At 48.1% G+C, this 144,179-nt stretch overlaps 2 protein-coding genes across 5 annotated transcripts in view; both read left to right on the top strand.

Annotated features, from left to right (window-relative positions):
* LOC137425022 (rho guanine nucleotide exchange factor 3) overlaps positions 1-33,828 on the top strand; it is a 52,468-nt gene extending 18,640 nt beyond the window's left edge. The window contains exons 5-10 of the mRNA XM_078775267.1: positions 4,922-5,018; positions 9,683-9,759; positions 10,012-10,269; positions 16,705-16,878; positions 24,218-24,398; positions 30,898-33,828. Coding sequence (XP_078631393.1) covers positions 4,922-5,018; positions 9,683-9,759; positions 10,012-10,269; positions 16,705-16,878; positions 24,218-24,398; positions 30,898-31,394 — 1,284 coding nt within the window. The 3' untranslated portion in view covers positions 31,395-33,828. The remainder of the gene's footprint in view (positions 1-4,921; positions 5,019-9,682; positions 9,760-10,011; positions 10,270-16,704; positions 16,879-24,217; positions 24,399-30,897) is intronic.
* Positions 33,829-70,310: 36,482 nt separating this feature from the next.
* SRD5A3 (steroid 5 alpha-reductase 3) lies at positions 70,311-127,659 on the top strand. 4 transcript variants are annotated; one of them, XM_068113007.2, is made up of 6 exons: positions 70,342-70,599; positions 70,976-71,127; positions 92,359-92,550; positions 100,630-100,767; positions 102,400-102,513; positions 126,550-127,659. In XM_068113007.2, the coding sequence occupies exons 1-6, from the start codon at positions 70,421-70,423 to the stop codon at positions 126,615-126,617; spliced, it is 843 nt and encodes a 280-aa protein (XP_067969108.1). In that variant the 5' UTR covers positions 70,342-70,420; the 3' UTR covers positions 126,618-127,659. The 4 variants fall into 4 exon arrangements, with proteins under 4 accessions (XP_067969106.1, XP_067969108.1, XP_067969107.1 ...); XM_068113006.2 differs by having other exon boundaries at positions 126,493-126,645; XM_068113005.2 differs by lacking the exon at positions 126,550-127,659 and having other exon boundaries at positions 70,311-70,599; positions 102,400-103,687.
* The last annotated feature ends 16,520 nt before the right edge of the window (positions 127,660-144,179 follow it).

The raw sequence follows: 144,179 nt of genomic DNA, 5'->3' as shown, positions 1-144,179 counted from the left end.
AGGTGGAGACACGCCTTTCTTCTCCACCCCGACCGCGTGCTCAATGGAGGCAAATGCAGCCAACCGCCCAATGCAGTTGGCAATAGTGATGCCACAAACCCCATCCAAAGTTACTGGCACTTTGAAGATGCCATGGGGGCGTCGGAGGGACCTATCTATTTAATTGATGCAACACAATGAATTAGTGGACCACAGAGCCTTATACTGACATATATTAAGGACATAACTACCAAGGGGAAATCTATGATTTTGCTACGTGTGTGCGATGGATTAACTAAGGGCGACCTTTGACCTTGATACTACAGAGGGTGCTATTTACAACAAGTTTTACATCAAATTACACACACAATTCCCAAATCCTCAACAATATATATATATAATATATATATATATATATATATATATATATATTATATATATATATATATATATTATATATATAATTATATATATATATATATATATATATATATATATAGTAATGTATATATATGTATGTATATATATGTATGTATATATATATATATATATATATATATATATATATATATATATAATATATATATATATTATATATATATATATATATATATATACTATATATATATACATACAATACGCACGAACCCTTCTACTTTTAGCAAGAGATGCAAGAATGTAGTATCATTTACTGTGGCCATGGAACCAGACAAACAATATATTTATAACAGCTGTCACAGCTCAACCCTCCCTCACTCCCCAACATGATTAAGTAAATATCACTAAACTTGCTCTGTACATTAAAAACCCCAGATATGTCCTTCCCATTAGTGTTCGAAGCACCCCTACCAGATACGGTGGCTTCCTCAGGGAAGTCTACCTCATACATTCAGCTACCATGTAAATATAGCTGACACAATCTTTGTGTATTTTCACATCGCAAAGATGTCCTTTGCCGAAGACCTGGTTACCACTACTTGGTAATGATACACAGCATCATCTTTACAATTCATGATGTCCATTAAATGAATCGCCAAGTCTGCCATGTTCATAGGAGGCACTCCCACGAGATTCAAAGGTCTTCAAGACAGCTGTTCACACACCACTTCAGATCATCCCCAATCCAAAACCATGATCCTTTCTACTTTCATTAACTCCTGCCCTCAATCCCTCATCCCAAATTTCCTGTTTCCCCTCCTGAGAGTTTCCTTCTGTATCCATAGTGCACACCCCATGCATCCTTTCCTGTCCATCATGCCTCCCCACACCTATTGTTTGTCCAAGTCTCCCTCTATTTTGCCCTTCAACTCTGCTGTTGGTGCTCCCTCTTAGTTTTGGCCTGTCGTGTCCTGATCCGTTCAGTATTGTAGTTCCACGCACCTTAACTATACATACAAAAATGTCCATTCACTGTTGGTGATCTGTCAGGGGTTTGTGTAGCACACATCCATCCATTCGGGCCTTGCACCGGCCCACATGGTCAGAAGTTTGCAGTATGGGCAGCTCCCCGTTAGTCGAGCTGAGAAAGTTGTCCATGTCTTTTTCATTGTGCAGAGGCACAGTCCTTTCTCTCAGGTACTTTCCCAAGTATTTTCAACTTATTTTAGAATCTCGGTGAGCCGTTTCAGTTAACGATCCTTATCTCGCACACACGATATATTTTATGGTGCCCCGAACATTGCCATTTTAGGGTTTTTTGTGCATGCACATTGAGTATTCTGGGGCAGATTAGGTCATTTTGAACTCTTGGATTGACTCCATTAATATTATTTAGTCTGTGCATGCTGGACTGGGATTTGACCCACTGGTAACATCATTCATGATGTGCAGACAAGCCACTGCTTCAGTGCCCCCTGCATGAGCAGCATGCATGTGTGTCACAACAGGGATGTTGCAATTTGTTCAGGGTGCCAAGGGTAACTCACCCACTCTTCATTGAAATACACTTTGGGATATTTCATTTCCAGCATCGAGTGCTAACATACATACACTCAGCTTAACATCCCATCCAACAAATAGCACAGCACGCTCCTTGATGCAACATCCTCACTGCAACAAAACAGGGTGACAGTTTATAGTCGGGTCAGAGTTCCAAACTTAGACTAGACACCTCAAAGATGAGCATGCTATCCCTGAGTTATCCTGTCAGCCATGCGCGACACCAGAATCCAATATACTGTATTCGTTTATCGACTTCTGGTGGGGAAGAGAAGTGGGGATGAGAAAAGTGGGGTCGGCACAGAGACGTCCGCAGGGTGATACATATATGATAAGAGGAACAGGTGAGTGTCAGAGGCCTTGGATTGCGTTCAGGCCAAAACTAAATTAACAACCCATTGTCAGACTTTCCTACCTTTTGGAAAAATCATGAGGGTGATAATAGCAACTGGAGGTTTATAGCTTGCCAAAGGCACGGACACAACACATAGATCTAAATTTATTTGTTATTTTATCAATTGTAATGATTATATTGCCATGGTTGCAATGTTGTACTGCTCCACTGTGCAAAACGTCGGAGTAATAGAACATCTCTTGCATGCGCAACATACATAATTCAGTCATGAGAACCTTCCATGAGTTTGTTGAACAAGTCCATTGGTGGATGGGCCCAATTGTTCCTTGTAGAATGAAGTAGATTTCTTGGTTTGTTTAAGCAATTCTTTAGATGGTTGAAATGCATAATGAGGTTTTGCGTTGGTCTCTCGGGTCGGCTTGTTTGTAGTGGCAAGAGCAGAGGATACTTCGCAGCCAAAATTTCCCTCTATCATTTCCCCTAATTTTCCCAATGATAGGAAATGCCCGTTCCTCTCCAGCATTAGAATGGGGAACGTTATAAGCACTACTTGTTCTACCTTCGCAAACCTTGTTTAATTGTCCACTGTCCATCCCGAGAAGCTTCACTCGAGGCAAATGACTCCAAATTACATCCATTCTGTGCAACATTATCTGGTCGGTCTTCACCAACTTCATAGTACAGCATCATCCTTCACTCTTGGGTACATCTTCCGTGGACAGAGCTTCGTAAGCAAGAAACCCTTCATGCACCTTGTCCTGTGCATGAAGCTTCTTGATTACTAAAACTCTTCATGATGTTACAAGTCTCCTTCTTACTAAAATCAAGAAATTGACTGCCCATGACAAGTGGCTCGTGATTCTTGATGGAGGAAACCACATCAAAACATCTATTACTGCTGCTACATGGAAGTTTCTCACGGAAGAATAAAATGATTCATATCTTTCTCTTCAATGTCACATCCTCGAGCTTCTCACCAATGTTTCATGTGACAAGCCCAATTAACAACTTTGAGTCATCAATATGACCATTGGTTTGCTTTCCATTTTGCTTTACAAGTTCCAGGTCCACCCCATAAAACTTATCTTTGACTTGGAATCACAAATTATGACTCCTGGCATTGCCTAGCAACTGGTTGGAATGTAAAGAATAGTTTTATTTTACAACTTTTATCATATTTACATTTAAAACTCGAACAGCACTTGGTAGAGTGCATACCTCCGTCAGGCTTAACAGTTTACGTTTTGTATCCCACTGATCGGCCGGATCTGGATTTGGACCCTGAACAAAATCAAATCTGCTAGTTCTTGTCACCTAACCACCTCGTCCACCAAGTTTTGTCAAAACCCGTCCATAGCTTTTTAAAATAGAAAGTTATATATCGCTTTTCGCCCGAATCTCTCAATGGTGAAGAATCACTTACAAATTAAATAATTCTCATATCCGAATCCATATTCATTATCTCAATCGTAAATAAGAATATCCATATCTCGATATGAATGAATATGAATGATCGTTTTAAGGCCATTTTTCCCCGCTAGAGCAGGGGTTAGCCTTGCAGGCCCCATGACAATCATGGTTCCCTGTTTGAGGCAATGTTTTTATGGCCGGATGCCCTTCCTGGCGCCAACCCTTAGTCGCCTCTTGCGATGCGCAGGGATACGGTGTACCTATTCTAAACCGGGGTACACACCAGGATCATTCATCCCAGCAAGCTGGTACTCAAATTTGCCGACCTCGGAAGGATGACATGCTGAGTCAACCCCCCTGGTGTTAATTCAGCGATCGACCGGGATTCGAACTCAGGATCCTTGGATCCCAAGCCAGCACCCTAACTGCTAAGCCAACACCAGGCTATCCATATCCAGATCCATATCTCAATATAATATCCATATCTCAATATAATATCCATATCTCAATGGTAAATAATTGCTTAAAAATTAACAAGATATTTTCTTCACAAAAATCTAACCAATTCCTCTTTTTTGATACTCATACACAACTGACCTGTCAACCAAGATTTTTCAGAATTGGTCCATAACCGTTTGAGATATCCTGCTCAAACAATCAAACGGTGGCGAATACATAACCTCTGTCCATTTTCAGCGGGGAAGGTAATAAACCCACTTCAACTAAGCATCAACTTCCCACCTTCCTACCTTCCACACGTAAGCCACACCAGTTTGGGCTTCATTTGGGCGATCTTTGGGTTTTGAAAATGGGAAAGAATGTGCGATCAATTAAGCACAGTAGCTTTATTGTTTCGCATTTCCAGAGGTCTTTCAACCTCATGCTCAGTCGCTCTATGTTAACGGACCATCTGATGCGACAATATAAAGTTTCTATTTGTTATGTATGCGCATAGGATGCGTGCTAACTTGTGCTTGCAGTCTGCATGCATGCTCCCTAGTATATGTGTATGAATATAAACATATAGATATATACACTAACATATAACGGAAAATAAACTGACAAGAGAACATTACTTACATACCACCTTGTACAAGTAGATATGTTATAAAGGTTTAAAAACATGGGAATTAACCTTGATCTATAACTTGCTATCATCCAAGCTTATGGGAAGGTGTACTCAAGTACTTTGTGGACAGTTGTGCTTCACTCCACAGTGATGTTTTCTGTGTGTTTCAGGCCTATCATGACCCCATGCTCAAGCTGTCAATAATGTCGAAGTCGGAGCTGGCTCTGCTGTTTGGCAGCTTGGAATCATTTGTACCGATCCATGCAGGTATAACAATGTTAAAAATAAAAAGCATTCTGTCACACAAGGGGTTCGTCCACTTGTGCATGCAGATGATAGGCGAGTGCTGTAAAATTCAGTTGCTCTTTGCTGCTTTTCTTTTTCCGGCGAAGCCATTAAGGCAAAGTCGTCTATAACAGTGTTTGTCTGTCCGTATGTCCGTTCCCATGTCCCCTCAAACATATACCAATCAGAGCTGAGGATCTGGTCACATGACAGGGTGATGTGATTACGTATGATGTCATTACATAAGTACAACAGCTGACTCCACACTCCGCCATTTTGATTCCTATGCCATTCAGGCCGAACATATCATAGAACGATTGTCATATATCACAATCGCCATGCTCTTCCTTTACGTTTTTCATTCCAAGTGAAACACAAACAAACCGATTGTTGAAATGATACTCAAATATCAAAGGCATAGATGTTACGGATATTCCGACGACACAGTACATATCGGCCTTAGGCTTCATGCCTTCATCCTTCACCTTCAGGCCGCTTCGGACAAATTAAGCCCAGGTTTCTTAATACAGTAGTATCGTTTCAGTAGTATCGTTTTCGTAATCATAATAATAATATAGTAAATATAACCATAACACTGTAATCCCAATGTCATGAATGCAAAGCGGTTTATGGTTCATGAATCGATAAGTGGTGTACGGTACTAATAACCGCAGAAGTAAGGAATTTGCATCGGTTTTTTGATATTAATATCATTTTCAAAACTAGAACGGCACTCAGTAGCTCTTCCTTGCATTCTAACTTTTACTTTCTATTCCATTTCTGATAAAGCTTTTTGTTTTGCACCATTGCTGTTTTTGTTCTACAGCTGTACAAGATTAATTCTAACTGCGGAAACATTTATGGCTTCATATGCACCCCATGTCCTCGTAGGAATTATGGGACTTCACCACAATCAAATCGTCGTGGAGGAGCTTGTACATGTATTGCATGCATGATGACCTATGAGACATCATTGTACTGAACTTGACATAGACTACATGATATGAACCTGGGACCCCAGTTTCACAGGTCATGGGTTCAGATGGCAACACTAATCAGGCCAACCGACAGTGCATTACATCAGAAGTAGTGTTGTCCACCACTGATGCTAATTTTTTTTTTATAAATGCATGTGCCAATATGGGACTTTCGTATAAATGCAAGTGAAGACTTTCACACATGTGCCGTGTGCGTTTTCAGTGACTTGCTTCCACTACCCGGGGTACTTTTAACCTGCCGTTGCTATGACAAAATCTACATCAAATAATATTTTAAACAGAATTTTCTGTATTTAAACGGAAGTGGCAATTTCAAAATGGTTAACCAAAATTATTCTGTAATTCTGTTCCTGGATGCAAATCGGATTGGCAGAAATGTATGAAATATGAGAAATATCCGTGGATAAGAGGTGTCAAGTTCCTACTATTTGCTGTCAATACAAGTGAGTGGTGACACACACACACACACACACACACACACACACACACACACACACACACACACACACACACACACACACACACTTCTCCTTTTAGAAACACATGCACAAATGTAGTACAGTTTCTCTTGTGGCCCCAGAACCAAACAAAACTAGTGCGGAGTCGACGGTGCGTCATCACAAATCCGCAAGCTTCCCACCTAAAGTAAAGTTTAAATATGACAAAAAGTTCCACCAGGAATGACCCATCAAATTTGTTACCCCCCCCCCCCCCCCTTTTGCCCTAAGTATGTCCAAAAAAATGGTTGCATACTTAATGTCTCCCAATGTTGTGATTTTATATACAAAGGTTCATTAAAATACGTGCCCGTAATTGCATCCTTTATTTTGTGACCCCTCCCCATGGGGTACTCTGCTCTTGCACCTTCTTGCCATGTAAGGTTCATAACTTATTTGGTGAATTTCTGCCCAACCGTTTAGGACAAGATAGCATGATGGACAAACAGATGGATGGACAGACAGAGTTGTTTACATATTTTTCCAAAAGCATGAGGATAAAAAATATTTATAACAGCCCTTACAGCTCCGCAACTCCCATCCTCCCACCCCCTGACCCCCAAAAAGATTAATCGTAAATATCATTTAAAACTTACCCTGTGCATTCACAAGCCCCTGATAAGATCTTTCCATCACTTTTAAGAAGCATCCGAACCAGATACAATGTCTCCCTCAGGGCAGTCTGCATGGTACATATAGCTCTCATGTAAATAATAACTGGCACCAGCTTCTTGTATTTTCACATCAAATAGTTGGTAACAATTACTTTATTGGTAATGATGCACAGTATTGTCTTTCCAATTGTTTCCAATTGCAGACAGCAATTAAATAAATCAACAGGCCTGCCATGTTGACAGGAGGCACTATCACAAGGTTCAAAATCCACTTACTGGCAGCAATGTTCGAGGGTTTGGGTAGAATGTGCCTGTACACAGTTATTCAGGCCTTACTGCACCGATCCACATCATCAGGAGTCTGCAGTATGGTCTGTACAGTCAGCTGTAAGATCTCAGCCCTGTCGGCGAGCTGAGGAAGTTCTCCAACTTTTTTGTTGTGCAGTGGCACACCCCTTTCTCTCGGGTACCTTTCCATGTGCTTTCGACTTGTGTTTGAAGCTCTATGAGCCATTTTAACTAACTCCTTCTCTTGCAAATAGGAAATATTTTTCCGTGCCCTGATGGCTGCTATTGCTAGGGTTTCTGCGCATGCATGCAAAGCATACTAGGGCAGATTGTGCCATTTTCTAAGTCCCATATTGCTCACTGTTCCTTTTGGTTAGTTTTCTGTGATGCTTACTCCACAAATAGTTCTACATTTCTTTCTGTGTTGTGTTTTCGTTCTTATGATATACTAGCTGAATGCACCCGGCGTTGGCCGGGTTCTTTTTGAATGAATTTAATCTTCTGTTGGTCTGATGCGAGCCCAGTATCAGTTAGTGCTCAATGATTCCTTGTTCTTTCTTCTGTCGGGCCCTGCGAGAGAGAATTTTGAAAGCATGTGTTGCAATCGGTCAGATATTCCTATTAAGTGCATAAGTTGTACTTCAAGAGAATTTTGAAAGAAGAAGATTTATTTGGAAATGGGCCCAGGCCGGCCGAGGCCGCCTCGACCGGCCTCGCCGCCTCGACCGGCCTCGCCACCTCGCCACCTCGCCACCTAGCCACCTAGCCACCTAGCCTATAACCTCCCCAGAGCCCGTCCCGACATTTTTTGTTTCAGAGGTTTCCTCCTATCTTTCACCATTCAGGAGATTAGCGTGTGCAGACAAACAAACAAACAAAAACTTTCTTTTTTATATATATTTAGATTATTATGTAATGCTTGAAAAGACTTGATTTCCACAGTAATTTGAAAAATGATAGACTAATGAATGATATTACAAATGGATACCTAAATAGAATGCACACAATATTTATCAGGATAAACCTGCTCTTTTGGCAAAAATGTTCGCGGGGATATAATGTGCTGGTGGTGGCAAGGAAAAATGTTTTGGCAATTTTACCATGGCCGCTCACTATGGGAGCAGCAGGAAGGGTCATTCCTCTTTAGGGTATATAGATTACAGTTTATGTATGGTCAGGTCTCAAGAACATTGGGTGTGTGTTCATTTACCAAGTTTCTTGTGGATAAATCACCAAGTGGTTTAAGCATTCGAGCAAGCACTCCATTCAAAACCGTTAAGGAATGGCTGGCTTGGCAAGCGTGAGCTGGCTGCTTGGTAAATGAGCACACTCTGGGCTTCCTCCCTTTCAGTTTCATGTTAAACAGCAGGAGCGACTGTTTCAAAAAGCCACCATGAAAAACACCACGTTAGCAGAAGGAAGGGTCATGTTATTTACCCCTGTGGGGTATATAGATTAAAGTAGATCTTTGCTCAGTTCTGTAAGTAAAACGTACGTCATGGATGTTGGGATTCCTCCAAATTTTTGTTTGGTGTTATAAACAGCATTAACTACTGTTTAAAAAGCTAATCATATGTGTTTGTGGTTTATAATGTTTTTACTTCTGGTAGAGGCCGATGGCCCGTTGCTCCCACAAAAACGCCATGATAAGCTATTTATAAACGTTGAATCGACGTTTGTTCAAGGAGGGAAAACCCCTTGTGGAGGTGGGACATTATTAGTATAAATATTGATTTGTAATAACATTAATGTTGTGTTATTATCATTCGTTTTGTTATTAGAAGCGTCCTTGGAAAAACGCCATGATTATGCGAACTTAACATGGATATACACCTCAACACGCAACCTTATTGGCGGCAATGGCGGAGAAAACCCCCTTGAGGAGCGGGGCAAATTAATTCGCTACAACCTCATTGTGTAACCCTTAGTCCTTCTGTCAAATTTGGTTGAGATTGAATAAGTAATGACTGAATGTATCATGGTCAAAAATCATCAGACAGACAGACAGACACCAAATTGTGTATTTTAGTATGATATTGTGTTTATCTACATAACTAAAAACATATAGCTTGTGCACATTTTTTGCAGTAATACTTGGGTATTTGTTTGCAGTCATAATTAGGTATTTGTTTGCAGTTTATGGTGAGCACACTTGTTCAAAAACCAATGCTTGCTCAACATCTGACCGTATGGTTATGAATTGGTTTATTTACTTTTTCATACTCTAATATCTCTACCATGTTTTGAAGACCTGCTGGCCAGGTTGAAACAAGCGCGTGGACCCAACGGGGAAACCAAGCAAGTGGGCCATATTCTTCTCGACTGGGTAAGTTGGTACTTTTCTTGGTACAAGGTCTGTGCTTGAAGACTATTAGTAAATAACAACCCCAGTGTATTTGGGTCATCATGTAAATGCAATGTCCTTGGTCTCTTAAATGATTTGATAAATTTGTGTTGATAACCACGAAGTATGTGTGAGAGTAGATTTCATGGAGAGATGTTGGTTGCTGAAGCACCATATAAAAGTACATTCAGAACCTTGGCTTCTGACCTCTTTTCCTACTTTTCCTTTTTCTAGTTACCAGGCCTTCGTGCCTACACAGAATATTGCAGTAATCAAGTGGCAGCTCTGGCGTTGCTGGAGCATAAAAAGCGTGATGCCCGTGTCCATGATTTCCTGCAGCGATGCATGGACTCGCCTTTCAGCCGTCGACTGGACCTTTGGAGCTTTCTTGATGCACCACGTGCACGTCTAGTAAAGTACCCACTGCTTCTGCGCCAAATTTTGCGGCACACTCCGCTTGGACACCCAGACTATGGACATCTTCAAGAGGCGGTATGTATACTCGCACATTCTGTCACATACTGTGGTTCACACCAGTTCTTTGGTTTCAACACATTTTTCAAAAATGTTGACATAAATTCTGGAATTGAATTCTGGAATTCCTTAACGGTTTTCAAAAACATAAAAACGTTGACTACATCGGTCTTAAGTTTATGACTTGTTAATTTTTTGAATTGCTTTTGTTATTAAATATTACATCCGCAGCCTTCTGCATGGGTTTGTGTTCAACCACTTCTACTATTTATTTAATTGCTATATTTTTATTGCAATAACTGGATTTCAGACTATTTTATAGTTGTTGTGAAATGGAAGAGCATTCTGGGTAGAAAAGAAAAATATAATATCCTACTTCCTTCAAGAATTTAAACTGAATAATTATTAATTGTTGTTTTATAATAATCTTGTGGCAAAAAAAAATGGTGACGGCCTAAGACATGTAGTAATTTTCCATTGCCAAATACAACCCTGGATAAGTATAGCTCTTCCACAGCAGGATGTTGCCAAAGAATCTCTAAACTAGGGAAGAAATTTAGAATTTCACCAGTGTACCAGTACACAATTTTATTATTTCATTTTTATTTTTTTTGTATACGACATCGAGGATCGTGTAAGAGCTAACATTAATCACAAAAAAAACCGACACATAAGACGAAATAAAGGGAGCAGGAGACAAGATGGGGAGGTGGAATTTTCGAAATTTTCGAGACAAGATGGGGAGAGGGGGAATGAGGTCTTTTCGAAAAATATCATGGTGTGGCGGACACGAAAGCTCACTGGCGTGATGGCATCATCCCGCGCACCAAGTGGGCGTCGGCCATGCCCGAGGGGTAGGCGTGGCCTCGGGATATATACGGGGCGCGCAGCCCCGAGCACTCCAGTGCTACAGTAGGGCTCTTTCAATGAAGACTCTTTTGATTTACCGCGTTGTCCGCTTCCTCCTTGGTAAGCAAGTAGCGCGCGTAGCACCGCGCTTCATTTGGTGACCCCGACGTTGGCTCAGCCATCGCTGACCATCCGAACACGCCATAGCAATGGCAAACAACGCGGTCAAGCTCCCCGAGTTCTGGGAAGCCCAAGCCGAGCTCTGGTCCGTGCAGGCCAAAGCCCAGTTTCAGCTTCGGCGCATCACGGGCGACGCGACGTGATACTACCACGTCGTCGCCGCCCGGGTCGTGTCTGTCCTGAGGAACCCACCGGACGACCACAGGTACGAGGCGATCAAGCGTCTCCTCCTCGCCACGTTCGGCCTCACGGTGGACGCACAGGCCGACCGCCTCCTGGACCTCCCCGAGATCGGCGACACGCGACCGTCGGTCCGAATGGACCATATGCTGTCGCTGCTGGGCGACGAAACCCCGGATTTTCTATTCCGAGCGCTATTTCGACGCCAGCTGCCGGCACGAGTACGTGTCACGTTGGCCGGTTCCATGATAACGGAACCCCGAGCTCTCGCTGCCGAGGCCGACAGTTCTTCGCGGCTTTAGACACGGGGGTGAGTTTCGGTGCGGCCGTCGCGGCTCCCAGGGCTGCGGCGGCTGCGGCTGCGCGCCCCTACTCCGAGCCCAAAACTGCTGCGGGTGACCACCCCTACTACGCGACGCACCGCGTGGCCGCTGAACCTCCTGCGGGTGACCACCCCTACTCCGAGGGGCGCCTCGTGGCGGCCGCCACGCCACGCCCACCTCCGCCGCCGCGGAAAAAACCGCAAGCCTGGTGCCGGTTTCACACCAAGTTCGGCCACGAGGCTCGGCAGTGTCGCCCGCCGTGCTCATTCGGCAGGTCGGGAAACGCCCGGCCGGCCCTCGGTAGTGACACTGAGCGCCGGCCATTCAAACAGCCTACTGTTCATAACGGACACCTTGTCCGGGCGCCGTTACCTGTGCGACACGGGAGCGCAGGTGAGTGTCGTTCCCGCCGGTACGTCCGACAAGCAGACCACGGGCCGGGGCCCCGCGCTGCTTGCTGCCAACGGTACGTCCATATGCACATACGGAAAACGCTGCCTCTCTCTGCGGTTCGGAGGGCAGGTTTTCCGGTGGTCGTTCCTCACTGCCGAAGTGCCCATGGCATTGCTTGGCACGGACCTCCTGTGCGCAAATGGGCTGTTGGTGGACGTAAAGAACAGACGGCTCGTCCAGGCTGAGACGTTCAGCTCGCTCGCTTGCGCGCTACCCAGCTCGTTGAGCAGCTCACGGAGCGGCTCATCGAGCGGCTTGCTGAGCGGTTCGGTTCCGGCCAGGTTGATCTGTACGCTTCCGGCAGCGGACGAATTCACCCGCCTCCTCGCCGGTTTCCCGGCCCTCACGCGGCCCACCTTCTCAACGGGGGCCGTCAAGCATGGGGTGGAACACATCTCCACCGCCGGGCCACCGGTCTACGCCCGCGCACGCCGCCTCGAGCCGACGAAGCTCACGGTAGCTAAAGCGGGGTTCGCTACGCTGGAGCGGCTTGGCATCGTGCGGCGCTCCGAGTGTGCTTGGGCGTCGCCGCTCCACATCGTGACAAAGCCCGGCGGGGGATGGCGACCGTGCAGGGACTACCGGCACCTCAACGACGCCACCACCCCCGACCGCTACCCCGTCCCCCACATTCAGGACTTCTCCGCCCGGTTGGCGGGCATGTCCTTCTTTTCAAAGGTGGACCTCATACGCGGCTACCATCAGGTCCCCGTCAGGCCGGAGGACATCCTGAAGACGGCCGTCATCACACCATTCGGACTTTTCGAATTTCTTCGGATGCCCTTCAGGTTGAAGAATGCGGCTCAGGCGTTCCAGCGACTAATGGACAGCGTCTTGCGCGACTTGGATTTCGTGTACGTCTACCTGGACGACATCCTCGTCGCCAGCGCGTCCCGCGAAAAGCACCTCCACCATCTCCGCACGCTCTTCGAATGCCCGGGCCAGCATGGCCTCATCGTGAACCCCGCCAAGTGCCGGTTCGGCGTCGCCGACATCGACTTTTTGGGGCATCGCGTCACCAGGCATGGGGCCGTCCCCCTACCGGCCAAGGTGGAGGCGGTGAAGGGGTTTCCGCGCCCCCGCACGATCAAGGGGCTCCAGGAGTTCCTGGGCATGGTAAACTTTTACCATCGGTTCCTGCCCCGCATCGCCCAGCTCCTGCGCCCCCTGCACGAGGCCCTCCGGGGGAAGCCGGGCAAAGGTGACATTACCTGGACCGAGCAGATGGACGCGGCGTTCGCGGGCGCGAAGCTCGCCTTGGTTAACACCACCATGCTCGCGCACCCGGCGCCCGATGCACCGATCGCCCTCACCACCGACGCCTCGGACCGCGGTGGCTGCGATGCACGAGCAATGGGTGCGTGGTGCCTGGCAACCGCTGGCGTTCTTCAGCCGGCAGCTTCGCCCGCCCGAACGCCGTTATAGTACCTTCGACCGCGAGTTGCTCGGGCTTCACCTGGCGGTCAGGCACTTCCGCCATCTGCTCGAGGGCCGTGCGTTCACGGCCTTCGTCGACCACAAGCCACTGGTCTTCGTGATGGGCAAGGTCACCGAGCCGTGGTCGGCCCGGCAGCAGCGTCACCTCTCGGCCGTGTCCGAATATACGACGGACATCCGGCACGTCGCGGGGAAGGACAACCCAGTGGCGGATTGCCTTTCCCGGTCCGTCACCCACGCAGTCCACCTCGGCATCAACTATGCCCGGATGGTGGTGGACCAGGCCGCCAACCCCGGCGTCCAGGCCTTGCGGACCGCCGTCACTGGCCTCCGCGTCACTGAGGTGCCGTTCGACGGCGCGGGCACGGCCCTCTTGTGCGACGTCTCCCTCGGGCGGCCTCGCCCCATCGTGCCCGCGGGCTGGCAGCGCCAGGTTTTTGACGCCATCCACGGCCTGTCCCACCCGGGCACGAGGGCCTCCCAGAGGTTGGTCGCCGACAAGTTTGTCTGGCATGGCCTCCGGAAGGCCGTCCGCGGCTGGACCAGGATGTGCCTCGCATGCCAGCGCGCGAAGGTGCACCGACACACCCAGGCCCCATTGGCCCCGTTTACGGTGCCGGAACGTAGGTTCGACCACGTTCACGTGGACCTGGTGGGAACTCTGCCCCCCTCGCGGGGTTTCACCCATGTCCTCACAATGGTGGACTGCACCACCCGGTGGCCGGAGGCCGTGCCTTTGGCAGCGACGACGGCGGCGGACGTCGCGCAGGCGTTCATCGCCACCTGGGTCGCCCGGTTCAGCGCCCCCTCGGACATCTCGTCCGACCGCGGCCCCCAGTTCACCTCGGAGCTCTGGGGGGCGGTCGCGCGGGGGCTCGGGGTCCAGCTGCACTGAACCACGGCCTACCACCCCCAGGCCAATGGCCTGTGCGAGCGGTTCCACCGCTCGTTGAAGGCCGTGCTCCGGGCCACCCTCCGCGACGGCGGCTGGGTCGACAGGCTCCCCTGGGTCCTGCTGGGCCTCCAGACGGCACCCAAGGACGACCTGCGCACATCCGCAGTGGAGTTGGTCTTCGGACAACCGCTGCGGGTGCCGGGCGAGTTCCTCCCCGACCCCACGGCACCATGGTCCACGGCGCAGGAGCGCTCCGCGCTGCAGGAGACCGCCCGGAGGTTCGCCCCGGTGCCGACGGCGCACCACGGGCACCCACCTACGCACGTCGCCCCGGAGCTTCGCACCGCGGAGTACATCTTCGTCCGGCACGACGCCCACCGGACACCACTGCGGCCCCCGTACGACGGGCCTTTCCGCGTGCTGGAGACCGGGGTGAAACATTTCACCTTGGACATCGGCGGTACTCCCGACCGCGTCTCCGTGGACCGCCTCAATCCGGCCCACCTCGACGTGGACCACCCACCGACGGTGGCTCGGCCCCCGCGTCGGGGCCGCCCCCCTGCGGGCAGACCCCCGGCACCGCCCAGCCCCGCCGGCACGCCGCCCCCCGGTCCTGCACCCATCCCGGGTGCAGCCGGAGGCATTCCAGCGGGCATCCCTGCACCCCGGACGCCGCCAGTCGCCAGAGGGCGCTTCGGCCGGGTCATCCGTTTGCCCCACAAACTGACCCTCCAGGTGCGCGGGAATTCTGGGGGGGCGGGTGTGGTGGACACGAAAGCTCACTGGCATGATGGCATCATCCCGCGCACCAAGTGGGCGTCGGCCACGCCCGAGGGGTAGGCGTGGCCTCGGGATATATACGGGGCGCGTAGCCCCTAGCACTCCAGTGCTACAGTAGTGCTCTTTCAATAAAGACTCTTGATTTACCGCGTTGTCCGCTTCCGCCTTGGTAAGCAAGTAGCGCGTGTAGCACCGCGCTTCAATGGGATGTTTAAATCCATGAGGAAATGCTAGCAGATGGGACAGCCGGCTCAACATTCCCTACTGGCTAGCGCAGTACTCATTTATGCAATGCCATACCTGTAAAGCACCAGGATGATACAATCAGGATAAACCTGTGTGGATAGCTCTTATAGTGGGGCGGCTTAGCCCAAATATTCAAAAGAATTGTGCATTTTGTGATACAAGCACCAAATTTGGCACACTAGTAGACTATCATATTATGAAAAGATCTGGATATTGGGCCATCTCAGATTCAGAGATTTGATTTTTGCAAGATTTGCAGATTTTGCAAGCTGAGATTGCAACGCCAGGGACGGCCGACTCCTTCCTACGAGCTGCCCACGTCACCCGCACAAGAAGAGCTCATCAAATAACTGCAGCGGCACTGCACATCCTGCAACACCGTGCGTATGAACGCCACTGTATGACATATGCTGATGATGCAGAAGACCTGCCTGAGTTCGAAGACTGGTGTCACCAGAGAGGAGAAGACATTCCCAACTTTCAGTACTGGGCAACTGTGCTGGAACTAGAGATGTTGGTACTGGTCTACGTGCGTTCTCTGCGGCAGGCTTCATTCACGACGTACCTTGATGCCCTGACGGAACTGGTCCCATGGTTCCATGCCTTAGACCACACACACTATGCCAGGTGGGTCCCTGTTCACCTGAGGGACATGGTTGCACTCCCAATGAAGCACCCAGATGTAGCCAGAGAATTCAGGGCTGGCAACTTCACTGTACAGAAGACGAAGAAGGTGTTCTCTTCGATCCCAATCGAATCGAAATCTTGCAAAAATCAAATCTCTGAATCTGAGATGGCCCAATATCCAGATCTTTTCATATGATAGTCTACTAGTGTGCCAAATTTGGTGCTTTCCTCACAAAATGCACAACAGGTTTGCTATGCTGCTACACTATTATGAATGGTTGTTTATAATAGAACATGTCAGTCGGGTAAGCAAAATTTGAATATCGGATTGTTTTTGCTACTTTCCATTTGAAGTTGCCAAGTGACGCAAGTGTATTATTTCGGCATTGCAATTTGGTGAAAAGATGCAGTGATTGTTTAGTGCTTGTATTTGGATGTTTTGAAACGATCACTTTGGTTAAAAACATCCGATCACTTTCCCAGGTTGCTCTCGTTGTTGGAGTGGTGAGTGAGGTGAATGTACGGACAGGCGAGTCGGAGAGTCGCTACTTCCGTGAACGCCTTTGTTGGCCTAGACCAAGCCTGGCGCTCTGTCAGCCGATGGCAGCCAGTGGCCTCCTGTGCTGTCATGGCGAGTTGCGCAATGGCTCTGGTTCAGTAAGTCTCATTGCTCACGGTCTTTTGTTTTTACAACCAAGAGTTAAAAACCCAACAACTTGAAACTCGAGACAGAGCCGTGGGTTTTTGCTTGTTATAAACGTGCATGCTATAACTGTTGCTATATGTCATTCGTTTCATTTATCTGATATTGCTTCTTCTTTCAGAGTATAATCCAAAATTTCCTACATTGACAAATTACAATAAGCATCCGTTCCCTGCTGGAGCGGCCATTGGGGTCATGGTATTATCTTTATGATTAGTAATTATCAGAGTACCCACCCTACAAGCAATCTTGTTCCAAGCGTGCAACATTTTTCTGACACGGCCCTTTATTTGGGCAGTGTATAGGCAGCCGACTGCTGCCTCGATCGCTACCAAATATAAAAGAAAATTACCCGGGTTGCGTATATGAAACAAAAGCATGTGTACTGCTTATGTGCATATATAATAAATTGTGGTGTTATAGCTCGAGTCATTACAATTGCACCTCCGCCCTCACCCCAAAGGAAGAAAATGCCAAGATCGGTGGAATTTTTTTTTTCAAAATGTGATTGAATCAAACAAAACTTCCATAGGCACAACTTCAGGGTGCCCTTTTTAATCCCTGAAAATTTCAGTTTCCTATGTCAAATCCTCCTGGAGGAGTAGACGAAACTTACAACATACATACAACATACATACAACATACTTTCCCTCCGTTATATGTAGATAGCTTGCTCACTTTGAGCATTGAGGTGTCGTCAACGTTTTATTCAAAGTACGAGCCATCTCTCAATATCTATCTATAATTCCAGTAATCTCTGTGTGTGTGTCTGTGTGTGTGTCTGTGTGTGTGTCTGTGTGTGTGTCTGTGTGTATGCGACCGCTGTTTCTCGACAACTACCGGTCCGATATACTTGAAACTTGCCAGGTATATTGCTGGGGACCCGAGGATGTGCCTTTTCAAGGTTTTAAATTAATCGGACAAGTAGTTACCGAGCTATGGCGATTTCTTTACCAAACTCCGCAAGCCGTTCGCTTTGGACCAAACCATTTCATGTAAATAGAGGGGGGGGATTGTCACCGTACTCGCAAGCCGTTCGCTTTGGACCAAACCATTTCATGTAAATAGAGGGGGGGGGGGGATATAATTTTAGATATATATATAGTACGGGCATGCCCTAGTATTCTCAAATGCATGAAAGCTTCATATAGCGAAGGTGCCCTATCATATTCTAAAATAACCAAATGGACAACTGACTGTGTGGACACGAAGATGACTCCAGGTCAAGATAGCCTGCAGAATGGGCCAACTCACAAAGCATTACACAGGTCCAGGCAGCAAGCCTGAAGCATTGCCTAAGCTCGCTAGAATAATCATAGAACTTTGAATTTATCAGATCAGCAGCGTTCTCTTCCTCATCCAAAAAGTTTGATGTCCAAGGTCTCATCAAGATTGATCCCCAAAAACCTCACCACTCACTATCAACAGCAATGCAGGCATCATCTTGTTAGCTTCTTACACTGTTCAATAATGCTGGTGAGTCTGGCAGTTCACTCGGGCAGATTGACAGGGGCTGCAAGCAGCCATCTCTCTTCAGGACTGGGCTTCCATATCTACTGCTCCTGATGTAAACTCAGCCTGGGAATTGTTCCACAGAAACCTTCTCTCTCTCATGCATAGAATCATCCCATCTTGTCTTCAATTATCCTACCCCTCTTCCCGCCCTGTGGTTAGGCACTTGCTCTGAATGAAACGACTTGCCTTCTCTTTCTGGAAGGCTAATCCGACCGAAGGCAATCAGTTCATTCCAAAAAGTCTGCAACAAGTGTGTGTCCACTCTCAGAAGGGCCAGAAAACATCTGTCGAACCTCAAGAATTAACTTTCAAACGTGTCTCCCTCCTCTAAAACCTGGCGGTGCCTTGTCAGGTCTGTGTCTGGTTTATGCTCCCCTTCCCTTCCATCCCTTCCCTATCTTCAAATGGCACCACAGTGGACTCTGCTCGTGAGAAGGCCGGATGCCTCAGTTCTGTGTTTGCTTCCAAATCTTGTGTCCCCAACCCCTCGCTCTCGGTACCCATCCTTTGCTGTCGTACCCAACTGTTCCTGGAATTTGTCTTTTGCACCTGAGAAGGTGGAAAAGTTTCTTTCCACCCTCGACTTTGACTCTGCAACTGGATTGGATGGCATCAGCTCATGTCTAATATCCTGCTCTGTTGCTCTTTCACATCCTCTCTGCCATTTTCAACCTATCATATGCCCTTGGTCATCCTCCATCTGCTTGGAAATCAGCCAACATCACTGAATTACATTTAAAAAGGTGCAAAAGCAGATCCCCTTAACTACATGACTATCAGATTATTTCCAATCGGCAACGGCATGGAATCCATCATCGCAGTTGATATTGATTCCTTCCTTTTCTCCAACAACCTCATCACAGATCACCAATATGGTTTCAGACCAGGTCACTCCACCTTGGACATGGCTGCTTTTACTCACCCAACAATGGATGGAAGCCCTCAATGTCAGACATGAGATCGTTTATCTGGGCAAACAGTGCATTCAGAAAGTATTCAGACCCCTTCACTTTTTTCACATTTTGTTATGTTGCAGCCTTATGCTGAAATCATTTAAATTCATTTTTTCCCTCATCAATCTACACTCAATACCCCATAATGACAAAGAGAAAACAGGATTTTAGAAAGTTTTGCAAATTTATTAAAAAGAAAAAACTGAAATATCACATTGACATAAGTATTCAGACCCTTTGCTACGACACTTGAAATTTAGCTCAGGTGCCTCCAATTTCTCTTGATCATCATTGAGATGTTTCTACACCTTGATTGGAGTCCACCTGTGGTAAATTCAATTGATTGGACATGATTTGGAAAGGAACACACCTGTCTATATAAGGTCTCACAGCTGACGATGCATATCAGAGCAGAAATCAAGCCATGAGGTCGAAGGAACTGTCTGCAGAGCTCAGAGACAGGATTGTGTCGAGGCACAGATCTGGGGAAGCCTACAAAAAAAAAATTATGCTGCATTGAAGGTTCCCAAGAGCACAGTGGCCTCCATAATTCTTAAATGGAAGAAGTTTGGAACAACCAGGACTCTTCCTAGAGCTGACCGCCTGGCCAAACTGAGCAATCGGGGGAGAAGGGCCTTGGTAAGAGAGGTGACCAAGAACCCGATGGTCTCTCTGGTTGAGCTCCAGAGATCCTGTGTGGAGATGGGAGAAACTTCCAGAAGGACAACCATCACTGCAACCCTCCACCGATCTGGGCTTTATGGCAGAGTGGCCAGACGGAAGCCTCTCTTCAGTGAAAGACACATGAAAGCCTGCTTGGAGTTTGCAAAAAAGCACCGAAAGGACTCTCAGACTGAGAGAAACAAGATTCTGTGGTCTGATGAAACCAAGATTGAACTGTTTGGCTTCCGTCTGGCCACTCTGCCATAAAGCCCAGATCGGTGGAGTGTTGCAGTGATGGTTGTCCTTCTGGAAGTTTCTCCCATCTCCACACAGGATCTCTGGAGCTCAACCAGAGTGATGACCATCGGGTTCTTGGTCACCTCCCTTAACAAGGCCCTTCTCCCCTGATTGCTCAGTTTGGCCAGGCGACCAGCTCTAGGAAGAGTCCTGGTTGTTCCAAACTTCTTCCATTTAAGAATTATGGAGGCCACTGTGCTCTTGGGAACCTTCAATGCGGCAGAATTTTTTTTGGTAGGCTTCCCCAGATCTGTGCCTCGACACAATCCTGTCTCTGAGCTCTGCAGACAGTTCCTTCGACCTCATGGCTTGATTTTTGCTCTGATATGCATTGTCAGCTGTGAAACCTTATATAGACCGGTGTGTTCCTTTCCAAATCATGTCCAATCAATTGAATTTACCACGGGTGGACTCCAATCAAGGTGTAGAAACATCTCAAAGATGATCAAGAGAAATGGGAGGCATCTGAGCTAAATTTCAAGTGTCATAGCAAATGGTGTGAATACTTATGTCAATGTGATATTTCAGTTTTTTATTTTTTAATAAATTTGCAAAACTTTCTAAAATCCTGTTTTCTCTTTGTCATTATGGGGTATTGAATGTAGATTGATGAGGAAAAAAATGAATTTCAACGATTTCAGCATAAGGCTGCAACATAACAAAATGTGAAAAAAGTGAAGGTGTCTGAATACTTTCTGAATGCACTATCTCTTGCTTTTGATCCAGTCCAGCATCCCACCATATTTTCAAAACTCTCTGCATTCGACATCCAAAGTCAACTCCACACATTCTTTGCTGACTTCCCCTACTCTCGTAGCCAACGTGTGCCACTCAACGGAATCCTTCCATCTCCTCTCCTTGTCAAGGCTGGAGTGCCACAAGACAGTGTTCTGGGCCCAGTCCTATTCCTCCTGATCTTCATAAATTATCTCTCTGACTCTGGAAAATCCTTTTATCTATTTCTTGATGACTCCACCCTGTGCCCACATACTTTCTAGTCACATTATTAATGCAAAATTTCACTTTGAAAGTCCCAACTGGCTCTGAGGTATGGCTCAGAAATTGATAGTTTGGAAATTTGTAGAGTTGAGTGCAGGAAGGAAAAAAATATTCAATTACCACCCGCCCCTCTTAAATGGTGGTTTCGTACTCCTGGGGGGTCTAAGAAACTCTGTGGTATCATTAAAAATTGGGGGGCACCAAACAACATGCATTTTAAGGCAATTTTCCCTGCTAGAGCGGGGGTTAGCCTTGCGGTCCCCATGACAATCTTCTCCATTTTGCCCTATTTTCTGCATCTTTCCTTGTTAACCCCCTCGCCCGCATTTCTTCTTCCACCATCTTTAGCCAAGTCTTTCTCGGTCTTCCCCGTCCTCTACTTCCTTCTACATTAACTTCCATCACTCTTCTCAACCAGTCACTTTCATCCTTCCTCAATACATGACCAAACCATCTCAACCTGTTCCTCTTCACAGCATCAATCACAGGCAATATTCCCATCATCTTTCACAATTCATCATTTGTCCTCCTCTCTCTCAACGATACTCCGCACATCCATCGAACCATTCGCATTTCCACCCTTTCCAGCCTTCGTTGCTGCTCTACGTTCATTACCCATGTCTCGCTCCCATAAATCATAACACTTCTCACACATGCAGCATACACCTTTCCCTTCAGCTTCAGCGACACTCTCCTCCTCATCAGCACGCCACTCAGTTCCCGAAACTTCTTCCATGCACATCTCACTCGAGCAACCGTTGCCGAGTCTGATCCACCTTCTCCATTCAGCATGTCTCCGAGGTAGCAAAATGTTTTCACCCCTTCCAGCTTCACGCCATCTCCAAGATCCAACTCAACATTTCCTCCATCTGCAGCTCCCTCTGCGCACACCTTACATTTGAATGTAGCTGCCACACTGGTTAATGACCCTCTCGGACCACGACATTTTTGATGAACCCACTCAGCGCACATTGTACACTGAATGGAGTTCACTCCGACACCCTTCCTGCACACAGCACACGGCCACTTCCCAGTTCTTTCCACCTCACCACATGCTTTACCACTTGCCATCACCTTTGTCTTTCCGATATTCACCTTCAGACCTTTTGTCTCCATACATTCCTTCCACTTGTTCATCTTTTCCTTCAGTCCATCCATACTTTCCGCAATCAACACCAGATCATCTGCATACAACAACTCCCACGGTAAACCCTCCTTTACGTTCTGAGCCAGCACCTCCATCACAGCTACAAATAGTAGTGGACTTAGTACCGACCCCTGATGCACTCCCACCTTCACCTCAAACTCACCACTGTTCCCGTCCTTTGTCCTTACAGCTGTGCGTGCTCTTTTGTACATTGCCATCACTACTCTGATCAACCATTCCTCCACTCCTAACTTCCTCAATGCCCATGTCAATACTTTGCGTGGAACCCTATCGAATGCTTTCTCCAGATCAACAAACCCAAAAAACAACTTCTTCCTCTTATCCATGTACTTCTCCTGCAACTGCCTCACAATGAAAAGCGCATCTGTCGGTCCTCTTCCTGGCATAAATCCAAACTGCATTTCGTCGATCTTCACTTTCTTCCTTATCCTCCTTTCCAACACCCTTTCCAATACCTTCATTCCATGCTCCAATAACTTTATCGCTCGGTACGAGCCACACTCCAGAGGGTCACCTTTCCCCTTGTATAGAGGGACGAGGGTACTCAGTTCCCAATCCACTGGAATGCGGCCTTCTTTCACCACCAGATTACAGATCTCTGTCATTCTCTTCACACCCCAACTTCCTGCTGCCTTCAACATATCTCCCACAACTCCCGTCAGCCCTCCCGCTTTTCCACTCTTCATTGCTTTTATCGCTTCCTCAACTTCCTTCTCAGTTATCTTCTCTGCCGGTCCTAAAACTGGGTTACTCTCTATGTTGCCATCCCATTCATTCTCTGTATTCAACAGCATTTCCATATATCTTTTCCATCTTCCTTTAATTCCATCTGGGTCGACAACGAGTTGTCCCACTTCATCCTTCAAGCAACTCACCCCCATCACATCACACCTCTTTCGCTATGTGCTTTGCAATCCTGAATACTGCTTTCTGACCCTCTTCCGAATCCAAGCGTTCTCCGAACATTTTCCTACATGCCTCCTGCGCCTTTGCTACCTCTTTCTTTGCAGCCTTCCTGGCTGCCTTATAACTTTCATGCTCTGCTGTTCTGCTCCCGTACCCTTCGCCTTCTGCCACTCTTTGAACTTCTTCCTCTTCTCGTCAATCCTCTTTCCAACTTCAACATCCCACCACCATGTTTCCGAGTGCCTCGGTGGTCCTTTTGTCCATCCACATACCTCATCCACATGGGGGGCACCAATTGAAGAAACAAACCATGCAACAGCAATAAGCCTTCCCCTATGCTATAGGGGGAAGCTTGATAAAAAGAATGGTCCCAAATGGGACAGACGCTCATCTCCCGATAGAAGGTGATCATAATCGGGCTGAATTAGGTGATAGCGTATGTTTTAGGGGTATTGGGGGTCTTGATGCTCTGAAGGGTCTAAAGGGACTTCGGGTTCTAAATGGTCCTTATGGGTATTAGCGGTGTCTCGGGGAACATAAAAATTGCTATTCTTCTACAATGGTAACACATATATGTAAAGAAATACCAATAAATAAAATCTGACCTTCTGTAATTTTGCCTCGTATTCATCTATCGATCTCAAATCCAAATTTCTTGACTATATAGCAATAAGAACAAATTTGACTTCACTGTTCCAATATTTATGGAGGGCACTGTATAATGTAACATTGTCATAGAGATGCTTACATTGAATTTGGTAAGCATCAAGTTGTGGTATTCTCTACCCACAGAAACGTCACGTTTTTCTTTTCCAAGACGTGTTGGTGGTGACGAAACCGCTGAAACGACACGGAAAAGCTTGCTTCCCCGTTTGCAGGCCACCTATGGCCATGGCCCGGCTCGCTCTCCACGAGATGGTCGTTGACAGCAAGACGAGGAATGGAGCTACCTTCCGCAGGGTGTTCGGCTCGGGTATGTCACTGATATGATTGTGTGATTCGTACAACAGCACAGGCTACAAATGATGCTTGTGCTTTGTTGCCTTTTCACGCAAGTTATATGAAGCATCAATCGTAGTTCGACATATCTGCTCGTACATTTCATTCTACTGATGTCACTAAACCTGATCACAAGTGGTATGTCTGGTCTCGATCTTTTGGGAAAATCAGATATTGAGGCCTTCATCGCATTGGAGATGCTGGATTATTTTTTATATATACATCGACAGTTTTTGTGGGGAATTAATGACATTGTGGCGGGCACAAGGGACAATAATTCTGCGCACCAGTGGGTGGCGCGAGCATCCAGGCGGGGAACGAAAACGCATGCCCCGCCTTTCGACCGATCGGCCACGCCCGGGGGCAAGGCGTGGCCTCAGGACATATATGCGGGCTCTAAGCTCAAGCCCGCCCAGTGCTGAAGTGCGAGCTCTTAATAAAGACTCTTTGTTTGTACCAACGCGTTGTGGCCTACCTCTCTGGCAATCGAGTCGTGTGTGCACAGCACCACACTGGTGACCCCGATTGGTTCAGCCGTTGCTGACCCCCGAACGCGCCATGGCTACCAACGCCGTCGCCGTCAAACTCCCGGAGTTTTGGGAAGCACAAGCCGACGTTTGGTTTGTGCAGGCCGAAGCTCAAATTCAGCTCCGAGGCATCACGGCAGACGAGACCCGGTACTACCACGTGGTCGCTGCCCTCGGGCCCGGCACTGCCGCCCGAGTCGTGTCCATCCTTCGGCGCCCGCCGGGCAACAACAAGTAAGAGGCGCTCAAACATCTCCTCCTCGCCACGTTCGGGCTCACGGAGATCGAACGGGCCGACCGCCTCCTGGACCTTCCCGCCCTCGGCGACACACGGCCATCCGTCCGGATGGATTTCATGCTGTCACTGCTTGGAGACCAGCGCCCGGATTTCTTGTTCCGCGCACTTTTCCTCCGCCAGCTACCGATACAGGTGCGCCTCGCGCTGGCCGGTTCCAACATCACGGAACCCCGCGCCCTGGCCGGAGAGGCCGACAAGTTTTTCGCGGCCTGCGACACGCGGTCGGTTTACGGTGCTGCCGTATTGGATCCCGGGGCAGAGGCTACAGCGCCCCCGGCTTCCCTCGTGGCCGCTGCTGCGCCCCGCCCACGGCCGCCACGGCCGTCACCACCATGGCCGCCGCGGCCGTCACCGCCGCAAACCTGGTGCTACTACCACGCCAGGTTCAGCGGCAAGGCTAAAACGTGTCGCCCGCCGTGTTCTTTTGACGGGTCAGGAAACGACCGGGCCGGCGCTCATTAGCGGCCCTGAGCGTCGGCCATTCCGGCAGCCTCCTGTTCATCACGGACACCTTGTCCGGGCGCTGTTTCCTTTGCGACACAGGAGCGCAGGTAAGCGTCCTCCCTGCCTCCGCGTCCGACAAGCAAGCCGCGGGCCGGGGCCCCGCTTTGCTTGCCGCCAACGGTACACCCATCCGCACATTCGGGAAGCGTTGCCTCTCACTGCGGTTCGGAGGGCAGCGCTTTCAATGGTCGTTCGTCACCGCCAGCGTGCCAATGGCCCTGCCTGGTGTGGATTTCCTATGTGCGCATGGTTTGTTGGTCGACGTTAAGCGCAGACGTCTCGTCCAGGCCGAAACCTTCAGCTCGCTCGCTTGTTCGCTGAGCGGCTCGTTGAGCGGCTCGTTGAGCGGCTCACCGAGCGGCTTACCAAGTGGCTTGCTGAAAGGTTCCGTCGCAGCGAGTTTAGTTTGCAAGCTTCCGGCAGTGGACGACTTTACCCGCCTCCTAGCCAGTTTCCCGGCCCTCATGCGGCCCACCTTCTCAGCGGTGGCCGTTAAACACGGGGTGGAGCACCATATAATCCACGGTCGGGCCGCCGGTCTAGGCCCGGGCACGCCGACTCGAACCCACGAAGCTCGCCATGACGAAGGTGGAGTTCGCCACGCTGGAACGGCTGGGTATCGCGCGGCGCTCAAACAGCGCTTGGGCCTCTCCGCTGCACATTGTGCCGAAGCCCGGCGGAGGATGGCGGCCGTGCGGTGACTACCGCCGGCTCAATGATGCCACCACCCCCGACCGCTACCTGGTCCCGCATATCCAGGACTTTTCCGCCCGGTTGGCAAACACGACCGTGTTTTCCAAGGTGGACCTCATCCGAGACGAACCTGGCGTCCCCGTACAACCGGGCGATGTCCCGAAGACGGCCGTCATCACCCCTTTCGGCCTCTTCGAGTTCCTGCGAATGCCTTTCAGGTTGAAGAATGCGGCCCAAGCGTTTCAACAGCTTATGGACAGCGTCTTGCGCGACTTACCTTTCCACTATGTCTACCTGGACGACATCCTAGTCGCGAGCGTGTCCCGGGAGGCGCACCTGCTCCACCTCCGCACGCTTTTCGAACAACTGGGCCAGCATGGCCTAATCATCAACCCCGCAAAGTGCCGTTTCGGCGTCGCCACCATCGACGTCTTGGGGCACCGCATCACCAGGCACGGGGCCGTCCCTTTACCGGCCAAGGTAGAGGCGGTCAAGGATTTCCTGTGACCCCGCACGATCAAAGGGCTCCAGGAGTTCCTGGGCATGGTAAATTTTTACCACCGCTTCGTGCCCCACGTCGCCCAGCTACTCCGCCCCCTGCACGAGGCCCTCCGGGGCAAGCCGGGCAAAGGTGACATCGCCTGGTCAGAGCCGATGGCCGCGGCGTTTGCGGGCGCAAAGCTGGCCCTGGCCAACGCCACCATGCTGGCGCACCCGGCGCCCGATGCACCGATTGCCCTCACCACCGACGCGTTGGACTACGCGGTGGGTGCGGTGCACGAGCAGTGGGTGCGTGGTGCTTGGCAGCCACTGGCGTTTTTTAGCCGGCAGCTTCGCCCGCACGATCGCCGCTACAGCACCTTCGACCGCAAGCTGCTCGGGCTCCACCTGGCGGTCCGACACTTCCGCCATCTGCTGGAGGGCCGCCCGTTCACGGCTTTCATCGACCACAAGCCCCTTGTGTTCGCGATGGCCATGGTCGCCGAGCCATGGTCGGCACAGCAGCAGCGTCACCTCTCGGCCGTGTCCGAGTATACGACGGACATCCGTCACGTGGCGGGTAAAGACAACCCGGTGGCGGATTGCCTTTCCCGGTCCGTCGCGCACGCGGTCCACCTCTGGATCGACTATGCCGGGATGGCAGAGGACCAGACCGCCGACCCCGGCGTCCAGGCCTTGCGGATCACCGTCATGGGCCTCCGCGTCACCGAGGTGCCGTTCGACGCCGCGGGCGCGGGCCTCCTGTGCGACGTCTCCCTCGGCCGGCCTCGCCCCATCGTGCCCGCTGGCTGGCAGTGCCCAGTGTTCGGCGCCATCCACGGCCTGTCCCACCCGGGCACGAAGGCCTTCCAGAAGCTCGTCGCGGAAAAGTTCGTCTGGCATGGCCTCAGGAAGGACGTCCGCGACTGGGCCAGGATGTGCCTCGCGTGCCAGCGCGCAAAGGTCCACCGCCACACCCAGGCCCCGTTGGCCCCGTTTGCGGTGCCCGAGTGTCGGTTCGACCACGTGCACGTCGACTTGGTGGGACCTCTGCCCCCCTCGCGGGGGTTCACCCACCTCCTCACCATGGTGGACCGCACCACACGGTGGCCGGAGGCCGTCCCATTGGCGGCGACGTCTGCGGCTGATGTGGCGCAGGCCTTCATCGCCACTTGGGTTGCCCGGTCCGGTGCCCCCTCGGACATCTCGTCCGACCGCGGCCCCCAGTTCACCTCTTAGCTCTGGGGCGCAGTGGCGCAAGGGCTCGGCGTAAAACTACACCGCACCACGGCCTACCACCCCCAGGCCAATGGCCTGTGCGAGCGCTTTCATCGCTCGATGAAGGCCGTGCTCCGGGCCAGCCTCCGCGACGGCAGCTGGGCCGACAGGCTCCCCTGGGTCCTGCTGGGCCTCAGGACGGTGCCCAAGGACGACCTGCGCGCGTCCTCGGCGGAGCTGGTCTTCGGGCAACCACTGCGGGTACCGGGCGAATTTATCCCCGACTCCACGGCTCCTTGGTCCGCTGCGCAACAGCGCTCCACCCTGCAGGAGACCGCCCGGAGGTTCGCCCCAGTGCCGACGGCACACCACGATTGCCCGTCTTCCCACGTCGCCCCGGAGCTTCGCACGGCGGAGTACGTCTTCGTCCGGCATGACGCCCACCGGGCACCGCTGCGGCCCCCGTATGACGGGCCCTTCCGCGTGCTGGCGAACGGGGACAAATTTCATCGTCGACATCGGCGGTGCCCCGGATCGTATCTCCGTGGACCGCCTCAAGCCGGCCCACCTCGATCTGGACCACCCTCCGCAAGCAGCTCTGCCTCCGCGTCGAGGCCGCCCCCCAGCGGTTGGACCCCCGGCAGCCCCCAGCCCCGCTGTCCCGTTACCCCCCAGCCCTGCACGCATCGCCAGGGGGCGTTTCGGCCGGGTCATCCGGCTTCCCCGCAAACTCACCCTTCAGGTGCACGGGAATTCTGGGGGGGCGCGTGTGGCGGGCACAAGGGACAATAATTCCGCGCACCAGTGGGTGGCGCCAGCGTCCAGGTGTGGAACGAAAATGCATGCCCCGCCTTTCGACCGATCGGCCACGCCCGGGGGCAAGGCGTGGCCTCGGGACATATATGCGGGCTCTAAGTTCGAGCCCGCCCAGTGCTGAAGTGCGAGCTCTTAATAAAGACTCTTTGTTTGTACCAACGCGTTGTGGCCTACCTCTCTGGCAATCGAGTCGTGTGTGCACAGCACCACAACATAACACCTTCAGCATTTTTGTCTCGAACCTGACTAGATGGATGTTTCCTAATTTTAAATTTTCTCTCAAGTTATCTTCGCAGGCAGGTATTATTGCATCTTAGAGTAAACCATCTTTAGAGGGGTTTTTAAAAAAAATAGCAGTTTCATCTCGTACCACCCATTTGTGGACATTAATGATTCCATTGTGCTTTTCAATATGGATGGCCATTATTGTATGCTGGCAACCCCACCAAATTCCAAATTACTTGGACCCTAATCTACAAAGGTGATGTAACACAGGTAAACAAAGGTCGGTGCACCCGATGAACCAGATTGGTAATTCCGGCCCAGTCAAATGCGGTCACTCAAATTAATTTATTAATTAAAAATGTATTCTTCGGCTTCACGTACACAGACACCTCAACTTGACATGAGGTGAGTTGTCAGGGTGGGTATGCAATACAAATTGACAAGATTTTGACCTTATTGAGATAAATCCTGAAATATTCAGCTCGTTGAGTGACTTCTCCAGCAACTTTCCACTGTCAGCTTGGGCATCTGCAGCTGTTTGGATTTATGGAGTGCTTGAAGAGAAGAATGCTACATGGCAGCAGGAACTCTGTGACACGGAGTAGCAGTCAGGGACTAGCTGGTTGAAACCCGTTCCACAAACCAAACTGCCATTTTTAACATTGCTGATGTGATTCCTATAAAGTTTGCTTGGTTAAGAAATATTTAGTGCTATTTTGAATGGAACTTTGTATATGCATTCAACATTATATAAAAAAATAACCACCTTTAGAGGCCATTTTTCCCCGCAAAGCAGGGGTTGGCCTTTTTCGGGAACCGTGGTTGTTGTTGTTTTTTGGTCCCCTTTTTGAAGCAATGTTTTACGGCCGGATGCCCTTCCTGACGCCAACCCTTTTTGCCGCCTTTAACGACAAACAGGGAATTACCAGCAAGCTGGTACTCAATTAGCCGACCTCGGAAGGATGACAGGCTGAGTCAACCCCCCTGGCGTTAATTCAGCGATCGACCGGGATTCGAACCCAGGATCCGTAGGATCCTAAGCTGGCACCCTAGCCGCTAGCCCAACACCAGGCATCCTCAACATTGAAGGATGAAATATGTAACGATTTTTTGGATTTTACCCCTGCCTGATTCAAGGAGTGAGGACATAGGGTCACAGGCAACAAAATAGAAGATTTAAAAAAAATTCACAATTTGATCATCGGTCATTCCAGATGGAACCTTTTGCCATTTTTCAAGTTGGCTTTATGTGGGAAACTTGGGGGATTTGCGATGGTGCGTTATCAACTTCACTCTCGTTTTGGAATTGTTTTTCTGCATCAAAACAATGTTTCAGGAGGAGTGAGTCCACTCCAGAGCTATAGCATTGAAAATTGCTAATTGCATGTTTTCTAAATAATTTATCCTTCACAAGTGCAAATTATATTTTTGGGTTTATCAAATGTAAGCTAAATTTGAGACTGTAAACCAGTCTGCCACAGCCTGGAGGCCTCAACTTATGTTGAGGGGCGTTTTTGAATACTAGCCAAGTTTGTTGAAAGTGAGCAGCCATGGGAATCGAACATAAACCAACCAGTGGAGAAATCAACAAGTCTTTAACCACTCAGCTAAAGATCCACTCCATTAAAACTTTAAAAAATCAAATGCAATGGGATCTTGCCAGTGCTGGAAAAGTAATGGACATGGTTATGTTGTGGTTTCTGTCCTTGCAGTGAAACATGCTTTTCGTGTGAGCTGCAGCGACCCTTCACAAGCCTTGACTTTGAGGGCACGTGATGCTTTTGCCAAGCGCCAGTGGTTAGTGTGTCTCCGCAGCTGCATTTCTGCAGCTGCTCCATCAGCGACCGCAGCACGCACCGTGCCAAACAACAGTGATCACCAGCCAGAACATTTGCCAGCGCATGCCATGAGCCTTGGTCAGTCAATGGATGATGACGAAACTGTAGAAAACCTGGAGGTTGGACCCGTGAAAATGAGCGTTTTCCCAGAAAAGGCTTGCAAGATAGAGCAACCTATCGGAGATTCGTTGACTGTGGACAGAGGATGCGAGTTGGATTGTGTTCCAGAAGAATTGGAAACCTCTCCAGATGGTCAAAATGAAGAAAGAACGTCAACATATCAACAAGAGGAGGAAGAAGAAGCTTCTGATGGGTACAAAAATCCAATTGTAACACAAGTCGTCATTGAGCAGATGGAACAGGATGAATAATTTGAACAAAGAACCCAAATCCATTGTGAATTTACTACTTGCAGGTTGGAGAATGTCCTAGGATTGTGATGTTTATTACGACTATCTGGTCTGTATAATTTGATACGATGTGGTCATAGAATCTCAGATTGTTATTGGTTCAAAACATAGTGTACGGTTCTGTTAAACCACCAGGAATTTGTTGGCCATGTTACGATTTACTCGGGTGGAATTGCAAACCCGATGCACTGATAGGGCTGTAATTTTGATAACGCCTTATTTCCTAAGTTATATGCACTGAAACTGGCTTGTCGAGGTCGTAAACTCTATGGCAGTGGTTCTAAACCTCCTCCCTCACAATGTTTGTTTTAAACATTAAAACTTGGATATCAATAAAAACATAGTCACTGAGCACGTCCCACTGGTCTGCCAGTAAACCCCCTGCTTTGGTTCAATGGCTTGCCTTTCCAATTAGTGTTAATTTGCTGGGTCCCTAGTTTTATGGTGTATATTCGACCAGGAGACCTTTCGGAAGTGAAAATCATTCAAATCGATCGCGTTATAGTGAGTGCTGCGGGAACAAGATGCTCCAATTGGGGTTGAGCAATTTTGAGCAATCTCATATTGGATTGGATCAAAGGCAAGTCTATACCGAGAACGTGCGAACACTGTTGTAGTGTTGCGTTGACCAACTGCCGAGGTTTTGGGTATATTATCATGCAAAGAGAGGCTGATAAGAAATTGGATGCCAGTGCGATTGTAGATTGAATGCCATAATTCCTGAATTAAACTCCTTATTTTGCTGTGCCATTGTTAAAGACGTTGGCCACTTGTCACTGAGAAAGACTTCCACTCTAATGTGTGCAATTAACCAAAGGAATCTGTTTGCCAATAAGTTAAAGGAGAAAAAATGGATGGAATTATTCCTCGAGACAAAATTGACTTCACCAAATCTCATTTCTTTATTGATTTATTTATTTATTACTCCATTATTTTTCAGGTTTTTTTTTTTTGTTGTCATGTCAGTTACAAATGTTGTTCTTTTGACCTGAAAATGTTGAAAGAAAACGAGGCAGGTTGTCTTTGTTTCAATTAAGAGTTTTCAAATGGAACTCCTTCATTTGGAGGATAATAAAAGGTGGTACTGTATTTTCACGTAAATAACCCTCGCACAGGTATATACCCCACATGCCAGGGGTGCGTTTATAGTTACCAAGTTTCTTGGAGATCACTCGTGAAGTGGCTTAAGCACTGAAGCAAGCGCTCAATTCAAAATTGTTAAGGAACAGCTGGCTTGGCAAGCACTAGCTAGTTGATTGGAAGCTGAACACCCCCCCAGCTTTCCTCTCCACATGACTAGGAGATGATCTCCAAATTTCTAGCAATCGACACCGTTTAGCTGTCTAAGGCCAACAGGTGGCTCTTTTTAAATGCAACTGTGGTGAATAACAATTTGACATTAAAATGAATATCTTGCGAAAGGGTTGTTGTCATAATTAAAGTTTCTTGTACCTACGTGTTAAAAACCAGCATAGTTGCTGGTACCTATGCGACCGGAATCCACGCTGCTTGCATTGCAGCTGCTGCTTGCATCCATTGGGAAATAATTTATTTAAATGCCCTGCAAGCTGTTTAATTTAATATCATTCCACAAAATTGGCCACACCATTACAAATCCCTGCCATACAATGTCTGCTGTCAGTACAAGAAAGGAACCAACTTCAGAGGCCATTTTTCCCCGCAGAGCAGGGGTTGGCCTTTTCCGGGCACCATGGTCCCCTTTTTGAAGCGATGTTTTATTGCCAGATGCCCTTCCTGCCACCAACCCTGGTATTCGCCTCTTGCGACACACAGTGAACTGGTACTCAATTTGCTGACCTCGGAAGGATGACAGGCTGAGTCAACCCCACGAGCGATAATTCAGCGATCGACCGGGATTCAAACCCAGGATCCTAGGATCCCAAGCCGGCACCCTAACCGCTAAGCCAACACCAGGCCTGTCAGTACAAGAAAGAGAAAACGTAAAGGTTTTACGGCCGAATTCAAACTGATAGTTGACGAAAAAGTGGGTTAATTTTTGGAGAGGAAGAGGAGTATGAGAGTGAAGACTATATGGATTTAGACAGATCTTGGGTGTGTTCAGTTACCAAGCAGCCAGCTAGTGCTTGCCAAGCCAGCTGTTCCTTAACAGTTTTAAATGAAGTGCTTGCTTGAGTGCTTAAGCCACTTTTGGAGTGCTTTACAAGAAACTTGGTAACTGAAAACACCCCCACACTTGCCGACTCCGAGCTGCTACAGTTGTTCAATTCAACAGCGACACGAGGACTTTGTGAGCTTTACGGAAGATGAATTATTGGTAACTTAAATAGATCTGAAATTAGATTTGTATGTGTAGGTAAAATATGCGAAAGAACTGCAATTAAAGATGTTACAATTAAACTTGCAAAAAAACAAAGCACTGCCTCTCTTTGTTATCCCCTTGATAATTTAACTTGGGCCCTTGTGGTTACGTCACATGCTGTATGGTGAAATATTGTATAACCCGCACACGAGTATACCCCGCAGTTGGAATTTTTGGAACTAATTTAATATATAGCCCGCAAATTATTTGCGTAAAAATACGGTATTTACTTTATTATCAATATAAAACTATTGACATGAATTTGCAAGAGTGAATTAGGGAACAAACTTTGTGGGACAAGTTGACTCCAGAAGATACCTTGTGTACATGGGGGGCATTTTAAAACTGATGGTGTCCGTGCTGCATTTTTACAGGGTTGTCCATGAAATGACTGGTTGTTTTTTCTTTGTTGGTCGTTAAAACAGTGGATGTTAGCACCATACATTGGTATGAATAGAATATCAACAGAATATTCATCAATATCAACATCTACCAACAGAACAAAATTGTAAGATTGTTACTGTTCACTCGGACTAACAGTGTGGTTGATGCAAAGATGATTCAAAATGGATTTTTACTGTGTTTTTGATGCGAGGGCTTCAACATGGGAATAGTAAGGTTCCTGCAGGATGATGCAACTCACCATTTGGTGAGAGCAGTCAGTGATTTTTTTTTTTTTTTTTTTTTTTTTGTTTCCCCATGAAACTTTTGACGATCACGTAGTTTCCCTCAAATTTCCAGCTTGGGATCTATCTCGTTTCTAAAACATGGCCTGCTCTTAGCCCCCATCTTAAATGCCTGTAATTATTTTCTAATGGAACACCTTAAAATTCAAGTCTTGACACAAACTTATTGAGCTGAGGGCGAAAGTGGTGAAATTTTGCAACTCTGTCGACGACGACCTTTGTCGCAGAGTAGCGAATAGTTCCAATCTTGTGTTGGAAGAAATTCATAAGCACAATGATGGTCACATTGAACATCCTGGACACAACAAAAAAAAAATCTTCAAGTAATATTTTTTTCATTCGACTAATACATTGTCGCTTTATACACATCAAAACTTCTCGATCACAATTCTAAATTGATCATTTTGTGGACCACCCTGTATTTGCAAAGTCGTGCTGTGATTATTGCAACACAAGTCCGGAGGAGGTTTTTTCTTTTTTTTTCTTTTTTTTTTGGTATACAAGATCGAGGCTCGTGTAAGATCGAGGCTCGTGTAGCTAACATCAATCACAAGAAAAAACGGACACATAAAACATGCAATAAAGGGAGCGGGAGACAAGATGGGGAGAGAGAGGGAAGCACACAAGTACAACAGCGGAGAACCGGGACATCGGGAGATCTGTGGGAGGGAGAGGGCTTGGGGGGGGGGAGGAGGGATGGGAAGGCGGGGGACACTGCTAGGGGGTGGGAAAGGTATAAAACAGATAGACACTGCTAGTACTTCCAGGAAAGAAAGAAGTCGGTATTTCAAAAAAAAAGTGGATCTGGGGTGAATTTGGTGAAAAAGAGCTGTTACTGTCTTCCCGTGATATGATTAAGAGATCTTCCCATCATCCTCTTCCGTCGTCATGAAAATGCTTTCCATGAGACTGTTTGAAACTATTCTGAAGCCACACGAGTTCAATTCCAAAGGCCGTCACGGCCTTGCTTTGGCTTTATCACCTTGTTGTAGCACTAGTTCGTAAGTGAAAATCTAAAACAGGCCCTTCAGCTGTGATGGAGCCTTCCACACGATTTGCAGGTAGAAATGTAGCATTGATCTCATGGCTGGAGGTTTTTTCTGTTTTTTTTTTTTTGTTTTTTTTTTTTTTGAACTGTCGATGTTTGACCTTTTATCAGCAAACTTTGCACTAGAAGCTCTACTTGTGGTTTGGTAGCCATCTTTATTGTTATAGCTTTAAATGACACTAAAGATTGGCTGCTGTATAAAAACGTTTGATGAGATGGGATTGGTGTTGTTCCTATCCACTGCAGCATCCCCCATTGCTAGTTGCTATGTATATGTCCAGAATGCTGCACATGTAAAAAAAAAAGTTTAAAAAAAGTAATGATGCCAACAATTGCAGAATCTACAACCTTGAAATGTTTTGTTGTTAACACTGGAATTAACGCTGCCATAAGAGCTGTATCCACAATGAATATATAGTGCTGCTACTGCTTTGGCTATGAATGTTTTTCTTTGCAGGATTAGACACGTGGCCTTGACATGTTGGTGTGAATTATTAGTGCCGAATCATAGTCGGTGTTTAGATTTGCATCAAAATGCGCGCACACTTATCTTTATTCCAGTTGGGCCTGCTGTCGGTGTTGGAAAGCCACCTGGACGATCAGATTTTTGTGATTTGAGAATTTGTCGACGTGCTTTCACCATCGGTTATGTTGAGTCAATATTAAAGTGTTAAAACAAACAGGTAATAAAAGTTGTTGGTGTTTATTTGGCTGTGATTTTGAGTTGCTTGTTGAACTCTATTCATAAAACTTCTCAAATTTCCTGTCGATCTGCTTCGAGATGAAATTCTCTTTATCCTTGTTCTCCAGGTAAAGCCTGGTGTTGGCTTAGCGGTTAGGGTGCGGCTTGGGATCCTAGGATCCTCGTTTCGAATCCTGGTCGATCTCTGAATTAATGCCAGGGGGGTTGACTCAACCTGTCATCCTTCCGTGGTCGGCAAATTCAGTACCAGCTTGCTGGGATGAATGATCACGGTGTGTATGCAGGTTCAGGATAGGTACACCGTATCCCTGCGCATCGTAAGAGGTGACCAAGGGTTGGCGTCAGGAAGGGCATCCGGCCATAAAAAAAACATTCGCTCAAACAAGGAACCATGATTGTCATGGGGCCCGCAAGGCTAACCCCCGCTTTAACGGGGAAAATGGCCTTAAAACGATCTAGTCAGGTTCACTATGTCAATAAATTATATTTCGTTCAAAATCATGGTAGATTAGCAAACCTATACATTTTTGGAAAGGTTATAGCATAAGGAAACTAAAAATCAATGTTTACATTTGGAGAGATACCTGTATGGCGGCCATTTTGGATTTTCAAAATGGCCACTGTAAAATACATATTTTGTTCTATTTCTGCCTCTATTTACCCTAAAAACTTTTTAAAATATACTAAACCTATATTTTCAGGGACAAGGAATCAAATGAAAGTATCAAATTAGTGCTATGGGGAATGGTAAGACACGAATCAAAGGTTTTGAATTGCAAAATACTGTCTTTATATTCGCGATAAGTTGCATAATCAAATACATGTTATCATTTTGTACAGGCAGTTAATAACATCAAAATGTGTCACGATAATTCATATCACCAAACATACACAGGCAGTCAGCAAAATCATATATACACATGCAGTCAGTATAACTTCACATCTACACAGGCAGTCAATGACAAAATATACACAGGCAGTCAATGGCATCAAACATACACGATTACAGAATATGCCATTTAGAGTTCGTCATCACTGTCCTGTGTGTCGTATCCGACAATATAGTCCGCATCGTTTTCACAGTCCGTTCCACACAAGCAAAGGTCGGTCAAATTGATTGGCAAATCGAATTGGTCGAATGGTCGAAGGGTCGATCGAAGCGATTGGTCGAATGGTCGAATTGGTCGAATCGAATTGGTCGGAATTGGCAAATGTAAACATTGATTTTCAGATTTTCCATGTAATAACGTTTCCAAAAATGTATAGGTTTGCTAATCTACCATGATTTTGAACGAAAAAACATAGTGAACCTGACATCATTCATTCATTCATTCAGTGCCTTTCAGTTATTAAGTGGCCAAGGTGTAGGCGGCCTATCTAGTTTTGGATTTTTTAAAAGTTAACTCTTCACAAGCTGATTTCAATAAGGCTTTAATTATTCAATCAAGCATACCTGAAACATAAACATAAAACAATCCTAATAAGGTAGCAAAGTAGCTGGACGGTTTGATACAACAGGTATTTTAAGGCCATTTTCCCTGCTAGAGCGGGGGTTAGCCTTGCGGTCCCCATGACGATCTTCTCCATTTTGCCCTATTTTCTGCATCTCCCCTTGTTAACCCCCTTGCCTACATTTCTTCTTCGACCATCTTTAGCCAAGTCTTTCTCGGTCTTCCCCATCCTCTACTTCCTTCTACATTCATTTCCATCACTCTTCTCAACCAGTCACTTTCATCCTTCCTCAACACATGACCAAACCATCTCAACCTGTTTCTCTTCACAGCATCCATCACAGGCTCTATTCCCATCATCTTTCGCAATTCATCATTTGTCTTCCTCTCTCTCAACGATACTCCACACATCCACCGAACCATTCGCATTTCCACCCTTTCCAGCCTTCGTTGCTGCTCTATGTTCATTACCCATGTCTCGCTCCCATAAATCATAACACTTCTCACACATGCAGCATACACCTTTCCCTTCAGCTTCAACGACACTCCCCTCCTCATCAGCACGCCACTCAGTTCCCGAAACTTCTTCCATGCACATCTCACTCGAGCAACCGTTTCAGAGTCTGATCCACCTTTTCCATTCAGCATGTCTCCAAGGTAACAAAATGTTTTCACACCATCCAGCTTCACGCCGTCTCCAAGATCCAACTCAACATTTCCTCCATCTGCAGCTCCCTCTGTGCACACCTTTCACTTGAATGTACCTGCCACACTGGTTAATGACCCTCTCAAACCACTACATTTTTTATGAACCCACTCAGCGCACATTGTACATTGAATGGAATTCACTCCGACACCCTTCCTGCACACAGCACACAGCCACTTCCCAGTTCTTTCCACCTCACCACATGCTTTACCACTTGCCATCACCTTAGTTTTTCCGATATTCACTTTCAGACCTTTTGTCTCCATACATTCCTTCCACTTGTTCATCTTCTCCTTCAGACCATCCATACTTTCTGCAATCAACACGAGATCATCTGCATACAACAACTCCAACGGTAAACCCTCCTTTACGTTCCGAGCCAGCACCTCCATCACCGCTACAAATAGTAGTGGACTTAGTACCAACCCCTGATGCACTCCCACCTTCACCTCAAACTCACCAGTGTTCCCGTCCTTCGTCCTTACAGCTGTGCGTGCTCTTTTGTACATTGCCATCACGACTCTGTTCAACCATTCCTCCACTCCTAACTTCCTCAATGCCCATGTCACTACTTCACGTGGAACCCGATCGAATGCTTTCTCCAGATCAACAAACCCAAGAAACAACCTCTTCCTCTTCTCCATGTACTTCTCCTGCAACTGCCTCAAAATAAAAAGCACGTATGTCGTTCCTCTTCCTGGCATAAATCCAAACTGCATTTCGTCAATCTTCACATTCTTCCTTATCCTCCTCTCCAACACCCTTTCCAATACCTTCATTCCATGCTCCAATAACTTTATCGCTCGATATGAGCCACAGTCCAGAGGGTCACCTTTCCCCTTGTACAGAGGGACGAGGGTACTCAGTTCCCAATCCACTGGAATGCGGCCTTCTTTCACCACCAGATTACAGATCTCTGTCATTCTCTTTGCACCCCAATTTCCCGCTGCCTTCAACATATCTCCCACAACTCCCGTCGGCCCTCCCGCTTTTCTACTCTTCATTGCTTTTATCGCTTCCTCAACTTCCTTCTCGGTTATCTTCTCTGCCGGTCCTAAAACTGGGTTACTCTCTATGTTGCCATCCCATTCATTCTCTGCATTCAACAGTATTTCCATATATCTCTTCCATCTTCATTTAATTCCATCTGGGTCCACAACGATTTGTCCCACTTCATCCTTCAAGCAACTCACCCCCATCACATCACACCTCTCTTTCACTATCTGCTTTGCAATCCTGAATACCGCTCTCTGACCCTCTTCCAAATCCAAGCGTTCTCCGAACATTTTCCTACATGCCTCCTGTGCCTTTGCTACCTCTTTCTTTGCAGCCTTCTTGGCTGCCTTATAACTTTCATGCTCTGCCTTTTCTGCCCCCATGCCCTTCACCTTCTGCCACTCCTTGAACTTCTACCTCTTCTCGTCAATCTTCTTTCCAACTTCATCATCCCACCACCATGTTTCCGAGTGCCTCGGTGGTCCTTTTGTCCATCCACATACCTCACCAACGGCTCCCAACAGACTATCTTTCATTGACATCCAACCACTTTCAAGCTCAACCACATCATCCTCTACCCTACTCAGCCTCTCTTTTATTGCCTCCCTCACTGTCACCTCTTTCAACCTCCACACCTTCATTCTCGGTTGGTACTTCACCCGTCGAGCTCTCCTCGCACCTTTCACCCTTATGTCGCCGACAACCAAGTGGTGCTGTGAAACAGCCTCCTCTCCCGGGATCACCTTTGTGTCCCGGAAGAGCCCCCTATCTCGCCTACGCACCAGCAGGTAGTCAAAGCTTGTGGTCGACCCACCTGACGTGTATGTAACAAGCTTATTATCCTCTTTCTGGAACTGAGTATTACAAATCAGCAAACTCCAAAATCCTTTCACCTTCTCCATTTCTAACACCATATCCGTAACCCCCATGAACTCCCTCAAAATCGTCCATACTCCTTCCCACATGTCCATTTAGGTCTCCTCCTACCACAACAACCTCCTCATCTTTCACGTTTTCCATCAGCTTCTCTATCGCACACCAGAACTTGTCCTTCCCTTCAACGCTCCGCACAACCTGCGGAGCATATCCTGAGATGTTCACCAAGAGCTTTCCAATCATCATTTTCACCATCATCAACCTTTCACTCTCTCGTCACACTCACCACACTGTCTGCAAACTCCTCAGAAAACAGGACACCAACACCATTCACGCCCTCCGGGCACCCTTGCCACACAAACTTGTATTTCTGTCCCTGCCTACCCTTCACCATTCTCACACCACTTCCCTTCCATCTCGTCTCCTGCACACAACATATGTCCACTCTTCTTCTGACCAATACTTACACCACTTCTCCTGATCTCCCTATCATTGTCCCTACATTCCATGTCCCAAATCTCAGAAACCGATCTCCACGTCGGGCATCAGACGTTTCGTCGTCATAAATGGAATGATTTCCACCCTTGCTTTGATCGGGTTCTCCACCTTGAGTTTTGATGAGAGGGAGTGGGGTCCCCTATGGGGTACATCGGGCTGTACCCTGCCCATATGTAGTTGTAATTGTCATGGTTCTCTTTTTGAGGCAATGTTTTTATGGCCGGATGCCCTTCCTGACGCCAACCCTTTTCGTCGCCTCTTACGACACGCAGGGATACGGTGTACCTATTCTAAACCGGGGTGCACACCGGGGTGTACATAATGACACTGAATCACTTTACATTCACATTTAATTTCGTCACATTAATTCACCCTTCCTTGAAATTCCAACCATATATTCAACACCCAGACTCCGGCATCATCATCAATCCCACAAAATGCATATTCAGCATTCGGGAATTGAATTTCCTCAGCTAGTGTTGACCAATCAGGCAGCCGTCCACTCGAGGAGAAGGTGCAGATTATTTGGGATTTCCCGTTACCGTCATTTCAGTGCAAACTGCAAGAGGTTTATGGCCTCAACATTTCACCGTTTACCATTAATTTATTCCAAACGCAGCCACAACACTGCGCTGAACGAGTTATTCACTACTGGTAAGCACACAAGTGTTCCGATGGTCGAGGCCAACCTTGTCAGCCTTCCATACTACCAAAGACACACTGGCCAACACCTCTCTCCTGATTCATCCGAAGCCAGAGACGCCAACAAGCCTAATGGTAGAAGCGTCTGAGGTCTCACTGGGTGCAGCACTTCACCAGTTCAATGATGCCGATTTGCGTCCACTGGCCTTCGCTAAAACGCTGAACCCAGCAGAGCGCTAACACACCACCTTTAATCAGGAACAGGAATTACTTGGTGTATACCTCGCCATCAAAGCACTTCCACCACTTCTTAGAGGCCAGACAATTATCTGTCCTGACTGACCGCAATGATTTAACTTATTCGCAGCGGCGCAACGGGAGGACACAGAGCTCCAGCATCTAGAATCTGCAACCGATTCTCTTATATTTCATGAGGTATCACCACGGGACAAATACTACCCTCGTTTGTGATATATGAGAGGATAGTCACACCCATTTATTCCTGCGGCATTCTCGGCACAGTCTTTGACACTTCACTCACTCACGTACCCAGGTATTCGAGCAACCCAGCGACTTATCACCACGTGCTATGTCTAGCCATGCCTCAACGCCAACGTGTGGTGTTGGGCCAAGCAGGGTCTTCAATGTCAACACTCCAAGATTCAAAATCGTACTGTCATACCACGCGGTAGCTTTTCAACACCAGATAGGTGTTTTGACAGTGTCCACGTGTATCTTGTTGGTCCCCTACCACTCTCAAACAGATACCACTATTTAATAACTCGTGTTGACCGCTTCACCCATTGGCCAGAGACCACATCAATAGCTGACATCACTGCACCTACCATCGCCAGGTCCATTGTCCATGCCTGGATCGCACGTTTTGGCATTTCATCAACCTTCACTATGGATCGGATGAGTATTGGGATTGAATTTATTTGGGGGGGGGGGGGGAGGGAGGAGGGCAGATTTAATTTTCACGTCAATCAAATAAAAAATGGCGATTTATGAATTTGACCTCCAGATGACCTTTGATCTCAAAATCAATAGGCTTCTCAATTGTGACGACCTCCACAACTTGTTGAAGTTTCATGACGATCAGTATAGAATTGTGAGCTGTAGGCAAGTGACAAACAAACAAGAAGACGTAATGCAGAGCACGATACTTGCAAAATCCGGCAACCCCCCCCCCCACCCCCCCGAAAAGGTTGCCATTGATCCATCAAATTTTTCATCAAGATGAAAATTGACGATCTCGATCAAAGCTCAGGTTAATAGAGTGAGAAGTGATGATTGTTCAGATGAAAATTGATGATTGTAGAAGTTTAACCTTGAGTTGACCTTTGACCTTTTGACCTAAAACATAGTTGGTTTTCCAATTTAGCGACGATATACAAATGCTGTTCAATTTTAAAGTCAATCGGATTTAAAATGGTGATTTTAAAAGTTTCACCTTGAGTTTACCTTTGACCTAAAAAAAAAAGTTGGTTTCCCTATTTAATGACTCAATGTGCAAATACTGTTCAATTTTCAAGTCAATAAAATAAAAAATGGCGATTTTAGAAATTTTACCTCCAGATGACCTTTGACCTCAATCAATAGGTTTCTCAATTGTGACGACCTCTACAATTTGTTGAAGTTTCATGACGATCGCTATAGAATTGTGACCTGCGGGCAAGTGACAAACAAACAAGAAGACGTCATGCAGAGCACGATACTTGCAAAATTCCCCCACCCACTCTCCCCACCCACCCTAGAAAAAAACGTGATCCAGCAAATTGTCCATTTCATCAAGATTAAAATTGACAATCTTGATCAAAGCTCGGGTCAATAGTATGAAAAGTGACGATTTTTCAGATGACAAATGATGATTTTAGAAGTTTGACCTTGAGTTGACCTTTGATCTTTTGACCTTAAAATAGCTGGTTTCCCAATTTATTGACTCGATGTGCAAATACTGTTCAATATCCAAGTCAATCGGATGAAAATTGATGGTTTTTTCAGACGAAAATTGATGATTTTGGAAGTTTGACCTTGACGTGACCTTTGACCTTTTGGCCTCAAAGATAGTGGGTTTTCCAATTTATTGACTCGATGTACAAATGCTGTTCAATTTTCAAGTCAGTCAGATGAAAAATGGCGATTTTAGAAATTTGACCTCCAGTTGACCTTTGACCTCAAATCAATAGGCTTCTCAATTGTGACGACCTCTACAACTTGGTGAAGTTTCATGACGATCGGTTTAGAATTGTGACCTGTAGGCCGGTGATAAACAGACAGACAAATAGACAGAATGAAAAATCACAGCGACACTTGGCAAAACAGAACAAAGTGGAATGGCACTCAGTAGAGCATTAGAGCATCCTTTTAACCTCAAAAATAGTTGGTGGTTGAATTCAGTTGGCTGATATGAAAATCCCATTCAAATTTCAAGTCAATCGGATGAAAATTGAGGCTTTTAGAAAGTTGAAAAAAGTGGTTGACCTTGGGCCTATGTTGATCTTTTGGCCTATGCTGATCTCAAAAATAGTTGTTGGTTGAATTCAGTTAACTGATGTGTATATCCCATTCAAATTTCAAGTGAATCGTATGAAAATTGAGGATTTTAGAAATTTGAAATTGTTGTTGACTTTTGGCCTATGTTGCTCTTTTCGCCGATGGTGATCTCAAAAATAGTTGGTGGTTGAATTCAGTTTGCTGATATGTAAATCCCATTCAAATTTCACGTGAATCGGATGAAAATTGAGGATTTTAGAAATTAAAAAAAGTGGTTGGCCTTTGGCCTATCCTGATCTCAAAAATAGTTGGTGGTTGAATTCAGTAAGCCGATATGTAAATCCTATTCAAATTTCAAGTGAATCGGATGAAAATTGAGGATTTTAGAAATTTTAAAAAGTGGTTGACCTTGTGGTCTACGCTGATCTCAAAAATATTTGGTGGTTGAATTCAGTTGGCTGATATGAAAATCCTATTCAAATTTCAAGTCAATCAGATGAAAATTGAGGATTTTAGAAAAAAAAAAATTTTTTTTTTGGTTGGTTGAAACTTGGTTTGGTTTGGTTTGGTTTGGTTTTTGGTTGAAAAAAGGTGGTTGACCTTCTGGCCTATGTTGACCTTTTGGCCCACGCTGATCTCAAAAATAGTTGGTGGTTGAATTCAGTTCGCCGATATGCAAAGCCTCTTCAAATTTCAAGTCAATCGGATGAAAATTGAGGATTTTAAAAAATTTGAAATGGTTGTTGACCTTTGGCCTATGTTGACCTTTTGGCCGATGCTGATCTCAAAAATAGTTGGTGGTTGAATTCAGTTAGCCGATATGAAAATCCTATTCAAATTTCAAGTGAATCAGATGAAAATTGAGGATTTTAGAAATTTGAAATGGTTGTTGGCCTTTGGCCTATGTTGACCTTTTGGCCTTTGCTGATCTCAAAAATAGTTGGTGGTTGAAATCAGTTTGCTGATATGAAAATCCTATTCAAATTTCAAGTCAATCGGATGAAAATTGAGGATTTTAGAAATTTGAAAAAAGTGGTTGACCTTTGGCCTATGTTGACCTTTTGACCCCAAAAATATATAGGATTTTGTGGGACCACGAACTCTACCGTTTGCTAAAGTTTCGTGAAGATCGGTTTAAAATTGTGACCTGTAGGCAAGTATAAGTGAGCGGACAGACAAACAAACACACACACACAAACACACAAACCGGAGTGATCAACATACTTTTCCAAAAATTTATTTTTTTTGACAAGTAACAAACAGACAGAATAACAAACGCAACCGACCAATATACTTGAAAAATCTTCCATTTTGTAAGTAATAAGTCACAGAAGACATACTCTTAATGTATTATGCGTAGGGGCTTTGTGGCCAGTAACACGGCATTTGGCCAAGAAGGAAACACCCATTGGGGAGGTGGGATATTATTCGTATTAATATTGTTTTGTAATAACATTAATATCATGCTATTAATCATTCGTTTTGTTATTAGAAGCGTCCTTGGAAAGACGCCATGATAAAGCTATGTTAACACGGATATACACCTCAACACGCAACCCCATTGGTGGGGAAACCCCTCTTGGTGAGTGGGGGCAAATGAATTCGCTCCAACCTTCATTATGTGACCCTTAGTCTTCCTGTCAAGTTTGATGGGGATTGGATAAGTAACAATCGAATGTATTGTGGTCAAAAATCGTCAGTCAGACAGACAGACACCAAATTGCGTATTTTAGTATGATGATAGGTCTTCTTACCGTGTCCACGGACAGTCTATACATGGCCCAGCCAAAACTGGACACATTTTTGCGCCATGTTGTTGAATTTGGCAAGATCTGCAACAGTGCAGGGTTCCTCTGGTGATGGACATTGCAGGAGATGTTGCATGGTCTGTGGCTCAGTTCCACATTCGCAAGTTGTCGGGCTGGTTGTATATCCCCATTTGTTTAGTGACACCTTTGAACGACGTACACCAGTCCTAAGTCCGTTAAGGCACTTCCATGTTACCCAGTCGCAATTAGCTCCTGGGGGAAGGCTTGCATCAGGTAGAATTTCCATCGCTGGGGGTTGTTCGAGACCGGCAAGCTGGTCTTTCCACAAAGCGATGCAGGCTTCGGATGGGGTTGATTGTGATGAAACGACACTGTTCATGAAGCTCTTCCTTGACTTTAGATGGCTGAGTGTAGGTGTATGACCATGCAGAGTGCCTCTCATGTGATGTTTGATGGAGTCGCTCTTTCTTGCTGGCTACCATTCTTATATCAGGGGGAGCTACACCCGCCAAGGTATATAGGCTGTTGGTGTTGGTTTTAAACAACCTGTTGTAGGAGCCGTGCTCCCACGTCAATCGGAAGAATGGACGCGACAAAAAGCTGGAATTCGTCCGAGTTTCTTTATTGTCACAAAACAACTCGGGGACTCTCAAAAGCCCGTTTATCGGGCAGCAATATATATACACACATTATCCCGGAGCGTTTGCCCAGGAAAGGCGAGAGGGGGCGTGGCCGGGCGTCCTGGCCGCGGCCTGGCAAGTCGAGGGCGGGCATGCCCGGGCGTCCCGGCCGAGGCCTGGCAAGTTGAGAGCGGGCCTGCCCGGGCGTCCTGGACGAGCCCGGCATGGTGATCGCTCCGCGTCCTTGGTAGGTGCAAGGCGATTGTGTAAACCCAGCGGTAGCCGCTACACACGTCCCCCCAGAATCGACTTGCACCGGCAGGGTCAATTTAAGGGGGGTCCTGATGACCCGGCCGAAGCGACCCCTGGCGGGTCGTGGGGGGGGGGTCCGGTGTGGTGGTGGGCGGTCGAGTGGGGGGCACCGTGGATGGGGGGCGGCCTCGCCGCAGCGGAAGGGCCAACCGTGGCGGTTGGTCGATGTCCACGTGCGCCGGCTTGAGGCAGTCCACCGCAATCCGGTCCGACCTGCCGCCGATGTCGATGACGAACGACTTGTCGTCCCGTCGCAGGACCCGGAAGGGTCCGTCGTACGGCGGCCGGAGTAGCCCCCGATGTGCGTCATGACTCATGACGCACAAAAACGTACTCCGCTGTGCGAAGCGCTGGGGGGACGTAGGACTGGGGGTCACAGTGGTGGGACATTGGCACGGGGCAAACCGTCGGGCGGCCTCCTGGAGGTCCGTGTGTTGTTGTTGTTGTTGTGTTTGCAATGCAAATGTTGTTGTTGAGCGCTGGTGAGCTGCGGACCAGGGACTGGTAGCGTCGGGCACGAATTCGCCCGGGACGCGTAGCGCCTGGCCGTAGACAAGCTCGGCGGTGGATGCCCGGAGGTCCTCCTTGGGGGCCGTGCGGAGGCCCAAAAGGACCCACGGCAGCCGGTCGGCCCAACCACCATCCTGAAGGCCGGCCATGAGCACGGCCTTCATGGAGCGGTGGAATCGCTCGCACAACCCATTGGCTTGGGGGTGGTAGGCCGTAGTACGGTGAAGCTTGACCCCCAGGATGTGGGCGACCGCGCCCCACAGCTCGGAGGTGAACTGCGGTCCGCGGTCCAACGAGATGTCCGCCGGTGCGCCGAAGCGGGCGACCCAGGTGGCGATGAAAGCCTGCGCCACGTCGGCGGTGGTGGTGGAGACGAGGGGAATGGCCTCCGGCCACCTGGTGGTCCTGTCCACCATGGTGAGCAGGTGCGTGAACCCCCGTGATGGGGGGAGGGGGCCCACCAGGTCCACGTTGACGTGGTCGAAACATCGTTCGGGCACTGTGAAAGGTGCCAGCGGGGCCTGGGTGTGTCGGTGGACCTTGGCCTGTTGGCAGGCTGTGCAGGTGCTGGTCCAATCGCGGATGTCCCGTCGAAGGTCGTGCCAGACGAATCGCGCCGACACCAGCTTCTGGGAAGCATTCCGGCCCGGGTGGGAAAGGCCGTGGAGGGAGGCGAAGATGCGGCGTTGCCAGGTAACGGGCACGATGGGGCGAGGCTGGCCTTGGGAGACGTCGCAGAGCAGGACATTGTCCGCGAAGGGGATGTCGGCCAGGCGGAGGCCCGTGTCCGCCGCCCGGAGGGCTTGCACCGTGGTGTCGGCGGTTTGGTCCGCCGCCATAAGCGCGAAGTCCACGCCGAGGTGGACCGCGTTCGCGCTGGCCCGAGAAAGACAGTCGGCCACGGCGTTGTCTTTTCCGGCGACGTGCCGGATGTCCGTGGTAAACTCCGACACGGCGGAGAGGTGGCGCTGTTGGCGGGCCGACCACGGCTCCGTGACCTTGGCCATTGCGTAAACCAACGGCTTGTGGTCGACGAACGCCGTGAAGGGTCGGCCCTACAGGAGGTGGCGGAAATGGCGAACGGCCAGGTGTAGACCGAGGAGCTCACGGTCAAACGTGCTATATTTGAGCTCGTTCGGCCGGAGCTGCCGGCTGAAAAAAGCGAGTGGCTGCCAAACCCCATTCACCCATTGCTCATGTACGGCGCCCACTGCGTAGTCGGAGGCATTCGTGGTGAGGGCGATGGGAGCGTTGAGCACCGGGTGAGCAAGCAGTGTTGCGTCAGCGAGGGCCCGCTTTGAGCTGTTGAAGGCCACGTCCATTGCTGCGGACCAGACGACGTCGTGCTTGGCCGGCTTGCCCCGGAGGGCTTCGTAGAGGGGCCGCATGAGTTGAGCAGCACGGGGCACGAAGCGGTGATAGAAATTCACCATTGCCAGGAATTCCTGGAGGGCCTTTATGGAGCGGGGATGCGGAAACGTGGTGATGGCCTCGACCTTGGTTGGCAGCGGCACGGCCCCGTTCTTGGTGATGTGGTGGCCCAAAAAATCAACGGCCGTCGTGCCGAAGTGGCATTTGGCCGGGTTGACGATGAGGCCGTGCTCTTTGAGGTGCCCGAACAGTGTTCGGAGGTGGAGGAGGTGCTCGGCCCGGGACGTGCTGGCGACGAGGATGTCGTCCAGGTAAACGAAGAGGAACGGCAGGTCACGCAGCATGCCGTCCATCAAGCACTGGAACGCCTGAGCCACGTTCTTGAGGCCAAACGGCATCCGCAGGAATTCGAACAAGCCGAACGGCGTGATGACGGCCGTTTTAGGGACGTCGGCCGCCCTGACAGGTACCTGGTGATATCCCCATATTAGATCGATTTTTGAAAAAATGACCCGTCCTGCCAGACGGGCGGAGAAGTCTTGGATGTGCGGGATCGGATACCTGTCGGGGGTGGTAGCGTCGTTAAGGCGGCGGTAGTCGCCACATGGGCGCCAGCCGCCCCCTGGTTTTGGAACGATGTGTAGTGGCGAAGCCCACCCGCTATCGGAGCGCCGCACGATGCCGGGGTGTTCCAAAGCGTCGAACTCGGCTTTGGCCACGGCGAGCTTGGCTGGGTCGAGGCGGCGGGCTCTGGCGTAGACCGGTGGGCCCGTGGTTGGTATGTGGTGCTCGCTCCCATGTCGTACCGCGACGGCCGAAAACTTCGGCCGCGTGAGGGCCGGGAACTCCGTGAGCAGGCGAGCAAACTTGTTCGCCGCCGGGAGGGCGCATGCCAGCTCGGTCGGAGCGGAGCTGCTCAATGTGCATACCAGGGAGCTGAAGGTTTCGGCGTTGATGAGGCGATGCCGTTGGACGTCCATCAGCAGTCCGTGTGCGCAGAGGAAGTCGGCGCCTAGCAGAGCCATGGGCACGCTTGCGGTTACAAACGTCCAAGTAAAGCGTTGGCCGCCGAAGCAGAGGGTGACGTTGCGCGGGCCGAAGGTGCAGATGGCCGATCCATTGGCCGCAACCAAGGAGGGGCCGCAAACCACGGACTGCCTGTCCTGATCGGAGGCGGGTATGACGCTCAGTTGGGCGCCGGTGTCGCACAGGAAGCGCCGTCCGGACGCTTTGTCGGTGATGAAAAGTAAGTTGCCCGTGTGGCCGGCGCTCATGGCTGGTAATGAACGCCGGCCCGGCCGTTTCCCGGCCTGCCGAAGGTGCACGGGGGTCAGCATGTCCGGGCCTTCTGTCCGAACCTGGCATGATAGTAACACCACGCTTGGTCAGGTGGAGGCCCCGGTCATCTTGCTGGAGGTTGTCGGCTCGGCGTAGCGGCCGCCAATTGCGTCGGCAGTTCGGTCGTCGACCGTGCCGGGTGCTCGGGTGCCATGGGCGTTGCGTCGGACGGTGGTGGGCCCCAGGTCGCTGCTGCAATTCGTTGGCCTGCCGCGGAGATCTTGTCGGCTTCCCTGGCGAGGGCGCAGTGATCCGTGATCGTCGTGCTCGCCAGGGCGAGGCGTACCGGGCTGGGCAGCTGACGGAGGAACAGCTCCCGGAACAGGAATGCCGGAGAGTGCTCGCCGAGCAGCGAAAGCATGTAGTCCATTCGCTCGGACGGGCGCGTGTCGCCGAGCTCGGGCAGGTCGAGCAGGCGCCGTGCGCGTTCCGCCGATGAGAGGGCGAAAGCGTCGAGGAGGAGCTTTTTAATCGCGCCATATTTGTCAACGGCTGGCGGGCTCTCGAGGAGGCTCAGGGCGCGGGCTGCGGTGGCTGAACCGAGCGCTGCTACCACATGGTGGAAGCGGGTGTCGTCGGCCGTGATGCCTCGCAGGGCGAACAGGGAGTCCGCCTGGGCGAACCAAACCGCCGCGTGAGCCTCCCAGAAGGTAGGCAGTTTGAGGGCGACTGCCGTGTCCATGTCGGTAGGTCACCAATGTAGGAGCCATGCTCCCACGTCAATCGAAAGAATGGACGCGACAAAAAGCTGGAATTCGTCCGAGTTTCTTTATTGTCACAAAACAACTCGGGTACTCTCAAAAGCCCGTTTATCGGGCAGCAATATATATACACACATTATCCCGGAGCGTTTGCCCGGGAAAGGCGAGAGGGGGCGTGGCCGGGCGTCCCGGACGCGGCCTGGCAAGTCGAGAGCGGGCATGGCCGGACGTGCCCGGGCATGCCCGGGCGTCCCGGCCGAGGCCTGGCAAGTTGAGAGCGGGCCTGCCCGGGCGTCCTGGACGAGCCCGGCATGGTGATCGCTCCACGCAAGGTGATTGTGTAAACCCAGCGGTAGCCGCTACACTGTGATAGATTGGCAGCTTGCATGCAGAACGGCATCCATCTTGTTAGCATTAGTAGATCTTTCCCATGCAGGGCAGGCGTATTCAGCAGTGGTATAGCAAAGAGCAAGTGTACTGGTTCTCAATGTTTTCGAGCTTGCTCCCCATTTTGTGTTAGTGAGCTTATTCAGGATGTTGTTTCGTGCGCTCACTTTTGCCTTTGTCTTCTCGATGAGGTTCTTGAAGGTAAGGCATTGGTCAAGTGTGGCTCCTAAATAGATAGGGTGCTTGCAATGCCTCAGTGTTGCTCCGCACCAGGTTACTTTAAGCTAGCATTTGGCTTCACGGGTTCTGAGGTAGAATGCACAAACTTGGGTCTTTGTTGGGTTTGTTGGGTTTGTGCGAAGGTGGTTTTCTTCATAGTAGGATATTAGTCCCTCCAAGGCCTCAGACAGCGTTTTCTCTATCTAGACAGCTAGACAGCTGGTAACACCATCTATAGGTTGGTCATTTGTGTGGATGTTGTACAGCAACGGTGCAAGCACGTTTCCCTGACGAAGACCATTCTTGTGAATACACCACCTGCTGCGCTTCCCACCTAGTTCAACATAGAACCAGCGATTCTGAAGTTTGCTTTCTAACAGCTCTATTAAGTGAATATCTTTTACCATCTCTAGTTTCTTGCAGAGGAGACGCCTATGGTTCACTGTATCGTATGCTGCTGACGGGTCTACAAAAACAGCTCCTGCTACCATCCCTTGCTCAAAACCATCTTCGATATGTTGTGTGAGGTTGAGCAGTTGGATTGTTGTTGATTTGCCGGAGCGGAAACCTGCTTGCTCTGGAATGATCTTCTCATCTACAGTTGGTGTTGTCCTATTGAGTATCAGGCGTTCAAACAGCTTATAGGTGTGGCAAAACAGTCAAATTGACTCTTAGGATCTGAGGGATCTTTTCCAGACTTTAATTGTGCTATTACATGTGCCTTCTGCCAAATCTTAGGTAGCTTGTGTGTTCCCAGACAGTGGTTAAACAATTGTAGGAGCCATTTATTTGCTTGCTGTCCAAAATGCTTTATCAGCTCCCTTGCCATGTTGTCAAGACCAATTGCCTCCCTTGGTTTTAGACTAGAAATACCAGTTTCCAGCTCTTTCATGGTAAAATGGTCTAGTAAAGCCGAGGTCATCACTGTACTTATTCCTATCTAGTTGTGCTCTTGGTTGTTTCTTGTTGATTTTTCCATTTAGGAGCAATTATTGGTGTGCAACTTGGTTAGCAAACACGTTTGGATGTTGGGCAGCTTGCTTGGGATCACCTCCAAGTTTGCGTATGAGAGACCATGCCTTTTTGCTGGTTTTTTTTGTAAGATCTGTTGTCTCTATCAAGGTGTTCCAGGTGTTTTGACGCTCTTGAGAGATACTTAACATCACCCTCTCACCAGTAGATATTGTTTCCTCTGAAAAGAGGTCAGATTCAAACATTGAGACATACTCCCAATAGAGTTCAGCATTCTCCTTGGTGAGACCAGGGATGTAGTGTACTCTGGAACCTCGGGGGATCTTCCCCCTGACTGTTTTCTGGACAGCTTTTGCAAACAGTTTGTAGTGCACAGGTAGTGGTTTCAAGCATTTAACCTTGCGGTCAAGTGCTCGTGTGAAACCGTTCCAATCGGCCTTCTTGAAGTTGAAGCGCCTTTTGAATGGTACGACGGTTGGTAACACTGCTGCATTTCCCCGAATACCAATAGGACGGTGTTGTGTTTGTGGTATTGGGTCTGTGACAAACTTCTTGCAGAGGCCAGCGATGTCGTTGCTGACAATGGAGATCGGTGAAAATAAGGGTCATATCTGAACTTTTATTTAACTCACCCCAAGTTGACAAAGTTCCTCCGCAACCTTAGATCTCCCAATGTCCTTGCTCTCAAATGTTGTACTTGTGTGCTTCCCTCTCTCTCTCTCCCCATCTTGTCTCCCGCTCTCTTTATCATATGGTTTATGTGTCAATTTGTCTTTTTGTGATCAATGTTAGCTCTTACACGAGCCTCGATCGTGCATACAAAAAAAAAACAACAAACCAAAAAAAACAACCTTAGATCACACAGTGCTGCAAGCACTCACAGGTCCTAATATCATAACAATTTATTTAGCGTCACCAAATAGGGAACTATTCACCTGCACTCAAACTTAAAATACAAAAACACAACTATTGTACTGAATGATCATTCAGATTTTTCCGCGGCCGTTATAATAATGGTGCCCGGCAGGCCCTCTCATCAGGGCACAATTAATGACAGGGCAAACAGTGCTTTAATGGACATATTGTCGCGCAATTGCCCCTTGGTTAAGACCAGGGGATCGCGGATGGAATCGAGCTTAATGAGGCGTTTATGCAATCCAATTGATGGGGGTTCGATACACGAGAAGGGAGGTTCAGGGGAGAATGCCGACTTACCTGAAGGTCCGACGATGTCTTCACCCTTGCAAAAGAACTCACAAACGAAAACAGGATTAAAGCTGGTTGGGAAAATAATACAAGGGTTTATTTAATAAATATCGGGACAGGAAAAGAACGCACCGGTACTAACTAAACCCCCTAGGCCCTAATGAGCGCTCTTACATACACATTTCGAATACACGATGGGAAGGATAATAAAATAAATGTCTCATCGTGTTGTGGATGCGTCTTATCTGTCTGCAGTGTGTGTCCTCGTCAAGGATGGTCTGGGATCGAGCGCGCTCATCCGACGCAGCACTGGTGTTGGCGGGAACTGCCTGGTCGTTGGTGCGGCCCTCGGCGTGCCCGCGCGATCGCTCGTGAGCCCTCCAACCCAAGCCTCGCTCGTCGTTCGTATGTGAATGCAGGGTAAGAGAATCGTCGGCGCTCATCTCTCCACCACGGTTCAAAGGAAAGAACAGGTCAAGTACGAAGGGACAGTCAAGGGAAGGCAAGAGGCAAAGGGAAGAAGAGAGGCAAAGGGAAGAAGAGAGCCAAAAAGCTGGCGAGCGAGTGGTTTTACTGGCGGTCCTCTGACGTCAGCTCGCCTCCCCTCCAACCAGTGCATCGCTTCTCACCTTCTCGAATCTTCTCACCGTGTTGGTGTCTTCTCATTGGCTGAGCGCTTGGCGCACTGCCCCTTGTTCGCCCTTCCCCCCTGTCAATCAAGAGCCCCTGGGTGTGGCTCCCAGCCTGCCTGGCACGGTGCTTGTCTTCCATGGTGTACCACTGCGCGGCCGCTGACTGCTTGTCTCTTCCGGCCAGTTCTTATCGTCAGTCATTGTAAGGGGGGGATTTAATTAATGTGTGCACTAAGGGCCTATCGAAGTGTGTATAAGAGTGCATTGCCATAAGGGACACCGGGATGACCACAGAGGGAACGACACACAAGGGAATTTTACCCAAAATCCCTGAACTAATTAGCATGCCCCACCCCCTCATAACAGGGCCAAATATCCAACTTATCCGACATCCGGGCTGCAGGTCCCTGACTTACTGTACATCGAAATGGTTCTAGCTATCACGACAGACGAAGCATGATACCTACACAGATCTACCTAAATCTATATATGCCTATCCCAAATTTCATAACAATATGCACTCACTGTACGAGCCTGCTACAAAAATAATAATGACATGCTATCATCAAGGGATGCAAACCAACCTGTCATTTGAAGTTTAAGTGAATATCCATTTGGAAATCACTGGCCAAACAGCATGTTGACTCGCAAGATTGCGGGAGATGACGATCAGCATTATGGGAAACACAAGCATACTTATTATATAAAGTTTAGAGGAAGAGAAAAACCATGAAACCAACATCAATGAGATGAGAAAGAGAAAGAGAAAGAGAAATGCAAAGCACACACGCGTCCGATTTGTATCAGACGTCTTCTTCTTCTGTATGCTAATCATGACGAAAAGAGCTAAAATAATATACAAAATGAAAATTGACGATTTTATACAGACTTGACCTTTGACCTTTTGATAAATAAAAAAAACAATCTGCTTCAAGATTTTGATTGGTGAACAAATTATGTGACCCAATATGCAAATTTTTTTAATTTCAGGTCAATCGGGTAGAAATTGGTGATTTTATACAACCTTGACATTTGACCTTTTGACCAAATTATTATTAACTAGGACGTGCCCGTACGTGGGTGCCCGTACGTGCGTGCAAAAAAGCATGCGTGCAAACAACAACAACAAAAAAAAACTTTGAAACCACGTGGCAGTAACGACCACAGAACCCCCCCCCTCTATTTACATGAAATGGTTTGGTCCATTCGCAACGACCACGGAACCCCCCCCCCCCCCTCTATTTACATGAAATGGTTTGGTCCAAAGCGAACGGCTTGCGGAGTTTGGTAAAGAAATCGCCATAGCTCGGTAACTACTTCTCCGATTAATATGAAACCTTGAAAAGGCACATCCTCGGGTCCCCAGCAATATACCTGGCAAGTTTCAAGTATATCGGACCGGTAGTTGTCGAGAAACAGCGGTCACAGACAAACACACACACACACACACACACACACACACAGAGATTACTGGAATTATAGATAGATTACCCTTCTCCATAGTCTCATACTAAAGCTTTGTTGAAAATTTGATGACAAAACTCAAATGGTAAATTGAAAGTTCAGGTCAATTGGATGAAAATTGATGATTTTAGATGATGCTGACCTTTGGCCTTTTGACTTTTTAACAAGGTATTTGACTAAGGTATTGCCTACCCCCTACAAACAAAAAGTTTTGACTTTAAAAGATGAACAGCGCGATTGGAAAACACATTTATTATGCTATTAAAAATAGTGGAGGGTAGGCAATATGCAAAGTTTGTAGGGGGTAGGCAATACCTTCATCCTGGTAAAATGCATAGGTAGTGTGCCCCGACTGCCGTGAAGAATAATAAACCTCGATGTATCATAAGTAGGAAATTTGTGTAGACCGGATGTCGTGTAAGTGTATTTTCGTCCCCATAAGAGGGGTGGTGTTTGTTAATTAGCGAGGGATTATGGGTAATTGATCCCCTGTATGTAATTGCCTCTGTATTCTTTTCCATGTTCCTTATGACACTGCACTACATGCATCAAGCCAGAAATCGCCCATTAAACACACTAAATTAAATACCAACTGGAAACCAGGCATCAAGCACTATCACTGATAACACCGACTTGGTGAGCACACAGGCACAGGCAGGTCCGTGAGGCCACACCCCGTAGAGCAATGATTGGCAGGGATTTGATTGGCACAAAGACTAGTAAGATGAGGCTCACTGATAGGAGCGGAGATGGAATTGTCGTGGGATGATGTCAGAGCCTCAAGGACAAAAAATTGGAGCAGCGGACAATTTGTCTTCTTGGGTCCGGACTTTGTTGGTGAATGGTCGCCAAAAAGCTCTCTCTCGACATCGACATTTCATCTCTCTCAGCATCGACGTCCTTTTGGTTCTTCTTGTTTTGGGATCTGATGGTGAACGGTCGCTATTGCTCTTGCACAAGGAAGCTTCATCGCGAACGGTCATGTTCTGACATCTTGCTAGTGGTTGTGAGGAGGCGGAACTGTAGACAGAGAGCTGCGGTTTCGTGCAGAGATCGTGAGGACAAGCACGGCTGGAGGAGCGAGCTGCACGCCAAGGCCGTTCGCTTTGCGCACAGAGCCAGGAGTGAGCGGGCCACGCAGGAGGCCTACTTCGCGCCAACAAGCGTGTTCCACGCGCAAAGACGTATTGGCCTCAGACGATCTTTGACGATTCCTGACGAGATACGTAGCCGATTTGAGCTAAGTGCCCACTAAATCACACCTATTCATTTTTCAGTTATTTTATCCTTTGTTTGTATTGGGATCTGTGTGGGAGTGCTCCAAATAGGAATATAGTTTCATTTATCGTGCATTTTCTTTGTTACTGGCACTTTGGTTAATAAAGGCAGCATTTTCTTGAACATTTTAAACCTGTGTCGGTTGAATTAATTATTGCAGGTTGGAGGACTGCCGGTGGGATCCATGAAGGTAAGCACTCTTCGGTTTGTCCCTCCCCTTCCCCCACGCGTATTCTCCGCTATATTTTGACTGAACGCCTCGGAGTTAAAGCTCGTTTGGTCGTCCGTATCACCCTGTGGTGTTCACCACTCAGGGTAGTCACACGACAATCAGGGCAATACCCCTGGGCACTAACATGGTAGAATAAAAAGTCACCTTTCGGGCCTGATTTTTGTGGTCAAGTTTCATCGAAATAGTGTGTGTGGTTTCAGAGAAGAAAGCAAATACCTATTTTGGAAGGGGGATGGGAGGGGTTAAACCTGGACCCACTTTGACCCCCCATAGATGCCCTTAGATCCCGACGTTGTTCATGCCATGAACAAACTTGAGTTGCAACATACCAAATATCATTTGTGCCAAGTTCGGTCACAATCCCATCAGCGGTTTCAGAGAAGAAGTTGAAGAAGGAGAAGAAGAAGTTTACAGACTGACGGACGGCGACGAGCCATCACATAAGCTTCACGACGTGCCAGGTGAGCTAAAAATTAACTCGACAACTTTTATCCATGTCACCCTCCCCATGGTTATATCAGAATGAGCTGATTTGTCACATGGTCACGGAGCGCTTAATCTGAATAAAGGGGCCGTTCAAAAATTGCGTAACGTAATGCTCGATTATGTAACATAACGTAACGCTTGATTAACATGCATTCTAACATACCATGTGTTCTGACAGGCTTGATTAAACCCTACTATTATTGGACATACTAGGGCATTGCCCGTACGTGGGTGCCCGTTCCTTGCCAATGCCCGTACTATATATATATCTAAAATTATATCCCCCCCCCCTCTATTTACATGAAATGGTTTGGTCCATTCGCAACGACCACAGAACCCCCCCCCCCCCCCCTCTATTTACATGCAATGGTTTGGTCCAAAGCGAACGGTTTGGTCCATTCGATGTGATTCGATGATTCGATGTGAATGGTTTGGTCCATTCGCAACGACCACAGAACCCCCCCCCCCCCTCTATTTACATGAATGGTTTGGTCCATTCGCAAAGCCAAAGCGAACGACCACAGAACCCCCCCCTCTATTTACATGAATGGTTTGGTCCATTCGCAAAGCCAAAGCGAACGACCACAGAACCCCCCCCCCCTCTATTTACATGAATGGTTTGGTCCATTCGCAACGGCAAAGCGAACGGCGAACGGCTAAATCGCCATAGCTCGGTAAGTACTTGTCCGATTAATTTCAAACCTTGAAAAGGCACATCCTCGGGTCCCCAGCAATATACCTGGCAAGTTTCAAGTATATCGGACCGGTAGTTGTCGAGAAACAGCGGTCACAGACAAACGTACAGACGTACAGACGTACAGACGTACAAACGTACAAACGTACAGAGATTACTGGAATTATAGATAGATGATTACATTTGTCTGGGTCCCTCATCGTGAATAACACAACCCAAACAAAGCCAATGGAAATCTAACACAACAAACCCTGGCAGTGTATAATCAGCAGACGACTACTGGCTTAATGTGTTAGGCCCACCAGAAAACCAAGATGGCGGCTATATCATTTTGTCTGAGTGCTATGGTGGGTGGAGTCAAGCGACAGATGTGGTTGGTCCGGTAAACCAAAAATGGGTGCACATTTCAAAAATCGTACCCAACAAAATCTGGTTATTTTATTGTGTATGTGTTATTGTGTGTTCTAGTTAGTTTTGGTTTTGTAATTATTGCAAACTTGTGTGTAATTAGTCGTTTTTTGTCGCACCTCATGAGCGGCCTGGTCTCTCTCGGCTCCCCCCCCCCCATCCCCATCGGTATTTTGTGAATGTAAGTTCTCTCCTTCGCAGTATTTGCTTGTTTCTTTGATTTTTCTTTTCTCCCCCTACCTCCCACGAACATCTTACCCTTTGTATGACGTTTTAAGTACAAAAAAATAATTCATTCTCTCCTCGCAGACACGTGCTTGCTGTCTTGACCCCTTGTCTCGCCTTGTGCCCCGCCCCCTTTATCTCCTTTTTCTTCCACCTCTCCAGCCTTTCCAACTCTAGTTTCCTCCATACACAAACAACCCTTTCTCCTTCTTTCTCAAATCCATGTCCTCACTTAGGGACTTTTAACAGATTGTTTTTCACTGTTTTGTTTAAATATTCACCCATAATTTCAGTCACGGAGAAACGCTGCTGGTTATACTTATGCAGCAAAACGTGCAAGTGAAAACACAATCTGGATATTTGCATTAACTTGTGATGTAGTGTCATCTTTGTCTAATTCTTCCATCATGAGCGCGAGTAATACATGTTTGGACGCCATCTTGCTTCTCTTCTGCCTGTTTGGCGCAAAGCAATCTTCCGGAAGAGGCTTCTGTCTTCGGAAGAGACCAAATCGCATGCGCCTCAATTCTCCCCCCCCTCCCCCCTCCTCCTCAAAGCTGCCTCCTCCCCACTTCGTCTCCCTTCTATTTCATACCTCCACCTCCTCCAACCTTCTACTTTGCTCTGCCCCCCCCCCCCCCTCAAACAACTCCTCACTGTGCCTCATCCCATCACCATCAAACCTTTTGTCCTCCTCATCCTTAGGCGCGTGCGATTTGCACTTCTGGAAGAAGAAGAGCTCTCTTCAGGTCGTTCGATTTGGACTCTTCTCTTCTCGGAAGCTCTTCTGCCTCTTCCTGTTATCCAGCAGAAGAGGCGCGGGCTCTTCGAAAACAAAATGGCCTCGCCGATTACTTTGAAAGAACTTTGTCATATATGACACGTTGATATTACAGATGTATGGCAAGTTTGCTTAACAGGCTTAACTCACTTAATCACGAGTTCTATTTTACTTATTTGTTGTTTTCTTGGTAATTAGTGAGTGATATGGGAGTGATATATATGCCGTTTTTACCCATAATTTCAGTCACGGAGAAACGCTGCTGGTTATACTTACGCAGCAAAACTTGCAAGTGAAAACACAATCTGGATATTTGCATCAACTTGTGATGTAGTGTCATCTTTGTCTAATTCTTCCATCATGAGCGCGAGTAATACATGTTTGGCCGCCATCTTGCTTCTCTTCTGGCTGTTCGGCGCAAAGCAATCTTCCGGAAGAGGCTTCTGTCTTTGGAAGATACCAAATCGCAAGCGCACGCGCCTTCCCTTCCTCCTAACTCTTCTGGAATCTCTGACACACTATCAACAGCTCTCCCTCCCTCTGTGCTTTTTCTGGTCTTCATCAATGATCTCTCCGACTCTCTGGAAAATCCTCTCTATCTCTTTGCTGATGACTCCACTCTCTGTCGCTCCATTCCTCATCCCTCAGATCGGCAGTCTGCAGCCTCCTCACTCTCTGCAGACTTGGTCAAAATCACAGACTGGTCAAACAAGTGGAACATGTCTTTCAATCCTGACAAATCTCACATTCTTAAGATGTCTCTCCGAAAAGACCTAGTGAACAACCCTCCCATCCACTTTCTGAACAATCCTCTCCAATAAGTTCTGTCACTCAAGCTTTTGGGTCTCACAATCTGCCATGATCTTTCCTGGGAAAACCACATTTCCAAGCTGGCCTCCAAAGCCAGTTGTTTCAGACGCTCATATAAAAAGACACGGAGCCGTTAGTAGTTCAAGCAATCCATGTTCCGCGTCCGGCACTCCTGGCCCGGAGGTGACTCCGGGAGTACATGTGTACAGTACACTGGGCGGTGTTATCAACACAAGCTAACACCTGTAACATCTCCCTTTTTTAACATTACTAATATCATGTGATGCAATCTATTCCACCAAAATTTTGAAAAGAGATGTAAACTGTAAATTTGATGATAAAATGTAAACTGTAAACACAGAGATGTAAACTCATTGTTCTCTTGGTCATGCAATTTTTTGAAGACAGGTATGTCATGATTATGAGAGATAATTACAGGAAATGTGTGCTGTTCTTGTTTGTTGAGTATGAGAAAATTTGGTGCAGGATTCGTGGAAGTTCAAGGACGGACATGATCATTGATTGAACTAGATGGTTCTAGTTGGTCCCAACTGTACTGTCTTTCCCTCGCGGTCCCACTGTACTGTCTTTCCCTCGCGGTCCCACTGTACTGTCTTTCCCTCGCGGTCCCACTGTACTGTCTTTCCCTCGCGGTTCCTCTGTGCTGTCTTTCCCTCGTGGTGCCCCTGTGCTGTCTTTCCCCCTCGGTCCCTCTGTACTGTCTTTCCCTCGCGGTCCCAACTGTACTGTCTTTCCCTCGCGGTCCCTCTGTGCTGTCTTTCCCTCGCGGTCCCTCTGTACTGTCTTTCCCTCGTGGTCCCTCTGTACTGTCTTTCCCTCGCGGTCCCTATGTGCTGTCTTTTCCTCGCGGTCCCTCTGTGCTGTCTTTCCCTCGCGGTCCCTCTGTGCTGTCTTTTCCTCGCGGTCCCTCTGTGCTGTCTTTCCCTCGCGGTCCCTATGTGCTGTCTTTTCCTCGCGGTCCCTCTGTGCTGTCTTTCCCTCGTGGTGCCCCTGTGCTGTCTTTCCCTCGCAGTCCCTATGTACTGTCTTTCCCTCGCGGTCCCTATGTGCTGTCTTTTCCTCGCGGTCCCTATGTGCTGTCTTTTCCTCGCGGTCCCTCTGTGCTGTCTTTCCCTCGCGGTCCCTATGTGCTGTCTTTCCCTCTCGGTCCCTCTGTGCTGTCTTTCCCTCGCGGTCCCTATGTGCTGTCTTTTCCTCGCGGTCCCTCTGTGCTGTCTTTCCCTCGCGGTCCCTATGTGCTGTCTTTTCCTCGCGGTCCCTCTGTGCTGTCTTTCCCTCGCTGTCCCTCTGTGCTGTCTTTCCCTCGCGGTCCCTATAATAATAATAATAATAATAATTCATTTATTTTGTATAGCACTTTTCCAGAAGCCCAAAGGCGCTTTGACAGAGTGGCAAACATAATGCATAACAATACATGAAAACAACAATTGCAAAAAGACAAGAATCAATAGGGAAATATTTAAAGCAAAAGGAGGGAGAAGGAGAAGAGATAGTCAGGGGTTAAATGCTGTGGGTTGAATGTTGAATGCAGTGTTGAACAGGTGGGTCTTTAGTGATGTTTTGAATGTGGTGAGTGAGGAGGAGTCTCTGATGGTGTGAGGTAGTGAGTTCCAGAGGGTGGGAGCAGCGATGGAGAAGGCCCTGTCCCCCCAGGATCTGAATTTGGTCCGGATGGAGGGGGTCAGGAGGTTGGTACCAGCAGAGCGAGGTTGCGGGTGGGAGTGTGTCTGGAGAGGGGGTCAGCCAGGTAGGATGGGGCCAGGTTATGGAGGGCTTTGTATGTCAAGAGGAGGATTTTGTACTGGATTCTCTGGGGGATGGGGAGCCAGTGAAGCTTGTAAAGGATGGGGGTGATGTGGTCACGGGTCCGGGAATGGGTGAGTAGACGGGCAGCGGAGTTCTGAATGTATTGGAGTTTATTGGTGATTTTTGAGGGTGAACCATAGAGGAGGCTATTGCAGTAGTCCAGACGGGAGGTGATGAAGGCGTGGATGAGGGTTTCTGCAGCCGTGGAGGAGAGGGATGAGCGGAGACGGGCAATGTTTTTCAGGTGAAAGAAGGCTGACTTTGTGATCTGTTTAGTGTATTTGTCGAAGGAAAGGGTTTGGTCAAAGATGACGCCAAGATTCCGGATGTGAGGGGAGGTGGATACTGGGATACCGTCGATGTTGAGGGCAAAGTTATGGGTGGATTTTGTGAGCGTTTTTGGGCCAATGATGATTATTTCAGATTTATCACAGTTAAGCTTGAGGAAGTTGAATTGAAGCCAGGATTTTATTTCAGTGATGCAGTTTGTCAGGATAGAGTGGGTGTCGGTGGAGACGGACTTGGTGGAGATGAAAAGCTGGATGTCATCGGCGAAGCAGTGGAATTGGAGACCATGACGGCGGATTAAGTGACCGAGCGGGGACAGGTAAAGGCTGAAGAGGAGGGGGCCAAGAACTGAACCTTGGGGGACACCTTGGGGGAGGGGAGCAGTGGGGGATTTGCAGTTATTGATGGAGATGAACTGGCATCTGTCAGAGAGGTATGATTTAATCCAAGAGAGGGCAGTGCCGGTAACGTTAAAGGTGGATTCAAGTCGGGTGAGGAGGATAGTGTGATCGATGGTGTCAAAGGCAGCGCTGAGGTCGAGGAGGACGAGAATGTTGAGGTTGCCAGCGTCAGAGGAGAGGAGAAGGTCGTTGGTGATTTTGAGGAGAGCAGTTTCAGTACTGTGGTTGGACCGGAATCCGGATTGGAATGTTTCATACAGGTTATTGGCAGAGAGGTGATGTTTGAGTTGAGTGGCTACAGCGCGTTCCAAAACTTTTGACAGAAAGGGTAGGTTGGAGATGGGTCTGAAGTTGTTTAGGGTGTCAGGGTTTAGACCAGGTTTTTTTAGAATGGGGGTAACAGCAGCAATTTTGAGGGAAGGTGGGACGATGCCTGTAGACAGGGAGGAGTTTATTGTTGCAATGATAAGTGGAGAGAGAGCAGGGAGGGAGGCTTTGACAAAGCTGGAGGGGATGGGGTCAAGAGTGCAGGTGGCAGTTTTCATTCCTATGAGGAGTTCAGAGAGGTCAGTAGGGGAGATTGGGGAGAACCGAGACAGGGGATGGCAGGACAAGGGGGGGCAGGTGGTTGGAGGGGGAGCGGGTGCGGCGGTGGTCAAGCTGTTGTAGATGTTGTCAATTTTGCGTTGGAAGAAAGAGAGGAAGGAGATGCAGTTGTCTACTGTGAATGACTGGGTGGTGGTGTTCAGGGGGCGGAGGAGTTTGTTTATTGTCGAGAAGAGTGCTTTTGGGTTTCCGGAGCCAGAGTGGATAATTTGAGAGTAGTAGGCAGAGCGGGCGCGGGAGAGGGCATCTTTGTAGTGTTGTAGGTGGTCCTTGTAGGCTTGGGAGTGAACTGTGAGACCCGTTTTATTGCGGAGTCTTTCAAGTTGGCGAGCACGAGTTTTCATCAGGTGGAGTCTATGTGCTGTCTTTCCCTCGCGGTCCCTATGTGCTGTCTTTTCCTCGCGGTCCCTCTGTGCTGTCTTTCCCTCGCGGTCCCTATGTACTGTCTTTCCCTCTCGGTCCCCCTGTGCTGTCTTTCCCTCGCGGTCCCTCTGTGCTGTCTTTCCCTCTCGGTCCCTCTGTACTGTCTTTCCCTCACGGTCCCTCTGTGCTGTCTTTCCCTCACGGTCCCTCTGTACTGTCTTTCCCTCGCGGTCCTTCTGTGCTGTCTTTCCCTCTCGGCCCCTCTGTACTGTCTTTCCCTCGCGGTCCCTCTGTACTGTCTTTTCCTCGCGGTCCCTCTGTACTGTGTTTCCCTCGCGGTCCCGCTGTGCTGTCTTTCCCTCACGGTCCCAACTGTACTGTCTTTCCCTCGTGGTCCCAACTGTACTGTCTTTCCCTCGCGGTCCCAACTGTACTGTCTTTCCCTCGCGGTCCCTCTGTACTGTCTTTCCCTTGCGGTCCCTATGTACTGTCTTTCCCTCGCGGTCCCTCTGTGCTGTCTTTCCCTCGCGGTCCCTCTGTGCTGTCTTTCCCTCACGGTCCCTCTGTCCTGTCTTTCCCTCGCGGTCCCTCTGTACTGTCTTTCCCTCGCGGTCCCAACTATACTGTCTTTCCCTCGCGGTCCCTTTGTGCTGTCTTTCCCTCGCGGTCCCTCTGTGCTGTCTTTCCCTCGCGGTCCCTCTGTGCTGTCTTTCCCTCGCGGTCCCTCTGTACTGTCTTTCCCTCGTGGTCCCTTTGTGCTGTCTTTCCCTCGCGGTCCCACTGTGCTGTCTTTCCCTCGCGGTCCCACTGTATTGTCTTTCCCTCGCGGTCCCTCTGTGCTGTCTTTCCCTCGGGGTCCCACTGTGCTGTCTTTCCCTCGCGGTCCCACTGTGCTGTCTTTCCCTCGCGGTCCCACTGTACTGTCTTTCCCTCGCGGTTCCTCTGTGCTGTCTTTCCCTCGTGGTGCCCCTGTGCTGTCTTTCCCTCGCGGTCCCTCTGTACTGTCTTTCCCTTGCGGTCCCTCTGTGCTGTCTTTCCCTCATGGTCCCACTGTGCTGTCTTTCCCTCGTGGTCCCACTGTACTGTCTTTCCCTTGCGGTCCCTCTATGCTGTTTTTCCCTCGTGGTCCCTCTGTGCTGTCTTTCCCTCGTGGTTCCTCTGTGCTGTCTTTCCCTCGTGGTCCCTCTGTGCTGTCTTTCCCTCGTGGTCCCCCTGTGCTGTCTTTCCCTCGTGGTCCCTCTGTGCTGTCTTTCCCTCGTGGTCCCTCTGTGCTGTCTTTCCCTCGTGGTCCCCCTGTGCTGTCTTTCCCTCGTGGTCCCCCTGTACTGTCTTTCCCTCGCGGGCCTCCTGTGCTGGCTTTCCCTCGCGGTCCCCCTGTGCTGTCTTTCCCTCGCGGTCCCTCTGTGCTGTCTTTCCCTCGCGGTCCCCCTGTGCTGTCTTTCCCTCACGGTCCCCCTGTGCTCTCTTTCCCTCGCGGTCCCTCTGTGCTGTCTTTCCCTCACGGTCCCTCTTTGCTGTCTTTCCCTTGCGGTCCCTCTGTGCTGTCTTTCCCTCGTGGTCCCTCTGTGCTGTCTTTCCCTCGCGGTCCCTCTGTGCTGTCTTTCCCTCGCGGTCCCTCTGTGCTGTCTTTCCCTTACGGTCCCTCTGTGCTGTCTTTCCCTCGCGGTCCCCCTGTGCTGTCTTTCCCTCATTGTCCCCCTGTGCTGTCTTTCCCTCGCGGTCCCTCTGTTGCTGTCTTTTCCTCGTGGTCCCCCTGTACTGTCTTTCCCTCGCGGTCCCTCTGTGCTGTCTTTCCCTCGCGGTCCCCCTGTACTGTCTTTCCCTCGCGGTACCTCTGTGCTGTCTTTCCCTCGTGGTCCCACTGTACTGTCTTTCCCTCGCGGTCCCCCTGTGCTGTCTTTCCCTCGTGGTCCCACTGTGCTGTCTTTCCCTCGCGGTCCCCCTGTGCTGTCTTTCCCTCGGTGGTCCCCCTGTGCTGTCTTTTCCCTCGTGGTCCCCCTGTGCTGTCTTTCCCTCGTGGTCCCTCTGTGCTGTCTTTCCCTCGTGGTCCCCCTGTACTGTCTTTCCCTCACGGTCCCCCTGTACTGTCTTTCCCTCGCGGTCCCCCTGTACTGTCTTTCCCTCGCGGTCCCCCTGTACTGTCTTTCCCTCGCGGTTGTCAGCTCTTTCACGAGCCTCGATTCAGTATATTAAAAAAAAAAAAAAAAAAAAAAAAAAACTGGTAACACAACATAACAATATTCTGGCTAAATTATAACATAGGATTATGCCAGGAGCTGAACATTTCAACCAATCAATGACATCAAATCAATAACTAAGTGTCCTTGCTGTTACTTGTAACAGTTCACAGATCAAGTCTGTTTGGGGGTTTTGACAGTCTTCCACTGCGGGAGAAAACAGGGTTCCTGTGTGAGAGAGGCTCTTTGACCATGGCCGGTGTTGAGGGTGTGCTGCAGGTCCTGCCTGCTGGTGTGCTCACTCTCACCAAATTCTTCTTAGCATTGCAGCCCTCAGGCTCAATGGCAGTTTTGTCTTCACTTTGCACATCCGGTCTTGTGATGCTCCAGTTGTGCCTTTCCTCCGCTAGCACATCCGAGGGCTGTCCATAACAGGGAGGTGGTGCTGACTCAGTTACTCTCAGGTCCACGCGATTGCGGCGATATAGGGCACCTTCTACATCCACGAGATAGGAGCGTGGGGCAACCTTTTTCAAGCAGGTTACTATTTTCCAGCGACCAGTTCGGTCAACCAGGCAGTGGTTTCATACGGATGTACTCACCAACATTTAGTTCAGGTAAGTCTCTGGCTGACCTGTCATAGCTGAGCTTGGATATCTGCTTTTTTTGACACAGTTTCTCCAAAACACCTGGCACAACACAAGGCTCGAGCAACTTGTTGGTCACAGGTAAAGGTGTTTTCAGCCTTCTTGACATCAAGCGCTGCGCTGGGCTGCTATCCATGCCCTCCGTTGGTGTGTTCCTCCACTGGAGTATGGCCTTCCAGGGGTCATTGCCATCACATGTAGCTTTTTTGCACAGGTTCTTTACGATTTTAATGGCAGACTCAGCTTTGCCATTGGCTTTTGGGTGTCGTGGAGAGGATGTGAGATGCTCGAATTCCCATTCGATGCTAAAGCGTCTGAATTGCTCGCCTGCAAATTGAGGCCCATTGTCAGAGATTACACGGTCCGGTTGACCGTGACGTACGAATTGTGCCTTGCATCCCCGGATTGTTGTCTCAGCAGACAGGTCTGGGAGCAGCTCAATTTCCCAGAAGTCAGAATAATGATCGACGATCAGGAGGAAGTCTTTCCCAATGTACTTGAATAAGTCCATGCTGATGATCTGCCAGGGCCGTGTGGGCAACTCGTGCGACATCATCGTGTCCTTTTTTTTTTTTTTTTTTTTTTTGTATACTGAATCGAGGCTCGTGAAAGAGCTAAGATGTAAGATGCTCCTTTTGCTGCTCATGTGCATATTCATTGCACACGGAACATTTACTGACAAAGTCTTTGATCTCTGCTTGCATGTTTGACCAGAAGAGAGTATCACGTGCTTGCCTGTAGCAGTGTAGCATGTTCCCCTCCAATGTGGCTGGAATGGATTCGTGCCAGCATCTCTGGGCGCAAAGACTTCGGTATGATAACTCTCTGACCTTTGAACAGCACGCCATTCTGCACACTGATTTCATCTCTGCATAGCCAATAATCTCTAACAGCAAGAGATGTCTCCTCTCTCTGGTCAGGCCACCCGGCCAAGACAACAGCTTTTAGTGCTTGCAGGTATTCGTCTCTGTCTGTGTGCTGTCTGATCTGAAGCAGGCGTCGATCAGTGACGTTCAGGTAATCTGCCTGATTGATCTGCTCCACATCATACTGCTCCTGCTGCATGCTACAAACTGTGTGTCGCTCATGTTCCACATTGGAAGTACTGACCGCTGCTGTTGCCCTGCTGAGCATGTCGCTGATATACATTTTAGGCCCAGGCTTGTACACAACCCTGAGGCTGTAGTTCTGGAGTGTGAGCAGCATGCTCTGGAGCCGCTTAGGTGCGCTTAGGAGAGGCTTGCTGAAAATGGCAATGAGCGGCTTGTGATCAGTCTCTGCCGTGATCACTTCCCAGCCATACAGATAGTGATGGAAGCGTTGACAGGCAAACACTATGCTCGGGCATTCTTTTTCGATTTGTGCATAGTTTTGTTCCGTCAGCATTAGCGCCCTTGATGCAAATGCAACCGGTTGTCCCTCTTGCATGAGACAGCACCCCAGTCCATTTTGGCTTGAGTCACTTTGTATAGTGACTGGCTTTGAGATGTCATAGTACCTTAATACAGGCATCGTGGTGACCAGGCGCTTTATTTCCTGCACTGCAGCATCGTGTTCAGTAGCCAATGCCATATCGCATCCTTGTCCAGCAGTCTCCTCAACGGCTCACAAACCTCAGAAAGGTGTGGCATGAATTTGGCAAGGGAGGTCACAAAGCCAATGAAACGCTGGACCGCCTTCCCATCTGTTGGGTGTGACATTTTCAGAATGGCTCTCACCTTTTTAGGATCAGCCGTCAGGCCATTTGAAGACAGTACATGTCCATGGAAACGGACCTTTGCTACCTTGAACTGCAGCTTCTTCAGGCCAAGTCTTAGTTTAACATGCCTGCAGCGGTCCATCAGCACCAGTAACTTCGCATTGTGGTCACTATCTGCCTCGTCATCTGTATCCCCACAGCCAACAATGAGGATGTCATCTGCAATGGGCTCTACTCCATCTAGCCCAGCCAATAGCTCATGCTGCTTGCGTTGGTACACCTCTGGTGCTACGGAGACTCCAAAAGGCAGTTTGAGCCACCGTTTCCTGCCCCAGGGAGTCCAAAATGTTGTCATGCAACTGCTCTTCTCGTCTAGCTTGCATTGTAAAAAGGCATCACGTGCATCTACGAGTGTGAATACCCGTGCCTTTGGTAATTTGTATAAGACATCTTCAAGTGTTGGCATGAGGTAGTGAGATCTTCGCAGTGCTTGGTTCAAAAACTTTGGATCTATGCAAATTACCCACTTCTGACACCATGTTTCAGACGCTCGTATAAAAGGACACGGAGCCGTTAGTAGTTCAAGCAATCCATGCTCCGCGTCCGGCACTCCCGGCCCGGAGGTGACTCCGGAAGTACATGTGCACAGTACACTGGGCGGTGTTATCAACACAAGCTAACACCTGTAACACCAGTCGCCGACTGGGCATCCTCCATCGTGCGAAGTCCTTCCTTGGCACACCTGAGCTCCTCACCACTTACAAGGCATTCATCCGCAGCTCAATGGAATACTGTTCTCCCCTCTGGGCTGGTGCTCCTGCCTCACACCTAGCTCGGCTTCACGCTGTTGAAACCAAAGCATTCAGAATCATTGGAATCTCCCGCGATGAAGCTAACTCCGAGGGCCTTTCACTCACTCACCACAGGCAGGTAGGTGGTCTTTCTGTCTTCTACCGACTCCTCTCCGGCCTTGCTCACCCAGCTCTCTCTGGGCTCTGTCCCCCAAATATTCCTACAGGTCGCACAAGATCTGCCAGCAACCCTCTTATGGTGAAATTGCCAAAATCAAGACTCTCAGCTCACCTTCACTCTTTCATTCCTCTTTTCTCCTGCCTCTGGAACAAACTCCCCCACTCCCTTCAATCCCACTCCTCCCTCCAGGTCTTTAAAAACAGCTGTTCACCACCATCTCTTGTCTTCCCCCATCCAAAACCATGATCTTTTCTACCCCCGTTAATTCACCCCAGATCCACTTTTTTTGAAATATCAACTTATTTCCTGGATGTCCGAGCCGTGTCCATGTGTTTTATACCTCTCCCAACCCCCCTTCCCATGCCTCCTCCCCCCAAGCCCTCTCCCTCCCACAGATCTCCCGATGTCCCTGTTCTCCACTGTTGTACTGGTGTGCTTCCCTCTCTCTCCCCATCTTGTCTCCCGCTCCCTTTATTATATGTTTTAGGTGTCAGTTATTATTTGATGATTAATGTTAGTTCTTACACGAGCCTCGATCTTGTATACAAAAAACCCAAAACAAAACAACAATAACCCCAACAACAACAACAATAACCCCAACAACAACAACAACAACCCCAACAACAACGACAACAACAACAACAACAACAATGCGCGAAGCTTTTGTAGACCTGCTAAGTGTCTTTGCTAAAAACTTTCATATTTTTACAAAAGTGTGTGTGTGTGTGTGTATGTCACACATTTCGCGCTAGTATCGGCAGGCCCTGTGTGCCCAGCGAGCCAAACAGAAAAAGTGTAAACACACACTCTGCGCATGCGCAGAAGGCCTCATTTGGCTTTCAAATGTCATTTTCAAAGTCGCGTCTTGACTCGGAATGTGAACGTCTCTGATGTCTTTTGTCCCACGCTAAATTAAATAATGAAACACGGAATCACATTACATTCGCATTGAATCTCATATTCTCAAGTCTCAACACAAACTCGTTTTCCGCACGGCAGATTATATTCTGCCATGAAGTATCTTATGGTTGTACAAAGCGCCCTCAGGGCAGTTTACATAATGATTGTTCCTCCTATTAAAACCTCGAGAAAAAAACAGGAAAAAGGTGACACGATCGTGTCAGGAACAAGAATACGTGTTACGAAGTGATGAATGCACTTTGTGTACTTTGGCTTTTATTAGCAACGATCTTCTTCGTCTCGTTACTCGTGCATTGGTTTGTTAACAACCCTCCGCTCTTGTTGAATTACTTCATCAGATACGGCAAGTCGAGAGCTTATAAACCAGGAAGATTTACACAGTTGGAATGCTTCGATTTGCCCAAAAGGTAATGATTGGTGCCACAGCATGTGTAGTGCAGTGCAGTAGAGTAGCGCGCAACAACTAAGTACAGTGCAGATACGTACAGTGCAGTAGCCAGTACACCACAATGCAGTAGCCAGTACACCACAGTGCTGCGAAGCGAAGTACAGTGCAGTATATCACAGTGCAGCGATGTACAGTGCAGTGCATCGGTGTACACTGTACAGTGCAGTACATCACAGTGCAGCGCACGACAGCACAATGCAGCGAAGTACAGTACAGAACAGTGCAGCGAGGTACAGTGCGTCTTGGGGTCTAGTTTCGGAAAGGCCTGTTCTTGTCCTCAAAGCAGGAAACACATCGCCGTGATGAGCAATCCTGACATGTTGTTGTATTCTCAGGTTTTTCACTCACTTCTACATCGTGGCGGTGATGTGGAACGGAATGCTATTTGCATTTCATGTCCGCAGCCTCTTTTGGCGGATAACTCCACCTGACTGGTTAGAACGTCTCTTGGATGCTGTCCGTGCACCGACGAACGCATTCGACAATGGTAAGTACCCGCAGACCAACCTCGTTCGTACCTACAAATTGTCATTCGTTGTATGACGTTCATAAGAAAGTTCAGAATGGAGCTTTACTTAATGTTAGAATTAGAAATTCTGCAAAACTTGTTCTGGGATAACGCCACCAAGGGTGCTGCATTGTGGAGTAACCGCTCTTCGGAGGATGGAATAACTATCCCAAGTGAAATACCATGGAAGCAAAAAGATGATACTGTGGTGCTGCGCACACACGACTCGATTGCCAGAGAGGTAGGCCACAACGCGTTGGTACAAACAAAGAGTCTTTATTCAGAGCTCGCACTTCAGCACTGGGCGGGCTCGGCTCGCCGCTCGGGCTTAGAGCCCGCATATATGTCCCGAGGCCACGCCTTGTCCCCGGGCGTGGCCGATCGGTCGAAAGGCGGGGCATGCGCATTCGTTCCCCGCCTGGAAGCTCGCGCCACCGACTGGTGCGCAGAATTATTGTCCCTTGTGCCTGCCACACGCGCCCCCCCAGAATTCCCGCGCACCTGACGGGTGAGTGTGCGGGGAAGCCGAATGACCCGGCCGAAACGCCCCCTGGCGATGGGTGCAGGGCTGGGGGGGGTAGCGGGATGGCGGGGCCGGGGGGTGCCGGGGGTCCGACCGCCGGGGGGCGGCCTCGACGCGGAGGCAGAGCTGCTGGCGGGGGGTGGTCCAGATCGAGGTGGGCCGGCTTGGGGCGGTCCACGGAGATGCGATCCGGGGCACCGCCGATGTCGATGGTGAAATATTTGTCCCCGGTCTCCAGCACACGGAAGGGCCCGTTATACGGGGGCCGTAGCGGTGCCCGGTGGGCGTCGTGCCGGACGACGACGTACTCCACCGTGCGAAGCTCCGGGGCGACGTGGGAAGACGGGCAACCGTCGTGTGCCGTCGGCACCGGGGCGAACCTCCGGGCGGTCTCCTGAAGGGCGGAGCGCTGTTGCGCCGTGGACCAAGGAGCCGTGGAGTCGGGGATAGATTCGCCACGTACCCGCAGTGGTTGCCCGAAGACCAGCTCCACCGAGCACGCGCGCAGGTCGTCCTTGGGCGCCGTCCTGAGGCCCAGCAGGACCCATGGGAGCCTGTCGGCCCAGCTGCCGTCGCGGAGGCTGGCCCGGAGCGCGGCCTTCATTGAGCGATGAACGCTCGCACAGGCCATTGGCCTGGGGGTGGTAGGCCGTGGTGCGGTGTAGTTTCACGCCGAGCCCTTGCGCCACCGCGGCCCAGAGCTCCGAGGTGAACTGGGGGCCGCGGTCGGACGAGATGTCCGAGGGGGCACCGAACCGGGCAACCCAAGTGGCGATGAAGGCTTGCGCCACATCAGCCGCAGACGTCGCCGCCAATGTGACGGCCTCCGGCCACCGTGTGGTGCGGTCCACCATGGGGAGGAGGTGGGTGAACCCCCGCGAGGGCGGCAGAGGTCCCACCAAGTCGACGTGCACGTGGTCGAACCGACGCTCGGGCACCGCAAACGGGGCCTGGGTGTGGCGGTGGACCTTTGTGCGCTGGCACGCGAGGCACGTCCTGGCCCAGTCGCGGACGTCCTTCCTGAGGCCATGCCAGACGAACTTCGCCGCGACGAGCTTCTGGGAGGCCTTCGTACCCGGGTGGGACAGGCCGTGGATGGCGTCGAACACTGGGCGCTGCCAGTCAGCGGGCACGATGGGGCGAGGCCGGCCGAGGGAGACGTCGCACAGGAGGGCCGTGCCCGCGGCGTTGAACGGCACCTCGGTGACGCGGAGGCCCTTGACGGCGGTCCGCAAGGCCTGGACGCCGGGGGGTTGTCTGGTCCTCCGCCATCCGGGCATAGTCGATCCCGAGGTGGACCGCGTGCGCGACGGACCGGGAAAGGCAATCTGCCACCGGGTTGTCTTTACCCGCCATGTGGCGGATGTCCGTCGTATACTCGGACACGGCAGAGAGGTGACGCTGCTGCCGTGCCGACCATGGCTCGGCGACCTTGGCCATCGCGAACACAAGGGCTTGTGGTCGACGAAAGCCGTGAACGGGCGGCCCTCCAGCAGATGGCGGAAGTGTCGGACCGCCAGGTGGAGCCCGAGCAGCTCGCGGTCAAAGGTGCTGTAGCGGCGTTCGTGCGGGCGAAGCTGCCGGCTAAAAAACGCCAGCGGTTGCCAAGCACCACACACCCACTGCTCGTGCACCGCGCCCACCGCGTAGTCCGACGCGTCGGTGGTGAGGGCGATCGGCGCATCGGGCGCCGGGTGCGCCAGCATGGTGGCGTTGGCCAGGGCCAGCTTTGCGCCCGCAAACGCCGCGGCCATCGGCTCTGACCAGGCGATGTCACCTTTGCCCGGCTTGCCCGGAGGGCCTCGTGCAGGGGGCGGAGGAGCTGGGCGATGTGGGGCACGAAGCGGTGGTAAAAATTTACCATACCCAGGAACTCCTGGAGCCCCTTGATCTTCCGGGGTCGCAGGAAATCCCTGACCCCCTCCACCTTGGCCGGTAAAGGGATGGCCCCGTGCCTAGTGATGCGGTGCCCCAAGAAGTCGATGGTGGCGACACCGAAACAGCACTTGGCGGGGTTGATGATTAGGCCATGCTGGCCCAGGCATTCGAAAAGCGTGCGGAGGTGGAGCAGGTGCTCCTCCCGGGACACACTCGCGACTAGGATGTCATCCAGGTAGACAAAGAGGAAAGGTAAGTCGCGCAAGACGCTGTCCATAAGCCGTTGGAACGCCTGGGCCGCATTCTTCAACCCGAAAGGCATTCACAGGAACTCGAAGAGGCCGAAAGGGGTGATGACGGCCATCTTCGGGACATCGCCCGGTTGTACGGGGACCTGGTGGTAGCCCCGGATGAGGTCCACCTTGGAAAACACGGTCGTGTTTGCCAACCGGGCGGAAAAGTCCTGGATATGCGGGACCGGGTAGCGGTCGGGGGTGGTGGCATCATTGAGCCGGCGGTAGTCCGCGCACGGCCGCCATCCCCCGCCGGGCTTCAGCACAATGTGCAGAGGAGAAGCCCAAGCGCTGTTGGAGCGCCGTACGATCCCCAGCCGCTCCAGCGTGGCGAACTCCGCTTTCGCCACGGCGAGCTTCGTGGGTTCGAGTCAGCGTGCCCGGGCATAGACCGGCGGCCCGACCGTGGGTATATGGTGCTCCACCCCGTGTTTAACGGCCACCGCTGAGAAGGTGGGCCGCGTGAAGGCCGGGAAACTGGCTAGGAGGCGGGTAAAGTCGTCCGCTGCCGGAAGCGTGCAAACTAAACTCGCTGGGACGGAACCTTCCAGCAAGCCGCTCGGTGAGCCGCTCAGCGAACATGCGAGCGAGCTGAAGGTTTCGGGCTGGACGAGACGTCTGCGCTTCACGTCGACCAACAGCCCATGCGCACATAGGAAGTCCGCACCCAGCAGGGCCATTGGCACGCTGGCGGTTACGAACGACCATTGAAAGCGCTGCCCTCCGAACCGCAGTGAGAGGCAACGCTTCCCGAATGTGCGGATGGGTGTACCGTTGGCGGCAAGCAAAGCAGGGCCCCTGCCTGCGGCTTGCTTGTCGGACGTGGAGGCAGGGAGGACGCTTACCTGTGCTCCTGTGTCGCAAAGAAAACGGCGCCCGGACAAGGTGTCCGTGATGAACAGGAGGCTGCCGGAATGGCCGACGCTCAGGGCCGCTAATGAGCGCCGGCCCGGTCGTTTCCCGACCCATCAAAAGAGCACGGCGGGCGACACGTTTTAGCCTTGCGGCTGAACCTGGCATGGTAGTAGCACCAGGTTTGCGGCGGTGGCGGCCGCGGAGGCCGTGGTGGTGGCGGTAGTGGGCGGGGCGCAGCAGCGGCCACGAGGGAAGCCGGGGGCGCTGTAGCCTCTGCCCCGGGATCCACTACGGCAGCACCGTAAACCGACCGCGTGTCGCAGGCCGCGAAAAACTTGTCGGCCTCTCTGGCCAGGGCGCGGGGTTCCGTGATGTAGGAACCGGCCAGCGCGAGGCGCACCTGTATCGGTAGCTGGCGGAGGAAAAGTGCGCGGAACAAGACATCCGGGCGCTTGTCTCCAAGAAGCGACAGCATGAAATCCATCCGGACGGATGGTCGTGTGTCACCGAGGGCGGGAAGGTCCAGGAGGCGGTCGGCCCGTTCGGTCTCCGTGAGCCAGAACGTGGCGAGGAGGAGACGTTTGAGCGCCTCGTACTTGTTGTCGCCCGGCGGGCGCCGAAGGATGGACACGACTCGGGCGGCAGTGCCGGGCCCGAGGGCTGCGACCACGTGGTAGTAGTACCGGGTCTCGTCCGCCGTGATGCCTCAGAGCTGAAATTGAGCTTCGGCCTGCACAAACCAAACGTCGGCTTGTGCTTCCCAAAACTCCGGGAGCTTGACGGCGACGGCGTTGGTAGCCATGGCACGTTCGGGGGTCAGCAACGGCTGAACCAATCGGGGTCACCAGTGTGGTGCTGCGCACACACGACTCGATTGCCAGAGAGGTAGGCCACAACGCGTTGGTACAAACAAAGAGTCTTTATTCAGAGCTCGCACTTCAGCACTGGGCGGGCTCGGGCTTAGAGCCCGCATATATGTCCCGAGGACACGCCTTCTCCCCGGGCGTGGCCGATCGGTCGAAAGGTGGTGCATGCACTTTCGTTCCCCGCCTGGACGCTCGCGCCACCCACTGGTGCGCAATTATTGTCCCTTGTGCCCGCCACAATACCAATGGCAAGAATACTTTTGTTTATGGGGTTGTATATGGCCTTGTTCTGCTGAGCCTGCAAGAGCTGTTTGTTCTTTCCTTTCATGTTCTTGAGCGGGTGCATATTAAATTGTTAAATACTGCATTTTGATTGTCTTCTATGACAAAAGGTCCATCTCTACATACAGTAATGTGGTATAAAAAACAAATGTGTGGCTTGATGTGGTTGCTTGTCAGTAAGAAACACGAAAGAGCAATCAGAGATTGCAGACCCTCGCTATGACGTGTTTGCGTGGTGTATTTTGTATGGTATTTATTAGCTGCTGTGTTTGTGTGGTTTATTGACGACTTAGATTTATGTTCAATCCAATATGCATGCCAAACCATGTGACCGATGACGTCGTCGATGTAATTTTTCTGTAGTCTTTGTGTAGATCATGCTCAAATTTCAAATTAATCGGATAAAGCGTTCAACTTGTGTAATTGTGACGTCATAGTGAAGGCACCGATGACATTATCATTAACATATCTTATTCCCCATGGGGAGTACTTGACAATGAGCCATGGTTCCATTTTTTCCATGGAGTGGTTTCGGAGATATAGAGGTGCAAAGGTTTCCAGTTTTTCGAAGATGGTGCCCATACCATGTGATCTATGACATCATAATTATCATGAAAAAAATTCAGGATATGAGGAGTTTGACCTAGTGTTGACCTTGGACCTTTTGACCTCAAAATAGTTGGTTTCCCAATTCAATGTTGCACTATGTAATTGCTGTTTAATTTTCAAGTTAATAGGATGAAAAGTGACGATTTTTCTGGTGATAATTGAGGATTTTAGAAATTTGAGAAAAGTGGTTGAGCTTTGGCCTATGTTGACCTTTTGACCTCAAAAATATATAGGATTTTGTCGGACCACAAACTCTACTATTTGGTGTTGTTTCATGAATATCGGTTTAAATTTGTGACCTGTAGGCAAGTATAAGTGAGTGGACAGACAGACACACACATACACACACACACACACACACACACACACACACACACACACACACACACACACAACACACACACACACAGTACCCTGCTAAAGCATGGGCCGTTTCCAAAAATCCAAAAGAACAAAATGAGCAGTTTTCAGTATTTCTAAGTCTAGAGGGATCTAAGTCCCAAAAAATTTTTGGTCAAGTAATAGTGCACAAGACCAACCAATATACTTGAAAAATCTCCCACAGATCTCCCGATGTCCCTGTTCTTTACTGTTGTACTTGTGTGCTGCCCTCTTTCTCCCCATCTTGTCTCCCGCTCCCTTTATCACATGTTTTATGTGTCAGTTTGTTTTTTTTGTGATTAATGTTAGCTCTTACACGAGCGTCGATCTTATATACAAAAAGAAAAAGAAAAAGTGGCTTCCCAGTGCATAGAGTACGTCTAAAATGAAGATATTTTCTATGAATCATGTTTGAAGGGACGATTGGAATTACAGATGTCGTGCTAGTAATGGCAGGCTAAAAGTGTCCGGCGAGCAGAACTGAGTCTTAGAAAACACACACACAGCGCATGCGTGAAAGCCCTTGTTTAGCATTCATACATCATTTCAAAAGTCCCATATTATCATCTGCATAAATTGGTTGGAAGCTCTGAAATTGCTTTTGACGAAGTCGCCAGAGGCATCTTGTTTTCGGGTGGTCCGTCCAGCTGTCCATCAGTCCGTCCATGCATCCGTGATAGGTTTTCGTTACCGCGATAACCTTAGAACAGCTACAGCTGAAGGGATCCAAGTCAAACTTGGTACAAGTATGTATAATGATGAGAAGATAAATGGATTCGATTATTAGGTCATAGGTCATGTTGGGTAAAAAAAAGGAAAAAAAAAGTGATACTTCAGAACAGCTGAGGGGATTTAAATCAAATTTGGTACAAGTATGTACAATCTATAACTATAAAAGAGTGTGTGTCTGTTAGTCCGTCAGTCAGTTTACTCCATAACTCCAAAACTATGAAATCCAGCGACCCCAAACTTTTCAGGCATACTTATCGAACTCCAAAGGAGTGCATGAATGAAAACTGGGTGTTCGGATGTGTTAAAACACCCCTTTTTGAGGATTGTTTATGCTAAAACTTGAAACAGGCTTACCTTTAGTCAGCCTGCATCCAGCTTGCCCAGCTTGGGGTCTTAATTCTGTCATTTTGTCTGCTCAGCTCAAAAATGCCTTTCCTTGGAGCAGGTCTGTTTCTGTACAATAAAGCTTCATATCTACGAATGGTAATATCGCTAACCTTCATACCTAAGAATCGCTGTATTCCTGTATCTATCTATAATTCCAGTAATCTCTGTCTGTACGTTTGTCTGTGACCGCTGTTTCTCGACAACCACGGGTCCGATATACTTTTAACTTGCCAGGTATATTGCTGGGGACCCGAGGATGTGCCTTTTCAAGGTTTCATATTAATCGGACAATTACTTACCGAGCTATGTCCAAAAAACGATTCAACCAATCAGAGAGCAGCGAACGATCACGTGTGCCGAACGTGGCGGACACACTCTGCCTCGGATGGCACATTTGAGAGCGTATTCATTTATTTCACGTTTGCAAACTATGTTGGCGTTAAACTACGTTTTAAAACTAATAAAAACGAATTTGCGATTCATTCGCTTTCCTGCGCGTTTGTGCACGCGATGGCGATTTCTTTACCAAACTCCGGAAGCCGTTCGCTTTGGACCAAACCATTGCATGTAAATAGAGGGGGGGGGGTTCTGTGGTCGTTGCGAATGGACCAAACCATTCATGTAAATAGAGGGGGGGGATTGTCACTGTACTCGCAAGCCGTTCGCCGTTCGCTTTGGCGTTGCGAATGGACCAAACCACTTCATGTAAATAGAGGGGGGGGATATAATTTTAGATAGATATATAGTACGGGCATATATATAGTACGGGCATGCCCTAGTACATTGCAATGCTTATAAACGCCAGTGTTTGTGCCTTTATTTAATTTTCGCACACCTTTTACATCTAACCTGCGATAAGCTCGAGGATCTCTTCACCTGAAACAAATTTCAAATTTTTAACTGTGGAATTAACCTTAGCAGAAGTTCCGACTCCGTAACAAAGTGTTCATTTAGACATTGTTGGACACTCCGGGCATCTTAACCGTTTTGTTGGAGGTGCTTGCTTGAGTGCTTAAGCTGGTTGGCGAGTGCTCTCGAAGTAGCTTGGTAATGGAACATCCCGCTGTTCACCATTCTCTTATCTTTCATTTGCTTTATTTGTCTTTTGACATTGATGATTATACCTGACTTTGATGCTCAACTTTCAGTGCTATTCTTATGTCTGTGAAGTTATGGCATGTTTCACTTTACCCATTTCCCAATTCAAAATATGGATTGTACCATTACAAAAAAGGGGAGTACTTATACAAACTTCGATATTGTACTGTACTGTAGTATTATTTACAAAATAATAATTTATATGCCATGGGGTGGGAGTCTGGAGGTGGGGTGGGAGAAGAAGGGGGAAGGAGTGGGGTGCGAGTCCATAGGGAGGGGGTGGTGTGGGAGTATGGAGGGGAAGCTGTGGGGTGCGAGTCTGGAGGGGAAGGGGTGGAATTGGAGTTTGGAGGAAGGTGAGGTGGGAAGAGAGAGAGAGAAAGAGTAGAGGAGGGAGGGGAAGGGGGTCTCTCTCCCCCTCACCCTCCTCATTCTCCCCCTCTTTGCTCCCCTCTCCCTCTTCATTCCCCCTCATCCTCTCTCTCCCTCCCTTCACTCTCTACCCCCTCTATACCCCTTTCCCCCTCTCATCAACCTCTCTTTCTCCCTCCCTTCACTCACCCAACCCCTTATATACCCCTTTCCCCCTCTCCACCTTCGCTTCTCCCCACCTCTACCCTCTCACCTCCCTTCCTCCTCTGTCTCACTCCTCCCTCTCCTCCCCCTTCCTCCTCACCTCTCCTACCCCCTTCTCCCCCTTCCCTCCTCCCTAACCCTTCTTCCTCCCCCTATCCCTTCCCGCCTTCTCTCTCTCCCCCTCTCCACCTCCACTCCCCCCCTCCTTTGTCCCCCCTCTCCCTCCCCTCCCTCCTCTCCCTCCCCTCCCCCGTCTTCCCCCCGCTCCCTTCTCCCCTCCACCACCCTTCTCCCCCTCCACCACTCTTCTCCCCTCCACCTCACCTCCCAATTGCCCTCCTCCCCCCTCCCCTTCACTCCTACCCCTCCACAATCCCCTACCCTCCCTCTCTTCCCCCTCACTTTCTCACCCCCACCTCCCTCGCCTCCTCTCTCCTCCTCCCCTCAACCTCCCTTTCCTCCCTCCCCTCCCCTCCTCCCCGTCTTCCACTCCTCTCTTTCTCCCCCTCCCACTCCCTTTCCCCTCCGCTCCCCCTCCTCTACCTCCCACCCCTCTCTTAATATTCCCGCAGTGCCACAAAGTGACACTGTATTGCCCGGCAATGCCAGGTACCTTTACTCATAATAATAATACAATAATGCTGTTTGGTTTTGTAAATGTGTATATTGTTACGGACACGACTTTGATGTTATGCTGGGCCGAGCGGAATGGCCGCCGTGTTCGCACAAGTTACCCGATTACACTCGAACGTTGGCCGAATCCCGCTATGCTAAATCAATGAAGGAAAAGGACACAACGGCTGGGATTAAGGCAACGACACAAGGGGTACGGTTCTCAAGACCTCCGGAGGAGGTTATAATATTGCGGAAGGTTAGACTACAGAGACGAGAGGTACAGCATAGTAAGATAGGCACTTAATTACGGTCTTATAGTAGCCCCGACAGACGACAGATAAACAGGACAAAACTGACTCACACGGGGATTGATGGCAAGGAAAACGGGTAGTCGATGGCTCAAGGTGCACTCTTGGCTCAGGGACAGAATCGACCCGGTCCGGTCCAAAGATGCGGGGAGGTCGCTCAGCGCTCGGAGGTCGCGACTTGTCTTTCCAAGCTGGGGGCGCATCTCACGTCACGTCCGGTAAGTCGCTGCGTATATCCGGCGGGGAGTGACACGCCCTCGGTGAGTTAGCTCCGCCCCAGATGGAATCGGTCCGCCCTCCTTATTGGGTGCGGGGGGGTTACCGGCTCCGCCCCTGACGAGGAGCTGACAGCCAGCCCCTTCGTGGTAACCCCGTGGAGCGCATGGGCAATCGCGGCTAACCACGCCGGAGTGAGGACGCACACTCCCCGCGCCGCGCCGCCCCCAATCTCCTCTGTTGTTGTAGTTGTTGTAGTTGTTGTTGTTGTTGTTGTTGTTGTTGTTTCATGGGGAAGATGGGAGGAGGTAAGGTGAGGTCCTAAACTCACTACTGGTGCCATACAATCACATTCTGGTGCAACGAAGAGTCAGAATTAATGGAAACGAGTCCTTAACTGACATAGACTAAGAATAACTAGCAAGATGTCCGAAAGTTGTCTACGTGAGATGCGGTGGACCTGGGCACGACATTTAATGGGGGAAAAAGGGGAAGGTCGGTTCTACAGATTGTTATTTACAGGCAATGGGACTAGGGAATGGGGGATTGGGGATAGTTGGGGGGTATTGGGAAAATAGGGGAATATTTACAAGCGGATATGGATGGAGGCCAAATCCCATATCCGCAACATTGCACCCTTCTCTACCCTCGGGGCGTCCCGACCCGATACATTTTTACCTACTTTAGTGTGGCACTCAGATGTAGTTCCCTCTACTATTAACTCTACCCTGAGTGCGACAGTTTTACAAATATTCACAAATGAGTAAATATGTCCCCCTGCGACGTTGCACCCTTCTCCTCACAGAAACACACCCACAGGATAACCGAATCGCGGAAAGAATTCGCAAACTAAACATACAGCCGGTAGGGAGCATTATTTACACAAGACTACGCTGCTATTTACACTACGATCCAGGACCTGTTTTTGGAGGAACACATGCAGATGTTATGCATAGAGAGAGCACGCATGCCAGCATCGATACACCAACCCACGAGTGCTCTGTGGCCTTACGGCCTTTAATAATGTGCAGAGCACCCCTTCCAAGCACCAAAAGCACCACCCCAAGCACCAATCGGTGCAGTCACCATTGTTCATCTATCTATAATTCCAGTAATCTCTGTGTGTGTGTCTGTGTGTGTGTCTGTGTGTGTGTACGCGACCGCTGTTTCTCGACAACTACCGGTCCGATATACTTGAAACTTGCCAGGTATATTGCTGGGGACCCGAGGATGTGCCTTTTCAAGGTTTTAAATTAATCGGACAAGTAGTTACCGAGCTATGGCGATTTCTTTACCAAACTCCGCAAGCCGTTCGCTTTGGACCAAACCATTTCATGTAAATAGAGGGGGGGGATTGTCACCGTACTCGCAAGCCGTTCGCTTTGGACCAAACCATTTCATGTAAATAGAGGGGGGGGGGGGGGGGGATTGTCACCGTACTCGCAAGCCGTTCGCTTTGGACCAAACCATTTCATGTAAATAGAGGGGGGGGGGGATTGTCACCGTACTCGCAAGCCGTCCGCTTTGGCTTTGCGAATGGACCAAACCATTTCATGTAAATAGAGGGGGGGGATATAATTTTGTACGGGCATGCCCTAGTTAAAATAAAAACAACAACCCCTAACCCTGCAGGTGTCTCTTGCTCTTCGTGTGGTGCACTTGGCCTTCTGGCTTCCTTCAAAAATAAAGAAAGGCGCCGGCCGGAAAAACCGCATCCATTTCTGTATTGTGGCCTTCAGTGGTGTCAACTAAAAGTGGTTCACCTGTATGGCATAGGTGCCACGTTGACCCATAGGTCCATCCACGGGTGGTGCTTGGCCGCAAAAGAACTGCGGTCCATTGTGGGTGGCCACCAACATTGCGGTCCATATGGTGTATCGATCCAGGCAGCAAGCAGCGAAAGTGCAGGCCCACAACTGCGTAGCCAGCACCTCTCTCTCCTCTCTCTCTACCCCAAAGCCAGATCCTCGGAGGTGGGAGACAAAAGAAGAAGACAAGTGAGTAAGGTGGTAAGGGCGCAAAAGTGCATGCAATGTAAGGTAATGCACACTGGGGGCACATGGGAACCAGGTGAGACAGGTACGTTCCTACCGTACGCCCCCCCCCCCCCCCACCAGGTAACCTACATGGCCCCTCCCTTACCCCTTACTGTATCCACAAAACACGACACTACCCATAAACATCTACTTTACAAATCAACAAACGTCCCTACTGTCTTCCCCGTTCCTCCCATAAACCAAATTCGTCTTCTCTCCCTCTTAGCCAATCAAATTTGCCATTTTCAACTCTCATCAAAATTTGCCATCTCCAACTGAACATCAAAATTTGCCATTACCAATTCATCATCAGTCCCTCCTAAGGAGGGAGAGATGGAATCACCCCAATGTCTCATCCACGTCGTGATGCGTCTCACAAATCCACAGCAATCTCATTTCCTGCACCAAAACAAAGAAAACACAGGTGTGGAGTCATCATCATCACCACAGGTAAGTGGCTGCGTATGGTGCGACAGGTTCATCAATCCTAACTATTTCCTAAATGACTTTAACAACTTTACACTACCCGGGGTCTTTCTCCTGCCAAACCATTGGCCCTCTTACACTATGGGTTCTAAAAACCAATTCCCATTGGCCAAACTGTGGTGCTCTTCAATTTGGGGTCTCACTCCCCCGATTCATCTCCCGGTGCCCTCGCACAATTTCTGGGCTGTGGCGTGTACCTCTCCCAGCGGGTCTACCCACCTGCACACCTCCACCACTGCAGTTGCCTCCGAGCTTACCTGCTCCTTACCCTAACCTAACTACCTGGGGAAGGCCCTCTGGCGCTCTCCCCACTCGGTGCCCTCTCTGGCACTGGGCTGCCCGATCCACACCCGGGATCCTCAGGCACCCACTCACAACTACCGGCTCCCAGAGCCCACCTGCGGCCTCACCTGGCCGACATCCTCACAGTGGTGGAGTGCCCAACCAACTACACACACTAACAGGCTACACGCCCAGCCATTTCCACAACACTAATGCACCCATCCACAATACCATTCTGCAACCGCACCACAGATGCCAATATCCAACCACAATTTACCTGTACCCTCTACCTAACACTTACACTACCCGCCCCGGGTACTCGTGAAAGGGGTCCACTCTTCCCCCATCCACACCTTCGCACCATGCACACCACTCCGTACCACTTACTCCAACTCTCTCCACACACCTGTACCTGCACACCTGTGCTCTCACACCTGGTGCCACCTGCACCCTTCTCTCCCCAAGCGCATTCGCACTGATCCACAACACTCACTACTCATACACTGCTCCACACACCTGTCCAGTTGCACACCTGTGCAATCACACCTGTTCAATTCTCACACACACGGCATCATCTCAGCTAACTACTCCCTTCTAAAACTTGCGCTTCCCAGTCGTCCCTTTAAACTATTGCGCTCCCTCGTCATTATCATCCACACTAAACTACCTGCGTCCCCACTACAGGTATCAGTCACTAACTAAACTTAACGTTACCTAATGTCATCTTCGCTAGATCCCTATCAATATCCTAACCCACCCGGGCTAGTTTTCACTGCCATATACCCCATAAGCTAGTGCTCCTTTGCCCCACCCATATGGGAAGGGTGGCAAGGATGCCACCCTTACCCACCGGGCCCATCGCTCCTCAACCCCCCAGTCCTCTGGCACTAATAAGCCCCCCTTATTCAGTGGTACTGGGTCCCGCCTCGGCATCTAAAGCCGAGGCAATCCACGGGGGCGCCTGCTCGCCGGTGTAAGGTCTTATCCGGTCGGCGTGGACGATCCGAGGGAGGGCTCGTGGCCCCATTTTGATCTTAATGACCACGTCACAGATTTGCGACAGGACGACTCCTGGGCCTTGCCAGGGGGAGGTGAGTTTTGGGCACCTCCCCTTCCGTCTCCGGGGATTAAAGAACCAAATCTTCATCCCCGGAGCGTATTGACTCCCCTGGCTCCGGTCGTCGTACCTGCGCTTCATCTTTTCCCCCGCCAGATGGAGTTGGCGGCGGGCGAAGGCATGGACTAGCTCCATGCCTTCCTCTAGGTGACGTGCGTACCCCTCCCTCGGCGGGTTAACCACTGTGTCTGGCACGGGACCGCATAGCAAGTCGGCGGGAGCCCGTAACTCCCGCCCATACATAAGCAACGCTGGACTGCATGCGGTGGCCCCGTGCTGGCTGGTTCGGTAGGCCATGAGCAAATAAGGGAGATGTTCGTCCCAGTCATCCTGACGGGTGGCGGTGAACAGTGCCAGTTGTTGGATTAGAGTTCGGTTAAATCTTTCCACCATCCCGTCAGATTGAGGTCTTAAAGGCGTTGTTCTGGTTTTCCGAATTGACAGGAGACTGCACACATCTTTTAGCAATTTGCTCTCAAAATTTCGTCCCTGGTCGGTGTGCAACTCCTGTGGAATCCCATGCCGGCACACAAATCCTTCCACGAAGGCCTGCGCTACCACCCCTGCTTCTTGGTTGGGGAGGGCGTAGGCCTCCGGCCACTTGGTGAAACAACGAGGATGTACTTATTACCTAGGCGGGTGCGGGGTAGTGGGCCTAGGATATCCATGGCCACCCGCTCTAGGGGGGCCCCCACCTGGTGTAATTGAAGGGGGGCCCTCATCCTCCGTGCTGGTCCCTTTTTGGCAGTACAGGCGTCGCATCTCCGACACCAGTCCTGTATGTCGCGCCCCATATTCACCCAATAAAACCTCCGGCGTACCCGCGATGTTGTCTTTGTCCTGCCCAAATGGCCGCCGGGGCGGGTACCATGCACCTGTTGCAATATATCGGTCTTAAATTTGTTTGGGACTACCACCAGCCAGGAAGTTCTATCAGAGGGAACCTCCACCCACTTGCGATACAAGATGTTATCCTTCAATTCCAGAGTTTTCCACTGAGCCCAATATGCCTTTGTTTGCGCCCCGAGGGGGGTGACCTCTTCCCCATTAGGTCTTTGCCCCAATTTGACCCAATTGAACACTGGCCCCAGGACAGGATCCTCCTGCTGGGCCGTGCTCCATGCCAAAGTTCCGAATTCCTCATCTGCGGTTAGTGGCAAAATTGGCCCTCTCACCCGGGTTGCCCGGACAACGAGGGTCGGGTCCGAATCGCCCAATTGTTCCCTCTCCTCGTGTCTCGCACAAAATTTGCAGTTTTCCCCCAGACAAGGACGCCGAGAGAGTGCGTCCGCATTACCATGGGCCTTCCCGGCCCTATGGGCCACATCAAAATCGTACTGCTGCAACTTTTCCAACCACCTTGCAATTTGGCCCTCTGGTTCCTTGAACCGAAGGAGCCATTGCAAGGAGGAATGGTCAGTTCTAACCAAAAATTTCCGCCCGTACAAGTACGGGTGGAAATGGTTCGTGTCAGCCAGCATAGCCAATAACTCTTTGCGAGTGACGCAATAATTTCGCTCGGGCCTACTTAAGGCCCGACTATAATAACCAATCACTCTCTCCACGCCCTCCTGTGTCTGAGACAAAACTGCGCCCAATCCTTCCTGGCTCGCATCCGTGTCCAGGGTAAATGCCCCGTCGCTAGTGGGGTAAGCTAGAAGGGGTGCGGATGTTAGACACCCCTTCAATTTTTGGAAGGCCTCGTGGCACTCCCGTGTCCAATTAAATCGCGTCCCCTTCTCCGTAAGCCGGTGGAGGGGACGGGCCAACTCCGCAAATTTCGCCACAAAGCGCCGGTAGTAGGAGCAGAGTCCCAAAAATCCCCGCACCTCTTTGATGGTACGTGGTGCGGGCCACTCCTCTACCGCTTTAATTTTGTCTGGGTCCGTTTTTACCCCCTCGCGGCCGATCACGTGACCTAGATAGGCCACCTCTCTTGCAAACAAAGTGCACTTACTCGGGTTCAGCTTCAACCCTGCCTGTCTGAGGCACCCGAACACCTGGTCCAAATTAGCTACTGCCTGGGGGAACGTTTGGGCATGTACCAGGACGTCATCCAGGTACACCAGGCATGATTGCCATGGCATGCCGCCTAGTACATGCTCCATCAATCTTTCAAAGGTGGCGGGGGCGTTACACAAACCAAACGGCATCACAGTAAACTGATACAGTCCCTTACCTGTGGAAAATGCCGTTTTCTCCTTCCCTGCCCTATCCATTTCCACCTGCCAATACCCACTCTTGAGGTCCAAAGTCGAGAACCAATTTGAGCCCGCAACGGCATCGAGGGTGTCATCAATCCTTGGCAGGGGATATGAGTCCTTGAGTGTCACGTTGTTTAGCTGGCGATAGTCCACGCAGAACCGCGTGGTCCCATCCTTCTTTTTGACCAGCACAACAGGTGACATCCAAGGACTTCCCGAGGGCTCGATCACGCCTGCGTCGAGCATTTTTTCAACCTGCTCGTCAGCTTCCGCCCTCTTGCTCCAAGGGAGCCGTCGGGCGGCCTGACGAATAGGCCGGGCCTCACCGGTGTGGATCTGATGTTTCACCAGGCCCGTACGTCCAATATCCTCGGTGGACAGGGAGAAGAGGTCCAAATGGGACCCAACCAGTTTGTGTAAGGCCTCCCTCTGGGTACCTCCCAACTCTACGCTACTACGATTTACCATCTCGCAAATGGGATCGGGCCAATTCCTACTTGTTATTGAAGGCTCCCCCCGGGGTCGGCTCGGCTGGACGTTCTCGCCCCTCACTGTCGCGACTTCCTCAACTGGGGTGCAGCCAGCTACCCTCGTGCCCCTTACTATAGTGCGTGGTTCTGTACTCATATTTATTACTCGGACGGCCACTACCGGTCCGTCCGTTTTTACAAGGGTGCGGCCCACGATTAAACCCGGTATGGACTGCGCTGCCACCGGTTCGACCAGGCCGCAGGACTCCTGCCATGTTGGGCGAGTTGCCCACCGGGCCGGCACTATCGCCTCGGCCCTTGGGGGGATGGTCACGGCCTCGGAAGCCTCCAGCTCCGCTCTCTCGGCCGTGCTCACTCCCCCTAACGGCAGCTCTCCTACTCCCACCTGCAGGATCCCCCGGCACAAGTCGATTTTACAACCGCTGGCAGTCAACAAATCCAACCCTATTAAACATGGGTCGCACACCTCCGCCACCCAAACATCTATCTCCCTCCTTACCGACCCTAACTTGAGGGTCACAGAACCACGCCCTATGATCGGGGCCGTTACCCCGGTAGCAAGCTGCAAACTATAATTTTGCAGGTGCTGGATCTTATCCCAGCCACCTGCGCTCGAATCAAGGACCACAGGGCTGATGATCGTGGCGGTAGCTCCTGTGTCCACTACGGCGTCTACCCCCACGCCGGCAATTTTGCATCTAATTGTCAGGCTACCGGTTCCAATTTGGCCACAATAAATGACCTGTCGCGTCAATGAGGGCTCTCCTCCATCCTCTGCTGCCGAACACCGCCCTACGTGCCCGACACCTTCTAGTTTCCCGGGGTCTGGCGGGGGGGGGGTGTCTGGGGTCGGCTAACCCGCTCCCCCCTGGGCGGAGTTGAGGACCTCAACCGCCGGGGATCATCCCGGCGCGTGGCTCGACAGTGCCGCGCCAGGTGACCCAGACGGTTGCAAGTATAGCACCTCACCTGGTAAGGTGCTTGTCTCCGGAATTCCAAATTTCCCCCCCTGTAGGTCCGAATTGGGTTACCCGCTCGTGGTCCACCGCGGGCCACCTCCGGGGCCGCCTGCCATGGTCCAGGTCCCGCCAGGCGCTGGTCCACCAGCCTCCGGACCATGCCCGCCAGGTCAGGACCCACGTCGGGGGCGGGCCCCCTAAGGGGTCCGCCCTCCATCGGGGGTCCCACCTGGCGGACCGCCATTGCGAGACGCTCGCCCCCCCGGGCCAGGGGCCTCGCTGCTTCCCAACGGGCCGCAGCGTCAGCCGCCTGGCTCAGAGTCTGCGGGCGCCACATGGCGAGCTGTTGCCGGAGCTCAATGTCCGGGAGGGCCTGGATAAAATGGTCCAGCGCCAGGCTTTCCCGGGAATCCGCTGCCATGCTAGCATGTGCGATCCCCACTGCGCGGCGAATGTCGTGGGCAAGTTCCCCGATGGCTTCCTGGGGCTTGCGTTTTCGCAGCGCGAGCTGAGCTTTAACAAGCTCGCTCTGCTGTTCAATGCCGAATCGATTAATTAGGGCGTCGCGGAGGGCTGGCAGGGTGAGAGCACCCGCTGGTAATGCCGTCAGCACCTCCGCCGCCGCGCCGCACAATGCGGCCACCAGGTGTACTCCACCTTCGTCCTCACCCCAACCGTTACCCTTACACACACAGTCGAACTGCGCCAGGTACGCGCGTAGATCACTCTTGCCGTCATACGGCGCGAGTGGGACCTTGTGGGACCACCTCGTATGTGAGTCGTTGCCCGCCTGCCGGACCCCGTGCGTCGCCCCTTGCGGGGTCAGCGCGGGGCCGAACCGGCCGGGCCCCCACAGTACATTACCCCCAAGGGGCTCTCGTGCCTCCCCGGTCCCTCCAACAACTACCCCTGTTGGTGTCGATGCATGGGTCACACCTCCGCAACCCGCTACCCATTCCATACCACCACAACCTTGCTCACCCACACCTCGCACCTCTCGTTCCATACCCTCCGGACCAGCCATACACCTCACTCTTGGCCTCTCACGAACATCCGGGTCTATCTCGACCCCCAAGCTTATTAAATCACCTGGCGCATCATACGCACGACCATATTGGTCACCACTTACACCGGGTCCTCTTTCTCTTCGCTTCTCCTCCATCACCTGCGAATCCCTCATCCGGTTAATGAGCACATCATCACGATCCGAACACAGACTTTGGACCAATTCTTTTACCTCCTCTTTTATCTCTTTCTTATCCTCTCTCCGTCGCTTCTTAATTTTGCTCACCCCTTCTTCCACTTCTTCTAATTTCTGTTTCACCTCCTTCATCTCCTCGTGCGCCCCTTTAAGTTCTTCCTCTAACTCCACTTTATTTTTTTCTATGTGCTCCCGCACCTCCCGCTCTTTAACCTCCATCACCTCTACCACTTTGTTCATTTTCCTCGTCAGGTCCTCATGTACCGTCTGACACTCTTTTTTAATTACCCCTACGTCCTTTTTCATCTCCTTCTGTGTCGATTTTAAACCCTCTATTACCGCTGTGTTCTTCTTTACCTGGTCCCCCAACTCCTTTTGTCCCACTGTCAGTTGTTCTACTCCCAGCGTCAACTCCTCTATACCCCCTTGCAATTTTACAGTCCCCTTTCTCACCTCCTTCTCCATGCGCTCCTTACAGTGCCTCACCTCCTCGCGCACTCCTCCGACCTCCTCACTCACACCTCTTCTGATCTCTTCTCCCATCACTTGCATCTCCTGCCCAGATGCCACCCTCATCTGCTCCATTTCCTCCCTGTGAGCATCCAGTTTAGTTTCTACCCCCATTCTGACCCCCTCTATCTGCTGCCCCATTTGTTTAACTTCCCTTTCCGCTTGGTCCCTCATGTCCCTCAATTTGCCTTCCATCCTGTTTTCTAACCCCTCTAACCCCTTTTGCATCCCTTCCATTTGATTCTCTTGAGCGGCCATTCTGTTTTCTACCCCCATTAACCCATTTCTCACCTCTTTTATCCCGTTGTCTAACCCCTCAAAATTATTGTCTAACTTCCCAAATTTCTTGTCTAACTCCTCAAAATTATTGTCTAACTTCCCAAATTTCTTGTCTAATCCCTTTAAATTATTGTCTAACCCCTCACCGGTACCCCTCGCTTCGTCCCTCATTACCTCCATTTGGCCCTCTAATCGCTCACTATCAGCCCTCAATTCGTCCCTCATTACCCCCATACTGTTTTTCAAACCTCCAATTTGGTCTCCCATTTGTTCCATAAAGGCCCTCATTTGCAACATAAAAAGGTTCGAATCCACCAGGGGCGCTGCCACAGTCGCGGGCGCGGTGACCAGCGAGGCGCCATTTTGCGCGCCCGCAACGTCGGGCGCAACGACGCTATTTTGTGCGTCTGCTACCCTCACTGCTTCGCTCTCCTCACGTCCCTCAATTTGGTCCTGGACCGACCCTGCCTCACTCTCCTCTACCGGAACCCAGCTGTCTTGATCTGCCATAGCGCGACTTTCAAAATTCGGGTTTTTATTTTCGTAAAACAAAATACAATTTCGCCGTTATAATTTCGAGCGCGGGAAACGCGCTCCGGATCGAATTCTACCTCCCAACACCAATTGTTACCCTAGTGGTACAATTGGTGTTCCAAAATGAGGGCCTAATAAATTTAGTCCCAGGTCCGAATCCGACACTCCTGACACCAATTGTTACGGACACGACTTTGATGTTATGCTGGGCCGAGCGGAATGGCCGCCGTGTTCGCACAAGTTACCCGATTACACTTGAACGTTGGCCGAATCGCGCTATGCTAAATCAATGAAGGAAAAGGACACAACGGCTGGGATTAAGGCAACGACACAAGGGGTACGGTTCTCAAGACCTCCGGAGGAGGTTATAATATTGCGGAAGGTTAGACTACAGAGACGAGAGGTACAGCATAGTAAGATAGGCACTTAATTACGGTCTTATAGTAGCCCCGACAGACGACAGATAAACAGGACAAAACTGACTCACACGGGGATTGATGGCAAGGAAAGCGGGTAGTCGATGGCTCAAGGTGCACCCTTGGCTCAGGGACAGAATCGACCCGGTCCGGTCCAAAGATGCGGGGAGGTCGCTCAGCGCTCGGAGGTCGCGACTTGTCTTTCCAAGCTGGGGGCGCATCTCACGTCACGTCCGGTAAGTCGCTGCGTATATCCGGCGGGGAGTGACACGCCCTCGGTGAGTTAGCTCCGCCCCAGATGGAATCGGTCCGCCCTCCTTATTGGGTGCGGGGGGGTTACCGGCTCCGCCCCTGACGAGGAGCTGACAGCCAGCCCCTTCGTGGTAACCCCGTGGAGCGCATGGGCAATCGCGGCTAACCACGCCGGAGTGAGGACGCACACTCCCCGCGCCGCGCCGCCCCCAATCTCCTCTGTTGTTGTAGTTGTTGTTGTTGTTGTTGTTGTTGTTGTTGTTGTTGTTGTTTCATGGGGAAGATGGGAGGAGGTAAGGGGAGGTCCTAAACTCACTACTGGTGCCATACAATCACATTCTGGTGCAACGAAGAGTCAGAATTAATGGAAACGAGTCCTTAACTGACATAGACTAAGAATAACTAGCAAGATGTCCGAAAGTTGTCTACGTGAGATGCGGTGGACCTGGGCACGACATTTAATGGGGGAAAAAGGGGAAGGTCGGTTCTACAGATTGTTATTTACAGGCAATGGGACTAGGGAATGGGGGATTGGGGATAGTTGGGGGGTATTGGGGAAATAGGGGAATATTTACAGGCGGATATGGATGGAGGCCAAATCCCATATCCGCAACAATATACTACATAACCTTTGGTGAGCTCATCTGTACCTTCACAATGGACATTAATAAAGACTTGTTTCAAGGAATGAAAATTGAATCCTTGTCTTTTTAATCTCACGTCGTTTATGAAGGAAGGAATATTGATGCTTAATCAATAGTGTGTATAATTTTCGAAGTACAGTAAACCTTTTTTTTTCTTCATTACCCTGTCTCCTGGAACAGGTGCTGAGCTATCTATAGTAATAGCACAGTTACTAATGCTGCTGCATGTCACGATACGCCTGTACGAGTGCTTCTTTGTAAGTGTCTTCTCAAACACGACCATCAACGTCCTGCAGTATGCCTTTGGATTGGTGTACTATGTGATTGTGGGACTGACTTTGATTTGTGAAGGACCAGACATGCGAAGTAGAGGTGAGCAAAAGCCAAAACTATTTTATTGTGTTGAGGAGGATGGGGGGGGGGGGGGGGGGGACATGGAAAGCATCCAACCAAGATGTTCTAGTTTTAGATTTTAAAATTAATTTCCTGAAGATTGTAGAATTTGTTTTTCACTTGGAAGTTGTGGGTTACGATGTGTAAATAAAGGTGGGAAAAGTCTGATTTAACGCATTTTAATTCCAGGCTATAAGGCAACAAAACATGAAAATTTTGAAAAGGGGCTGTAGACGTTCCATATGCACTATAGTTGGTCAATGAAAACATTTGTGAGTGATATCTAAATACTCGGGAAATAGCCCGTCAAAATGAAGCGTACACGAAACTCACCACAACATAGAGGATTACAATACACACAAAGTTATGGATTATGTCTGATGAATTAATTTGCAATAAGTAAAATGGGAAACGGAAACGGGTCAAAACAGGATTTCAAACATAAATGGATCAAAATGTTAGGCGGGATTTATTTGATGTGCTTCAAGCGTTATTGCGAAGTACACAAACATACGGTGTATAAGCACAGCCTCGATTGCTCCCAAAAAAAACAAAAACAATGCGAGCGATGTATAAGCATAGTCCCATTCACTTCCAATTTTTTTTTTTTTTAATGCGGGCAATGTATAGGAACTGAACACTGGCTTGATCGATTGATACCTTGGAAAAATCAACTCGGGTTATGTAATGAAGCCAAAACATGGCCATTGCTTATATATCATATAAGCTTGGATAGATTGCAATTCCACTAAGCCAGAAGGCTTGGAGCCTGGGGCCTACAAAACTGTGTACTTCAGAACAGCTGTGATGCCGAAGGATTGCAACCTATCGACATTTGATGCTTTTAACAGTCGCCTTTGGTCTCTTTCGCACTGAAGAGAAATTTTGTATGGAAGGCATGCTGATTGTGAAGACAACACTTTGGAAAATGTTTTGGGACTAACGGAGCAGAAAAATGGTGGACATATGATTTATTTTTTCAGGGGTGGAGTCAGATTCCATTTGTGGGTGGAATCAGGCCAACTGTTTAACCTGTGGTTGTAATGAAACATACACTACCGGTCAACAGTTTTAGAACACCTAAATTTTTCCAATTTTTATTGAAATTTAAGCAATTCAAGTCCAGTGAATAACCTGAAATGGTACAAAGATAAGCAGTAAACTGCTCGAGGTTAAAAAAAAAAGTTTAGGTTAGCAAAAACGGGAAAATAATGTAAATTGCACAGTTATATTGTAAAAACAAAGGCCTTCTTCAGGGAACAAGTAATTGGGTTAACAACGTACAGCTGTTCTGCAGCAATGTAAGTAAATTAAGCCTTGAAAGTTGATGCAAACAATTCCTACAGGTGTCCCAACCTCTGCTGATTACTTGATTACAAACCCCCTGTCTGTATAAAAGCAGTATTGGAACAGACTGTTATTACACCTTCTGAAGCATTATTTGGACAACGAGAGGAAACGCTGACAGGAAGAGATCTGGCAGACCCAAAGGCACAACAGAATCAGAAGACAAGTTTCTGAGAGTCAACAGCTTGCGTGACGGGCGGCTCACAGGACAACAGCTTCAAGCACAGCTTAACACTGGTCGATGTAAGCAAGTCTCAGTTTCAACTGTGAAGAGAAAACTTTGAGCTGCAGGTTTGACAGGTTGAGTGGCAGTAAGAAAGCCATTGCTAAGATGGCAAAATAAGAAAAAGAGGCTTGCCTGGGCCATGAAGCACCACCAGTGGACGACTGAAGACTGGAAGGAGGTCTTATGGACCGATGAATCAAAATTTGAAATCTTTGGTTCATCGTGCAGGGTTTTTGTACGCCGTCGAGTAGGCCAAAAGGATGGTTCCTCAGTGTGTGACACCAACTGTCAAACATGGAGGAGGAAGCGTGATGGTCTGGGGCTCTTTTGCTGGATCCAGAGTCGGCGACTTGCACAGAGTGACTGGCACCCTGAACCAAAAGGGCTACCACAGCACAGCATTTTGCAACGCCATGCAATACCCTCAGGTATACGCCTAGTTGGTCAGGGGTTTATCCTACAGCAAGATAATGACCCTAAACACACCTCCAGGCTACGTCAAAACTACCTTCGAGAAAAAGAACAAGACGGTAGGCTTCAAATCATGGAATGGTCAGCACAGTCTCCAGACTTAAACCCCATCGAGCTGGTTTGGAATTAACTGGACAGAAGGGTGAAAGCAAAGCAACCAACAAGTGCAACACATTTGTGGAAACTTCTGCAACAGTGTTGGAAAGAATTTCCCGAACAATATTTGATTTCCATTGTAGAAAGAATGCCACGAGTGTGTTCGGCGGTTATATCTGCAAAGGATGGCTACTTTGCTGAGTCAAAAATGAAAATTAAATTTTGTTAAACAAAATTATTCTGTGATTTCTTTTTTTTATCTCCAATTGTTTATTTGTTCTATGCTTAATTTCAGAGTACATTGAGACATTAAACTGCGTAAATTTCAATAAAAACTGGAAAAATTGAGGTGTTCTAAAACTTTTGACCAGTAGTGTACATACACATTTTGTGGGTTGACCGCAAAACTGGGTTACCCAATTTTATGTACAAACATTCATTTATGGTGGCGATTTTGAAATTTCAAGGTCAAGGTGGGTATTTTGAATTTTCAAAGTTGTTTAGTTGAATTTGTCATGTCAGAAAACATATGTTTAGACACCAAGATCATTTAAATTGGACAGTCTTAACCGTATTAGTAAATTTGACCCCCTGCCCAAAGTGCGTTGACCTTTTCATGTTTCTGTCCATAGCGCGTTAACTAAAGTTCGCATATAGGGCAAACTATACCTTTTTGGATTCCTTATGACCAGACGAGTAATTTGGTATACTTTTCAAAAGGATTAGAATATTTTTCAATTTTGACCCCTGTTTGACTTTATTTGACCCCTACCGAAAATTGCCAGAACTTTGAAGAGGGCAGCCCAAGCCAAATTTGTTCAGTACCCTTCAGGCATGTCAAAAACACTTTCAAACCTTTGTTCCAGAGATTTGGTCATGGGACATTAGTACTGATCCTCTACTATATGCCACAAAATCATCTCCAATGTTGCATACTCTTGACAAAGTGACGGTCTCTTGGCACGTGGTATGTTGGGTGGTTTTCTGTTGCCTTCCCAGCAGTCAGGCACAGCACAAATTTTTAATTTGCTCAGGGTGCCAATGATAACTTACCTACTCTTTGCGAAAGACACCGTGGGAACTTTAACATCTACGAATGACCACTTCGCCAGGCGGCTGCTCCGGCTTAATGTCTTTCTGGCAGAAGGCACACACACTGCATGCGAAGCACCAGGTTGACAGTTTATAGCTGGGTCGAGATTCGAACCCAGGCAAGACAGCTCTAAAGTGAGTGTGCGGAACTCTAAGCTGTTCCCGCCAGCCAACACTTGTCATTAACCATGTGTTTAGCAACTTTCGCAGAGATAGCAGGGGGCCAAATCTATCCCCACTTTTTTCTGCTGCCCGGATTTGTCAGGACAGTGTGGCCAGAGTCAGAGCGCTGATCCCTATGGGCCAGCAGACCCCTCTTGTCTCTGTATTTTCTCTTTGTCTTTCTCTTTCTCTTTCTCTTTCTTTCTCTTTCTCTTTCTCTTTCTCTTTCTCTTTCTCTTTCTCTTTCTCTTTCTCTTTCTCTTTCTCTTTTTCTCTCTCTCTCTCTCTCTCTCTTTCTCTTTCTCTTTCTCTCTCTCTCTCTCTCTCTCTCTCTCTCTCTCTCTCTCTCTCTCTCTCTCTTTCTCTTTCTCTTTCTCTTTCTCTCTCTCTCTTCCTCTCTCTCTCTTCCTCTCTCTCTCTCTCTCTCTCTCTCTCTCTCTCTCTCTCTCTCTCTCTCTCTGTCTCTTTCTCTTTCTCTCTCTCTCTCTTTCTCTCTCTCTCTCTCTCTCTCTCTCTCTTTCTCTTTCTCTTTCTCTTTCTCTCTCTCACACAAGCACACCATCTCTGGGACACTCCTGGAAGACTGATCGGCTGTCTCCGTGCTGCAGGCCTGTTTGAGAGAACTGTCTAGAGATATACTTCTACTACGTGTATTATCTTCTTGCCGTTTCCTTATTTTTTTATTTATTTTATGTTTGCTCCTTATGCTTTGTACTTGTAAATCTAATTATTTAGTGTAACTATAATGTACTTAATATTTAATCTGAAAACATAGTAGCGAATATTATACAAGTCGGATTTTTTTTTAACGAAAAGCATGGTGATTGTTGAAAAGAAAAAAAAAACGACTTAAATTTTTTTTCATTTGTTACTCAGTTCTCGAAGTTAAAAAGTTATTACATTCTCTTTGATTCCCCGTGATTCACAAATTTCAGGTTTTATCTACAATTCAGTCAAATTGAACCGTAAAGCTGCCCATGCACCTGGGAAATGTATTCGTGGTTCATGAGAATCTCAGGCAATTCGTATCTATCTCGCTAGGATGTCACCGAGTGTCTTACAATTGAGTACACGTTGCATGGGATTTGGCAGCTAATAACTTCAATCACCTAAATGTCACCTTGTAATCGGCACTGAGTATTGAGCATGTTCTCCATCCTGAGCGAATCGAATTACCCTGTATTTACCAGACATCTGTATTTCTTACTCTGGTGTTGGCTTAACAGTTAAGGTGGCTGGCTTACGATCTTACGGTCCTGAGTTTGAGATCCCGGCATACCGTTAAATAACACCAGGTGGGTTGACTCAGCCTGTCGTCCTTCCGAGGTCGGCAAAATGAGTATAAGCCTACTGGGGAGAATGAGCCATTAGTGTATCCTCCATTGGAGTGGCGACCCATCCAGGATTGTGCCCCTGAGCCAAGGAAAAATTTCCTTGGCCACCCTTGCATCTAAATATGTGAAATGAGTGATTCTACTTCTTCTTTTTTATTTTTTATTTCTAATTTATGTGGGATAATTTTCTGCACAATTGATGCCTTGTTGAATCTAAGTTAGTCAGGCAGCTTTGTAGAGCTGTTTTCAGTCTGAGGCATTGATTTTGGCTTGGCTGTCCATCCATGTGTGCATAGCAGGTTTTCATTACCGCCATAACTTGTAAACGGCCAAAGGGATTTTGAGAAAACTTGGTACAAGTTCCGATGTATTTTGATGCAAGGATGAACTGATTTGATTTGGGGGTCAAAAAGTCAAAGGTCTATGGCCATGTGGTTTTTGATGTTTCATGTGATCATTAGTTGAGATCAAATGTAATAGTGGGTTGACATTTAATGCGGACAAAGGCATATTGTTACGGATTCGTCACTTCTGTCTTTGTGGTTTTCATCCACTGGAAGCATTTTTAGTTTCATGTACTATTATTGTTACGGTTTCGGTGTGAAATGGAGATAACTGTCTTCAAAGGTAAAAATTAGTGTTTCAAAAGAAAAACGAAATAGGTCGGGAGAAACCGGAAGAGGAAGAAGAAGAGGAGGTGGGCGAGCGGATCGAGTGAGATCGGGAAAGGAAGGCCTATCTGCTTTGAGGTGTCGAGTGGACGCTGGTGAACATTGGTCACGAGTGAATATTGGTTTCGGGGAAGGGATTCCTGTGACAGTGTCGTTATTGCTGTGGCAAATAAACATGCGAGACGGGTTTTGCTGTTGGTTCCGAAAGTGAATCATCGCTTGAGAGCAGGTACGCCTCCATTACGGACCCATCCGCCATTTCACCTTGCACCAGCCATTCGCCTGGTTCCCGTGTGTGGCGTGGATTTTGCTTGGAAACTCGCGGTTCTCCGCTTGGGAACTGCTGCTCGTTCATGTCAGCGTCATTGTCTGGTGACCCGAAGGTGTGAATTCCCAGTCGCCTTTTGGGTGAACTTTTACCTGACCAACGTCGGCCCGACACCTCACCAAGCGGCTCTTCTGCAGCGTTGACTGTTAGCCGTCCTGGGTTCAGGTCTCAGTACGACCTTTTTTCTTGTGATCACTGGAGCGTGGATCGACTTTTGCCTGGTGTCGTGACAGTGACTTTGGGGGTGTTGCAGTTCGCTCACGTGGAGTACCGTAAGTTATTGAGTTAAGAAACTGGAGGTACCATCATAGGAATTATGATGGTACCTGCTATTATGTGTTTGCTGTGCAATTGAGGTTTTCTTGTACTTGCGCAAGTTGTTATTATTGTGCAATTTTAATACAATACTTGGGTTTTGTATCGATTGATTGGTGTGGTTTCACCATTGGTCATTGGCACACATAATAGCACATCTTTCTGCCGTGACTCCTTTTGGGACTTGGAGGTACACCGTGACCGGGGTTTGGGGAGGAGCACATAACAATATCCATTGATGAATTTGCATCAAATTCTATTTTAATTTTTTAATATTTTATGCAGGGCATGATGTCGCTGAATTTGAAATTTGCCTAAAATTGCCTGGGGTTCATAATCAGTGTCCGTTTTCATCACTGCCGTTCATCACCTGGCCATTGTCATTTGGGAATAATCGCTCATTCAAATGTATTGTTACAGTTTTTAGAACCTGCACTATAAATAATCCATTATAAATAATCCAGTATAAATCCATTATAAATAATCCCCTGTAAATATTCCCATCTTCAAAAGGCTAAAGGTCGCACCCTAGTTAGAACATGTTGCAACACATAGGGCACCATAGGAACTTCTCTAGTTATCTCATTAGTATGTGTTTCAGGTAAGGCTCTGTTTCCAATAGTTTGACTCTGCATTGCATTAATTAAATAAGATTAGGCCCCAAAGTCCTCTTCAAAAGCTTCGGCGGAGAGTGGTTTTCTATCCCCCAAGACTCCATTGCCCATGTGCTCCAGCTTGGTAAAGAAGGGGGAGGAGTTATCGGAGCGAGGCGTAGCCCTGTTGAGGGCGGGGTCGGTGAGCCCTCGCGACCAACCAGGGCCGAGGCGAGCTCACTGGTGGATGTGTCCTAAAAGCACGCGGCTTGATACTCGAGCGCGTAATATAAGCGCTCGCGTGGGACTACACGAGGGAGTTGAGTGGAGCGGTTGAGTTGAGTGGAGAGGTGGAGTTGGAGTCTGCCGAGTCTGAGCCCGCCGAGTCAGAGGGAGCTGCGGGAGAGAACTGCGCATGGAGGCTATTGAGAGAGAGCTGCGGGAAAGGACGTGCTGCTTATGACAGAGAGAAAGAGCTGCGGGAGAGGGCGTGCTTCTGACGAGACAGAGAAAGCCAGATACCCTCCCCGCTTTATGAACCCCGTCAAATAAATCCGCTCGCGTCCCAACGCTATACGAGCAGCGCCGCCTGCCGGGTTTCGCCGCGGAACTGAAGCGTGGATCGGAACTGGAGCGTGGATCGGAGCCGGAGCATGGACCGGGGTGGAGCATGAACCGGGGCCGGAGCCAACGCTGGCCCATCTGCTTGGACCTTCAATCCTGCTATTCCCCTTTCGTGTAAGTCTGTTTGTGTTGTCCTGGGCATGTTAATTAAGACTGTTTAAGGATTGCCCTGTGTCTGCTGCTTCTTCTTCTTCCCTTGTACATGCCCTTCTTTCGTTTCCTCTTCGGGTTTTTGTATGTAATTAATAAATCTCTGTTCTTCCTACCTTTTGGTTTCCTCTCCATCCGATCGTTTTCGTGATTTCTCAATTGAGTATACGTGGCACGATTAGAACCGCTCAGAATCGGGTTAGTCTTTTTGCTAACGGCTCGAATCGCGGATTGCTAAACCGGTCGGCAATTTCCACCTGTCCGTGGTTCGAGCGGGAGTTATTTCCCTGTTTCGCGGAGGGATTGGCACGCAGGTATTTGGGACTCCATCTTGACCAATCACCCTGGCCAATCTTGCCCGCGGAGGAGCGTTATAACTTCCAAAGGACTCGGGTCGGTCAGTCACGGACAAGGGGACTAACCCCCCCCTTGGTAAGGGGAGCACTGACCCCGAATCCGTAACAGTATTATACAGTCTAATTTCAAATATGGTGGCAATGTATCCTGCTTATTGAATTTGCATACATAAATTGCCTGGGATGCACAAGTACGAATCACCTCAGTGTATGCCCGTTATAAAACGTCTTATCTGGTCTGGGGGCAGCAACAATCTCTGCTCCATATGATATTTGATCATTATTTCCTACAGGTGCTTTCCTCACTATCAAGCAGTTATTGGACCAATGGAGATGTCATCACGTTTTTGGTGTGATCGTCTTCCTTTGGGCCTCTTTTCATCACTATTACAGTCACGTCATTCTTTCAAGACTTCGCAAGGACAAGACAGGTGGATTTGTATGTTTGTTCTGTTTGGGCTCTCACCACGAGATGCATAAATAAATAATTAGGCAAGTTGGAGAGATTTTCTTCAGTTTCCAGCGATTTCGGGGTTTTTTCCTCTACGAGTGTTTTCACTTATGGGTAACTATGAAATACCAATCAATTTATTAGGGGTAATTCTTTGTGTGCAGCGCTGTATGGAGAGACAGGGACAGAATGGGTGATTTACAAATATTTTATTTTACATAAATTAATACAGAACAAAGTGGCATTGTTCAAGTATAAACACTACCCATTCCCTTCTCTTGCTCGAATATATAGATTGGCTCCAAATCAAAACTTTTTTAACTCTGGAAAACTAGTTTTTTTTATAAGGACTAGAGTTGGTCTGTGTTGGTGGGAAAAAATAATGATGACGAATATTCTCAACCAAATGTTGACAGGTGTGTTTAACCTCCTTGAAAAAGGCAGTGAAGTGATGTTTCAGGCATGAGCTCTTCTCAAGAGACCTCAAAACAACTCTCTTGATTGCTTCAAGGAAGGGCTCAAGTGTCACGTGATCAAGTTGTTTAGCATACAAAGTTTGGAGTCGTACTTTTTTTTTCTATACTCAGTTGAGGCTCGTGTAAGAGCTAACACATACAACACATAATAAAGGGAGCAGGATACAAGAGGAGACAGGGAGGGAAGCACAATAACAGTGGAGAACAGGGACATTGGGAGATCTGTGGAACAGATAGGGGCTGGGGAGGGGTACACAGGATAAACAAGATGGACACTACAGGGACTTTCAGGAAGGAAAACGGAATTTTAAAAAGGTGGATTTGAGTGTATTAATGGGGGTAGAAAAGATCAAGGTTTTGGATGGGGGAAGATAAGAGATGGTGGTGAACAGCTGTTTTTTAAGACCTGGAGGGAGGAGTGGGATTGAAGAGAGTGTGGGAGTTTGTTCCAGAGGCGGGAGAAAAGAGGAATGAAAGAGTGAAGGTGAATAAGAGAGTCTTGATTTTGGCAGTTTTACCAGAAGAGGGTTGCTGGCAGATCTTGTGCGACCTGTAGGAATATTTGGGGGAGAGAGCACAGATAGAGCTGGGGGAGCAAGGCCGGAGAGGAGTCGGGAGAAGACAGAAAGACCACCAACTTGCCTGCGGTGAGAGAGTGAAAGGCCCTCAGAATCAGCTTTATCGAGGGAGATACCAATGATTCTGCAAGCTTTCGTTTCTAGAGTGAAACCAAGCTAGGTGTGAGGCAGGAGTACCAGCCCAGAGGGGAGAGCAGTCCTCCATCAAGCTGTGGATGAAAGCTACTATTTATTTATTTTTCTATAACCTCCCATCCCTTCTCTTTTAGTGTAATTAGTTTACATGAGTAGCCCGCATACATTGTGAAAGTTTATAAAGTAACATCACACAGATTTCGTCCATGTTTTTTTAACTTTGTCATTTGCTTTTCCTAACATTGATTGTCTGAGAATTTGATAATTACAATCTGCTTTCCTGAAGATTTTCTTCTTTCCCGCATTTGTCTCACTTGAAGAATGAAGCATAATGAATGCAATGAACTTTATTTTGTGTACTGTATTTACAAGTTGCTTTTAATGCTTACTTGACTTTCATATGTTCTATCTTCCTTGCCACAGGTCATGTGGTGCGCACAACCCATAGTATTCCATATGGTGATTGGTTTGAGTTTGTGTCATGTCCACACTACCTCGCAGAAATCCTCATATACCTTGCCTTGGCATTGACTTTAGGTGGGTGCCACATGACATGGTGGGCTGCTGTGATCTATGTGTTGTTTTGCCAATGTCTGGCTGGCATTCTCATGCATGAATACTACGTGCACCACTTCCCTGCGTACCCACGCCTACGCCGTGCCATAATCCCCTTCATATTTTGAAGAAGAAAAGTAACATCACAGTGATGACCACGTCACACTTTGCCTTCGGTCTGTAGAACATGGATATACAAGAAGGAGACTGATCGGGTAAAGAGTTATTTCATCATAAATGTTTCTCTTTTAGCATCTGCACCATCCATAGCAGGTTGGAAACCATCCTGCAAGTACTTCCACTTCTACAAATATACTACAGTACTAACATGAAACGTTGGGCCGGTTTTTTGTATACTGAATCGAGGCTCGTGAAAGAGCTGACATTTACTTCACAAACAAATCAACCAGACAAACAAAATATATAAAAAGAGGGAGAGGAAGACAAGATGGGGAGAGAAGGGGAAGCACACAAACACTTGAGAGCACACAACATTTGAGAGCAGGGAGATGTGTGGGAGGGAGAGGGCTTGGGGGGGAGGAGGCGTGGGAAGGGGGGGGGGGGGTGGGTGGGAGAAGTATAAACCACAAGGACACCAAGGACTTCCAGGACAGAAGTTGGTATTTCAAAAAAGTGGAATTGGGGTGAAATTAGCGGGGGTAGAAAAGATCAAGGTTTTGGATGGGGGAGGATAAGAGATGGTGGTGAACAGCTGTTTTAAAGACCTGGAGGGTGGAGTGGGATTGAAGAGAGTGAGGGAGTTTGTTCCAGAGGTGGGAGAAAAGAGGAATGAAGGAGTGAAGGTGAGCAGAGAGTCTTGATTTTTGCAGTTTAACCATAAGAGGGTTGCAGGCAGATCTTGTGCGACCTGTAGGGATATTTGCGGGACAGAGCCCAGAGAGCTGGGGGAGCAAGGCCAGAGAGGAGTCGGTAGAAGACGGAAAGACCACCAACCTGCCTGCGGTGAGTGAGTGAGAGGCCCTCGGAGTTAGCTTCATCGCGGGAGATTCCAATGATTCTGAATGCTTTGGTTTGACGTTGTAAAGAGTGGTTGGAAACGTTGGGCCAGTTTGACGTATTGTAAAGAGTGGCTGGAAAGTACAAATGATTCATGATTGTGTTAAAGAAACGTTCGCATTAAAGATGAAAATAATTAGCTTTTTGCCAATTTTTACTAGGATATTACATTCTTGAGGTAAGAAAACAAAAAACGTAAGTCTTGTTTTACTCTTCCAATCATACTATTCGAAATAATATTTGGGATAATTTATTTATTATGAAGGAAAATATGGTGGAAACTCTGACCCCTCCCCCTCACCCAACTCCACCACCACCCACTCCCACACTCTCTCCCCACTCCCCTTCTCCCACATTCACTGTGTAAGCACTGGTTTGAAACACCCCTTCCTTCCCCCCATCCCAACCCTGTATGTGTATGAAGTATGTTTTGGAACTTTGTCTCCTCTATTTTCTGAGCACAAGCAGAGTACCTGCCCTATGGGTGATCTTGTTCCAAACATGTGATACATTCTTCTGATGCATACTTTATTTATTGGGTAGTGTACAGACAACTGACAGCTGCCTCAATCACATGCGGAAAAAATATAAATAACCCTGGTTACATGCATGAAGCAAAAACATGTCGACTGCTTATAATTCAAAACACCTCACTGGACTGGAAATCGTCAGGACAGGAATACTGTACTGTCAAGGTTGGGCTTGTAATTCCCTCTCCCACCCAGAGGCTACGCTACGACACGATACACATTTACATAGAGAATTTGTATCCCCCCTCCACCCTCTCCCCCACACCCCCACGCTCTCTCCACAAGACCACTGGCAAATATAAAAATAACCCTATTCACTAATTGGGATCATGCTGATACTATGTAGCAAGTCTGGATGTAATCGGTCCAGAACTGTAAGAGGTTTAGCAACGACACACACACACACACACACACACACACACACACACACACACACACACACACACACACACACACACACACACACACACACACGGTCGTGAATTATAGTAAGGATAACATATTACCAGGGCAACCTCTGCAATTACTAAAGTTTCCTCCAAACAAAAATATTGCATTTGTTTCCAGTAACAGATTAACGTACTCGGTAGGTTGGCAATTGTATTTTTCAAATTTTATGGAAAAACAAAGTGAAATAAAACCTTTTGATGAATTACAATATATATATTAACAAACTCTCACATATTCTGTAAATGTTAGAGATCAATGAATGCATTAAGCACATGGTGTCAAAATCACTTAGGTAAACTTGTTACTAATCTCCTTGTCCTCACCCACCAACACTGACCTCCTCCTTCTTCTTCTCCTCCTCTTCCCTTTATAACGGGTGAGGGCTCCATGATAGACAGTCATTGTCCACTCAGTGCACATATTACAGAATCCGCCAAAAGAAGTGAACGGATTTCCTATTGTTATAGTTTCGAAAGCATTAGTGAAAATCAATTTTCTTTTTCAGATTCACGATTCAGGGTTAGAATTTTCATGATGAACAAGTGGGCAATCCAATAGCATTCTCTTAATGTTGAAAAATTTATTCAAGAACAAGTGCTCCATCATTGCACCTCAAAGAGCATACCATCGAGAACTTCGTCTTAATACTGCTCCTTCTGAAAGCGTCATCCGTATGTGTGTTTTAAGATTTCGGGAAGATGGAATGGTAACTGATAAATCACGATCACGTAGACCACTGCCTGGAAGAACACAAGAACACATTGAATGTGCACATGATAGTGTTTTCAGAAGCCCACAAAAATCGATAAAGAGAATTTCAATGGTTCTTAGGAGAAACTAAGAGATCTGAGGAGATCTCGCGAGATCTTGGAGACGGCGGCAGGGATTTTCGAAGCTCCACACGGTCTCCACGTTTTTCGAAGTTAAGTCTGTTCACAATTGTATTTTGTCGAAACTGTATTTATCTTTCGGTGTGTGAAGTTATTGTGTGCAACTTTGGTTGTTTCTCGGTGTTTATCTTTCATAAATTGATCGTCTGTTTGCCGTGTCGCGAGCAAGGCCTTGTACAGTGTGCACTGTACAACCTTGAGGCTTTGTTTTTCTCTCAGTGGTCCGTCGTTTGTGATCCAATAACTTTCGTTCTCTGTATTCCCAGGCTTTTCACCCATAGCCTACTTCCTTGTGTAAATCTCAACTCAAAAAAAAAAAAAAAAAAAAAAACATTTCTTTCTCTGTTCTCATTCGTTTATTCATTCTTATTCGTTCGTTCGTTCTTCGACCACGTGTTTCTCCCCCATTTCCCCAGATAGTTTTCACTCATTAACCTTCAATGTTTACACTTTCCCCTCAAGTTATGTATTCCGTCATATTTTATAACACCTTTTTCTTCTTCTTCTTTAAAAGGCTGCTTTCGACTTGCTCACCAAATCAATTCATCCCAAAAAAAATATCCATCTCCTATAGTGCCTTTTTTCTACATTCCCTAAACTCTCCTGCACTCCATCCTCCATCCAGCGTCCTTAAACGTATTTTTAACTCGAAGGTCACAAGAAACTCATTTTGCAATAAATGTTCGTTTCCCATAAATCGTACACTTTCAAAAATCCAATCTCACCCCTCCCCATCAAATCTTCCCCATAACCCCTCCCCTCCAAATCTTCCCCATCACCCCTCCCCTCCAAATCTTCCCCATCACCCATCCCTTTCAAATCTCCCCCCTTGCCCCCTCCCTCCTAAACTACCCCCTCACCCCTCCCCGCCAAGACGCCCCCTCGCCCCTCCCCTCCTAGACTCCTGCCTCACCCCTCCCCTCCAAATCTCCCCCATATCCCATCCCTTTCAAATCCCTCCCCTTGTCCCTTCCCTCCCAAACTCCCCCCTCACCCCTCCCCTTCAAATCTCCCCACCCTCATTGCTTCTCAATTTCCCCCCTCTCACTCCCCCTCCTCAAAGCGTCCTCCCCGCTTCTTCCCCCTTCAAACTCTCACCTCCATCTCCCCCAACCTTCTGCCTCGCTCTTCCCCCTCCTCAAATAACACCTCATTGTGGCTCACCCAATCACCATCAAACCTTTTGTCCGCCCCATCCTTCCCTTTCTCCGAGCTATTCTGAAATCTCTGACACACCTTCAACAGCTCTCCCTACCTCTTCCACCTCTTCCACATCTTACCCTACCCCTCCTCCCCCCTGTTCTGTATCTGATGCTCCCCCTTCCTCTTCATTAACGGTATGGACCTCAAACATCCGGGGCCTTCGTTCAAACTTAACTGATCTCTCCATACAGGTTGCTTCTGTCAAACCAGACGTGATCTGCTTAACAGAAACTTTCCTCCTTTATGATGTCTCTGATTCCATAGTATCTCTCCCGGGCTACTCCCTCCTCCGGTATGATAGACCTGAGCCTCGTCCTGGAGGCGGGGTTGCTATCTTTATCAAAAACTCTCTTCCTCACTCGCCCTGCACTGCACTCTCTCCACCTCACCCCCAGGAATACCTCTGGCTACGGCTTCCCCTTCGCTCCCACCTCTTGTTCATATGTGTGTTGTACCGTCCACCAAACAGTGATGACTCCATCTACATCTCGCTGTCTGATGATATGGACCAACTTCTATCTACTCATCCCAACTCTCTCTTCCTCATATGTGGTGATTTCAACTGTCATCATGCCAGTTGGCTGGGTGTGGGTACCTCTCTCACCAGCCATGGCTCCTCAGCAAAGGACTTCTGCGACTCACTGGGACTGACACAATCTGTCAATTTCCCGACCCGGATCTCAGTCAACGGAACATCTTCTCTTCTGGACTTGGTTATGACTAACTTCCCTGAAAATGTCTGCTGCTCTTCTTCTGCTCCGATCGGATCATCTGATCATGTCCTTGTTAAAGTGGACATCTCTCTGACCATCCTCAGGGAGCCTGCTCAGCGTCGACGAGTCTGGCATTTCACTCAGGCCAACTGGCACGGTCTTCAAGCAGCCATCAATCATCTGGACTGGTCTCCCATCTCTACCACCTCTGACATCAACTCATCCTGGGAATTCTTCCAAAGTAAATTGCTCTCTCTCATGCACAGATTTATCCCATCTCGTCTTCAGTTGTCATACCCTTCCTCCCGTCCATGGTACACGGAATCTTGTGGTGAGGCTGTTGCCCAGAAACAACTTGCCTTCGTCTCCTGGAAAGCAAATCCAACGGAAGGAAATCTCATTTCCTTTCACAAAGCCCGAAACAAGTGTGTGTCCACCCTCAGGAGAGCCAGGAAACAATATCTCTCCGTTCTCAAGACCGAACTCTCTTATCTGTCTCCCTCTTCCAAATCCTGGTGGCGTCTGGTCAAATCCGTTTCTGGTGTTTGTTCCCCCTCCATCCCCTCCCTTACCTCAAACGGCTACACAGCTGACTCCGCACGTGAAAAAGCTGAATGCCTCAACTCTGTGTTTGCCTCTAAATCTTGTGTCCCAAACCCATCCCTCTCTGTACGCACCATACCCAGTCGTACCCTGCTGCTCCTGGACTCCGTGTCCTTTCCTCCTGACAAGGTGGAAAAGTTTCTGTCAACCCTCGACTCTGATTCTGCAACTGGACCCGACGGCATCAGCCCACGGGTCCTAAAATCCTGCTCTGCTGCTCTATCTCACCCTCTCTCTGTTCTCTTCACCCTCTCTTTTGCTCAAGGTCAACTGCCATCTGCTTGGAAATCAGCCAACATCACCGCTTTGCACAAAAAAGGTGCAAAAACAGATCCTAGCAACTACAGACCAATCAGCCTTCTCCCAATTATCAGCAAAGTCATGGAATCCATCATTGCTTCTGATATGAAATCTTTCCTCTTCTCCAATGGCTTGATCTCTGATCATCAATTTGGTTTCAGACCAGGTCACTCTACTCTGGACATGCTGCTTCTGCTGTCTCAACAATGGATGGAGGTCCTCAATGCCAAACAGGAAATTAGAGCTGTCTCCCTCGACATATCACGTGCCTTCGACACGGTCTGGCACCCCGCTCTGCTCACCAAACTCTCCTCCTTTGGTATCCATGGAAATCTCCACGCATGGCTGGCGGGACTTCCTCTCTAGTCGTCGTCAACGTGTGGCCCTGAATGGGTTTCTCTCATCTCCTCTTCCTGTTCAGGCTGGAGTTCCCCAAGGCAGTGTTCTGGGCCCCGTGCTTTTTCTGGTCTTCATCAATGATCTCTCTGACTCTCTCGAAAATCCTCTCTATCTCTTTGCTGATGACTCCACTCTCTGCCGCTCCATTCCTCTTCCCTCAGATCGGCAGTCTGCTGCCTCCTCACTCTCTGAAGACCTGGACAAAATCACAGACTGGTCAAACAAGTGGAACATGTCTTTCAATCCTGACAAATCTCACACTCTTACTATGTCTCTCCGAAAAGATCGACTGGACAACCCTCCCATCTACTTTCTCAACAATCCTCTCCAAGAAGTTCTGTCGCTCAAGATTTTGGGTCTCACTATCTGCCATGATCTTTCTTGGGAAAACCACATTTCCAAGCTGGCCTCCAAAGCCAGTCGCCGACTGGGCATCCTCCGTCGTGCGAAGTCCTTCCTCGGCACACCTGAGCTCCTCACCACATACAAGGCTTTCATCCGCAGCTCAATGGAATACTGTTCTCCCCTATGGGACGGTGCTCCTGCCTCACACCTAGCTCGGCTTCACGCTGTTGAAACCAAAGCTTTCAGAATTATTGGAATCTCCCGCGATGAAGCTATCTCTGAGGGCCTTTCACTCACTCACCGCAGGCAGGTAGGTGGTCTTTCTGTCTTCTACCGACTCCTCTCCGGCCTTGCACCCCCAGCTCTCTCTGTGCTCTGTCCCCCAAATATTCCTACAGGTCGCACAAGATCTGCCAGCAACCCTCTGATGGTTAAACTGCCGAAATCTCGGCTCTCCGCTCACCTTCACTCTTTCATTCCTCTTTTCTCCCGCCTCTGGAACAAACTACCTCACTCCCTTCAATCCCACTCCTCCCTCCAGGTCTTTAAAACAGCTGTTCACCACCATCTCTTATCTTCCCCCATCCAAAACCTTGATCTTTTCTACCCCCGCTAATTCACCCCAGATCCACCTTGTTTGAAATTCCAACTTCTTTCCTGGAAGTCCTGGCAGTGTCCATATGTTTTATACCTCTCCCACTGCCCCCTTCCCACGCCCCCCCCCCCCAAAGCCCTCGCCCTCTCTCAGATCTCTCGATGTCTCCATGTCTCTCGGTCCCTGCTCTCAAATGTTGTGTTTGTGTCCTTCCCCCTCTCTCCCCATCTTGTCTACCGCTCCCTATGTTATATGTTTTATGTGTCGGTTTGTCTTTCTGTGTGATTAATGTTCGCTCTTTCACGAGCCTCGATCTTGTATACAAAAAAAAAAAAAAAAACCAAAACAAACCAAGTTGTAGTTGGAGGAACCAACATAGAAAGTAACCCAGTTTTAGGACCGGCAGAGAAGATAACTGAGAAGGAAGTTGAGGAAGCGATAAAAGCAATGAAGAGTAGAAAAGCGGGAGGGCCGACGGGAGTTGTGGGAGATATGTTGAAGGCAGCAGGAAGTTGGGGTGTGAAGAGAATGACAAAGATCTGTAATCTGGTGGTGAAAGAAGGCCGCATTCCAGTGGATTGGGAACTGAGTACCCTCGTCCCTCTATACAAGGGGAAAGGTGACCCTCTGGAGTGTGGCTCGTACCGAGCGATAAAGTTATTGGAGCATGGAATGAAGGTATTGGAAAGGGTGTTGGAGAGGAGGATAAGGAAGAAGGTGGAGATCGACGAAATGCAGTTTGGATTGATGCCAGGAAGAGGAACGACAGACGCGCTCTTTATTGTGAGGCAGTTGCAGGAGAAGTACATGGAGAAGAGGAAGAAGTTGTTTCTTGGGTTTGTTGATCTGGAGAAAGCATTCGATAGGGTTTCACGCGAAGTATTGACATGGGCATTGACGAAGTTAGGAGTGGAGGAATGGTTGATCAGAGTCGTGATGGCAATGTACAAAAGAGCGCGCACAGCTGTAAGGACGAAGGACGGGAAGAGTGGTGAGTTTGAGGTGAAGGTGGGAGTGCATCAGGGGTCGGTACTAAGCCCACTACTATTTGTAGCTGTGATGGAGGTGCTGGCTCAGAACGTAAAGGAGGGTTTACCGTGGGTGTTGTTGTATGCAGATGATCTGGTGTTGATTGCGGAAAGTATGGATGGACTGAAGGAAAAGATGAACAAGTGGAAGAAATGTATGGAGACAAAAGGTCTGAAGGTGAATATCGGAAAGACGAAGGTGATGGCAAGTGGTAAAGCATGTGGTGAGGTGGAAAGAACTGGGAAGTGGCCATGTGCTGTGAGCAGGAAGGGTGTCGGAGTGAACTCCATTCAATGTACAATGTGCGCTGAGAGTTCATCAAAAATGCAGTGGTCTGAGAGGGTCATTAACCAGTGTGGCAGCTACATTCAAATGTGAGGTGTGCACAGAGGGAGCTGCAGATGGAGGAAATGTTGAGTTGGATCTTGGAGATGGCGTGAAGCTGGAAGGTGTGAAAACATTTTGCTACCTCGGAGACATGCTGAATGGAGAAGGTGAATCAGACTCGGCAACGGTTGCTAGAGTGAGATGTGCATTGAAGAAGTTTCGGGAACTGAGTGGCGTGCTGACGAGGAGGGGAGTGTCTTTGAAGCTGAAGGGAAAGGTGTATGCTGCATGTGTGAGAGGTGTTATGATTTATGGGAGCGAGACATGGGTAATGAACGTAGAGCAGCAACGAAGGCTGGAAAGGGTGGAAATGCGAATGGTTCGGTGGATGTGCGGAGTATCGTTGAGAGAGAGGAAGACAAATGATGAATTGCCAAAGATGATGGGAATAGAGCCTGTGATTGATGCTGTGAAGAGGAACAGGTTGAGATGGTTTGGTCATGTGTTGGGGAAGGATGAAAGTGACTGGTTGAGAAGAGTGATGGAAATGAATGTAGAAGGAAGTAGAGGATGGGGAAGACCGAGAAAGACTTGGCTAAAGATGGTGGAAGAAGAAATGCGGGCAAGGGGGTTAACAAGGAGAGATGCAAAAAATAGGGCAAAATGGAGAAGATTGTCATGGGGACACTTCATGCTAACCCCCGCTCTCACGGGGAAAATGGCCTTATCATGCATGTTGTGTTGTTGTTAGGAGGAACCAAGTATTGCTCTAGAAATGTTCATATAAAGGGGCGCCATACATATATCGGTTCAAATACATTTACTTCATGCAGCTGTGTGAATCAAATTCGCACCCCTCTATATGAACTTTTCTGGAGCATTACTTGGTTCCTTCTAAGAACACATGGGTAGCCCAGCATGCACACGAGATTTTTTTTTTGAATGTCCCTTATTAGTCCCCTACCGGTGTACACCGGAGGGGACTATAGGTTTGCACTCCGTCCCTCCGTCTGTCAGTCCGTCAGTCCGTCAGTCCGTCACGCAAAGAACAGTTTTCCGGACTTTTTTCCTAAACTCTTAATGCTAATGATTTCAAACTTGGTACATGGTTTCCTCATGATAAGTTACAGATCAATTTCGAACTTCACGACGTTTCGATCATTTTTGACAAGGTTATGGCACTTTGAACTTTGGGAATTCTGATAATTCTGATGATCCTTAACTCAGTGCCATTTTCAGTTTTAATTTCCTTTGAAAAAGATTTTCTCTGCAATAATAGGACCGATTGAGATCAAATTTTCACCGTAGGGGGGACTCGGCCTGTAGAATATTGTAATGGTAATTATGATGTCACAGGTCACGTGGTTCGGCCGCCATATTGTTTTTCGTTAAAACACGAAAACCCCTTTTTCTCTGCAACGGCTGAACAGATCGAGGCCAAACTTTGCAGGCAGAATCGCATACCCATGACGAACAAAAAAGTCAGCAAGCATGACGTCATGTGTCACATGGTTTCAGAGTTATGACGTTTTTAAGCATAAACCTTTAAAACCGAGCCCCTCCCTCATTTGTGATCCAATCGAGGAGAAACTTCACAGATCTGTTCAGCATGTCAGTCTACTAAAATGTCCTTTTGGAATTTGCGATAGGTCACGTGGTTTGGCAGATATCGTTAATTGAACGAAAATATGAAAAAAATGCATATCTCTTGAATCGCTAGTACCTCAGACCATGAGTTGGTAATTATATAATTCACACAGTGCAATACGTGCAGGCCGCTTCACGGAGCGACCTTGCGGGCTTATCAACGAGGCGAGGTGTGACACACATGTGTCTCAGCATACCTCAGATCAAGTTTGAAAACCAGCATCAACCGTGCATAAATTTGCATATTCGATCATTTTTGACAAAGTTATGGCACTTTGATCTTTGGTAGGGGACATGTATTGCAGCGCAATACTCAGAATGCTTGCTTTCTATTGTTTGCCACATGGCACATACCATATAAAGGGTTTTTTTTATGCCCCAAGCATTTTCCCCAAGAATATGGCTGTGAGTAACATCATTTGTTGAGAGTGCAGCTATACTGCTGATGCAATGCCCCATGAGGGTGCTGCTGATTATGGCCAGCCTACTCTTCATGAAGGACACCATGGCATCTAGACTTGGCATTTAATATGGAATATTTTTTTTTTCTTGACTTGTGTTTACTTTCTGAACTCAGTATATCAATCTGGTGAGTTTATTTTACCCTTCGGTGATGTCTTTGTTGAAAGAACCATGTCACTGATTGTCTTTCGCAGCAAGAAGTCAATAACAGGATTATATCACAGGTGGCGTGACAAAATGTAAGGACAGGTACATTTGACGATTGGCTTCACAATCGGGTATATAAGGGTTGTTGCGTTCTGTATTAGTGGAAAACAACTGCTGCACGTCTACAAAATTTATTGCCGCTTCCTCTGGAGATGGTCCGTCAACTTGACAATGCTGTTTGTCATGGAGTGGTGGCTTTACGAAATTCTGGCATGAAACAGCGTGCTATTGCTCGGCAGTATGGCATCACTCAAGGTCAGGTGTCAAAGATCCTGAAACGAAATGCTCAGAGGGGTGTCCCTTCTCCAATACCGAGGCCAGGACGTCCACGCAGAACCACAAGGAGAGATGATCGCCAGCTGCACCGGTTAGTCTGCAATGGCCATACCAAGTCAGCTAATCGGCTTAGGGCTGAGTGGCAGCAACTGACAAATGTGCCTGTATCCAGAAGGCTAGTCAACCAACGAATGGTTCAAGCAGGCTATCGTGCCAGGCATCCCCTGAGAAAGCCACGCCTGACCAGACAACTGAGCCAGCGCCAATGGCAGCCAGGACACTGGAATCACATGACCTTCAGTGACTCTAGATTTCTGGTCTCTCTTCAAGATGGCCGCATCCGAGTGTGCAGGCAAGTGCATGAAGCCCACAACGAAGATTGTATAGTGCCAAGAGTCCAAGCTGGAGGTGGTGGGGTGACCGTTTGGGCTGCTTTTCATGCAGGGGGCAAAACTGACCTGGTTGTTCTGAATGGAAACCTGAACCAGTTCAAGTACAGGGTCATTCTGGAAGAAACATTGCTTCCATTTGCTCGTGCAGCCTTTCGAGGAAACTTTTTCTTCCAAGATGACAATGCACGGCCTCATCGTGCTCGCATGATCCAACACTTTCTTGCTGACCGTGGTGTAGAGCATATGGAGTGGCCTGCCATGTCCCCGGATATGAATCCGATGGAGAACTTGTGGGCAGAATTAACGCGTCAAATCGACAACTTTGACCAGCAGCCTACCTCTGTGCGTGAATTGCAGCAGCCTATTGTCACTGCATGGCAAGCGATTCCTGTCCAAACCTTGGCAAATCTCGTGAACAGCATGCCTCAACGTGTACGTGCTCTCCTGAATGCTCGTGGGGGTTACACGAAGTACTGAACTGTAATTTTACTGTCCGTAATCCCATTCATAATTTAGCTTTTGTTTTTGTTGAAATTTTTTTTGGCTAATGTGCAAAATAAAGAGATACTTCTGGAAAACGTACAGAAGTTTAACACAGTACTGTCCGTGAATTGAGTTTGATATCAGTTTACATCACTTTCAAGGATCAATTTATTTGCTTCGAAATGTCAAATGTGGTTTTTGTTTCTTTTAAAGGTCACATTAACAAAATCTAGAATAATTTCAACATAATTCCAATGAACTTTTAGTTCTAAGTCATCTTGAAAAGTAAGTTCACCCCCACAAAAAAAATATTCCATATTAAATGCCAAGTCTGTATAAACGAATACTGGCAGTCAGGACACCCGGTTTAACCTCCATCCAAGGGAGGCACCCACATTTATTAATCACCCTGCTTGTGAAACACCAGCATGCCAGTTTATAGCTTGGTCGAGATTTTAATACAAGATAGACTGCTCAGTGCTCAGAGGCGATTGTGCATACTTCTTGGCCTGACAAAGTAAACAGGTCCACGAGCTCAAGGATATCACGGAGGAATTTTTAAAAGCCTAACACAGTCTCTGCACTCATGTAAAATAAAACGGCGACTACACAGGAAAAATCTGAGTGCATCAAATGGTTTATTGAGACGAGATCCGACACGCAAGTTCAGTGTAATTTCCATACAAAGTATGGAAGGAATCCGCCATCATGGACTATTATCAGAGAGTGGTACAAGAGGTTTAAGGAGACTGGAAGTTGTCAGAAACAGAAAAGAGTACCGGTTGACCAAGCGCAAGTGCAGCAGACGTTTAACGAGTGCGTGAATCATTTCAACAAAGTCCCAGAAAATCAATCCGACATGCATCCAGAAAACTGGGACTACCAACCACCACTGTGCACAGGATTTTGCATAAAAAACTGATGTTTTATGCCAATAAGGTGCAGATTCTGCAGGAACTCAAACCAAATGATGGACCTAAGCGCAAGCATTTGCCTTTGAGTTGCTCAGTTGCTTTGAGTTGCTCAGTCACATAGAGGTTGGTGAAGATTACTTCAAAAAGGTCATGTTCACAGACAAAGCTTGCTTTCATGTATCAAGGAAGGTCAACCAGCACAATGTGAGGATCTGGGGCTCTGAAAACCCCCCAAGTGGTCATTGAACACGTACAAGACAGTACAAAGGTCAATGTGTGGTGTGGCCTTCTCCATGACTGTCCGTGGATCCGTTTTTCTTTGCAGAGGATAAAGTGACCTCAACAATTTCCATGAACATGTTGGAAGGATTTGCCTTCCCACAGATTGACGACCTACAACCCAATATCATTTTCAACAGGACTGCGTTTCCCCTAATTGGGCCTTAGTCGTTTGAGCCATAATGAATGAAAATTTTCAAGGTCGCTGGATTGGCCGAGGCGGACCAACCGCCTGGTCTCCACGATCACCAGACATAATGCCCTTTGATTTTTTTTCTGTGAGGATTTGTCAAAAGATGTTTTCTGCAACACCAAGGTGACAAACCTGCAGGATCTTCATTCTTGGATCACAGTTGCTCGCACACAGGTGGACGCAAACATGCTAAGCTGAACATGGCAAGAACTCGTGTACCACCTTGATGTCCTGTGCGTGACAAACGGAGCTCACATTGAAGTGCATTGATGATGTGCACAAAACCAAAGTTGTCCGGGTCTTTTTGGAGAACCCTGTATGAACCATTCACTTTGTGCTTTTCATACTCCACAGATTTTTTTTGTGAGTACAGATTATTTTCGCAAAAAACGATATTTGTGAATAAAAATTTCTCTCTACAATTAAGAATATGATATGTCTACTTCCCTTCCAACAATGTGCTCAATGGTATACAATGGTAGTCAATGACACAAGAGGTAAGAAGCAAATGGTATGTACGCTGTGGTAGTGAAAAGAGGAGTGGTGCTGAATGGTGCACCATGACAAACATTGATGGTACAAACAATGGTAACATGTTTATGCTGTTTGTAAAAGGTTGGGTGAGGATATGTTTTGGTGACCTTTTGTTATCTCATTCTGTAGGTAAAACCAAATCCATGAGTAAATATTTCCAACTCATTTCTAAAATTAAAACAGCTCGGATGAGTTAGCCAAGGGTGTGGTGGATTACCTATAACAATAACACAGGTTCATGCTGTAGAAATTCACCAGCCGAAGTTACACCTGTTTCATTTTGGCTTCAGAACTGCACCTGTCGTGAAAATAGCTTCCATGTCCATTGATGTGTACCTGTAGTCAGGAGCGTTGATCGCTATTGAAAAGTGTGGGAGTGCGGGGGTTTGTGAGGGGAGGGGGTTCTGGGAAAATGATTTTGAAGTGTTTATGAGAAGATGATTTTTTTTTGTCATTTTCATGAATTTGATATAACCGCATAAATAGTCACCAATTTGAAATCTGATATCAAACTTCAAATTGAATTGACAATATATCAGGATGATGGAAGATTTCCTATCTAAGCATGACACACAATTCCTCAAAAAAACAAATGCCCAATGTGCGACTGAGCAATTCAAACAAACCCACGAGGGATGGGTCGGACAACGACTGTCAATCAATTAGCTTGTTATTCTCACTTACCCAACCCACCCACCAAGTTTTGACATAAGTCGTCCACAACTTTTTGAGATATCCTGCCCAATATCGGTTTTAGCTATATCTTCCAATGACGCAGAATCACTTGAAAATTATTAGATCTAGACCCAGATCTTCACCAAAATGGCTTATGTGGCTTCACCAAAAGCCACCACGGAAGCGGGGAACCAAGCCTCGCACGAGCCACGTGTAATTTGAGTACACCGAGCGGATTGCGTACCACGTGGTCCGTGCAGTTACCGTTAGTATTGGAACCCGATCCGAGCGGTTCTATTCGTACCACGCTTAGTCAATGATGGAAAACACGAGACGGTCGAATAAAGAAATAACAGGATTTAATTACTATTTATACTTATATGTACAATTTGGTAGAAAGCAGACACAGAGCAGAACGTAATCAGTCATATAAAAATCCCCAGACATGGGCCCGATCACACTCACACAGGGGAATTGCAGTAGAATGGTGTCCACGCGCTGCCTTGGTCGTCCAGGAACGGCGGCCCGGCGTGCTCTCCACGGTCCCAGCACGTCCCGCGAAGATGGCAAGCAGGTGGTGGAAAGGGTCCTCGTAGCACGGCTCTCGGACAAAAGGCAGCAGATGAGGCAGGAAGGTGGGAGGGAATGTACGCGTCTCTCGGCGGCTTTCCACAACGCGTTGAGTTACCAGCGCGCTATCACTCACGTAACCCAATGCAATAGAGGCTCGGCCTTAAGCTCAACTGAGCGTCCACTTTAATAGGAGCGCTTGTACTTGGTTCATGCGCGTCTTTTCTCCGAACTGCTCGTAACTGACCGCACTGCTTGTAACTCACCGAACTCCTCCAACTGCTGCTCATGGGGGCTTTGCGCAACGGGTTTTATTGCCACACCCTTAGCCTTCTCGAACGTTCCAACCACACCCCGTGACGCAGTGCTGCAGCCACACCCTCTGAGCCCTGATTGGCGGCTCGCGCTTACTGTCAGCTTCTTCGCCGTCCTCATTCGGTCCCGACCCGACCTGCCAGGCCTGCCTCGTGTTAATTCGTGCCAAAAAGCCAAAGGCAGCACAAAGAGGCGTAAGGCGCATAAGGCAATGGAAGTATGAAAAGGACATAACTCTCATTATTCTACTCAATGCAAAACTAACACAGGAAAAGGACTATGCTCACAAATACTAAGAGATAACTGCACTATCGCGAGGCTACGTGTTGTTTGTGTGACTAAACTATGAGGGGGGAATTTAACCTTTATTGTACAAAACTCAAAACCGCAACAATATTTTGCCAAGTAATAACGCACAAGACCAACCAATATACTTGAAAATTCTTCGATTTTCACAAGTAACAATCAGACAGGGGTGAAAGCCACCTTTGGTGGCAAAGGTAGAAATGTAAAGGGATGCTGGGATGTTTCTCAAAAAGTATGTAAACAAGGTAGGGATGATCACAAGAAATGATCATGTGAAACGATCCCTACATCTTTCTTTGAATAATAGTTGTCCCTAGAAAAGACAAAGTTATATTTAGCGTGCACGCACACACACGCGCACACACACATACACACACACACACACATACACACACACATAATCACATACTCACACACATGCACACACATACACACACACAAACACGCACACATACCCACACACATACCCACACACACGCAAACAATGTCATGGCTTGAACCCAATTAGTGTTTTGGGGTGTTTTTATCTTTGCCAGTGGTTTGGGAGTGGGGGAGGGAGGATGGGATGCAAATTCTCTTTGTAAATGTGCATCGTGTGGCGTCACTTCTAGGTGGGAGAGGGTATTACAAGTTGACCGCTTTACAGTACAGTATTCTTATCCCCACGTTTCGAGTCCAGTGAGGTGTTTTGAATTATAAGTAGAAGGCATGTTTTTGCTGCGTCATACACGTAACCCGGGTTATTATCCCCCGGTGGACTTTGTCCGAAATGGGGGCTTTTGGGTTTGGTCTCGTCCGCCTGTGCATCCATGCGTCCACAACAATATCTCAGAGATGTAGGGACCGATTTTATTCATACTTGGCACAAAGACAATACATGACGGTATACATATGCACATCATTTTATTTCACGATGTGATCCAAAAGGCCGACTCACTGCCATTTTGTTACTTCAACATGTTTCCAACAATTTCTCCAACATACATGCTCCAATTTTGTTCAAACTTCGCACAAGCAGAGTACATGATGGCATACACGTGGACCTCATTTTATTTTGTGATCTGATCAAAGATGGCCGACTGGTAGAATGGCGGGCATTTTAGTTGTAAACTCGAACGACACTCTTCGGCATCAACTGATATGCCTCCGCCCACATTATTACATCATTATCATACTTGTATCAAGTTTCATTTAAATCCATTCAGCTGTGCCTACGTTAGCACATTTTTACCTGACATGACATCTGACCTTTGACCTATTGACCCTAAAATTTAATCAGTTCATGTCTACATCATTATACACTACCGGTCAAAAGTTTTAGAACACCTCAATTTTTCCATTTTTTGTTGAAATTTACGCAGTTTAATATCTCAATGTACTCTGTAATTAAGCATAGAACAAATAAACAATTGGAGATAAATAAAAAAAATCATAGGATCATTTTGTTTAACAAAATTTAATTTAAATTTTTGACTCAGCAAAGTAGCCACCTTTTGCAGATATAACCACCGAACACACTCGTGGCATTCTTTCGACAATGGAAATCAAATATTGTTTGGGAAGTTATTCCCAACACTATTGCAGAAGTTCCCACAAATGTGTTGCACTTGTAGGTTGCTTTGCTTTCACCCTTCTGTCCAGTTCATCCCAAACCAGCTCGATGGGGTTTAAGTCTGGAGACTGTGCTGGCCATTCCATGATTTGAAGCCTACCGTCTTGTTCTTTTCCTCGAAGGTAGTTTTGACATAGCCTGGAGGTGTGTTTAGGGTCATTATCTTGCTGTAGGATGAACCCCTGATCAACTAGGCGTATACCAGAGGGTATTGCATGGCGCGGCAAAATGCTGTGGTAGCCCTTTTGGTTCAGGGTGCCAGTCACTCTATGCAAGTTTCCGACTCTGGATCCAGAAAAAGAGCCCCAGACCATCACGCTTCCTCCTCCATGTTTGACAGTTGGTGTCACACACCGAGGAACCATCCTTTCGCTTTCTCGACGGCATACAAAAACCCTGCGTGATGAACCAAAGATTTCAAATTTTGAATCATCGGTCCATAAGACCTTCTTCCAGTCTTCATTAGTCCACTGGCGGTGCTTCATGGCCCAGGTAAGCCCCTTTTCTTATTTTGTCATCTTAGCAATGGCTTTCTTACTGCCACTCGACCTGTCAAACCTGCAGCTCGAAGTCTTCTCTTCACAGTTGAAACTGAGACTTGCTTACTTCGACCAGTGTTAAGCTGTGCTTGAAGTTGTTGTCCTGTGAGCCGCCTATCACGCAAGCTGTTGACTCTCAGAAACTTGTCTTCTGATTCTGTTGTGCCTTTGGGTCTGCCAGACGTTTCCTCCAGTTTCCAATATACTACTTCCTGCAGTGCAATATTGTCCAAATAATGCTTCAGAGGGTGTAATAACAGTCTGTTCCAATACTGCTTTTATACAGACTGTGGGTTTGTAATCAAGTAATCAGCAGAGGTTGGAACACCTGTAGGAATTGTTTGCATCAACTTTCAAGGCTTAATTTACTTACATTGCTGCAGAACAGCTGTACGTTGTTAACCCATTACTTGTTCCCTGAAGAAGGCCTTTTTTACAACATAACTGTGCAATTTACATTATTTTCCCGTTTTTGCTAACCTAAACTTTTTTTTTAACCTCGAGCAGTTTACTGCTTACATTTGTACCATTTCAGGTTATTTACTGGGCATTAAACTGCGTAAATTTCAATAAAAAGTGGAAAAATTGAGGTGTTCTAAAACTTTTGACCAGTAGTGTATATACAGTCACGTGAAAAAGTAAGTACACCCCATGTAAAGTTTTTACTTTTTCAACATATTTCAACATACAGCTATTTGATCTTCATTTCAACAATATTGATAGATAAAGGTGATATAATATAACAAATATCCTGAAACATTTACATTTTGTAGTCCATTATGTCTTTCAATCCTGACAAATCTCACACTCTTACGATGTCTCTCCGAAAAGCCCGACTGGACAACCCTCCCATCCACTTTCTGAATAATCCTCTCCAAGAAGTTCTGTCACTCAAGCTTTTGGGTCTCACTATCTGCCATGATCTTTCCTGGGAAAACCACATTTCAAATCTGGCCTCCAAAGCCAGTCGCCGACTGGGCATCCTCCGTCGTGCGAAGTCCTTCCTTGGCACACCTGAGCTCCTCACCACATACAAGGCTTTCATCCGCAGCTCAATGGAATACTGCTCTCCCCTCTGGGCTGGTGCTCCTGCCTCACACCTAGCTCGTCTTCACGCTGTTGAAACCAAAGCATTCAGAATCATTGGAATCTCCCGCGATGAAGCTAACTCCAAGGGCCTCTCACTCACTCACCGCAGGCAGGTTGGTGGTCTTTCCATCTTCTACCGACTCCTCTCTGGCCTTGCCCCCCCAGCTCTCTCTGGGCTCTGTCCCGCAAATATTCCTACAGGTCGCACAAGATCTGCCTGCAACCCTCTTATGGTCAAACTGCCAAAATCAAGACTCTCTGCTCACCTTCACTCCTTCATTCCTCTTTTCTCCCGCCTCTGGAACAAACTCCCTCACTCTCTTCAATCCCACTCCACCCTCCAGGTCTTTAAAACAGCTGTTCACCACCATCTCTTATCTTCCCCCATCCAAAACCTTGATCTTTTCTACCCCCGCTAATTTCACCCCAATTCCACTTTTTTGAAATACCAACTTCTGTCCTGGAAGTCATTGGTGTCCTTGTGTTTTATACTTCTCCCTCCACCCCCCCCCCCCCCCCCTTCCCATGCCTCCTCCCCCCAAGCCCTCTCCCTTCCACACATCTCCCTGCTCTCAAATGTTGTGTTTGTGTGCTTCACCTTCTCTCCCCATCTTGTTTTCCGCTCCCGCTTTTTATATATTTTGTTTGTCTGGTTGATTTGTTTGTGAAGTAAATGTTAGCTCTTTCACGAGCCTCGATTCAGTGTATACAAAAAAAAAAAAAAATAATAAAAAAAAAAATTGTATCTATCTATAATTCCAGTAATCTCTGTGTGTGTGTGTGTGTGTGTGTGTGTGTGTGTGTGTGTGTGTGTGTGTGTGTGTGTGTGTGTGTATGTCTGTGTGTTTGTCTGTGACCGCTGTTTCTCGACGACCACGGGTCCGATATACTTGAAACTTGCCAGGTATATTGCTGGGGACCCGAGGATGTGCCTTTTCAAGGTTTTAAATTAATCGGAGAAGTAGTTACCGAGCTATGTCCAAAAAACGATTCAACCAATCAGAGAGCAGCGAGCTATCACGTGTGCCGAACGTGGCGAACAGACTCTGCCTCGGATGGCACATTTGAGAGCGTATTCATTTATTTCCCGTCGGCAAACTATGTTGGCGTTCAACTATGTTTTAAAACTAATTAAAACTAATTTGCGATTCATCGTAACTGCGATATGCGACCTTCCGGACAGTGAAGACTGCACTTCCGGCAGCCAATCACAGAACGCGTTGTTGCGTAGGCGTGGCCGATGTGAGAGCGAGCCGAGCCGAGCGCGTGCGCCATTACGGTTCGTAATTCGATTTCTTCCGGAGAAAATAATAATTTCTCGATTTCTTATGCGCATTATTTCTCCCAATTCAGTCAGAGCGAAGGGCGGAAGCGAAGAGCGTTGTTTTTTTGGTTTACGGGCGTACGGGCGTACGGGCGGGGTAGAGCGTACGGGTAGCGTTTTTTTTTTTTTTTTGGCAAGGAACGGGCACCCACGTACGGGCATGCCCTAGTAATTTAAATAAACATAAATGCAAATTTCGCATTTGGAAAAAGTAAGTACACCCCTACATTTATCAATACTTCAAATACAGTGGAACCTTGACTTACGAGTTTAATTCGTTCTGTGACCGAGCTCGTAACTCAAATTGCTCGTATCTCAAATCAAGTTTCCCCATTGAAATGCATTGAAATGCTATTAATCCGTTCCAGCCCGCCAAAAACCACACCAATTTTTTTTAAAATATACAGTATATATAAAAATATCTCGCGCTTTATATTTCACCTGTATGCAGCATACAAGTTGGCAGGATGGCCTGGACTGGAGGTACGCACACTTGACTCTAAAGTCTAAACTGTCCAGCCTGGGTTTGAATCCCGACCCAGCTATAACCTGTCATGGGTGAATCACAGGCAGGGTGATTCATCAATGTGTGTACCGCTAAACTGGGCGCCCCGTTTGCGTCCCATTAGTTGTTGGATGTTAAGGATCTCACCGTGTTTTCCACAAAGAGAAGGCGAGCTATCGCCGGCACTCTGAACAAGTTGTGGCCTGGCATGGCATGAACATGAAAACATGAACATGAACATGAAATGTTCGACATGAACATGAAATTTTCCAAAATAACCAAAATGCGAAAACAAAAATGCAGCGCTATACGACAGAGATACTGTACGTGCACGGCAAGATAACCACGTGACCAGAACCCACCTGGCGGCAAAACTCAAAATAACCAACATGCGAAAACAAAAATGCAGCGCTATACGACAGAGATACTGTACGTGCACGGCAAGATAACCACGTGACCAGAACCCACCTGGCGGCAAAACTCAAAATAACCAACATGCGAAAACAAAAATGCAGCGCTATACGACAGAGATACTGTACGTGCACGGCAAGATAACCACGTGACCAGAACCCACCTGGCGGCAAAACTCAAAATAACCAACATGCGAAAACAAAAATGCAGCGCTATACGACAGAGATACTGTACATGCACGGCAAGATAACCACGTGACCAGAACCCACCTGGCGGCAAAACTCAAAATAACCAACATGCGAAAACAAAAATGCAGCGCTATACGACAGAGATACTGTACGTGCACGGCAAGATAACCACGTGACCAGAACCCACCTGGCGGCAAAACTCAAAATAACCAACATGCGAAAACAAAAATGCAGCGCTATACGACAGAGATACTGTACTTGCACGGCAAGATAACCACGTGACCGGGTGGCGAAAGCTCGTAACTCGGATCTCGGCTCGCATCTCAAAGCAATAAACCGCCCGAGCGACGGCTCGTATCTCGAAAAACTCGTAAGTTGGGGCACTCGTAAGTCAAGGTTCCACTGTACCTAAAATTAGAATCAGGTGCACCAGCTCAGGTGCAAATGATTAGAACGTCGTTAGAGAGGATCTTGGAGGAACCTGTCTTATTTAAACCTCAGACATTTAGTTTGGTTTGCTCTTTGTTGTTGAAGTGTGCGGCATCACCATGCCTAGATCAAAAGAGCTCTCTGAGGCCTTCAGAAAGAAGGTTATAGATGCCAACAAGTCTGGGAAGGGATTTAAAAAGATCTCCAAACAATTTGAAATCAATCATTTGACTGTCCGGAAGATCATCTACAAGTGGAGAAGATTCCAAACAACTGCCAACTTGTTCAGGCCAGGCCGCACCAGCAAGTTCAGCCTGAGCGCAGACCGCAAGATGCTGAAAGAGTCTCCAAGAACCCCAGAATGTCATCACGGGACCTACAGGTAGCTCTTGCCACTGTTGATGTCAAAGTACACGAGTCTACCATTAGAAAAAGGCTGCACAAATTTGATCTACATGGGAGGTGTACCAGGAGGAAACCTTTGCTGTCCAGAAAGAACATCAGGGCAAGACTAAGGTTTGCCAATGAACACCTAGGCAAAGACCAGCACTTCTGGAACAATGTGCTCTGGACAGATGAGTCAAAGGTAGAGCTATTTGGCCACAGTACCAGAAGACACGTTTGGCAAAAAACAAAGACAGCATTTGACCACAAGAACCTGATACCAACTGTAAAGCATGGTGGTGGAAATATTATGTTTTGGGGCAGCTTTGCTGCATCAGGGCCTGGGCAGCTCACCATCATAGAATCCACTATGAATTCATCATTGTACTAGAGGGTGCTGGAGGATAATGTGAGGCCATCTGTCGGAGAGTTGAAGCTCAACCGAAAGTGGACCTTGCAACATGACAATGACCCTAAACAAACCAGTAAATCCCCCGAGGAATGGCTGAAAAGAAAGAAATGGAGGGTTCTGGAATGGCCAAGTCAAAGCCCGGATCTAAATCCCATCGAGATGGGGGATTTGAAACGAGCTGTGCATGCAAGAAACCCCTCAAACATCGCACAGCTGAAAGAATTCTGCATGGAGGAGTGGGCAAAAATTTCTCCCAGTCGATGTCAGAGACTGGTAGACAGTTATAAGAAATGCCTACTTGAGGTTGTTTCTGCCAAAGGGGGCAATACCACCTATTAGAGCCAAGGGTGTGCTTACTTTTTCCACATGCAAAATTTGTATTTATGTTCATTTTAATTATACAATTGTCGACAAAATGTAAATGTTTCATGATATTTGTTATATTATATCACCTTTATCTATCAATATTGTTGAAATGAAGATCAAATAGCTGTATGTTGAAATATGTTGAAAAAGTCAAAACTTTACATGGGGTGTACTTACTTTTTCACGTGACTGTACCTGTACCAAGTTTTAATTTAAATCTCATCAGCTGTTCACAAGTTCTCACATTTTTACCTGGCATGACCTCTGCCCTTTGACCTTGGGACCCCCAAAATCTAATCAGTTAATCTTTACATCATCAAACATACCTGTACCAAGTTTGAATTAGATCACTTCAGCCATTCTCCAGTTTTTGACCCATTGCACACTTTATCCTTTGACCTCTTGAACCCAAATTCTAATTATTTAATCTTTACATAATTATACATATACGTACCAAATTTGAATTGGATCACTTCTGCCATTATTAAGTTATAGACCTATTACAGACTTTGACCTTTGACCTATGACTCCAAAATCGAATCACTTCATCTTTACAACATTATACAAACCAGTATCAAGTTGAATTAGATCACTTCAGTCGCTGTCAAGTTATAGACCTATTACAGATTTGACCTTTGACTGCAAAATCTAATCACTTGATCTTTACAATATTATACACACCGGCACCTAGTTTGAATTAGATCACTTCAGCCATTCTCAAATTATAGACCTATTACAGATTTGACCTTTGACCCCAAAATCTAATCGCTTAATGTGGAGGCCAAGGGTCTATTCAATGGTAAAAATACAATATTTAAATGACATACGATACTCAATTGAGAAATTAAATATCTAGGAACATGAATTGTCTTAACTTAGCACAAACTGCTGACTCAAGCCAAAGTCAACTTGAGTGCTTTCCAATCTCTTGAGATTGCAGCATCCATCACAACAGATAAGTAAACACGACTGGAATGTAGTTCATCTTCTGGGTATTATTCTACACCGACAGCTTGATTCTATCACCTCACTCTGTGTTGACATGCAGGGATGAACGGTGATTTCGTAGACCTTTGCTTGAATTTAATTATGATAACGATCACAGGTCGAACTATACGGAAAGAAGACGTTTCATGGTATTTGAAGGCGCCTCGACTCCAGCGACCATCTTAACGTGTCTCCACAGCTGTGCTTGGTTCTTCAATAAACTTGTTACTTCTTCAAGAACTGGACCCGTGGCTCGGTCTACATCCGAGGGCGAGGACCGGGGTCGGGATCCCACACTTAATATTTACATCATTATACATACCTGTACTAAGTTTGAATTGGATCACTTCAGCCGTTCTCAAGTTATAGACCTATGATAGACTTTGACCTTTGACCTATGACCCCAAAATTTAATGAGTTAATCTTTACATTATTCATACCTGTACCAAGTTTGAATTGGATCACTTCAGCCGTTCTCAAGTTATAGACCTAATACAGACTTTGAACGTTGACCTCTTGACCCCAAAATCTAAACAGTTCATCTTTTAACTCATTATGCATACCTGCACCAAGTTTGACTAAGATCCCTTTAGCCGTTCTCAAGTTATCGCAGTAACGAAAACCTATCATGGATGGACGGACGCACTACACCACCACTACAACTACTATACTAGTACTACAACTACTATACTAGTCACGAAGTCATCCGGCGATTTTGTCAGCGGAAGCATGAAAACCCGACATTGAACACGTCCTTAACCTTTTCTCGGACATGCATTTACCGATCTTGTTAAATCGTGGCACACGGATAAGGAATGATGGCTTACATATGCACGTCATCTTTTTCGAGATCAGATCCAAGATGGCCGACTGGCAGCCGTTTTGTTACATAAATGTGTCTCCATCCATTTCTCAGACATGCATAGACCAATTTTCTTCGAACTGATCACAAAGACAATACATGAGTATACATATGCAGAAGATTTTGTTTTGTCAGCCGACTAAAGATAGCCGACTGGCGGCCTTTAACTCCGTACAGTAAAATTACTAAAACCACAGTGGGGGCTATGGCATTTTATGTATTTTTCTTCTTTTTTTTGGGAGTGATTGAGGGAGCTGTCAGTTGCTTATTGTTATGAAATCAAGTCGAGACCTCTTTCCCAGATAGGAGGCTTTATTGATCTCCACATACCCTATAACACAAAATAAAATAATAATATTAGAACTACAAAGAAAGAACGAAATAGCATTCCCAACTCATCTATAAGCAAGCAAGTGACCATTAACATTCCCTATCATACCTTACTCAAGTGTCCACTCACAGAATACAGAAATAAAGCAAACTCCTCCTCCTTCCTACCCTACATTCCATTATATATCAACCCCTCACGTATCATCCCACAACCGAATCTTCTTCTTCATATTTCTTCACATTCTCCCTCCGTTAAAAAAAACAAGCGAGCAAACAAATAGCAAATAAACAAGAAATCAATGTAACAGAATGCAGATCTCTACCAACCAAAACGAGTAGGCAGTTGGCACAATCGACAAACACGGGTTCGATAAATCCCTTCAGTCCCCGGGTCCTCGGAACTCGCAAAAGAAGAATCACCCTCATCAGACCGCTTTCTTTGAGGGCTTCTCGATACCGACGGGACTGGAACCTCAGGAACCTTGGCATTATCCTTAATAACATCATCCCAGACCGAACCATGCTGCGACTCTTTACTGACGGAGAAATCAGCGAATCCCTCAACCTTCTCATCGCCAATTCTCCTTTTAGTGGTGCAAGAACAGAACAAGATGACGGACTGATACAGTAGTCTTTTTTTTTTTTTTTTTTTTTTTTTGTATACAAGATCGAGGCTCGTGAAAGAGCGAACATTAATCACACAGAAAGACAAACAGACACACAAAACAAATAACATCGGGGGCGGTAGACAAGATGGGGAGAGAGGGGGAAGGACACAAACACAACATTTGAGAGCAGGGACCGAGAGACATGGAGACATCGAGAGAACTGTGGGAGGGAGAGGGCTTTGGGGGGGAGGCATGGGAAGGGGGGGGGGGGGGGTGGGAGAGGTATAAAACATATGGACACTGCCAAGACTTCCAGGAAAGAAGTTGGAATTTCAAACAAGGTGGATCTGGGGTGAATTAGTGGGGGTAGAAAAGATCAAGGTTTTGGATGGGGGAAGATAAGAGATGGTGGTGAACAGCTGTTTTGAAGACCTGGAGGGAGGAGTGTGATTGAAGTGAGTGTGGGAGTTTGTTCCAGAGGCGGGAGAAAAGAGGAATGAAAGAGTGAAGGTGAGCAGAGAGCCGAGATTTCGGCAGTTTAACCATCAGAGGGTGGCTGGCAGATCTTGTGCGACCTGCAGGAATATTTGGGGGACAGAGCACAGAGAGAGCTGGGGGAGCAAGGCCGGAGAGGAGTCGGTAGAAGACAGAAAGACCACCTACCTGCCTGCGGTGAGTGAATGAAAGGCCCTCAGAGATAGCTTCATCGCGGGAGATTCCAATGATTCTGAAAGCTTTGGATTCAACAGCGTGAAGCCGAGCCAGGTGTGAGGCAGGAGCACCAGCCCATAGGGGAGAACAGTATTCCATTGAGCTGCGGATGAAAGCCTTGTATTTGGTGAGGAGCTCAGGTGTGCCTAGGAAGGACTTCGCACGACGGAGGATGCCCAGTCGGCGACTGGCTTTGGAGGCCAGCTTGGAAATGTGGTTTTCCCAAGAAAGATCATGGCAGATGGTGAGACCCAAAAGCTTGAGCGACAGAACTTCTTGGAGAGGATTGTTGAGAAAGTAGATGGGAGGGTTGTCCAGTCGATCTTTTCGGAGAGACATAGTAAGAGTGTGAGATTTGTCAGGATTGAAAGACATGTTCCACATGTTTGACCAGTCTGTGATTTTGTCCAGGTCTTCAGAGAGTGAGGAGGCTGCAGACTGCCGATCTGAGGGAAGAGGAATGGAGCGGCAGAGAGTGGAGTCATCAGCAAAGAGATACAGAGGATTTTCCAGAGAGTCGGAGAGATCATTGATAAAGACCAGAAAAAGCACAGGGCCCAGCACACTGCCTTGGGGTACTCCAGCCTGAACGGGAAGGGGAGATGAGAGAAATCCATTCAGGGCCACACGTTGACTACGACCAGAGAGGAAGTCCGCAAGCCATGCATGGAGATTTCCATGGATACCATAGGAGGAGAGTTTGGTGAGCAGAGCTGGGTGCCAGACCGTATCGAAGGCACGTGATATGTCAAGGGAGACAGCTCTGATTTCCTGTTTGGCATTGAGGACCTCCATCCATTGTTGAGACAGCAGAAGCAGCATGTCCAGAGTAGAGTGACCTGGTCTGAAACCAAATTGATGATCAGAGATCAAGCCATTGGAGAAGAGGAAAGATTTCATATCCGAAGCAATGATGGATTCCATGACTTTGCTGATAATTGGGAGCAGGCTGATTGGTCTGTAGTTGCAAGGATCTGTTTTTGCACCTTTTTTGTGTAAAGCGGTAATGTTTGCTGATTTCCAGGATGCTGGCAGATGACCTTGAGCAAAGGATAGGGTGAAAAGAACAGAGAGAGGGTGAGATAGAGCGGCAGAGCAGGATTATAGGACCCGTGGGCTGATGCCATCTGGTCCAGTTGCAGAATCAGAGTCGAGGTTTGACAAAAACTCCTCCACCTTGTCAGGAGAGAAGGTCACAGAGTCCAGGAGCAGTTTGGTTCGACTGGGAAAGGTGGGAACAGAGAGAGATGGGTTTGGGACTAAGGATTTTGAGGCAAACACAGAGTTGAGGCATTCGGCTTTGTCATGTGCGATGTCAACTGTGTGGCCATTTGAGGTGAGGGAGGGGATGGAGGGGGAACAAACACCAGAAACGGATTTGACCAGACGCCACCAGGATTTGGAGGAAGGAGACAGGTTTGAGAGTTCATTCTTGAGTGAGGAGAGATAGTGCTTCCTGGCACTCCTGAGGGTAGACACACACTTGTTCCGAGCTTGGTGGAAGGAACTGAGATTTCCATCAGTTGGATTAGCCTTCCAAGAGGCAAAGGCAAGTTGTTTCAGGGCAACTGCCTCACCACAAGATTCAGTGTACCATGGACGGGAGGAAGGGTAAGACAACTGAAGGCGAGATGGGATAAATCTGTGCATGAGAGAGATCAGTTTGCTTTGGAAGAATTCCCAGGAAGAATTGATGTCAGAGGCAGTGGAGATGGGAGTCCGTCAGGCAGGCAACCTAACGTGCGTCCGTCAGGCAACCTAACGTGTGCGTATTCCGGATTTGCTTTCAGAATTTCTATGCGATCCACCAATGGCTCATATTTACTTTGTCTGACCACTCGTCCCAGTAGGGCCGGACTGGGCTCCATCAACCAAGAGGGTAGCGCTTGCCCTCTAGCACTACGTCGCTGGAATTGAAACAAGCGCTCGTGCGGCATTTCATTTGTGGCTGTACACAGTAGCAAACGGATAGCGTGCAGTGCATCAGGCAATACGTGCTCCCACAGCTGCAGAGGCAAACCACACCACTTCAAGCTCATTGACACGGCTCGCCAAATAATCCCGTTGTATCGTTCTTCAGACAATTGCCTTGAGGATTGTACGCCGTGGTACGGCTAGAGGCTACATCTCGATCCTGGAGAAACTGCTTAATCTCCCGAGACAAAAAGGCCATACCTCTATCTGAGTGAACAAAAGCGGAGTATCCGAACAGTAAAAACAATTGCCAAAGGCATTCAATAACCGTCGCAGATGACATGTCTGCACACGGAAAAGCGTACGGAAATCAGGAGTACTCATCAACAACTGTAAGGCGCATCCCTGCAGCCAGCAATGAACCTTTGAAATCCACGTTGAAACGCCCCCAAGGCCTTCCGGCATGAATCAGAGTTCCCATAGGTGGTCTATAAAAACTCGGTTTAACCTCGGGGCACACAGAGCACGTCCTACGTAGATGTCGGACGTCATCTTTAGAAAAGGGCAGATTCTGACTCCGCGCGAAGTGGGCCATCCACGTGAACCACGGATGGCAAAGCGATTTGTGAATACCATGTAACTCACCGGTGGTCATCCCCAAACAGACAGGTCGAGATAGAGCGTCAGCAGCCAGATATTCTCATCCCTGTCTATACATAATGCCAAAGCTGAAGTCAGCTCGTTCAATGTGCCAGCGAACGATATTCTCATTTTTGATCTTCTGCTGATGGTGGCGGTCATACATAAATACGACAGACTGTTGGTCCGTAATCAACTGAAAATGCTTGTCTAGAAGAAATGGCGCCACCTTCTGACTGCTTCTACAATTGCATAAGCTTCCTTTTCGATGGCAGAATGCCGCTTTTCATTGTCAGAGTTCAAGAGAAGAATGCAACTGGCCTACCAGCTTGATTGAGCGTCGCCACGATAGCACTGTCCGAAGCATCTGTCTCGACCATGAAAGGAACAGTCTCGTCCATCGAGGTCACAACAGCACTAGCTGTGTCGTCTTTCAGTTGTTGAAAAACCAGCCTTAGTAGCCAAGGTTAGTGGAAATATTTTACATTCTACCAGTGGTCTGATCTTCTCTGAAAATCGTGGGACCCACTTGGAGTAATGAGCAAACAAACCCATAGCTCTATGCAACGCAGCGCGGTCAACGGGAGGGGCCATATCGAGAAAAGGTTGCAGCCGAGCAGAGTCAGGCCGTATCTTCCCTCCGGTCATGGTGTACTCCAAAAGATCTACTGTTTTGACTGAATAGCTACACTTATCCTCGTTGAAGGTTAAGTTGTATTTCTGAGCTATGTCCAAAAATCGCCGCAAGTTAAAATAATGGTCCACCTGATCCCGGCCGCAGACTGTGACATTGTCAACATACACGAAAACATCTCTTAGCTGCTCTCTGGATATAATGTCATCAATCGCCCGTTGGAAGCAAGTGACGCCATTAGTGACCCCGAAGGGAATCCTATGGAATTGGTACAACCGCTGACCCGATTCGAAGGCGGTGTGAGGGCGATTTGTCTCCCTGATAGGTATCTGGTGATAAGCGCTTTGAAGGTCCAAGGTGCTAAATACCCTGTAGGTAGATACTTCCCTGACCATATTGTCCATCTTTGGGAGTGGGTAGGTGTCAAGTTGGGTAAATTGATTGATCGTTTGAGAATAATCGATGACCATTTGCTTCTGGTGATTAGAGTTATTGACTACGAGCACTTGTGCCCTCCAAGGCGAGCTGCTCGGTTTGATGATACCCTCGCGTAACAGCCGCTTGGTCTCACCAGCAATAAATTGAGCATCTGGGTGCAAGGTATCACCTAGACCTTACAGTTATAGGACGGCAATTTGGTGTCAGACACGGGAATAGCGGGGGAGGCTCAATTGACATCTCTGCCAAGCTACATACCGAGAAGACGTTAGGGGATTGTTCACCATTGAACTTCATCTCTAAACGCCCATGCAGATTCAAGAAATCATGTCCAAAGAGAACATCGGGGCACAGATTCTACAGCACCATCATATTAACATCCGTATACAATATATCATTAGCTACCAAGTTCACTACACAAAACCCTTTTGAGCTTTGCCATAGGGCCGTGGAAGCCATGTACACGCGCTGAGTGGCCGGAACAGTGGGCCATCCATGTATTCTGACGAGCTTGGCTGACGTAGCTTTCACTGCTCCCAGTATCAATCAAAGCATCAGCTGCTTCGCCATTAATCACCACAGGTATTACCGCTCTCGCCAGGCTGCGAGGCGCAACCCCAATGACAGGAGCTGCTCCAGACGCACGCGTGCCCGCGAGCGTCGTTCGTCTAGCCTTGGTCGATCAACAGACTTTGGCAAATTGTCCCTTCTTGCCACAACAGTTACACAACGCGTCTCGAGCTGGACACTGGTTCCTCGGGTGTCGGCGATTCCCGCAAAAAAAAACATTTTGCCGTCGCCGCTGCAGGAGTCGTCGCAGCCGTGGTAATCGGGCCGCTCTCCTCAGCATCCAGAATCTCACCGAGGGGATTCAGGCAAGCGGCAGCCCACTCGGGAGCTCGCTCCGCGACGGAAACTACTTCCAAGCGTTTCTCGGCAGTCACGGCACTCACCATAAGATATTGATGTCCGTATGTCTCAGATCGGACCTGGGCCAGTTGCAGAACCCTGGCCTGTTCGTACGCAACCTGAAAGGTTATAGCCTCGTTCTTGAGCAGTCCCTGATTAATAGCCGGCGATTGGAGACCAGTAATGAAGGCATCTCGCATTAGATCATCGGTGCCCTCGATGGCCGTCCGAGCCAGCACCCTGCAGTCCTTGCCAAGTTGTCGTAACACCTGCGTATACTGCTCCAATGTCTCAGCCGGTTATTGCCTGCACGTAGCCAGCAGATTTCAGGCATAGATAGCGCTTCATTGTTTTACGTAGAGTGTTCGCAGGGCCGTTAAAGAATCTTCATAGGTGTCACAGTGGGAGAAATAGTCATAGACCTCACTGGACACGTTGCAAATGAGGACATTCATTTTCTGTCGCTCCATCACGTTGGGTACGGCTTCCATGTAGAGTTCTAAAGACTGTACCAGTGCGTCCATTGCTTACCGGCATTGCTCGCATTCGGGTCTCCATTAAACCTCTCGGGTTTGAGAAGTTTGTCCATGGCACTTGAGTGTTGAGAAGATTTCAATAAATTGTTATGAAATCTAGTTGAGACCTCTTTCCCAGATATGAGGCTTTATTGAAATCTATCTCTACATACCCTATAATACAAAATAAAAGAATAATATTATAACTACAAAGAAAGAATGAAATAGCATTCCCAACTCATCTATAAGCAAGCAAGTGACCATTAACATTCCCCATCATACCTTACTCAAGTGTGCACTCACAGAATACAGAAATGAAGTAAACTCCTCCTCCTCCTTCCTACCCTACATTCCATTATATATCAACCCTTCAAGTATCATCCCACAACCAAATCTTCTTCTTCATATTTCATCACACTTCTACACCACCCAAATAAAGGTGTGTGTCAGAAGAATGTCATTTTTTTTCGAAGCTCCACACGATCTCCACGTTTTCATAGTTAAGTTTGTTCACAATTGTATTTTATCGAAACTGTATTTTATCTGTCGGCGTGTGAACTTATAGTGTGTTCATTGGATGTTTCTCGGTGTTTATCTTTCATAAATTATTCGTTTCTGTTTGCCGCGCGTGTGAGGCCTTGCAGCCTCAGGCTTCCCCTGTCGAAGTTTGTTTCTTCCTTCGCTGGTTTTGCTAGGTTTTTGATTTTCCCTTCTCCCCCAAACTTCACCGAACATCTACTCTTTGTCTAACATTCTAATACCCACCCCCACCCCCCCGCCCCCCAAAAACAAACAAAAAAAACTTTTATTTCCTTTTCTCCTCGTGTGTTTTTGTCCCATCGTGTGCTTTTGCCTCTGCCCATGTGCGATGTCTCGCCCCGCCCCCATTATCCCCTTGCCTTGCACCTTTTGCCCTGTTCAAGTGACTCATGGTCGTCCCTCCAGGCTCCCTCTCCCTATTGGTATTTTTGTGAATATGAGATTGTTCTTCACGGTTCTGTTTAAATATGTTTAAACTTTCCCCTGGAATGTTTTATTCAGTCGTATATTACAACACGCTGTTTTTCTTCCTATTTAAAAGGCTCCTTTCAATTTCCTCTTCAACTCATTCCATTTCAAAAAAAAAATTCAATCACTTATAATTCTTTCTCACTACATGCTCTAAATTCTCATTCATTCCACCACTCCTCCATCGTTCTTAAACGGATCGCTAACTTGAAAATCACAACAAACCCAATTTGTTATAAATGTTCATCTTTCATTAATCATCCACTTTCTAAACTCCCCCCTTGCCCCTCCCCTCCAAATCCCCCCTTGCCCCTCCCCTCCTAAACTCCCCCCTTGCCCCTTCCCTCCAAATCTCCCCCCTTGCCCCTCCCCTCCAAATCTCCCCCCTTGCCCCTCCCCTCTTAAACTCCCCCCTTGCCCCTCCCCTCCAAAACTCCCCCCTTGCCCTTCCCCTCCATATCTCCCCCCTTGCCCCTCCCCTCCTAAACTCCCCCCGTGCCCCTCCCCTCCATATCTCCCCCCTTGCCCCTCCGCTCCTAAACTCCCCCCTTGCTCCTCCCCTTCTAAACTCCCCCTTGCCCTTCCCCTCCTAAACTCCCCCCTTGCCCCACCCATTCAAAACTCCCCCCCAACCCCTCCGCTTCAAATCTCACCCCCAACCATCCCTCCCAAATTCTCCCTCCTCCCACCTCCTTCTCAAAGCTCCCTCCTCCCCACTTCGTCTCCCTTCTATCTCATACCTACACCTCCCCCAACCTTCTACTTTCCTCTGCCCCCCCTCAAACAACCCCTCACTGTGCCTCATCCCATCACCATCAAACTTTCGTCCTCCTCATCCTTCCCTTTCTTGTAACTCTTCTGTAATCTCTGACACACTAGCAACTGCTCTTCCGACCTCCCCCTCTCACCCTTCATCTAACCCTACCCCTCCCCTCCCCTGTCCTGCACCCGATGCTCCCCCTCTCTCCTCATTAACGGTATGGACCTCAAACATCCGGGGCCTTCGCTCAAACCTGATTGATCTCTCCATTCAGGTTGCTTCTGACAATCCAGACTTGATCTGCTTAACAGAAACTTTCCTCCTTCAAGATGTCTCTGATTCCTTAATATCTCTTCCTGGTTACTCCCTCCTCCGGTACGATAGACCTGAGCCTCGTCCTGGTGGTGGGGTGGCTATCTTTATCAAAAACTCTCTTCCTCACTCTCCCTGCACTGCCCTCTCTCCACCCCACCCCCAGGAGTACCTCTGGCTACGGCTTCCTCTCCGCTCCCACCTTTTGTTCATATGTGTTCTGTACCGTCCTCCAAACAGTGATGATTCCATTTACATTTCGCTGTCGGACAACATGGACCAACTTCTATCAACTCATCCAAACTCTCTCTTCCTCATATGTGGCGACTTTAACTGTCATCATGCCAGCTGGCTGGGTGTGGGTTCATCTCTCACCAGCCATGGCACCTCAGCAAAGGACTTTTGCGACTCATTGGGACTGACACAATCTGTCAATTTCCCGACCCGGATCTCAGTCAATGGAGTATCTTCTCTTCTGGACTTGGTTATGACTAACTTCCCTGCAAATGTCTGTTGCTCCTCTTCTGCTCCAATCGGTTCTTCTGATCATGTGCTTGTTAAAGTGGACATCTCTCTGGCCATTCTCAGAGAGCATCCTCAGCGCCGACGAGTCTGGCATTTCACTCAGGCTGACTGGCACGGGCTGCAAGCAGCCATCAATCACCTGGACTGGTCTCCCATCTTTACTGCCTCTGACATCAATTCTTCCTGGGAATTCTTTCAAAGCAAACTGCTCTCTCTCATGCACAGATTTATCCCATCTCGTCTTCAGTTGTCTTACCCTTCCTCCCGTCCATGGTACTGTTGAAGAATAATTTCTACTCCTGTTCTACTATTAAAACTTCAAGAAACTCGTTTTAGCAAAGTCAATGTTTTATTCACTTTTGAGAGTTTTGCTGTATTCTACTAAATGTACTAATTAGATATTAATGACGTTGTCTGCCAGTCGTGGCTGTAGCTCCTTCTGTAGGTCTTTTGTTGAACCTCATTCAGTTGTTGACCAGTCTCCAGTTGTTCACTCCTCTTCAGTCACTCTCCCAGTCCACTCTCTCCAATCGCAACTTTCTCTTGGTTTTAAAGCCCCGAACTCCTTTGATGTTGCGGAACATGCAGGGTCACCCCAAAGGTTAATTCCCCTTGGGACATGAGAGCCTGCAAGCGTCTCTGGTTCCCTTATCCAAAAACCTTATTTGGCTCCATTGGCCAGCTTTCTATGTTGGGAGACTGAGAGCACTACCTTATTTCTGTTCAAGAGGTCAAATGCTCTGACCTGCTGAGGGAGAATTTGCAGCCTGTGTTCCATCTATGTAACACAGGCTAAATATTGATAGACACAGATGGCAGTCCAAGAGCGGTACACATTCTGTCTTTTAAAATTAACTTCTCTCTGGACCACCTGTTAGCTCTTTAACCGAAGCTAAATAGTTCAAGAGGATTCACAGTTTTATCCAAACTGCACCACAGAGCATTTTTACTCCAGACACATTCTGTCTTTAATTATATTGCTCTAGTCCTATGCTCTTGGCTCATTTGTAAAGTAAAACATATTCCACTTTACACAAGATCACATTGAGATATATTCTAGCAATATTGTCAATAAGAATATTTATTCCCTGACAGTACACTGAATCTTGTGGTGAGGCAGTTGCCCTGAAACAACTTGCCTTTGCCTCTTGGAAGGCAAATCCAACTGAAGGCAATCTCAGTTCCTTCCACCAAGCTCGAAACAAGTGTGTGTCTTCCCTCAGGAGTGCCAGGAAGCACTATCTCTCCACACTCAAGATTGAACTCTCAAACCTGTCTCCTTCCACCAAATCCTGGTGGCGTCTGGTCAAATCCGTTTCTGGTGTTTGTTCCCCCTCCATCCCTTCCCTTACCTCAAATGGCTACACAGTTGACAACGCACGTGACAAAGCCGAATGCCTCAACTCTGTGTTTGCCTCAAAATCTTGTGTCCCAAACCCATCTCTCTCTGTTCCCACCTTTCCCAGTCGAACCCAACTGCTCCTGGACTCTGTGTCCTTCTCTCCTGACAAGGTGGAGAAGTTTTTGTCAAAGCTCGACTCTGATTCTGCAACTGGACCAGACGGCATCAGCCCACGGGTCCTAAAATCCTGCTCTGCCGCTCTATCTCACCCTCTCTCTGTTCTTTTCATCCTCTCTTTTGCTCAAGGTCATCTGCCAGCATCTTGGAAATCAGCAAACATTACCACTTTACACAAAAAGGTGCAAAAACAGATCCTTGCAACTACAGACCAATCAGCCTGCTTCCAATTATCAGCAAAGTCATGGAATCCATCATTGCTTCGGATATCAAATCCTTCCTCTTCTCCAATGGCTTGATCTCTGATCATCAATTTGGATTCAGACCAGGTCATTCCACTCTGGACATGTTGCTTCTGCTGTCTCAACAATGGATGGAGGTCCTCAATGCCAAACAGGAAATTAGAGCTGTCTCACTTGACATATCACGTGCCTTCGATACGGTCTGGCAGCCAGCTCTGCTCACCAAACTCTCCTCCTCTGGTATCCATGGAAATCTCCACTCATGGCTTGCAGACTTCCTCTCTGGTCGGAGGCAACGTGTGACCCTGAATGGATTTCTCTCATCTCCCCTTCCTGTTCTGGCTGGATTTCCCCAAGGTAGTGTTCTGGGCCCTGTGCTATTTCTGGTCTTCATCAATGATCTCTCCGTGGATCCGTGGGATGGCAACATAGAGAGTAACCCAGTTTTAGGACCGGCAGAGAAGATAACTGAGAAGGAAGTTGAGGAAGCGATAAAAGCAATGAAGGGTAGAAAAGCGGGAGGGCCGACGGGAGTTGTGGGAGATATGTTGAAGGCAGCAGGAAGTTGGGGTGTGAAGAGAATGACAGAGATCTGTAATCTGGTGGTGAAAGAAGGCCGCATTCCAGTGGATTGGGAACTGAGTACCCTCGTCCCTCTATACAAGGGGAAAGGTGACCCTCTGGAGTGTGGCTCGTACCGAGCGATAAAGTTATTGGAGCATGGAATGAAGGTATTGGAAAGGGTGTTGGAGAGGAGGATAAGGAAGAAAGTGAAGATCGACGAAATGCAGTTTGGATTTATGCCAGGAAGAGGAACGACAGACGCGCTTTTCATTGTGAGGCAGTTGCAGGAGAAGTACATGGAGAAGAGGAAGAAGTTGTTTCTTGGGTTTGTTGATCTGGAGAAAGCATTCGATCGGGTTCCACGCAAAGTATTGACATGGGCATTGAGGAAGTTAGGAGTGGAGGAATGGTTGATCAGAGTAGTGATGGCAATGTACAAAAGAGCGCGCACAGCTGTAAGGACGAATGACGGGAACAGTGGTGAGTTTGAGGTGAAGGTGGGAGTGCATCAGGGGTCGGTACTAAGTCCACTACTATTTGTAGCTGTGATGGAGGTGCTGGCTCAGAACGTAAAGGAGGGTTTACCGTGGGAGTTGTTGTATGCAGATGATCTGGTGTTGACTGCGGAAAGTATGGATGGACTGAAGGAAAAGATGAACACGTGGAAGGAATGTATGGAGACAAAAGGTCTGAAGGTGAATATCGGAAAGACGAAGGTGATGGCAAGTGGTAAAGCATGTGGTGAGGTGGAAAGAACTGGGAAGTGGCCCTGTGCTGTGTGTAGGAAGGGTGTCGGAGTGAACTCCATTCAGTGTACAATGTGCGCTGAGTGGGTTCATCAAAAATGTAGTGGTCTGAGAGGGTCATTAACCAGTGTGGCAGCTACATTCAAATGTAAGGTGTGCACAGAGGGAGCTGCAGATGGAGGAAATGTTGAGTTGGATCTTGGAGACGGTGTGAAGCTGGAAGGTGTGAAAACATTTTGCTACCTCGGAGACATGCTGAATGGAGAAGGTGGATCAGACTCGGCAACGGTTCCTCGAGTGAGATGTGCATGGAAGAAGTTTCGGGAATTGAGTGGCGTGCTGATGATGAGGGGAGTGTCGTTGAACCTGAAGGGAAAGGTGTATGCTGCATGTGTGAGAAGTGTTATGATTTATGGGAGCGAGACATGGGTAATGAACGTAGAGCAGCAACGAAGGTTGGAAAGGGTGGAAATGCGAATGGTTTGACGGATGTGCGGAGTATCGTTGAGAGAGAGGAAGACAAATGATGAATTGCGAAAGATGATGGGAATAGAGCCTGTGATTGATGCTGTGAAGAGGAACAGGTTGAGATGGTTTGGTCATGTGTTGAGGAAGGATGAAAGTGACTGGTTGAGAAGAGTGATGGAAATGAATGTAGAAGGAAGTAGAAGACGGGGAAGACCGAGAAAGACTTGGCTAAAGATGGTGGAAGAAGAAATGCGGGCAAGGGGGTTAACAAGGAGAGATGCAGAAAATAGGGCAAAATGGAGAAGATTGTCATGGGGACCGCAAGGCTAACCCCCGCTCTAGCAGGGAAAATGGCCTTTTAAAATGCATGTTGTTGTTGTTGTTGTATCAATGATCTCTCCGACTCTCTGGAAAATCCTCTCTATCTCTTTGCTGATGACTCCACTATCTGCCGCTCCATTCCTCATCCCTCAGATCGGCAGTCTGCAGCCTCCTCACTCTCTGCAGAGCTGGACAAAATCACAGACTGGTCAAACAAGTGGAACATGTCTTTCAATCCTGACAAATCTCACACTCTTACAATGTCTCTCCGAAAGGACCAACTGGAAAACCCTCCCATCTACTTTCTCAACAATCCTCTCCAAGCAGTTCTGTCGCTCAAGCTTTTGGGCCTCACTATCTGCCATGATCTTTCTTGGGAAAACCACATTTCCAAGCTGGCCTCCAAAGCCAGTCGCCGACTGGGCATCCTCTGTCATGCGAAGTCCTTCCTTGGCACACCTGAGCTCCTCACCACATGCAAGGCCTTCATCCGCAGCTCAATGGAATACTGCTCTCCCCTCTGGGCTGGTGCTCCCTGCCTCACACCTAGCTCGGCTTCACGCTGTTGAGGCCAAAGCTTTCAGAATCATTGGATGATTGTGGCCCTCCACTTGTGGCCCTGGATGATGATTTCATCTCCTGCGATGATGTTAACTCCAAGGGCCTTTCACTCACTCACCGCAGGCAGGTTGGTGGTCTTTCTGTCTACTACCGACTCCTCTCCCGCCTTGCTCCCCCAGCTCTCTCTGTGCTCTGTCCCCGCAATATTCCTTCAGGTCGCACAAGATCTGCCTGCAACCCTCTTATCGTTAAACTGCCAAAATCTAGGCTCTCTGCTCACCTTCACTCTTTCATTCCCCTTTTCTCCCGCCTCTGGAACAAACTCCCCCACTCCCTTCAATCCCACTCCTCCCTCCAGGTCTTTAAAACAGCTGTTCACCACCATCTCTTACCTTCCCCCATCCAAAACCTTGATCTTTTCTACCCCCGCTAATTCACCCCAGAGCCCTTGCAGTGTTCATATGTTTTATACATCTCCCACCTCCCCCCAAGCCCACTCCCTCCCACATTTCTCCCGATGTCCCTTCTCTCAAATGTTGTGTTTGTGGCCTTCCCCCTCTCTCCCCATCTTGTCTGCCACTCCCCTTGTTTTTTGTGTTTTGTGTGTCGGTTTGACTTTTTGTGTGATTAATGTTAGCTCTTTCACTTAGCCTCGATCTTGTATACAACAAAAAAAAAAAAAGGGTTTCATGCTTAGAACAAGATCGCCCATAAGTTGGGCAACATCAATGATCAATGGTTTGATCCTTCAATCCCAGAAGCTCACAGAGCAATGTATCCACAACCATTTTTTTTTTTTTTTGTATACAAGATCGAGGCTCGTGTAAGAGCTAACATCAATCACAAAAAAAAGGTCATCTTATGGACACTAAACCTCAGGAGCAAGACTGTAGTTCTTCAGCATCCAATTCGTAGTTTTGTCCAAATAATCCACTGGCTGAGGGGGTCCCCGTGTGCATGAGATGTGCCCTAAGTTACTCTTCATAATATTGAAGTCGACCATGAGACATCAAAAAAGTTTGGGTAGACTTTTGGTAACCCGGCAGTAACCGAGGAAATGACGTCATTAGCCACGCCCTTTTCCGCTCTATTGATACCAAAATTTAGGGGTAGGGGAAACATAAATCGCAATAACTTTGGAAGTATAAATCACAGAACTACAAAATACCCATTAAAATGTTTGTATTTAAGTACTCTATTCATGACAATAATCATTATGCAAAAATTAATATGCAAATTAATATGTCACCAGAGGTCAAAAGGTCACAAAACCCAGGTACAAGTGAAAATTTCACACTGCTCCAAAAAAATACCCACCAAGTTATGGATTTACTCACTTTTACATTTAGGATGCATGGAACGTTTAGAATAGATGCTACTGATTACTTTGATATGCATTTGGGGCCTTTTAATGCCTAATTGTATTACATAACATCAACTGAAAATTGCCGTAAATTTAAAAGGCAGATTTTTTTGCAGTCCATAAGTATAATAGAATGCTCTGCATACTAGTACCTTCTTTAGCAATTTGAGAATGTATTCTGAGTTATGTTTTGTGAAGAGTTCCCTTATGCTCTTCAGTCCATTGTATTAACCCTCAGTGTTTTGTCAAGTAGGCGGACACATCATAAGGTTAGATTTAATTGAAATCTTATTTGAAGCCAAGAAGCCTTTAAAAATACCCATGGGAATGATGACCATGGTTCCATAAAATGCTATCTATGCCTGATCTGCTAGTCAAATGAAAGAGACATATCTCAAGCAATGATAGACAAGTACATGTTTTAACGCAATAGTTTCTATTGTCCACAAGTTTAGGAATTTACCGTTGCTTACTCGCATGTTTGTCAAAGGGATCCAGATGACCCAGCGATGCTTATACAGAGTAAATTACTGCTACATACCTAATACCATAAAGGAATTTCCTTTATGCTAATACTGAGTTGAACCAGAGGGGTTTTTGCATTGCACAATTTGTTCATCACCCTGGAGACTTTGACACTTGCAGAAACTAATGCAGGGAAGTCCATTTTTGCGACAGGCACATCTGTCATTGCTGCATTTTTTGCAATTGCACAAAACTGTGTATTCTTCAGGAATTGGTCTCATGCCTTTAGTTGGCATCAAAAGTTCATCTGCTTCCCTGAAGCCAAAGGCAGTTGGATCCAGTGATGTGGGCTTATGAGGGTGTAACAAAGTCACCATCTGATAGGTTGCATAAAACGCTCTATGGATGTGTTGCTGTATTGCACGGCTAGTTGGCGGAAGTTGCTCCAAGGATACACCTTTACTGTGATGGTACATGTGGTCTCTTAATTGATCCATTGTTGTGCACTTGGCGTTCTTTTTTATAACTTGTACCAGGTATGCCTCACAGGACGCCATGAAACTGTCGGTACAACTTGTTCCAGAATCAAAGTCTTTCAGATACTCAGATGGACTAGCATTATTCAAGGCTGCATGTTTTGTTCCCACCTTGCTTGTGTAGTCACAGCCAGTCAGGGTATGAACAAGTGGTAGCACATAGCAAAGTTCTTCTCCACCCTTTGGTGCTAATGTGTGAACTGGAATGTATCTCGTTGAATCTCCAACACCAGCCCTTAGCCAAAGTTCGCTTAGGCCATTGTAATGAAGAATATTCCAGTAGTGCATAAGCAGTACAAACACATCTGTATCACCAGACAATACGATAATACGTTCAGTTCCACTTTTGACTGCATGCATCGCATGTGGAATGATACGAGCATCTGCCTCTTCTACATCGGGACTGAGGTCTGGCATTTCAGTTGAACAGCCATCTTTGACAGACTGGCATGTAACTGCACCAGATACACCTGAAAAAGAACTTGCCACAACGTTGACTGTGGAAGGTCTTTCTATTCCGCGCTTTATGGCTTGTGAGTGAAGAAGCATCTGGAGTTTAAATTTATTATTGCTTGATGCCCAAAATCTGTCCATTTCTACAGGTAATGGTGTGTCGTAATTGATAATGTTCATTTCAATTGCCGCTTTAACTGAACGGCGCCTTCTCTCGGAATCTTTTATGGACCCCTCGACATAGGAATCAAAGACCAAATCCAACCTGTCATCCCCCTGACCAACTGCAGCGACATAGTTCAGAAAATTATCACAGAAATCTCCAAATGTCTGCAGATCTTTTAT

The sequence above is a fragment of the Myxine glutinosa genome, chromosome 4, assembly GCF_964187855.1.
Source record: "Myxine glutinosa chromosome 4, kmMyxGlut1.1, whole genome shotgun sequence".
Taxonomy (NCBI): Eukaryota; Metazoa; Chordata; class Myxini; order Myxiniformes; family Myxinidae; genus Myxine; species Myxine glutinosa.
Note: the sequence above shows the minus strand (reverse complement) of the source record. Positions and strands in the feature narration are given on the sequence as shown.

What these genes read in the sequence shown, in the direction of transcription:
- SRD5A3 (XM_068113005.2), top strand. Translation starts at nt 70,421, where the DNA reads ATGAATGCACTTTGTGTACTTTGGCTTTTATTAGCAACGATCTTCTTC. An exon ending in GACGAACGCATTCGACAATG is followed by an intron (nt 71,128 to 92,358) that starts GTAAGTACCCGC and finishes CTCCTGGAACAG; the next exon opens with GTGCTGAGCTATCTATAGTA. An exon ending in ACCAGACATGCGAAGTAGAG is followed by an intron (nt 92,551 to 100,629) that starts GTGAGCAAAAGC and finishes TATTTCCTACAG; the next exon opens with GTGCTTTCCTCACTATCAAG.